This window comes from Trachemys scripta, chromosome 4 (genome assembly GCF_013100865.1).
Source record: "Trachemys scripta elegans isolate TJP31775 chromosome 4, CAS_Tse_1.0, whole genome shotgun sequence".
NCBI lineage: Eukaryota > Metazoa > Chordata > Testudines > Emydidae > Trachemys > Trachemys scripta.
Genome location: NC_048301.1, coordinates 122,342,922 through 122,486,560, shown reverse-complemented (window position 1 = coordinate 122,486,560; position 143,639 = coordinate 122,342,922). Strand labels below are relative to the sequence as shown.

General features: G+C 46.6%; 2 protein-coding genes across 6 annotated transcripts in view; both read left to right on the top strand.

Annotated features, from left to right (window-relative positions):
* The window catches only part of DYRK3 (dual specificity tyrosine phosphorylation regulated kinase 3), a 20,085-nt gene extending 15,917 nt beyond the window's left edge, over positions 1-4,168 (top strand). For all 4 annotated transcript variants that reach the window (XM_034767135.1, XM_034767136.1, XM_034767134.1 and 1 more), the window contains one exon: positions 1,692-4,168. In XM_034767135.1, coding sequence (XP_034623026.1) covers positions 1,692-3,263 — 1,572 coding nt within the window. In that variant the 3' untranslated portion in view covers positions 3,264-4,168. The remainder of the gene's footprint in view (positions 1-1,691) is intronic.
* Positions 4,169-49,937: 45,769 nt separating this feature from the next.
* Positions 49,938-130,993, top strand: MAPKAPK2 (MAPK activated protein kinase 2). 2 transcript variants are annotated; one of them, XM_034767130.1, is made up of 10 exons: positions 49,938-50,505; positions 117,663-117,802; positions 120,666-120,730; positions 121,421-121,500; positions 123,356-123,482; positions 124,446-124,521; positions 125,740-125,864; positions 127,269-127,354; positions 127,487-127,567; positions 128,831-130,993. In XM_034767130.1, exons 1-10 carry the CDS (start codon positions 50,233-50,235, stop codon positions 128,972-128,974), a joined length of 1,197 nt encoding a protein of 398 aa, XP_034623021.1. In that variant the 5' UTR covers positions 49,938-50,232; the 3' UTR covers positions 128,975-130,993. The 2 variants fall into 2 exon arrangements, with proteins under 2 accessions (XP_034623021.1, XP_034623022.1); XM_034767131.1 differs by lacking the exon at positions 49,938-50,505 and adding an exon at positions 109,972-110,004.
* Positions 130,994-143,639: the final 12,646 nt, after the last annotated feature.

The window sequence follows — 143,639 nt, the reverse complement described above, 5'->3', positions numbered from 1 at the left end:
TTCTGCTATGGAGGTAGGAGAACAGTTTTTCAGACATCTTAACAAAAAGAAAACAAAACCCCAAAACAAAAACTGAACCTTGTTCCAAGTCTGGATTCTCTGTTCATTTGCAAATTTACCATTTTGATCTCTTTGCCCTTCATTCTTTATGCCTTTCATTCAGAATCTTATAGTATCTCTCACTCTTATCTCAGCAGTTCAGCCACAGGCTGAAAGAATAAAGTGTTTATTGTATGTTTTCAGTGAGTTCCTGGAAAGGTGTGTCTCTTACAATGTATTGTCCACATTTCTGGGCAGACATAACACTGAATAAAAGGGAGATTCCAAAGGCCTAATCATCACTGATCTGAGACAGGCTCCTAGAGGAAGTCTGCATTTTCCAGGCTCCTGTCATGAAGTGCACACTAACATTTCAGTGCAGAGCTAGCAAATTGACTCTTAACCAGGACGGAGGACGGGGGATATTTGCGAAGTTGTTTTTGGCAAACATAATCATTGCTCTTATTTACTGACTGTGTTGAGATGGTGGATTGTATGTTTAACTAAAAAGTAATTGGATGTTATTGCTCTGGAGCTACAGGTTTATTTATACTTTTGCTTGATTGCTAAGCAGCTATTTGAGTTTCAGGGACTGGGCTTGGCACATGTCTCACATCTTTATTGAGATTAAAGGCCAGAATGGAAAACAGATGTTGCTGCACTAGTCCTGACTTTTTCAGCATTGCATAGGATAGTATCTCATGCGATTTTGTAGTGTAGAATGCTGGGGAAATGAAAGGAGCAATAATCGTGAATGAGTGCATTGCCTTTAAAGGAAGGGACGGAATTTCAGGGAGTGCAGCATTGGCTAATTTTAATCCTGTAAAAATGACAAGTCTTAAATATATTCCGCAATATTTTCCTACTAGTCGTAATGTTCTGTCTGCAACAAATTAACATCTCTTGGTAGATGAAAATATTTATGCCCAAATTAGCTTAGAGCAGTGAGTGGAGAACTGTTGTGTTTTAGAACACTAGAAGGGGAGGAAAAAGGAAAGAAACTTGATGGAAGCTGGTATTCGTGGGGATACACACTGTATCCAGTTTTGCAGTCCGACACAGTAATGTGACCCTCTTTAAAGTCCATGGGAGTTGTGGGTACGTATTTGAGCAGAAACACAGCCTATTTTATCTTGTTTTGTCATCTTCCTCTTGCTTGCTGTTGTCCCTTTTCCCCCATCCTTCGTGGATTTTTTTACTCTAGATCCCTTGTCTCCCCTCTGCACACTTGTCCATGTAATAGTCTCCCCCCCTCTGCACACATTCATGCTAGGTTGCATATCTCAAACAGGTGCAAGCTGCATCTGTCATTGGGTCATGTTTGCCACACCCACCTCCAAGACTAAACATAGCAATGCTGGGCTGCACCACCTGCCCTTTTTCTGAACTAGAAGATACGGTATATTTATACGTACTCCATTTTCAAAAAGTTCATTGCATTTGGTGTACAAACACGTATATGGCATTGCATATAATTCAGATTAGAATAGATAACAATATAATTTATGCAGTACATTTAAAATACATCTGCATTGTGAAAATAAATGCAAACCTAATGCTGATGTCAAAGCATTTTGTTTTATGTGGTATTTTAATCTTCTTCTATCCATTTAAAAAAAAAAATTAAGATTTGGCTTTTTTCATCCCTATAGGTTACTAGCAACAAACTCACTATGAAAGATCATCCTCTGACTGGAAGTCAGGTCAAAGTTGAGCAACTATTTGAGGACTCTGGCAATAAGAGGAGCAGTACTCTTCAGTCTGCAGGAATCAGTAGTTCCGAAAGATCTCTTCCTTCCCTGTCAAAAGATAAAAGTATAGACAGCTTAAGCACAGCCAAATCTTGTGGAAGTTCATCAAAAGTGCGTAAAGCTATCTCTCAGGCTCCAGAGCAAGCAGTGAAGCAATATAAACATCAGTTATCTGCTTACGAGCAGCAAGAAATATGTAACTTTTCTGAAATTTACTTTGTGGGTCCAAATGCAAAAAAGAGGCAAGGAGTAGTTGGTGGCCCCAACAATGGAGGATATGATGATGACCAAGGTGGATACATTCATGTGCCTCATGACCATCTGGCTTACCGATACGAAGTACTTAAAATAATTGGAAAGGGCAGTTTTGGACAAGTAGCTAAAGTTTATGATCATAAACTCCACCAGCATTTGGCCTTAAAGATGGTTCGCAATGAGAAGAGGTTTCACCGTCAAGCAGCAGAGGAAATTCGGATTTTGGAGCATCTCAAGAAACAGGATAAAACTGGCAGCATGAATGTTATTCACATGCTAGAAAGTTTCACCTTTCGGAACCACATATGTATGACCTTTGAGCTCCTGAGCATGAACCTGTATGAGCTGATCAAAAGAAATAAATTTCAAGGGTTCAGTGTGCAGCTGGTACGCAAGTTTGCCCACTCTATATTACAATGTTTGGAGGCTCTTTATAAAAACAAAATCATACATTGTGACCTGAAGCCAGAAAATATACTTCTAAAACAGCAAGGGCGGAGTGGCATCAAGGTTATTGATTTTGGGTCCAGCTGCTTTGAGCACCAAAGAGTCTACACGTATATTCAGTCTCGATTCTATAGGGCCCCAGAGGTCATTCTGGGAAGTCGCTATGGGATGCCCATAGACATGTGGAGTTTTGGTTGTATTCTGGTGGAACTGTTGACTGGATATCCTCTTTTTCCTGGAGAAGATGAGGGAGACCAACTGGCTTGTATGATGGAACTTCTTGGAATGCCACCTCAGAAGCTTTTGGATCAATCCAAGCGAGCCAAGAACTTCATCAACTCCAAGGGTCATCCTCGCTACTGCACTGCAACTACACATACGGATGGGAAAGTGATCCTCAATGGCAGTAGATCACGCAGGGGTAAAATGCGTGGTGCTCCAGGCAACAAAGACTGGGTGACGGCGTTGAAAGGCTGTGATGACCCCTTGTTTATAGAATTCTTAAAAGAATGTCTTAACTGGGATCCTTCTGCGCGCATGACTCCAAGTCAAGCTTTAAGACACCCTTGGATTTGTAAGCGAATGCCCAAACCACCCAGTACTGATAAAAGCATGGGTAAACGGATATCTAACTACACAAGCTCCTTCCCAGGAATAGGTTCTAAGTTGCCTCCAGTAGTTGGAGTGGCAAACAAACTGAGGGCTAATTTAACATCTGAATCAAATGGCAGTATACCTCTATGCACTGTGCTACCAAAACTGGTCAGTTAATAGAAAATTATGTATTCCCAGAATACATACCTTGTATTTTAATTATCTGCTAGAAACGTGTAAGGTGGTGAAATGCAGAGGTTTTTAATGGATTTACTTTTCATTAAACACTTAATCTTGTACAAAAAAAGATGAATCAAAATATAAACATTTCAAGGGCTAATTGTTTTATCAGGTTGTTTCAGTTGCAGTGTGGTGCATATTACATCACTTGATAGGTCAACACATCTGTTCTGGTCAGTGAGATTACATGCTTTAACAGTTGTGTTTAATAGCACTATTTAAAAAAGAATCAAATCATTTCTTATCAGGACAGTTTCAGTTAGCAAATGCTTTGTCACAAGACAGCAAGAAAAAAGCGTTTAAAATTGTATTCTGTTGGATAGAATGAGCTCTGCTTTCAATTAATCCCCAAGTGAACTTCTTAAATTTGGATGAAATTTTACAGATTTACTGTCAAGAGCACAAGTGTTTTAATCTAAAAAGCGAGAATGTTACCAGTACTTGCCAATTTCAAATTTATATTTGAATGATTTCGTTTCCCGACAGAATGCTTTCCCCTTACACATTTTGGAGGGCTCCTGGCATATAGGGATCCAAGTTGCTGCATTCCTAAATTTCTTAGGCTGGGATTTTCAAAGGAGCATACAGGTAGTTAGGGTCACATCAGTTGTGTGTAGACCTGCTAGGATCAACTTCTGTACTGGGATATGCACTCACTACCCCCACTGAAGTCAATGGGAGTTGCAGGCGTGCACAGGAGCAGAACTGGATCATAACATGAAGTATAATTTGCTCAGGGCTATTAAAAACATTGTTTTGACTTAAATTTAATTAGGGTTACCATATTTTGAGTGTCCAAAAAGAGGACACTCCACGGGGCCCCAGCCCCGCCCATGCCCCAACTCCACCCCTTTCCCAAAGTCCCCGCCCCAACTCCAAACATTTGATTCGCGGGAAGCCTGAAGCAGGCAGCAGGTAAGCTGGGGTGGGGCAGGTGGGGGGAGGAGGCGCGGCCCAGTCTGGCCCCCCCAACCGAGCGGCTCCCTCCGGCGGCCAGCCCCAGCAGCCTAGCTCGGCTCCTGGGTTGCCGGCCCCGGCCAAGCACCCCCGGACGGCCCCGGGCCGGCCCCTGGCCCAGCACCGCCGGCCCTGCATCGCCGGGCCCGGCCCGGCCCCGCACCCCCGGGCCAAACCCCGGCCAAGTGCCCCCGGCCCCGGCCTGGCCCAGCACTGCTGGCCCGGCTCCGCACCCCCGGCCCGGCCCTGCACCCCCGGGCCAGCCCCCGGCCGAGCACCCCTGGCCCAGCACTCAGCGGCGCCGGCCCCTCCCTATTTTCCCGGACATGTTCGGCTTTTTGGGATTTCCCCCCGGATGGGGATTTGAGGCCCAAAAAGCCGGACATGTCTGGGAAAATCCGGATGTATGGTAACCCTAATTTAATGTACACTTTTGCTAACTGATTCTTTCCCCATCCCTCCCAAAATGAAGATGCCCAGCCAAAATAAAGCACCCTTGCCATTAGAAATGTTTACAGTACTACGCTCTTAAAGTCTTTTTTTCTGTCCTGCAGGGTGAATTCCATTGAATAACATTGAAATCATTTTAAAAATAGTCACTCCTTTTTGCTAGATAAGTAGAATTTTTAAGGGTCAGGTCTGTAACCAGAGGTTATGTGTGAGACAAGAGACTAGTCACTGAAAGAGTGGCCTGAAATCTTTTTAAACACAAATTGTCAGATTTGGTAAAGAGTAATAAATTTAAGTATTGAAATGCAAGTTTGTATGGGGGGAAAGTTGCTCTGTTTCTAGCAGTGTCCTAGCAGGTGGCTGAAAGAATGAGATGCCTCAGATGCTGTTTGGAGTGCTTCAGATATATTCTTTCTCTCTCTCTCCCCGTGGCAAGAATGTGAAATGTTGTTATGACCAATAGAGACAGCAGCACAACTTGTCAAGATTGTTCTCCTCAGAGCCCCATGATCCAGGAGGATTCAGTTACATAAACATCTGATCCCTTGCCAAGTGTCTGAACAGAGTTTTAAATACAATTTTAGAGCTTTTACAAACAGAGCATTTTAAATTTAACAAGTTTCTCTAGAGCAGGTTTATGTTAAAACAGGGAAACCAAAGGAATTATTGGTGTGATTTGCAAAATATATTGACCAAACAGCTAAATCCCAGACTCTTTCTGAGAAGATGGAAATGCATTTTTTGCTCTGTTGCATTTAGTTGTATTTATCCGTAAAATGTTTGATGATAAAAGGCCCAGTCCTGCAAGTTTGTCAGCATATCGCAGGGTCAGGACCAAAATTAGGCAAAAAGGGGCTTTGGATCAGGCTCAGTGGTGGTGGCGGCAAATGCCCTCAAACTGTTTGGTAAATACCATTGTAAAAATTCAAGAAGACAGAGCACAGGTTGGATATATATTTATTCTGATCTCTAAATTCCAAACTTTCCCCCAGGAAGTTGGCTATATTAAGGGTTCTGCAGTACATGGCCTTTTAAATTTTGTTGTAATTTTTCTTCAATAAGCTTAATAATCACATTAATTGAAAGTAATGCAGCTTAGCATTTATCCATACATTGGTTAATATGTCTCAAATGCCACTACATGTGGTCCTTATATGGTCATGTTGCACTTTATAGCAATCTTCCTCAAATGGCTGGCTACAGTAATTTTTTATTTGAATGGAAAGTCAAGCAAGCACACTTTAATAAGTGCTATAAGATGCCTATGGTTTTAGCTGAATTGAATACATATGGAGCATCTTCAGAAGCAAGAGTAATTATTTGCACAATGTGAATGAAATCTTTGGAGAAACACCACAGGAGCCATGGAAGAATATTCAAGACAAATGAAAAAGAGAATATTACGTATATGAGGACAAATTATCATTATTGCTATTTATATTATGATAGCACCTATAAACTTCCTTTAAGGATTAGGGCACCATACATACAGTAGAAAACATGTGTCTGCTCTAGAGAGCAATGAACACGGTCCTTGATGCCAGAGGTTTTTGATCTGTTAAAGTACTGCATGAAACAAGATTATTTTAGTGTCACTTCACCAAGAATACCGTAGCTACCATTTTAGATGGCCTCTAATGTTACACTTCTTGTATAGATACAGTGCTGTCATTTGAAATGTGTGTTATAAAGCAGGAAATATAACAATGGCAGAAAAAATACCACTGCTTTTACCAGAAACATTTGTTCACCTTGACCCCAGTTAAGCAAGGTACCTAATCACATGCCTAACTTTCAGCACATGAGTAGTCCCATTTAAGTAGGACTACTCACATGTTTAAAATCAGGAACATGCTTAGGTACCTTGTTGGATAAAGGCCTTTGACTGTATAGACATTGCAGAGAAGGAAAAACAGATCACCTAGTATGTTAAGTTTGTTTAAAATGGAAAAAGTAGCTTTTTGTTGGTACTGGTGCATTGTCCTCTGTTGTTTTCTCTATTTTGCAAATCAGCAAGATCCCAGTGGGTCTCCCAGGCATTAGTGAGGTCTACTGTAATTTAAATCATGTTCACCTGTGACTCTAACACAAAACAAATGTAATTTATTGAGGTTTATAGTAAAACCATAACATCAAATTTGTAAGAATTTTTAATGGATTAGTCCAAACTTCATTTTTAAAATTTCCTTATAATGTTCATTATGTTTTACAACACATAATGTAGACATATTGTAAATAACACGGGCTGTTTATTGTGTGGTTTTTAATCCTCTTTTAAGAAGTGTGGATTGTAGCAATTTAATTTAGCAATATTTTTAATTTAAATTACTGAATAATAAGACATAAGCATCACATGTGACATACAACTGTTTACTTTTACACTGCGGCAAACATAATATGACTATCCAAGATGCAAGGATAAACGTGGTTCTATTTTAAAAGTCAGGCGGGCAGGGGAGTATTACTCTTCCATTACAGATGCAAACATTTGCATTTAGTACTCAAGGTTATGTTATGTTCCTTCATAGGTTTGCTCTTACTAATACTGATTATTGAAAAAGTGTTTTTCACTTTTATACTGATCATTCCATACAGTTGTCATTTTCCACATGCTGCAGTTACTGTTAGAATTTTTGTTTTTTCTTCCTACCTAGTTTGAGAAAGACGTCTCGTCTAGTGACAATTTAAGAATCTAAACTAATTGGAAGGGGTTTGCATTCTGAGAGAATTTTTGTGGAACTGTGGGTGTGTTAGTCAAAATCTGGTATAGTTCACTTTGACTGTGATCCCTTTGGACTTGGTGGCGGTAAAAAAAATTAGTATTTTTTTAATGGTAAACTAATACTACTGGTGCTTCATTACAGTGATCCTCTGAAAATTACCTCTGAATAAACCCTGGGTCCTTTAAAAAGACACCCACTACAAACCACAACCATCCCCTCCTCATTAGTAATGGTTATTTTGGTTGTGAAGCACATACATGATGATCTCAGCAGTGTCTTACTAATCCCAGCCATACAAGCAAAAGGCTGATTCTGCACCCAAAGCTCTGTGTCGAAAACGAGAGATGCCAATCCCCTGCCTGACAAAGTCTTTAATGCTGTAGTGGAAGTGAAGAGCCAAAATAATATGGAAATATTTGCAGTACTTTAATGCACTATGTAACAAGATTAAAGACAGAGGCTGTGTACCCAAAACTTTTTTTTTAATAGATCTGTGAATCTGATTTCCTCGACCTGCCCTGTCTGAGCTGCTGTGCACCTACATCTCTCAAACTTCCGTAGGAATTTTGGGTGCTCTGCAACTGTGAAAATTGGGCTCTGAGTTCTGATACACAAGGTATACCCCTGCTCTTTTCAATGATTTTATCATGCTGCTCTTTTTAATAAGGAGGCAGAGAGATTAAGCTTATGTATACATATGTGTGTGTGTATATGTGTATACACATACAGTATGATTATATATAATCATACTTCCCTTAGAAGAACCCCCATCTAGTCTGGTATAAAACTCCCCTGATGTCCTATTAAATATAGCTTCTAATTACAACTCCCACCATAACATGCAAAACACTTGGCTCCTCAGAACAGTCTTGTATAGGAGAACATTGTTCTATCTGCATTTAAACGGGGTGCATTTACTTTACACCAAATAACACCCTTATAAATTAGCTACCTGGTTGAAGTCTGGGTTGCTGAAAGAACAAACCATGTTCCCTGTTCATAGAACTGTGCCTTATTATTTTACGAGCCTACATTTGTCTCAGTGAAATCAAATTACTAATCAGGGTTTCTTATACATTGCAGCTGTTCATACTAAATGTCCATATGTCTAAAGAATTTACAGGTTAGCCTTTTTATTATTGTAAATTGTTATGAGGTGTAATATGGTGGCAAATGTAGAAAACAGTAAGGTGCATGTGAACTTAACATTTTCTCTTTGTGAAGGAACACTTTTGAAATAAGCCAGTTTTAAACTTTGTATGTAAATGTAATGAACAAATATTTCCTAAAATTGTACTTCAGTTCTTTTTTTTTTTTAAATAAATACATAATTTTCTTTAGCAACAGTCTCTGCAAATTCCTAAAAGAAATACTTGACTTTCTTTAAAAAGTCATCTAACTTGCATTGGCCACTATTACCCTCTGTGGTTCTTAACTAGAGCGCAATTGAAAATTGTCAGCATTACAGGAGACATTTCCCACATGGTAAAATGTGGCATGTTTTGTGTGCAGAGGGAGGGAATGAGAAGATTAAGTGAGAAGGGAAGCAACCAAACCAACCAACCAACAACAACCACAAATAAAAATAGCAAGTTGTAATGTAATTGCGAGGGAAAGGAACTAAAATATCAACTACCTGAATCTGAACCTAAAAATCTTTTTTCAGACTGGAAGTTTTCACCTTTGCTGTATACTTAATCTCCTCTCCTTGAACTAGAGGAAAACGTGTTGTGGACATCTACAATTTCAATATGCTCATGCTAAACGTGAATGACCTGACAAATGTTCTTATTAGCAGTGCTGCATTTGAACATCTCAAAGTTTTGCCATAGCATTCTTGAGTCATCACTTTCTTATTTAATCTATTGGAGGTTTTTGTTGTGGAGGCAGAATCCCTTTAATCCCTAGGCTGGAAGGAAAAATCCAGCAATAGCTACTTAGGAAAGATTTGCTTTTAATAGAAACCTACATTTGTGTACAGTGGGCTACCCAGTGAGATATTGGAATAGTTTGAAGCTGAAGTCACACTGCCATAAAAAGACCTACGTAGCTACAGCATACAGGATTAAATCTTGCATGTTTCATAAAGAAGCACTTAATTTTCATGGAATCAGTCACTGCCCATTATTGACCAATTTAACCAACTGAACTAAACCAGAAAAGTATATTAGTTCTCTAATGATTGATTTAAGGATAGCCTTCAGTTAGGAGACTTTTATAACGGGAGAGTGAGTGGATTTTCCTTCACTATATAACTCCATTGAATGACAATTTTGTTTTATTAAAATAAAACTGTTTACAATCCTAGGCCTGTTGTAAAATAAATACCCATTGAAACTTGAGTATATTTTAGATTTTATTTTTTTCATAACTAAATAGTTCCTGCTCCACTTGTTTGCCAAGAGTATTTTGGTAGGACTTTCACTGTTAGCAATGTTTTTCAATGAGTGTATTACATGAGTTTGTAGTATTCTCATAGTGTCCCTTAAGATATTTTGCATCACTCTGTCGTACTGTGTGTTGACACAATATTATCAGACAAATTCTGAATTTGAGAGCAATTATAATGTGCAGCACTGTACATTAGCAAACAATTTTGTTTAATGCTGCAGCTTAAGGAAGCAAGGAATTAAATACTAAAGCTACATTTGAACAGCAGTCGGGGCTTCACTTAAACAGACCTATTAAGGAATGTCAACATAAGATCTGGATCTGTCTTTGTGAAATTAATTAATTGAGTAGTTACTTGCCAATATAGGGAAGAAATTCACAATCTGGCCTGTAATTTGTAATGTGAGATACGTGCTTCCACTGTGGAAAAATTAGCATTCACTAATTCATCTTGGATTATTAAAGAGAAAAATTACACATTTAAGAAGACAGCCATAGATCACTTGGGCAGGCAGAAGATGGAAAGATTTATTTTTCCATTTAGCGATAGTTCTGTGGGTTCGATAGGCTCAGCTTTTCACTCTTTGCATAATCAGAAGGCATTGCTGTTACACATCGTGGGACCATTTAGCACCAAGTGATTTAAAAATGCAACTGCAGTCAATTTGGCAATTGAGTTATTGCTTAGCACAGCTCTGTCTCGAGTCCCTGGTGTTTAGTGTCTTTTTTTTTAAGCATATAGGTTGAGATTTTTAAAGCAGCCTAGCTGATTTATCTAGATGGACCAAGATTTTCAATGTAACTAGTAATTTTGAGGCCTCGATTTTTTGTGATGCCCAACTTGAGACATCTTAAAAGGAGCTGAATTTTCAGAGAGCGGGTGCTCAACACTCTCTAAAGATCAGGCCCCTTTAGGGTGTCTCAAAATAGGCACCCAAAATCCCTAGCCACTTCTTGTGTTGATATTTCTGGCAGATATGTCCAAACCTCAACCAAAGGATTAAGCTGCAGTGGTGCTAGTGATGTTGGGAGCGCTAGTGAACTGGTGCAGCTGGCATTTTAAGGACTGTGCCAATTAGAGCTGCTCTAAATAGGGTTCAATGACACAGTGCTTAAAAGGCCAAGGGCCACGAGCTCCCAACATTGCTAACGCTGCTAGAGCTGCATCAGTGTTAGCAATGGTAGGAAATGGTTGCAGACTTTTCCTAGTGGAGACAAGGCTTGGGTGTCTCCAGTTACAAGGGGCCTGTGGTGTTTCAGAGGCGCCCAAACAAAGGTGGACAATACCCCCATGTTCCCACTACCACCAGTGGGCGGCCAGGCAATACCTTCTGCACAGCAGTACCCAGAACTTTGAGTTAGAACATTCTGTAGAAGCGAAAATGGTTCTGGTGTTGCTGCTTAGTTCCTACTGTCTAGGTACAGGTCAGCAGTCTCCTATAACAACGGGTGCTCTTGATTCCTGCATATAGACAGTTCCTACGGGGAGGGAGAGCAGAATATCTGAGTCAAGATTCTCTGTGAAACGAAAAGGAGAATTTTGCCCATAACGTGTTTGGCTTTAGGCAGCAGCAAATAAATTAGTTCTAGCCATAGTTATAAAAGGTTTAGGTGAATCATGCAAACTTTTTGGTCACAGAAAATGAATGGGTGTTAAGCACTATTTTTTACCTTCTGTCATATTAATAAATAGTTCTATAAACACTTCTGATGAATCCATGAGCAAAGATGCCCAAGATTGCTTTTTTTCTCGGTTGATCATGCTGTCGTAGTAGCATGAATACATGTTCTTTGGATTGGCTGAACTTGATACACACCAAACATTTTCCACCTATACCATCACTGTCTCACGCCAGTGTTTATAGCAGGGGTCGGCACCCTTTCAGAAGTGGTGTGCCGAGTCTTCATTTATTCACTCTAATTTAAGCTTTCGCGTGCCAGTAATACAGTTTAACATTTTTAGAAGGTCTCTTTCTAGAAGTCTATAATATATAACTAAACTATTGTATGTAAAATAAATAAGGTTTTTAAAATGGTTAAGAAGCTTCATTTAAAATTAAATTAAAATGCAGAGCCCACCGAACCAGTGGCCAGGATCCGGGTAGTGTGAGTGCCACTGAAAATCAGCTCACGTGCCAACTTCGGCACGTGTGCCATAGGTTGCCTACCCCTGGTTTATACTGAGGTAATAAATGTGCATAATTTCTCTACTTGCTATACATAGTTGCCGCCAGTAGCAGACATCCGTGATGCGAGGAATCCATGCAGTCTGAGCTTATAAGGAGTGAGATGCCAGCAAAGGAAGGATTGTGAAACCGAAGTGGAAGTCTTTCACTGATAATGCAAAACTGCAGGAAGGAGTCACTGGTACTTTGACAAAACAAGTTTTCCTCTTTTCCCCTCAAATGAAACTTCAGATGAATTTTCCCTCATGTGCACATTAGCTTGCTTAGTCTGCAAGGACAATGCTTTTCTTGATCAGCAGCCTCTGCACGAGATGCTTGCCAACATAACTCTGCCAATTCCTGGCTGCCGAGAGCAGCTCTTAAAGATGACAAAGTGTCAGCCCCTTCCTCTAGCCAGGGAGTGAAACCATGTAAGGAGTTGCATTCCTCCTGCTAGCTCTGAAAACCATATGTTCTTTGGCTTTGAAAGTGAAGATTGCAGAGAAGCACATTTTTGTTTTGTTTTTGCTTTTTTTTTTGGGGGGGGGGGGGGGGGGAGGAAGCAAAGACATGATTCTACCACAGAGGATAAGGGGAATAAAAGCATATCTAAGAGTGAAAATAATGCATAATGTGTGAGATCTTTTAAAAAATGGGTTAAATCCTGATCTGAAGAAAGACATCTGCAATTACACCACTCCCGTTACCAGTCCTCATTCTTCAGTGATAAGCTGACCACTGGCAGGGGTCAGGAGGAACGCCTCTTCCCTATGGTATATGATCACACAGCTAGATTTGGTACTGGGGGTTAGAAGTGTTGCATTTTCTTCTGGTGTATCCATCTGTTAGTGACAGGATACTGGAGCTGTTTAACTTATTATTGATTATTTGTGTTACTGTACCATCTAGGAGACCAAGTCAGGGATCAGGGCCTGGTTGAATTAGACACTCTATGGACAATGAGCAAGGAGGACAGTCCTTGCCTTAGAGAGTTCACAGTCTGCGAGGCAGGTAGTTTGCAATAGGAGGATGACACAGAGTTGGGCTAGGTTGGAAGGATGAGGTAACAAACACAGGAGTTACAACTTGCCACTGATATACCCAATGCCAGATAGGTGAGCTAGCTGTGTGTTCCATCTGATGATCCCTAGGTTACTAGTTAGATACAGGATGGGGGGAAAAATGTGCATCTTGAAGAAATATAAAAATAAGACACCGTTACTGATGTGATTCATTATGGGTGACTGTTCTCATTTGCCTAGTACAGCCCTGGGCACATTGTGGACTAATTTAAAATGGTAATATGCTCTAAGCCTTTAAATAAGTATCCATCTTCCACCCAGCAACTCTGCTACAATGTTTGATTACAGTAGCATTAATACTAAAAGCTGTCAGCATCTTTGCAGGGTGTTGATGATGGATGACATAAATGAAATTATATTTGAGCTCTGGGTAACTGACATACTGGCTGTAATGTCATCAAACAGGAAAGGTCATGTAAGTAATTTACACCAGTGGTTCGCTGCACACGACCTGTCAATAAATGGACAATCAAAAAGCACAAAATAAATATGTGCAAGCAGAGATGGCTTCCGCCCCCCTCTCCCCCCCACAAAGGTAGGTTGTATATTCCTCATGAAATCACCTTCGTTACTGTTGTGCTATGCAGGATTTATTCATTTTAATGTTGTGCAACTTGCCCACTCTTATTTGAAATGGGGTAGAAATGGAATGGAGACAGTGTCTGCCTTGAGAGTCAGGGGCTGTAGTGAGGCGGCCTGGCTCCCAGCCGCCCCAGAGAGGGGTGACCCTAACAAACCCCTTTACAGGGGCTATATTTGAGTACACATTCTGCAAATGTGCTCATGAATAGTAAAGATCCCTTCTCTCTCTCTCTGCGCCTCAGCACTCATATACAGCCTGTGCTTCTCTGGGTTCCTTCCTTCGCAATCTTATTAATGGCAGTGAGAGCGCCTTTGCCCCTGCAGCTCATGTCATTTCAAACAGCCTCCCTGCATCTCTTGAGCCTTCTTCAAATCTCACTTGAAAACCTTGCCTATACAGCTTGATTTCTTTCTGTATTTTATTCTATAATTGCATTGTGAACTAATGCAGTACATTATATATGTTCTATTAGAATATTAGCTTGGGCAACTGTTAGACTTATGAAGCCTAACGTGTAATACATAATTCTGAAAGAATACTCCTAATTTTCTGTTTGGTAGATTCCACACTTTAGTCTCACATGTGTAATGTGATCTGTGATGCACTGGTCTGAAAGGCAGCTGATGAGAGGAAGCATAATGCAGTCATTAGGGCACAAGCCTGGGACTCTGGAGACCTGGGTTAATTCCTGCTCTACCACAGATTCACGTATGACTGTGGGCAAGGCATTTAGGACCCAATTTTTAAAGATATTTAGATGCCTAGAGATGCAGATAGACAGTGGGATTTTCCAAAGCACCTTAATTTCAATGGGAGTTCCACAACGAGGCACTTTCTCCTTCTAAGCACCTATCTGCATCTTTAGCTTTTCAAAACCAGAATGGGGTAGAACAGATGTAGGTTCCAAAGGACCTGAGCCATCAACATTCAAATGAGGGTGAAAGAAGAAGATGGGCTTGGATAAAGGCTTCTCTTTTTGTGTTGTTATTTCTAGTGGAAACATACTGTGTCACATTGGTTTGACAAAGATGTCCTATAATTTGGAAAGCAGCAAAAGGAGTTTGATTGGACAGTGTGCACAAAAATCACAATTCGGACTCATTCCTGCACTGAGAGCATTCAGCACCTTGGCTTTAATGAAAGTTGAAGGTGCTCGGGAATTGGCAAAACTGGATCCTTGATCCCTTGAATTCTAGGTTTCTGTTGAGAATAGCTTGATTGATGGTAGGCTCAATGGAGCAGCAGGAGGGTCTATATTCAGCAAGGACCTGATTTTTTCAAAAACCCAGCATCACCACAACTTCAGCCGAAGTCATTGGGAGCTAGGGGTGCAAACCAGGAGGTGTGTCTTGGGAAGGAGATAGGGAAAGAGCTCTAAATAAGCTAATGTGACTGTGATGTAGAAAAACATTGATCTGTGCTGTGTATGCTCACCCAGTGCTAATTTTAAGCCGCCGTCAGATTTGAAATATATGGCTGCCAATGGGATTTTTTTAAGCATGCAGGTTTCTGCTACACAGGATGCTGGCCAGGGCCGGCTCCAGTCACCAGGCAACGAAGCACATGCTTGGGGCGGCACCTGGTAAGGGGCGGCCAATCTTGGGGTGGTGGGGGGCAGCGCGGCGCGGCATTCCGCGGGGGGGGGAGGCACTCCGGCGGGGCGGCGTTCGGGGGGGGGGGTTCCGGCGGCGTGGCGCTCGGCGAGGCGGCACATTTTTTTGCTGCTTGGGGCAGCAAAAAAGTTAGAGCCGGCCCTGATGCTGGCAATGGCAGCTGAAGTTTCCCATGCTGTCCTGCCGCTGGCCTCTCCCAGGGCCTAGAAGCAGCAGTGTCCAGGCTTGCTCCTGACTGAATCTCTGACTGCTGTGCAGGCTAATAACATTGTTTAATGCGGCTTACTGTCCGCTAGTGAATTAGCTGAGCTTCAAATGCAGCCCGCCTTAGGCATCAAGCATGGACCAAAGGTGGCAGAAATCTCACCAGGGCAGCAGATCTCATGAGATTGGAGGGGATGTTGGAAGATTTTTGGTGCCTTAGAATCTACGGTAGAACTTTGGCGATGATTCAGCCTAACCCCCGTCCTAAACCCGATCTAAACCTGACTGGCTCCCAACAAAGCATGAACAAAGCCAAGGTTTCTGCCTGCAGCATCACCTACTTGCCTGTTCAAGAAGTGCCCGGCCTTAGGATCCAGCGCAGGGGTTTTCACTCCCTGTGCGCCCCAGAGCACAACTCTCTAGGAGCTCACTGTGCTGAGGCCTGGGCGGTGTCTAGGTAGCAGGGGTGTAGTATGAGTTAGGACTGGCCAGGGGCCAGGACATAACTATCTGAATCCACCAGCTTTTGCCTGAGGTGGGTGGGTCAGAGAAGTCTGAAGTGCTGATCATCTATGCTGCAGCCCCGAAGCTGTGATAGTGGCTGCCGAGTGGTTGGGGGTACTAAGCTCAGCTGTTCAGCCATAGAGGGAGGGATGGAGTTTGCCATCACATTTCAGCACCATCCTGAAAACTCTCCTGATACTCAGCAGTGTCTGCTATAAATAGACACACATGGAACACCACATCAGTTTGAGTGATGCTGGCAACAGCAGCCCCATTGGGGCAGCAGAGACAGCCGGGGGGCCAATCCGTTAGCGTGTTGACTAACTGACTCTTGCATGGCCTGCCCCGACTCCATACACTAACAAAAACTGGGCCTGTTCCCAGCCTTGTTGATTTCCGCTTGTGAGACTTTAAATCATCTCAGGATGGGCACTACACCCTGACCCTTTAAGAGTTGTGTTTGCAAGTCAGTGTTGCTGAGCAACGGGGGCTGGGGCTGAGGCGGGGGTGGGAAGGGACATTAAACTTGTAACTATTCCTGTCCTAATTTCCCCAAAGGCTGGGAAAGTGCCCTGTTCTGGCTCCTTTGTTTTTCAGGAGGGTGGTTTTCTGTTCTCTTAGGGCTTGCCTACATGGGAGAATTTTCCAGTTATACTGGTATAAAAATACCGGTGTAGTCAAATTGCTGTTGTGTAGACACTTCCTACAGCAACAGAAGGGGTTCTTCTGTCTCTGTAGCAAATCTTTCTCTGAGAGGCTAGATCAATGGAAGAATTTGTCCACCAACCTAATGGTGTCCACACCGGGGCTTAGGTCAGCTTAACAACGCCACATGGGGCATGACATTTTCCCCAGCCCTGAGCGATGTCATTAAACTGACCTAAGTCTTGAAGTGCCAACCAGCCCTCATTCTCCGGAGTGAGGGGCTTTCTGCAGCTTAACTTAACTTGAACTACTTCCAAACGCCTATAAACTAAACCAGAAGAAGGAACTGTGACAAGAGAGTCTGCAGGGGGGAGATTTATATCCAGGTAACTCTAGTGATTTAAATTCACACTCTGCCTTACACGGTGTAACTTTTCGGGGTAGACTAGATTCTGAAACTTTTATTGAGGCTGAGGACTAGTATGTTGCTCCCCACACAGACCCTTTCATTTCAGTATGATGACTTGATAAGTAAGGTTCTACTCAATGTGAATAAGGGTATCTCAATCTAGCCCTTACTTAGGGTTTCGTTTGTTGTTTTAGGCGAGGACTCCTTGTAGATATAGGGACGGGCCGTCAGCTTTGGCTCTGCATAAGAGGTCATCTGCATGGCCCAGATGTTGGGATCGGTGACTTAGCTTGCCAGTTCTTTGGAGACAGGAAAGTCTTTCTGTTTGCCTTATAAAACACTCAGCACAAATTATCTAAAAGTAACAGTATTGTCAGTACAGAAAAAAGCTGCCACAGGTGAGGAGAGATCTGAAGTCAGAAAGGTTATAAAATGACAGACTCATAGAACCGTCTGGCTGACAGGTCATGAAATCCAGTCCCCTCTGCTGAGGCAGGACCAAGTAAACCTCCTAGACCATCCCTGACAGGTGTTTGTCCAACCTGAAACACTCCTTAAAACCTCCAATGATGGGGATTCTACAACCTTCCTTGGAAGCCTATTCTAGAGCTTGCGGTAAGATTGCTACAGAGAGCAAAGGGTAATTTAATTTATTATGTCCTTTAACCTGAGCTGTAGTCTGAGTGTGACTTTCAAAGGCGTTAGGTGCCCAACTCACCTTATATTTCAATGGGATTAGGGCTCCCACCTCCCTCAGTCTCTTTTGAAAATCTCACCCGTAATTCTTTTTTCTTACGTTCCTTTCTGCTGGCACCATTTGGCCTGTTCTGGGCATGGCTGCAGCCCTGGTATGTTTCCAATGATTGTTAAATCCCTGCCAGTGGTGAGTAGGGGGATGGGGAAACCTCCAGCTATTTGTGGGGAGGGGGGCAGAGGGAGGAGTGCATAGCACAGCATTCATTTTCCAGCCAGCTGGTGCTGATTCAGGACATTTTCGGCCGTGACAATTGCATGGAGAAAAGCCACTGAGGGATCAGTTACATGTGACTGCTATAGTCACAGTATATGCAGCCGAGTTCTAGCTCCCTTGTCTTTCTATTTTGCACTGTGAGAGGCATACACGGGTTGTTTGGAGAAGTAACAAGATAGCAAGAAAAGGTGGAGGGAACCAACCCCCCAAATTCCTCCTTCCGGATTCCCCTCTTTTCCCTATGGCAATGTGATCATATGGTCCATGGCAACAATTTCCGTCCCTCTCTTTAGCAGCTGTAGTGGATAGCAGGGTCAAGCATGAGCCTCTGACACAGCCCAGTGTGATGGGATTTGCGAGAACAACATGGGCCTTTATAAATATCTTTGGGTGATTCATATTTCCTATTACATTAAAACCACAGGATCATGCATCATTTGGACTGTTTGTTAGTTAAACCGTATCTAATTATACACAGTCGATAAGTCAGCACCTGTGCAAATATTTTCTGCGAGTCCTGACCTCATTTTTTCCCTCGGTGGGTTGATGAAGAATCCAGCATTTTCTGAAAGATGGGTCACTGAATTCCCAAAGAGCCATGACAAATTCAGGAGATGGGGATATATGTTAAAGAGTGAGTGGTTGCAGGCAGGGACTGAAATCCAGTTCAGAGTCTTCTCCTAGTGCTTTATGTGGGCTCCTTGCCAGGTGGAAAATACTAATCTTTTGGTGTGGATAAGAAAGGAGGCAGTGCGGGCCAGTGGAAAGAGCTGGAATGGGAGTCAGGTGACCTGAGTTCTGTTTCTAGGTCTGTCACTGACCTGCTGTGTGACCTGGGCAAGTCATTCTCTGTGCTTCAGTTCCCAATCTACTAAACGGGGACAGAGATCCTTACCTTCCTTTGTAAAGTGCTCTGAGATCTCCAGTTGCAAAGCTGCTTGTAAGCAGTATCACTATTGTATGTCTTCATATGGAATCAGTTCTGATGCCTTTGCTGTCCCATTTACTCACCTCTCATCCTGCTAGCACAGGGCAGGCTCTTTCACTCTGGACTCACTTTTCTCTATGATCTTAAAAAATAGCCCCGCTTTGCCTTATGTTGACTATGATGAATGCCCATGGTATGTTTAGTGTTCAGACAATTTTTCAGTATCAAGAACATACTATCAGGAGCATATCTAGTGGTTTTGCCCCCAAAGTGGTTAAGCAAAAAACAAACAAACAAACCAATTTCCTTCCCCCCCCCCCCCAGCTGGGGAATCAGTGGAGCAGATCCAAAAAAGAGCCCCGTGGCACAGTGCGCATGGCAGGGGCCCTGCGTATCCAACCCTTGAACTGGCCCTGTGTATTTTATGAGAGTGGGAGTTAGTCTCAGAGCAAGGATTTGAACTGTCTAGTGGTCAGACTGCAAGACTAGCCACCAGGATCACTAGTGTAATAATCCTGGCTTGGCCACTGTGTGACCCTGGCAAGTCACTTAACCTTGCTGACTCTATTTCCCCATCTGTAAAGTGGGAATAAAACCTGCAAGCTATTTGGGGCAGGTACTGTCAGTTATAACATGTCTGTACAGCACCTAGCACAATGGAGCCCAATTTGGCGGAGGCCTTTAGGTACTACCACACCAGCTGTATCTGTTTTAGGTACTTTTATGGCCTTTGTTACCATAGTTTGAGTGCCCCACATCCTTGACTGTATTTAAATGTTTAATAATAACACTACCGCTGGCATATATGGTGTGGAACTTGTGAAGGGCTAGGCTGTGTGGCTAACGCTGTTTGCAAAGCCACTCAGGTGAGAGTAAAGCATGTTTAGGCTCCAGGACACCGCCTGTGAAATTGACATTGGAACCAAAACTCTCTGGAAATGTAAACAAAGCCCTTCAAACACAAAATAGATTATTTAAAAAAAAAAAAAAAAAAAAAGAAGACACACCTCACTTAGCCTGCTGTTGCTATTTCTCCTGGTTGCTATGTAAACAGTTTTATTTCTGGCTCACACTGCATACCAGGCCATAGCCTGGTGCGATGTAATCCCACATTATGGGTTAAGCACACCGGGGCGGATGCATTGGTTTCAGAGCAAAGCTCCTCTAGCATTTCCCCGGAACAGCTGTTCTGCTCGGCCCATGGCAGTTGCAGACGGGCATTTTCGGCACCTCACTAGCCCAAGTGTTTTTCCACTGCAACTGAGACTAGATAACATTCCATCAGCTGTGCCGCCCCACCTCTTGGGGAGCGGACACCTGCTGAGGAACGCAGATAAGACAGGCCAGGGAAAAGACTGGGTGTGAGTCAGTAAAGCTGTGTAGGGGAGGTGCCCAACCTTTCGGGTGGGAAATGAACTACATCTGCTGCTTTCTCTTCCCCATTTGGGTCCATTAAGCTGGAATCAGGAAAGGAACCTAGATTGGTCCAATGAATCAGTGACACCCACGGAGGACTTTGAAAGCAAGCTGGTATCCTCTGCCAGCAGCAACAAGGTGACAAAGTTACTGTTGTGTCAAGAGACCTGGGTTCCCGTCCCAGCTCTGTCTGCTGTATGACCTTAGGCAAATCATTTCCCCTGGCGGTGTTCTGTAGTCACTCATTAAATGTGACCACATACCTCTCACTGTTAGATTATTTGTATTGTGCCAGTGCCTCAGAGACAGGGACCAGGACCCCACTGGCACCGTACAAACACGGAACAAAAAGATCAGGGGTGGCCAACCTGAGCCTGAGAAGGAGCCAGAATTTACCAATGTACATTACCAAAGAGCCACAGTAATACATCAGCAGCCCCTCATCAGCTCCCCCACCCCAGCTCCCAGTACCTCCCACCCACTGGCAGCCCTGCCAATCAGCGCCTCCCCCTCCCTCCCCGCACCTCCCGATCAGCTGTTTTGTGGCATGCAGGAGGCTCTGGGTGGGGCAGGTGGAGGAGCGAGGGCACTGCAGGCTCAGGGGGCAGGAAGGGGTGGAGTAGGCGCAGAGCCAGGGGTTGAGCAGTGAGCACACCCCGGCACTTTGGAAAGTTGGCGCCTGTAGCTCCAGCTCTGGAGTCAGAGCCACATATTAACTTCTGAAGAGCCGCATGTGGCTCCGGACCCACAGGTTCGGCACCCCTGAAAAAGATGATCCCCGACTAAGGAATTTACAGTCTGTTTTACAGAATTTATGTCTGTTTTCCCTCCCACCCTTTGTATTGGCTGTTTAGATTCCAAGCTCTTAGGGGCAGGGGTTGTTTCTTAGCGTGTGTGTTGTACAACGCGCCGCACAATGCGGCTTCGATCACAAATAATGGAGGCTACTAACAGTGCAAGTGATCCTGTTGCACACGCGAACCAGGCAGTGTGCAGGCAAAACTGCTCTCTTTGTGATGTGCAATTACCCCAGTTGTATGCACACAGGCAGGAGTTGCACACATATTGTCATGGTGGCGTGACCATGTTTGAGGATGTGGCCTTGAATGTGTAGTGGGTGGCTAAGGGACATGTCAAAGGAATGAGCTTCCGCGACAGAGCAGCTGTTTCTGCTCACAGATTGATGTTAGGGGCCACTGGTCCAGATACGGTTGTGTCTGACCAGCTCTGGACCCATGTGGAGGGCCAGCATAAGGCTGACAACCCAACTTAAGTCTCACTTAAGCCCTATCTTGAGAGGTTAAGTGGGACTTAAGTGGTGAATTTCATCCAGGGTGCGACTTCTTGTCACCTATTACTATCTCCTCTGCAAATAAAAACACTAGCCGCTAGTGGGGAGATGGCAACACCTGTCACTTGAATTAGGAAACAGCTGGAAGGATGTATTCTCAGACCCAGATAAAACATCGGCCCATACAGCAGGTTAGTTTATGACGTAGGGCTACCTATGCAAAGTAGCAATCCTGACTGGCAAATACAAATAAAGCCTCCTGTCCCTGATGCTGCCTTTCCCAAATTCCAGTAAGGAGGGGAGCTGTTGGATAGCGTCATGTGTGGTTTTATGATGTCATCTGTAGTTACGCTATAACCCGCCAATTCATTTCCACTCATGACCTGTTTGAACCCTAGTGTCTCTATAGATGAATGAGCAGTGGCTCTAAAAGGCCGAGCACCAGGCCTCCCCTTTCCTCTGAATCCATACTGAACCAATGTCACAGGACGGTGTTAGGGGATGCAGTCTCTGCTGGATGTGAAGGCACATCTCACTTGTACTCTGAAAAGCTTTTTACACAGGCAAGAGCCCAGGGCTGTGCTGATGGCATCCACATATAATGTGCTACAGATAAAGGAGTGAACAAACCAAACCAAACTCCATTAGAAATGGGCTGGGAAGGAGGAAATCGATGTCTGACAAATGGAACCAAATCAAATCAATAGAGATGGGCTTTTTATTTTCAGGCTTCTGAGGCATTGGAGATGGGACCGAACCAATACTTTGACTCCTCACTTTGGGGACATTGGGATCTGGGTTCAGACTTTGGGACTGGCTCATTCATCTGTGACAGGCTGAACTGAACACCCCAGAATTCAAATCTGGACGTGAACTTCACAGCTCAGGCCCATCTCTGATACATATTAAGATATAAGTAGGTGAGTTTCATGCTTCAGGGCATAGTGGTCAGGAAGGAATTGCCTGCTGTGCTCCCTTATCAGGGAGCCATGGAAAGCAGAGCATAAGCTGAAGTAGCCTTGAGTCTGCTCTAACTGATGCTGGGGACTTCACAGCCTAAGAATACGTGGAACGCAAAGATGGTTTAAAGGTACCCCCTCTAGCCATCTTTATTCCTGCACCAAGCACAAGACCAGAGTAAGGAAGACTTGGGACCAAAGTCTTAATTACAAGCAGTTGAAAACATTCTCTTATTTATGTAGCTCCCAATTGGCCTTGTCAAAAGATGTAAAAAGACAGGTCCCTGCCCCAAGAAGCTCCTATTCTGATTACAACAACTGAGGGAATGAAACATTTGAGGAACAATAAATAACAATACGTGGAGAAGAAAAGCCCTTGGGAGAGTGTCCCATTAATGGGTGGCTGGGCTAATCAGAGGATGATTGCAGATTTCACATGGTTGTTCGGTCCCCCGCCTGACCTACAAACAATGGAAAAAACCTCCTCCAGCCCAACTGTGTCCTGGAGGGCATGTCAATAAAGGCAATAAATGCTGCTGTGTGAGCTGCAACTGCATATGTCTCACTGGATTAGGGCCAGCCCCAGGAGTCGTTTATGCTAATGGAGCTAATCTCTGTAATCTTGTCACACAAATGCCTCCTCACTGCTGGCAGAGGGGCAGGGATTTGGGATTATATGCAGATGACATCATATGTGCTCCACCTTCGTGCAACGGGAAAGGGGCAAATGTAGGGGATGGTAGTGATACCCTAGGAATTTAGCTCTGGGAAGGGTTATATATCATAGTGCGAGCTGAGGAAGAGATCGCCAAGATGATAGGGGAGCTATGGACAGCGGTGGTGCAAGTTTCAACTGTGCTGACCTGCCCCACCCTGACCTGAAGGAATTAGCTTGAGGGGATGAGGGGCAGTTCATGGTCTAGTCCACAACTGTCCTCTTTGCTCAAAGCGCCCAAGGATGCCAATTATAGTGTCAGTTGCAATGGACTGTAACAGGCTGGCAGTGTTTGCCTGGAAACCCTGTCCTGTTAGCAGAAGTTAATCCTGCTGAAAAAGGGTTAAATAGGTTCTGCTGGCTAACTGAGGCAAGTGGCTAGTTATGCACCTGGATATAAAGGAGGTGGGAGTGGCTCTCTGGGATCTAGGGTGTGGGCTGACCAGTCTTGAAGAAGGAACCAAGCCCAAGGAGAAAGTTTGGGCTGAACTTTTCTGATGTTAGTTCTTTGTTAACAAAGCCAGACGCCAGAGGAGGAGGGGTGGGTTTGGACTCAACACAGCGTGTGGACTTTCTTTCAAAGCACCTGTTCATCTGGAGGTTTTTCTCCCTTGGACAATTGTCTGCTGGGAACAGAACTGCGACACCAACTCATTTCCCATAGGGAATGTCAAACAGCAGGTGGTCGCAGCTTTTGGTTATGCTTGAGCTGAGATGGATAGAATCAGTCAGCCTTGAGCGGAAAGATTCTATGTCCTGCTACCAATCCCCCCAGACCCCCAGGACTATAATAGTCACAATTACCTGGCCAAATTCACCCCGGGTCAAACTCTGCTAGGTGGGAATCACATCAGGGATTAATTTAGGCTGCTGCTAGGAGGTGCAGGTGAAATGTTTGAAAGCAAAAACTATATTCCTTTGATATGTATGGAAAAAGACTCTGCTGCCAGCCCAGAGCAAAGGCCATTCATTTCCCCCCACAGCTGTGTTCTTTGGTGCAGATTCCTCCTTTAATTCCTGGATCTCTTAGCACCACTAAAACAGGCACTTGGCAAGCCCAGAAATGCACTGGCATCAGCTCGGGAGATCTTTGGCTGCGACCCAATGGACAGGCTCCAGCTTTCTGAAAAATGACCTGTTGCTGAACCGTAAGTGCCAACAAGCGAAATGATGCTTGGCGTCATTTAAAACTCAGACTCAGCGCACCTGATATTTCTAAGGTAAGAAACAAGCAAACAAAACCCCCTCTCCCAAATGTTCCGGCATTCTTTAGCCATTAGAACAAAGCGAAAAAGAGCACAAGCTCAATATTTAAAAAAATCCTTTACAGGTCACCTTAAAGCCTTCTCTCCTTTGGCTGTTTCCAATCATTCCCAATGAGTGCCCCAGGCCTCCTTTTGCATTAGGGTAAAGGCCTCAAGCCTGTTCCACCCTCCTCCATCTTTGCTTTAGGTTGCAGGTCCCAACCCGGTAAATAGATTCTCTTTGCTTCAGGGTGCTAAGAACCAGAGTCCCCTGCAGGCTTCAGGATTCTAGGCCTCAAGCACCCATAAGGCAGTTCTTTGCTTCGCGTGGCCTTGCTGGCCACAGTCCTCTTTCTTCTTGCTTCAAATTTGGGCCTCCCCTTCCCACATCCTTTCTCCTGCCCAGCACACTCATCGCTATCTGTTTCTTCCCCTTCACGCACCCTGTTTTTCTAGATACCTTGGTGAGCAGCATAGTATAAAAACCCAGCTAGATTATGACATGGTCCTGCACCCTCTGACTAATGGGCACAGAGGCAGAGGGCGGTTGGAGCTGAGGCTGGCCTAGACCCTCAAGGATTGTCACGCCAACTCCTCCTCACCTCAGAAGTTTCACTTCTGGTTGGGCTGTTTCATTTCCATGCTGTCTGAGGGGGTTCGGCTTAAATTTCCCCAAAAGCCTCCCCATCATCAGCTGTGTGCCCTCTTCCTGACAGGGCCGGCTCCAGGCACCAGGCAACCAAGCACGTGCTTGGGGCGGCACCTGGTAAGGGGCGTCCAATCTTGGGGTGGCGGGGGGCAGCACGGTGCAGCGCTCAGCGGGGGTGGGTTCCGGAGGCGCAGCGCTCGGCGGAGGGTGTTCGGTGGTGCGGCACTTAGTGGGGGATGTTTGGCGGTGCTCGCACGGGGGGCTTCAGCAGTGCAGCGGTCCACGGGGGGCGGGAGGTGTTCGACAGTGCGGCGGGAGGTGTTTGGTGGCGCTCAGCAGGGGGCGAGGGGTGTTCGGCAGTGCGGTAAGGGGCGCGGGCTGTTCGGCGGCGCTCCGCGTGGGGGGGGGGATTCAGCAGCGCGGCGGGAGGCGGGGGGGGTTTGGCTGGGGGGCGGCAGTTGTTGGTGGGGGCGGGCTCGGCGGGGGGGGGTTCGGGGGCGCAGTGCTCGGTGGGGGGGGTGTTACGGCGGGGCGGCGCTTTTTTTTGCTGCTTGTGGCGGCAAAAAAGTTAGAGCCGGCCCTGCTTCCTGAGTATAAATTGACAGCTGATGGGCCTGGCTTTGTGCATAAAACATGCTTTAAGGATTAGCTGGAACACTAATTAGAGTAGGCGTGCCATGATCAGTAAACATAGCACAAGGGGAAAGCAGATGATGGTGATCGTACAGCCGTCATGGAGAAAGGACTAAAGGACGCTTCACAAGAACCTCTGAGTACAATCCTTTCAGACAACGCCTCATTTTAGTGCCAGACGGTTTGTGTCTCAGCATATGAGTGTAACCCCTTCGTCCCCGACACACACACACACACAAGCTAGACCTGTGGTTTGGGTTTTGGGCACATCTCTGTTAGAAAATTCCCCTTAAAGAACCTTTTAACTGACTGTTCTTTGACACTTCAGTAAAGCACATTGCTCTAGATGTAAAAACCTCATGGCCCAAACTTAGGCCCAAGCAAATTTTTTTATGGCTGAGCTCTATAAATCCCTGAATAATGGAATAATGGAACTGCTGACGCGAAGCTGAGCGGTAGCACATGAAGAGATCCCTGTTAATACCAGCAATCTGATCACAAACAGAACGCACTACTGTCATCATTTGGCTTAGTCAATAGGTTGCTTCATTGACTGCTCAGTTGATGGCTCAGTTTAGTCTGTTGCATTGAAAATATGGAAACTGACAAGAGAAAATCCTCGGTGCCTTTTTTCCCCCCTCCGACTTTCTTTCTTGGCTTGCTGACAAAGAAGGATTTGTAGAGAGATGATGAGCATGTGAAGAACCCTTAGCTCCGCTCCCTCTGCATATTTACAGATGGCCGGCTGCCCAAAGGCATTTTCCTGTGTGTGCAGCCTGAACGGTAGATGCTCTGCACTATAAAGCTTCCCACCTCTTTATTACATCCTTTCCCACAAGCGCAGTCAGATTTAGTGGGTGTGGTGGGCTTGATTCCCCACTCCTTTAAGTTGCACCTAGTACGGTCATTTACTCCTGTGCCAAATGGGCATAAGAACACTGCCAAACTGGTTTGGTGCAGTGTTGTTGTAGCTGTGCCGGTCCCAGGGTATTGGGTGAGGTAATATCTTTTATTGGACCAACTTCTCTTGGCGAGAGAGACAAGCTTTCAAGCTTACACAGAGCTGAAGCTAAACTGGTTTGGTAGCATTTTCAACTCCCTTTGCACAGGTGCAAATGAGTCTATCAGGTGGAATGCCGTGGAGAATCTCCCTGAAAGCATGGAGGGTGGGGTTCTCCGATCACAAACTGTCTTAGAGAATTATAGACTCGTAGACTTTACGGTCAGAAGGGACCATTGTGATCGTCTAGTCTGATCTCCTGCACAACGCAGGCCACAGAATCTCACCCACCCACTCCTGTATCAAACCCCTAACGTATGTCTGAGCTATTGAAGTCCTCAAATCGTGGTTTAAAAACTTCAAGGTGCAGAGAATCCTCCAGCAAGTGACCTGTGCAGAGGAAGGTGAAAACCCCCCAGGGCCTCTGCCAATCTGCCCTGGAGGAAAATTCCTTCCCGACCCCAAATATGGCGATCAGCTAAACCCTGAGCATGTGGGCAAGACTCACCAGCCAGCACGCAGGAAAGAATTCTCTGTAGTAACTCAGATCCCACCTCATCTAACATCCCATCACAGGCCATTGGGTATATTTATCGCTAATAGTCAAAGATCAATTAATTGCCAAAATTAGGCTCTGCCATTATACCATCCCCTCCATAAACTTATCAAGCTTAGTCTTGAAGCCAGATGTGTCTTTTGCCCCCACTGCTCCCCTTGGAATGCTGTTCCAGAACTTCACTCCTCTGATGGTTAGAAACCTTTGTCTAATTTCAAGTCTAAACTTCCTAATGTCCAGTTTATATCCATTTGTTCTTGTGTCCATATTGGTATTGAACTTAAATAATCCTCTCCCTCCCTGGTATTTATCCCTCTGATATATTTATAAAGAGCAATCATATCTCCCCTCAGCCTTCTTTTGGTTAGGCTAAACAAGCCAAGCTCTTTGAGTCTCCTTTCATAAGACAGGTTTTCCATTCCTCGGATCATCCTAGTAGCCCTTCTCTGTACCTGTTCCAGTTTGAATTCATCCTTCTTAAACATGGGAGACCAGAACTGCACACAGTATTCCAGATGAGGTCTCACCAGTGTCTTGTATAATGTTACTAACACCTCCTTATCTCTACTGGAAATACCTCGCCTGATGCATCCCAAGACCGCATTAGCCTTTTTCACGGCCATATCACATTGGCGGCTTATAGTCATCCTGTGATCAACCAATACTCCGAGGTCCTTCTCCTCCTCTGTTACTTCCAACTGATGCGTCCCCATCTTATAACAAAAATTCTTGGTATTAATCCCCAAATGCATGACCTTACACTTTTCACTATTAAATTTCACCCGATCACTATTACTCCAGTTTACAAGGTCATCCAGATCTTCCTGTATGATATCCCAGTCCTTCTCTGTACTGGCAATACCTCCCAGCTTTGTGTCACCTGCAAACTTTATTAGCACATTCCCACTTTTTTTGTCTTGCGTGAGTGCGAAGGAGAATAGCAGCATATTTGCAGTAGATTGGGAAACGGGATGGTTCAGGAGATTAGAGATAGGACATAGTCTTTTACACTCCTAGTTCTCCAGTTCCAGGGCAGCTCAGGTTGGTAGGAACCATTCTCATATGAAGACTGTTCATTGGCAACAGGAAATGAGCTGGGGTGGGGAGGGAGCCTCAACCTAGAGCAGGGGTAGGCAACCTATGGCACGTATGCCAAGGGCGGCACGCGAGCTGATTTTCAGTGGCACTCACACTGCCCAGGTCCTGGCCACCGGTCCGGGGGGCTCTGCATTTTAATTTAATTTTAAATGAAGCTTCTTAAACATTTTAAAAACCTTATTTACTTTACATACAACAATAGTTTAGTTATCTATTATAGACTTATAGAAAGAGACCTAAAAACGTTAAAATGTATGACTGGCACGCGAAACCTTAAATTAGAGTGAATAAATGAAGATTCGGCACACCGCTTCTGAAAGATTGCCGACCCCTGGCCTAGAGTTTGGTGAACGGGTGCCCATATTGCAAGAATCCAACAGTGCAGGTGGAACTAACTTCTCCCCCCTTGTTGGCAGCCTCAGCAGAGAAGCCCAGGATTATTCATAGAGAATGACCCCCACCCCTCCTGCCATTAGGGAAAGTCACTCCAGTTCAAGTTGAGTCATGGTGGTGGGGACCAGGTGCGGACACTTGCACTGTATTTGTACTTGTGTTGTGGCTCAGAAGAGGACTTCAGATGCGAGGGTTGCCAGGGTGGCACCTTTCACTGGTACTACGCTCACTTAATTAGAGACATTGATGGGTTAGGCAGGAAGGAACATTTACAGTAAATAAGTTATGTTGGGATTTTTGGTCATGCCCTATCAGTCCTCAGCTGGATCTGACAGCTTCAGAAGTCTGTGGGGAGCAAGGATGGCTCAGTGGTTAGTGCATTAACCTCAATTTCAATAGGAGTTAAGCACTTTTAAAAATCCAACTAGGTGCCTAGGTGCATTTTTACACACCTAAATACCTCTAAAAATCTGGCCCTTCCTCTCTCTGCATCTCAGTTCTCCATCTGCTATAGTTCCCTGTGTTCTGCAGGAGGTCAGGCTAGATAATCATAATGATCATCTTCTGAATGTCAAATCTATGAATTTTACCTGTTCCAACAGCCTTCCCTGGTGACACTGACCTGTATCTGTTTGAGTTGTGTCGAGTTATTTAACACTCAGGGAAGGTACTTTGGACCCACTATCACTGGCCTTGAGCTGCTGCTAAGTTGCAGACACAGCTAACAGATAAGGGAGTGCAGGTTATCAAGGCAGCGAGGCTTAGGAACTGAAAGCTCTTTAAGGACTCAGACTAGCATGTGTTCATTTGAAGTCCTGTATTAGGATGGTAGTTGTTTGCCCTGATAATAAACAATATCCTCAGTAGCATCAATGTAAGAGATGGCAAAAAATACTGGTGGGAGCTGGTCCCTTTTAACTGTTAAATAAACGGATTCTTTCTTTGCAGAAAATTCAGCTCATAAATTAATAGGAGCACTGGAGTTCACGGTGGAAAGTAGCCAAACGAGCAAATGCTTCCAAAATCTAAGAGGTCAGTTTTCTACATTTTATGTGCAGCATGAAGGTCTCTGCTCCTTGGTTGTGTTGAACCAGTACAATCACTTAAAAAATGCTATTGCGGCGAAAGGGAAGGATGCTGTGAGGCCGGGCTTGCCCCATGTTGCTGGGAGGTGTCACAATGTTTTCCTAAGCGAAGAAGACCCACAGAAAGACAAACCAGTGTGCCTGGAGAAAGGATGGTCTTGTGGTTAAGGCCTGAGACTGGAAGGTAGGGGAAATCTGTGTTCTATTTGCAGCTCTGCCTCTGACTCCCTGTGTGACCATGATCAAATAACGTCACTGCTCCGTGCCTCGGTTTCCCTGTCTAAAATGACCATAGCAACAACAGTAGGGGACTGTGTGATGCTTAATTTGTCATACTTAAAAACATCTGAGATTATGGCCTGGAGAGTGCTGTAGAGGGGTCAGGTATTATGGGGATGGACACGGTAGAAAGAAGACAGACAAAAGGACAATGGTCAGACGAGAGAGGTTGAATCTCTGGCAGGAAAAAAACTATTTTGATTCCTGGCAGGATAAATCTCCATGTTTCCTGATGGCAGGACAACCACATGAATCTGAGTTCCTGCCAGGAGCTAATTTACATAGCCCCTGTCTAGACTGGCATATAAATTCAATTCTTTACAGGGATGGGATGCAGGTTGACACACTTCAGGGCTCACTAGAGGTTCTCTCTAACCCAAATGGTCCTAAACGTCTATGGCTACCTCATTAACCTCCACAGGGCAGTTTCCAAGCCATGTCTGCTCACTGTGTTCAAAATGACTGAAACAAGATGAGGTTTAGAAATAAAACACACCTAGAGCAGTCCTGACAGTTTATCAGTAGATCCAAGCTGCTGATCAGCAGGTGTGTGTCAAGCTTTAAGTCTTCCTTTTTGGTGTGATTTGGATTTTGGCATGCCAGATAGACCCCCTCCCACAAAAAGCAATGCAATCAAAGAAAGATTATGACGCATGTTCCTTCTGCATACATATAGATTTTTTTCTGGACAGCACCTAAGGAAGCAGAGATCATTTGGTAGACAAACCCCCACACCAAATAGGACGGGGTTAAAGAGCAGCCCTGGGCCCAGTTAGTCTCCCTCTGCTACACCTGTGCTGAGCATTGGGCTTAAGAGGAGGAATGCCCAGCCATGGGGGGCTAGTTGTGAAGGAGGGCAGACAGGCTGACCTGGGTGGAGCTGGGAGGCTGGTTTGGACCAGGGATTATAGTAGGACTGTGGCCTGTTGGCTGGAGGGTAGGCCTGGCCTGGATAGTTAATTAGATGGATTGCTAAGTGGAAAGACAGGCTGTTGTAGCTGGACTCACCTGCAAGAAGAGGGCTGAAGGCTCAACCCAGACGGACCGAGGATTCTCTTCTTGGGTTGGTACGTTTATTAGATTTGGACTAAGTGACTCTGTTCACCTGGAAGGCATTGAACGTACTAAAGTTGTTTGGCCGATCGGCCCAATCACCTCAGTGGCTGAAGATCATTGCAGGGAAACTGAGGCAGGGCTGCTGCATCACCGTGTTCAGCCCTGGGGGTGAGTGCTGGGATGGCAACTCCATGCCAGCAATGAATCAGGACACACGTCCCTATCACTCGGTGGTACTGGGAGCAGCAGTGCACCCGTTAATACTGGGCCTTGGCTCTTTTGTATTTAGTTTTGACTATGGTAAAGCTCTCCCTGGAGTCAGTGGCAGTTTTGCTTGAGTAAGAAATAAGTAAACACTTGAGGATTTGCCCCGTGGTCCTTCCTCAGTGGGAATGTTCTGCCTGAGGCCTGGGCTACACTTAAAACTTAGGCTGACGTAGCTCCAGGCTCAGGAGTGTGAAAAATCCACACCCCTGAGCCCTGTAACTATGCTGCCCTAACCCCAGGCAGGACAACGGGTGAATGCTTTTGTCGTCCTAGCTGCCATTGCTTGGGGAGCTGGTGTTCTTCTGTGTCCGCACTATGGGGTGATGCCAGCCTAGGTACGGTGCCATAGCTATGTTGCCACAGGCCCCGTAGCATACACATGTCCTGAATAAGGACTTTAAGAGACTTCCCATTATTAGCGGCATAGCTTGAGTCACCGTCAGCGTAATGTGACCAGTTGGACCAGTTCAAACGCCTTCCCCGTATCCTCTGCACTGCACATTCAGGAGATAAGTGCAGCGAGGGCAACAGCCTCCCTAAGAGGGCATGGAAAGAGGAATTCAGGAGGCTGTCACAGTCGCGTACCCATTAATCAAATGGATTTAATCCTGAACAATATTCTGTGACACGACACTCACTTATGGGCTCTGCCAGCCGGTCGGAGTATGCTCAGCCTGATGAATCCTGCAAACTATTTTACTCTGACATGTGAGCAATTCTGGACTCTGCCAGCTTGCCAATTTACTGATGAGGCGCCAAACTCCGTTGCTGTTAGAACCGTTCCTGACACAAAACTGAATGCCAGGCTTACATTTCTCTTTATCATCCTGTCATGGTAGGATGGTGTTTTTTTTTTTAAAAAAAGAGGCACCTCCTAATAAGTTGGGTTTCCAGCAAGATGCATACAGCATAATAATGCCAGCTAGAAACGTTTTCTGATTCTACAATAGTTGAGCAGGAGGTCTATTATTATTGTATAGTGCCTGAAAATGCAGTCTGCTGGTTCCAGAAACCATAGAAAGACATTATAACCGGGAATCTTGTTCTAGAATCTTCCTAGAGACGCAGGGAGCTTCTGATTCATTCTGATTTCAGGTACTAGGCTACTGTATACATACAGGGTGACTTCTGCTGACTCACTCTAGTGTCAGACCAGGTAGATCCTGTTTGCGCCAATCCAGGAGCATGAAACAGTGTGAATAGCGCTCTATCAGTGGGGGAAGGTGGCCTCAGAAAGAAAAAGGTTGAGAACCCCTGGGCTAAGGTTATAGACTACTTCCAGCAATTAGTGAACCCCTACTTTGGTACTATCAGCCAAATAAGACCGTCACAATACTTAAATACTACAGTGATAGGTGCCAATATAAGAGTGGGATTTTTCAAAGGATCTTAAGGGAATTCATGTTCCACTGAAATTCAATGGGATTTGGGTAGCTAAGGGCCAGATTTTTAAAGGTACTTAGTTGCCTAAAGAAGCAGATAAGTGCCCAGTGGGATTTTTAAATGTGCCTATCTGGATCTTTAAACTCCTAATACCTATGAAAATCTTGCCCCAAATCCCTTCGGCCCCTCTGGAAATCTTAGTCTTGATAAGTTCAGCCCTCCTCACCTCATGCACTGCTGACAGGACAGGAGCTGAAAGCAAATGTGCTGAGGCTGTTTACTACTGTACTTGCCCTTCTGCCATTCTTGTGATCAAACATAAGCCCCTTTTGTAGAGCACAAACACAATAAGAAAAATTATGGTGGAAAAACCCACACAATAAGGATAAATAGATTTAGGGTTAAATCGGATGTTATTAAATAATATTTATTCCAGGGTAGCACTGACGGGCCCCAAACTGGATGAGGCCTTATTTTGCAAGGAGCTGTACAAATATATAGTAAAAAATCCAAAGATCTTGAATATGTTTTTTATAATAGGAAAAATTTCCTTTGTAAAAAAGATCTCCCTGCTAAGCTGTGGTCTCATGATTCATTTCTTAGTCTGAGGGTGTTTCTATTCATCTGTCAGTCTCAATTACTTTCCAGGCAATATGTCTAGGTTATAATAGTTCCTTTCATCCCAAAATTCTTTCTAAACGGACACACAAACTATACATGGAGCTCATTTCCCTCAGCACTCAAATGCCACCACTTCTGGGGAGGAACACAGCAGCTGTTTAACAGCATGCAGCAACACTCCACAAAAGTTTAGAGCAGGTGGTGAAGAGGAATTGCTGTATGCAATTAAAACAACTTGGGGAATTTAGTCTGGCAGCAAGTAATTGGAATGAAGCTGGCTGGTTTGGTACTGATTCACCAGTCCCACTTTTTGCAGTGCCCTAAGTGTTCTTTGGCAGCCTCATAGTCAAGGAACAAATCATCTAGACTCTGCTTTGCCTGTGAGATCTGACAAGATGGAAGTGCGGGGCGGCACAGCGGCATCGGGGATGAATACGTTTCTCTCCTTTACACAGATAACTACATGACCCTCTCCAGATTTTACTGAAAAAGGATAACCACAGACACTACATTTACCAGCAAGCTGTTCCAGCACTACCTCCTGTGCTTGTGGAAGCATTTCAATCCTCTCATTACTCTAAGAAGGACTTTAATAGATTTAATGGGATTTTACAATATTTCTTCAACTCAGTTTGCTCTGTCCTGAAAGCATGCAGGGTTATTTAAATGCATTATCATTGAAAGCTTGTCACCAGCCTCATACATGCACAGACGTACCCAAGGATAGGAGCCTTAATAATCATCACCCGGAGCCACAAGAGCCTTCCCCCCCCTATAACTCTGCTATAATCAGATAATAATCTAGTTTACGGCTCGCCCAGCAAAGTGCTTTAGCAAATCAGCCAGTTGTGTGACGAGGATATAAAGGCTGAGCTTGCCGCCAGCCATTTCTTTTCCCTGCTGGGGAGACCGGAGAGGGAGGCGGGAAACGATAGCTTCCTCTCATTGAAATCCACATCCTTATAAATTATTCTAATGGGCATGGAGTGGAAGTCACACTATTCAATTGGTTCCTGTGTTCCTAGGTGTGGCTGGGGTTTTTACTCATCACTGGGGACAAATTGCATTTAGCACAGAACGGCCTCATGGAGGGGGTGGAGGTTGAGATGAGAGTCCAAAAAGCCAGGGGGAAGACACATCAGATAATTAAATTATCACCCATACAGCCATTTCTCAGGATACGTATTGACTCTCTGTCTCTGGGATCCTAGAAGTTAAGTATCTGTATATTTGTCCTCCAATATGTCAGTGTATCCAGGGTATTTCTATATACACCTCTACCCCGATATAACGCGACCCAATATAACACGAATTCGGATATAACGCGGTAAAGCAGTGCTCCGGGGGGGGGGGGGGGGGGCGAAGCTGTGCACTCTGGTGGATCAAAGCAAGTTCGATATAACGCGGTTTCACCTATAACGCTGTAAGATTTTTTGGCTCCCGAGGACAGCGTTATATCAAGGTAGAGGTGTATTTCTATAATAGAATCCTAGTAGTTACCTATCTATCTCCTGGCAGGCTGCTCTGTTTATGATTTTTCTAATCACAGAAGCCTTGAACCTAGAGATGGGAAAGACCTGTCATATCAGCCAGCCCATCCTTCGGGAGCACGTACAGAATTGCCCCTCCCAGAAATAAGGCATTAGACGCTACTGATGGATGGAGGTTTGGAGGTTATTTTTTACTAACTAAGGCCGAAATAGCTAGATATTCTGGGGATGGATGTGCTGAAAGAAACATTCCTGCAGTAGACTCAGGATGATGGGTTGGATGATCTAATAGCTTTTTTCCTATCTCTATCTTCTAGGATTCTCTGATTAGAAATGCCATCGATAGCTAGATTTCAGAGTATCTTGGCATTTCAGCGTTTGATAGTAACTGCTTCCACCCTTCTAATACTTTGAAAAGAGCAAAAAATGGAGCACAAAGAGCTTCAAACTCCTTAGGGTGGGGAAGGAGAGCACAGCTGAGCAACAGACAGATCCTGGTTGTTTTATGTGAGACCTGGAAATAGGTCCCCAAACTTCAGGATTGCCCCATTCTCAAACCTGTCTGCAGGATTAGGATTACCGCAGGGAGCAAACTGCTCTTAATAATGTGACAGAGGGCTGGAGGGCTCAGGGGCTTGGCATTAGGAGCCTTTCACCTCCACAGCACTGTTTCCAATCAAGTCCACGTGCTCCCTTCTGAAAGCGGATTGGTGTGGCCTTTGAGATGAATCATTTATCGGTTCTAAGGCCACAAGGGACCACTGGGCTCATCTAGTCTTGCCCTCCTGTATAGAGCACAGTCATGGAACTTGTCCCGAAATAATGCCGGTTTGCACGAACTAGAGTATATCTTTCCGACTCCCCCCTGCTCCCCTCCCCACTCGATTTCAAAATTGTCAGAATTTTTAATCTGCCACAGCCCTGGGCCTTGAGCAATTATAATGTTGGGCCAGTTCCCAGTTTGCTGGGGACATTTGGGAGGGAAAACTGACATGCAAAGAGATGCTCAGGGCTTATTTATAGCAGCAGGTACAGATTTTACTCCAGCCACCCAACCGGGGAAGCCTGCGCTGTGGCCAGGTATCCGGTGCCATGGAAAACACCCTCACAGCTGGCCCCCTCAGCAGAGAGGCCAAAGCATGTCTGGGATGGGGAGCCTGAACTCCCCCATCAGCCTGCAGAACTTTTCCCTTCGGAAGTGTGTTAAGGCACAGTGGTGGAAAGGTTGCTGCTTGTGATCATTTGAATTACAATAGTACCTAGAGGCCCCAACGCCGATCCAGGATCCCAGTGTGCTACACACTGTGCAAACACATAGTAAGACAAGTCTGGGAGTATGACTGTGTCCATTCTACAGATGGGGAACAGAGGCACTGAGAATTAAGGCCCAGCTCCTCAAAGATATAGAAGCACCAAACTCCCTGTGAAATCAATGAGAGATAAATGCCTAAATACCTTTGAGGATCTGCTCCCAAGTGCATAAGTGCTGACTCCGTGAGTGCTCTGGGGCTGGAGCACCCACGGGGAAAAAATGATGGCTGCTGGGACCCATCAGCAGCCCCCCTTTCAGAACCTCCCCCTCCCTGAAGCACCTCCTGCCCGCCAGTGGGCCCTGCCCTACCCGCTCCTCCCACCCACCAGACTCAGCTGTTTTGTGGCATGCGGGAGGCTCTGGGGGGAGGGGAGAGGAGCGAGGATGCATCGTGCTCGGGGGAGGGGGACGGAACGTGGTGGGAAGAGATGGAGCTGGGGCAGAGCAGGGGAGGGAAGAGACAGGATGCGGGTGGGGTCTTGGGGGGGGGAAGGGGGGGGGGGGGGGGGGGGGTTGGGGGGGGGGAGGGGGTGGAGGGGGGGCAGGGCCTAGGGCAGAGCCAGGGGTCGAGCACCCCCTGGCACTTTGGAAAGTCAGCACCTTGCCAAGAGCTAGGAAAGGAACCTCTCCAAACCTGCTGCATAACATTGTACCTGCTCTGTGGATCAACAGAAGGCGAATGTCCCCAGGGCTACAGGTACGGACAGATCTAGGCAAAGGGATAAGCTAGTTTAGCATCTAGGTGTGAAGGGGGATCTCCTGTGTGATGCCTGTGACCCACTGTCGAAATGGTTTGGGATTGCTTCATGTCTACCAGGTGTAAAACTAGAATCCATGAAGAAATTTAAGGCAGTTTCTGAATAATGCGATGATTCCTTAAGCGATTGTGTTGGTGAAGTCGCCTAGAACCAAATGATCCCACAAAACCACAGGACAGTCTCAGAGCTGAAGTGATATCACCCTCTGGTGGTTAGAGTAAGAGAACAGCATTCTATTGGGATTCTTGGCTGGGGCAGGAGGAAACTGAAAAACCTGAATCCTGTTTGGGGTTTTTTTCTGTAAAGCAGAAACTCAGCCCAGGTGTGCCAAGAGGCTCCCTGAGATCCACCAGGGTAATTTTGTGGCAAGAACAGGGGACACTCTGAGATTTCTGCTTCCTTTGAATGGGAGGCTTTTGGGTTGTTTGCCCCCTGAATCCTAAAGCAAGGGGCGTGTGAAGCCAGCGAGAATCACAGTTCCCATGGAGCCCTGTCACCAATCCCATCATGTGCCACGGGGCACAATTACTGGGGGTCTTTGGGGAGGAAAGAGCAGAAGAAAGATTTGTTCAGGCTCTGCCCCTTATGATGTAGGGATTTGCCCATTGAAATGAAGAGAGGGGCAGACAGCCTGGGAAGCCTGGGGACTTTATTTCTGTTGGCATCTTTTATTGTGACCACATACGGGCTACTACAGTAGCCTATGTAGCCCCCGCATGACTGGACTGTATCTGGGTGACTGTGGGGGCCATTTTCTTCCTATTCAGGGAAATAACTTAATCAAGGGCTAAGGCAGGGAAATACAAGGCATAACTCCCCCCTCACGTCCCCACCCCCGCTGGACTTCCCCACCCTGCCCCCATAGCACAGTCAGCAGACAAGCAGAGGAGCACTTTCCTAGCACCAGCTAGCCTTTCCCCCCCAAATGCATTGGCCAATCAATCTTTGCTCCATGTTTCTGTCTCTGTGGTTCAGGCTGGGTGGTCACCCACAGGGAATAAGTGCCCTTTAAGAATGAGGCATGTTAAGAGTGCTCTCTAGGGTATAGACCCCTCCCCGCCCCTCCAGTCTTTCCAGTAGGCACTGGAGGATGGAGGCAGGACCGACAGCAACTGAGGAAAACTGACTTTGCTATTTGGGGATTGTTTCTTTTACAATGGTTTGTTAATGAACCAATGAACTGCTTTCAAACTGCAAGTGTTAGGTTGGTGCACTTTCATCAGGGACCAAAGGGATGGGTATTTTAGTCAAGTTACCAGCAGTCTAACCCTCTGAACTAGATTCTGTTCTTAACTGCATGGTGCCATAACTTCAGTAGGGAAGCAGTGGTATAACCAGCAGCAGACTTTTCCCTTCTATGGCTCTTTCACTATCCCCTCCTTCCCCCCTGCCACTAGTTGGCAGCATCTCAACTACCACAGGTTTTATGACCATGTAACTCAGTTGTTTAGAATATTGTGAGCTCCCCACACCTTCTGCAGGGTTTTATTCTCTAGTCTGAGGATAGGAAGCAATATGGGACCCACACAGGCCAGCCCATAAACACTACTTTTTTCCCTGTCTGGCTTCTGAAATTGTAGCACTTTAAATAAAAGCTATCCTGGAATGGTCTACGTAGGCCAATCTGCAGCCTACTGTAAGCGTCTTACTGTGGTGAGCACGGCACATGGCTAGATAGACACACATATACAGACTTACACTCCAGACAGACATAGTCACACGCATCTCCAAGTTTGTATCCTTACTCTCACTTCACAGCCATGCAAACAATTCCCTCCTCCTCCCCATGCCCCCCAGTCACAACTTTGCTGCATCCCATTAGCTTCTTGGTCTTTACTGAGAACTGCAGTCAGTCGTGTCCAATACGAAGGGGAGAAAAAAAGAACCCACAGCTAACCAAAAGAGGAACTAAAGCAGTTGATGTGCAGTTTTAATGTCCAAATGAAAATTTTATACATGGGATGATTTCCTATTTTTAGGTCTATTTCCCTGCTGTTTGTTCCCAGAGCTGCGACATGCAGTTTGTTTCAGATGCATGTGGTACATAACTGTGCTGCACACTGCAGACTGTTCCGGGAGCTTGGCCTTTCTAGTTGCACAGCACGACAACCATCCAACAAGATTTCCTGTGGTCTGCTCAGACTATTTCATGGAGGGCAGAGGCTTGTGATGGAAAGCAGAGGGACTTGTCTATCATGTGTGCTGCATGGAACACATGCTGAAATGCACAGTCTGAAAAGTTCACTACTAGATTCTTTGTGGAGCTAAGTCAATGGTATCACTGGGAGAAGGGAGCAAAGCCCACAATCTTTGTATATAACATATGAATAATATGTTGGATGGATGAGATCTGGATCAGATCACATGATGCCTGTTTTCTACATCTGATTGGAGGCACCGAGGAACCGAACCCTCCAAAACTCTTAGCTGGAAAGTGGGTGAGTTCTGTATTTCTATTAGCATTAGTTATCTGCTTCCTCTTCTTCCTTGCCCTTTCCCTCCCTGGAGATAATTGGGCTGTTTCTTGCTAAAGGTCAGTGTGATGCCTGAACTGACTCAAGAAGGAAGAAAAGGAAATTGCTTCTGGTTCATTGTGAAACCAGAACGGGAAGTAAAATGACCTGCCCCTTTTGTCATCAGAGAATCAGTTTCATCCAGAAGGTCTTGAAATGTTCATTCTTCCTGAATTACACAGGGGTTGGGGAGGATCGTGGAGGGTGAAGGAGGTTTCTCAAGTAGGATTACTCTCATGTGAAATGGCCAGAGTAGTTGAGTGCTTCATCCAGGACACTGGCTGGCCACAGGTTGAGCCCGGTTGTTCAAGGCCCTTAATAAAATGGAGAGATCCCTTTCCAAGATCACTGTGGCTTGGGTATGTCTCCTGATGATCTGCAATTCCTGAATCCCAGTCCAGCGTTAATGGGGTCACCAGCAACATAGAGTCATGGGAAGTGCTGTTGTCATTCTTTTGGGTTAGGATGTCAATGTAATGGGGAAGGGAGAGCCATACATATACAGGAGTCTTGTATATGAGAACAGGAGGTAACTGTCTCACTCTGCTTGGTACTGCTGAGTTCTCAGCTGGAGTACTGTGTCCAGCTCTGGGCGCCACACTAAGGGTACATCTACACTACAGGGGGGAGTCAATTTAAGATACGCAAATTCAGCTACGTGAATAGCGTAGCTGAATTCGACGTATCGCAGCCGACTTACCCCGTTGTGAGGACGGCGGCAAAATCGACTTCTGCGGCTTTCTGTCAGCGGCGCTTACTACCACCTCCGCTGGTGGAGTAAGAGCGCCAATTCGGGGATCGATTGTCGCGTCCCAACGGGACGCGATAAATCGATCCCCAAGAGGTCGATTTCTACCCGCCGATTCAGGCGGGTAGTATAGACCTAGCCTTAGAAAGGTGGACAAACTGGAGAAAGACAGCAACAAAAATGATCAAAGGTTTAGAAAACCTGACTTATGAGGAAAGGTTAATAAAACTGGGCATGGTTAGTCTTGAGAAACAAAGACTGAGAGGGGACCTGATAGTCTTCCACTATGTTAAGGGCTGTTATAAAGAGGAGAGAGAGAAATCATTTTCCATGTTCACTGAAGGTAGGACAAGAAGTAATGGGCTTAATCTGCAGCAAGGAGATTTAGGTTAGATATTAGGAAAATCTTTTTAACATAAAGGATAGTTAAGCTCTGGAGGTGTGGAAACCTCGTCACTGGAGTTTTTAAGATCAGGTTAGACAAACACCTGTCAGGGATGGTCTAGGTTTACTTGGTCCTGGTCCTGGTGCTGCCACGGCCCCGGGGGATGGATTAAGATGAGGTCAGCCCTAGATTTCTAGGATTCTATGTTGCTGGTGGAGAGATGTTTTATCATGACTGCAGACACGAAACACAGTGATGCCGATGAAGTCCTTCCTGATTCTCTCGCATGCTGATGGGCACCATTGCTTGCTTTTTGGTGCCACCTGGTGGATAGTTAGTTAACCACTGAAGCCATAACTGATGTAATGGGATGAGACGTGAATCTGGGGCAACAGCCAGTTGGGATAATTAAATATCCCATGGCACATACTACTAGAGATATTAACCCGATTCCAACTAAGCTAACTATATCATCCTTGGTTATGACATTCTTCACTTCCTAACCTAAACCACTGGGTAGTGTTTCTGTGTGCTGTTAAACAGCAGCTGTGCTCCATCCAGAGGTGGCTACATTTCAGCAGAGGATGAAGAGTGCTCTGTGTACAGTTTGATTGTAAAGTGCTTTGGGATCCTTTATGTTCTGTATAATGCAAGATGGAGAGTAGCATGACATGTTCTTTATCAGAGGACTAAGTCCTGACCATGCATGGGAACAGACTCAATGGGTCCATTCTCCCTTTAACCACTCTGATATCATTGTCTTTAGATTTTTATACCTAGTGAGTGACTGATTCTTGTGTTTCCCTGGCAGAAATCTCTCCTAGCTTGTGATCATTGGTGCATAAACTTAGAAGCAAAATTATCTCTTCCTTAAAAGATGCTAGTGGATGGATTCACAAAGGAAAGAGACTATGTGTTTCAGTATCTAAATCTCCATCCACACTGAGATTGCTTGGCAGAGATATAACAAAGACCTTCACCTTCCCTCTATTATGTGGAAATATTGCAGTTAGACCATCCATTTCGTGATGCTGAGAGGCTTTTGCAAGAATCCCCTCGAAGAGGGGGAGCCGCCTTTGCCAGGCAGTCAAATACTGTGGGTGAATTTTAAAGACGAGTCTATGATTGTGTCATGCAGTGGATGGATCCCACATGGGGATTGGCATGTTGGGGATTAATACAAACTCTGGTTCATGCAGCCAGCCATTTCCAAGCTTGCCTGTGTCGTCAGGAAACTCTTGCAGCCTGCAGGCTTATTAAAGTCAGCAGGCAGCTGGATCCTGGATGCATTTCCCCTTCCTCGGAAGCATCAGCACAGCCACGGATGGAGGTAAGGTGCTGGATCAATGGCAGAAAGGATAGTCACATGGTTAAGGCACAGCATTGGGACATGGGAGATGTGGATTCAGTTCTTGGCTCTGTGATAGATTCCTGGGTGACCTTGGACAAGTCATTTCATCTCCTAGTATCCCCATCCTCCATCTGTAAACTGGGGGAGATAATACCTCCCACCTCACCCCCTTTGTCTGAATTAAGATCATAAATTGTTTAGGGCAGGAGTGTGCTCTTTCTATGTGTAAGTACAGCACCCAGCACAACGGGGCCCTGTGCTTGGGCGGGGTCTAGAAATACTAATCAAGGGTCTATCCATTCAGGCAAACCGTGCATTCCCAAACTGTATCTTGAATAGTGCTGGATCTTTGGGACAGGCTATTGATCTGAATAAAAGGTAAGTGTAGCTGGGGATTGAGGGAGCGGAGGAAGGGAAGTGAGTCAATCAGTTTTCTTCGCCCCCAGATACTTTTACTAAGAGAAACTTTGGCTCCGTGGATAACTCCCACAGCATCTAATGAAAGTAGTCTGACTCAAGGGAGGCAGACAGCAGGAAAAACCCAGTGAACTGTCTTTAAACTGTCTTTAATCTCTAAATTGCATTGCTATAAAGTCAGTTGACATTTAACCGCCCCCCCCAAAAAACAAAACAAGACAAAACAATAAAAAAACTTGATAGTCAGGGTGAAGGAAGCAGAAAAAAAAATCTTGATTGAAACAAAGATTCTGTAAGACAGCTATAAACTTGGAATTAATCAGGTTTCCCAGTAGGTGAAAATTCACTTAAGTGGTGATATTCTCCTGCTGCTCTGTAGGTTTCATGGCAAAACCCAGATCTTCAAAGCAGAAGACACTGATTCCCTGACAAAGATCTTATTTATAATGCTGCCCAGTGACTGGTGTAGATTTAATCCCTCGGACAGCCCATGGAAGCTGCTGCAATGGAGTGACAGCTGCTCAGTCTGTCATTACTGACATGATGCATTTTGATGAGGTTAGGCCTGTTGTTTGCTTCAGCCAATCATAGATCAGCTTTTCTAGGAAAAGTCAGGCTTTTGTAAAAGCATAATACATCTTTACAAATCAGTGGATTTATTTTATGGTGTGGTTTTAAAACCTGGGAGGAATATATTGTTCATGGAAGATGCTGAGTTGACAGTAATGGGAAATTTGTTTACAGGACAGGTAGCGCATAGGCAATGCAAGCTTCTCTTGTCATGAGGTAGTGTATGTAGCTGTGTAAGCTACAGTTTGGTTTCCTGTCTCCTTTAACTTTCTAGATGTCTGTTTTCTGCTGGAAGCAGCTGCCATTTTGGGTTCAGTTCAGATGTAACATGTTGCAAAGGCGACAGGCACACTGTGCTCTCTCTCATGGAGACTTTACTTCTGTTCTTTCTCATGCTGTTGTTTCCCCTCAGTTTAAAATAGAATAAAAGTCATTCAGATTGGAAATATGTGCTCTCTATGTCTGGTTAAATACACCTCTACCCCGATATAACCAGGAGCACCGCCAGCTTTTTTGCCGCCCTAGGCGGCGGAAGGTCCCGCCCCCGAAATGCCGCCCCTGACAGAGGCGGCGGAAGGTCCCACCCCCGAAATACCACCGACAATTGGGGCGGCCGAAGATCCGGCTGCCGCGGTCACCGCCCCCCGAATGTTAGCGCCCTAGGCGACGGCCTAGGTCGCCTAATGGGTTGCGCCGGCCCTGGATATAACGTTATCCTCGGGAGCCAAAAAATCTTACCGCGTTATAGGTGAAACCGCATTATATCAAACTTGCTTTGATCCGCTGGAGCACGCAACCCTCCCCCCCACCGGAGCGCTGCTTTACCGCGTTATATCCGAATTTGTGTTATATTGGGTTGCATTATATTGGGGTAGAGGTGTATAGCACCCGAGTTGGGGATGTAAGTGTGAAGTTTGGTCTCCATGACCCCATCTGTCCCTGAGACTGCCAACTTGGGTGCAGCCAGTGACTGTTTTTTGTGATACGGATACATGTCCACATGGAAATGGACCCTCGTGAGACACTTCTTACAGGCCAGCAGACTGCTATAACTTTTTTTCACTATCGACCAGGGTGATAACTGAACAAACTTACGCTTTATAACTAAGGATGAGTGTTTTATTGTTTCATGTTTCAGTGAATAATAGTGATCCTGTGGGATGAGTGGCTGACAGTGGTTCCATCTGCTGGAATCAGATGCAAATCCCATTTAGTGATGCACCCTTGTTTAGGGATGACAAGTCACTGAGGTTCAAGCTTCCTGTAAAAACAATTTAGCAACATGCATTGTTTTCATGAAGTCTGTGAGCAACTCCGACACTGTTTTAAAAAAAAAACATTAGACACAGAGGACCAGATCAAGCAAAGCATTGAGGAGTCATGTATATCTAAACACGGGAGTAGTTTCAATGGGTAAAACTCTCAAAAGTGCCTAAGTGACTTCGGCTCCTAAAGTCCATTTTCATAAGTGACTTGGGCCTAGATCTTCAAAAGGTATTTTGAATTAGGTAATTTCCACTGATTTCATAGATACCTCACTGTCAAGAATTAGGACTGGCCGCTCCACCTGCCCAGTCTCCAGGAAGTCTATGAACACAGCTGAGTCAACGCAGGACTGCCTGATTGACCACTCTGCCTGATTGGCTGAGGAAGTCAGCCAGCCCCACTCTCAAGCCCAGCATCTGATCTCTGGTAGCTTAATGCCTGCCCCTGCAGCTGTGATCTCTCCTGTTTGCCTTGCTCTAGCCCCGAGCCTGCCTTGTTCCCAGCCTTGATCCAGCCCTGCTTCCCTACTGGCTTCCCGGCTCTGACTGCTGGCTGTGATTCCTGCCTCCAGGTCCACCCCCTTGGCTCTGGTTACTGGCTTCCTGAATCCAATGCTGACTCCTGCTCCAACCATGAGGCCTGACTGCCTATGTTGCAGTTTGTGACACTAAGCTCCATTAACTTTCAATGGTGTTTAGGCTCTTAAATGCCTAAGTCCCTTTTGAAAATGGGACCTAAATGTTGAAAATTTTACCTGACTTCAAAGGGACATAAACGTGCTTAACTTTAAGCACATGCTTACATACTCTGCTGGATAAAGGCCTTAATAAGGAACACGGCAGCCTATAATGTAGGCAAGAAATGGATGTAAGACACCCCTTTGATTATCACCTTATTTGAACTTCTGTGCATATCCAGCTGGTTTTGAACTTTTCCAAAGGTGTGCTTTGTCACAGCTCTGCTCTTGCTTTCCTAATGCTATTCCTGCCTGTGGGCGCAGCTCTTCTTTGTAACCATTAATCTTTTCTGACGCTGCGTGTAATAGAGGGGCCTCGGGTGTAACCTAGCACAGCAGGGATGGGAGATATTAATAATGGCCGATGGTGCATTGAACTAAAATGGAATCTACAATTCATTTTGTGACAAGAAAAATGTAATATTAAACAGTGCAATGGAATGTCCGTCCATTTCGTATAACCCATCGTAATTCACTGCTGTGCAGAGCCCAGCCCAAAGCCTAAGATCTCAAAACAGGGCTCAAATGGGAGTTAAGTGGTCCATATAGGCCTTGGGCTGGCTCTCCGCTTTGGGTGACATTCCCTGTCTATGCAAACTACTTTGGATACTATAATCGTGGGTTCCAGTACCAAAATCCCGGAGCCTTTTCTCTGATTCTCATCCAAAGTATTGTCAGCTTTTATGATTTTACAGCAAATCTTCCAATATTTCTAGCCTGGGAGTTAGGAGACCTGGCTTCAGTTCCCTGTTCTGCTACAGACTCCCTGAGTGACCTGGGCAGGGCCGGCGCTAACTTTTTTGCTGCCCCAAGCAAAAAAAAAAAAAAAAAAAAAGCACCGCTCCACCGCTCTGCCGAAACAACCCCCCCGAGCACCATGCCGCTGAAACAACCCCCCCCGAGTGCCACCCTACCCCGCTGTAACAACCCCCCCGAGCGCCGCGCTACCCCGCTGAAACAACCCCCTCCCGAGCGCCACGCCACACCGCCGTAACAACCCCCCCGAGCGCCACCCTGTCCTGCCGTAACAACCCCCCGAGCGCCACCCTGTCCCGCTGTAACAACCCCCCCCGAGTGCCGCCCTGCCCTGCCAAAACAACCCCCCCAGCGCTGTGCTGCTGAAACAACCGCCCCCAGCACTGCGCCACTGAAACAAACAAACAAAAAAACCTCGAGTGCTGCCCTGCGAAACCAAAAAAAACCCCACAAAAACCCCGAGCGCCGCCCCGCCACCCAAAGATTGGCCGCCCCTTACAAGGTGCCGCCCCAAGCATGTGCTTGGTTGGCTGGTGCCTGGAGCTGGCCCTGGACCTGGGGCAAGTGTTTTCGGCTACGTCTACGCTGCAGCCGGGGGTGTGATTTGCAGCACCTGTAGACGTACCTGGGCTAGCTTTAATCTAGCTGGCTCACTAAAAATAGCACTGAGGACACGGCAGCGCAGGCTGCACAAGTGAGGACATACCAGGGGGTCAGGTCGGCTTGTGCGGACCACAGTGCTGCATTCTCACTGCTCTTTTTAGTGAGCCAGCTAAATTAAAGCTAGCCCAGGTACATCTACATGAGCTGCAAATCACACCCCCAGCTGCAGTGTAAATGTAGTCTTAGTTTCTCTGTGCTGTGTGCCTCAGTTACCCATCTGTACTATGGGGATAATAACACTGTCCTGCCTCACAGAGGTGTTGTGAGGATGAAGACATTAGACTGTGAGGTGCTCAGAGACTATGGCAATGAGGGTCACATAAGGACCATAGATAGTGTTGTGGTTAAGGCACTGGACTGGGACATCTGTGCCTCTTCTTTGCTCTACTTCTTACTGCATGTGACTTTAGGTAAGTCACCACAACGCTCTCTGCCTCATTTCCCCTCTCTGTACATTAATGCTTCCCTATGTCACAGTTAGGTACGTTCACGAATGTTGGTGAGAGCATCAGGCACCCCAGTGATGAGTGCCAGAGTAAATCCGATACATGAATTAATAGATAAATACAGTTAGGTATTATTAGTGACTCAGATAAGGCGTTTCTTAGATGGAACTTGACAGTGACTCTTCTATAGCCTCCACATATCGAATGCTGCTAATGTACAATCCATTTCACATCCATAAAGGAAAAATCTCTGCTTTCCTTCCCCTTAGCCCCGACTAAAGAGTTCTTCATTGGCTCTTGCCAGATGCCAGGCTGCTAATGATAAATTGGCTCTCAGCAAGGATTCCTTATCTGTTTAGCCCAGTTCTGAGGTGTGTTAGTTTCTTTATTGAATTCTGGACTGAACGTGGAAGCGCAGGTTAATTTGCTATCAGTGGGATGTCCTTTGAAGAACAGTTTTCTTTCCCTCTTGTCCTTTCCCTGACACTCAGTTTGCCCGCTCCATTTTTCATGTCTCTTCTCTTCATGGGAATTGATTATAGATAAACGCTCATCAAAAAACAGGGCATTTTGGCAAACGCAATTATTTACCCATTGACGTTTTAATTTGTCACGCTGTGGATGCCTTCAGGATCCAGGGAAGAAGCGCCAAATGGTGTGAAGCTTGTTAACTGGCTCTCAGTGGCGAGGATTTGGAAGCCTGCAGTGCATTGAACTCTCACCATGCGTTTTGCTTTTATCCGATAAATAGCAAAATATCCCCTGATTTCACTATTTCTTGTTTCCCGCTTTATATGGGAAGTAGAAAAACAACAAAAGAACATTCAGGGAGGCAAGATGGCTGATGATGTGCTAGGCAATATGATAGTACAAATAATAAACAATAAGGCCCTCACTGCTGTAGTATCTGACTGCCTCAGAACACCCTTGTGAGGTAGAGAAATACTTTCCCTATTTGACAGATGGGGAACTGAGGCACAGGGCAGATTAAGTGACTTGACCAAGGTCACACAGAAAAATCAGTGGGTGAGCTGATAGTTGAACCCTTAGCTCCTCAAGCCCTGATTGGTGCTCTGCCCACTATACCATCCTTCCTACCTAAATGAGATTCAAAGCCTTTCTCCTAAGGACTATTAGCTTAAGTTTGGACTGGGTCCCAAAAAAAGACCTCTAAGGGAGCAACATTTGGTGAGGCTCCCTGCCACCACACTACCACCCTGGAATAAGCTGCAGGGCCCTCTCCCAAACCTGGGGGATCCCCAGCGATTGGCAGAAGCTCTGGTCATCTACACAGAAGTCCTGTGCCTCTGTGCTGACTCTCATTAGCAATGATGGGTGCATGCTTTGGTCTGGTCTCCACAGAAAAGACTCTTCTCTCTAGTCTCTTCATACGGAACTTTTACTCCTGCAGTTGTTCCATCCTGCCAGCTTCCTGTGTGGAATAATAGAGCATCTTCAGTGCTCATGGCTGTTCTTTCCACATCAAGCACTCAGCCACAAACTGAACAACATTGTTTATGATGGCTGAGCAGAGCTGACAACTACCAATGGCCTCTCCAGCTTCTCCTGTAATAGCATGTGTGCAAATATGTGGTATTCTTTCCCCACCTGCTCCAGCCTATTCTAAAAAATCGCCTTTCCAAAATGCAAAAGGCCTGGGGGAAATGGCATAAGAGCTTTTAATATTTGCCTTATGCATTCTTTGTGTCGGCATAAGGGAAGCATCTCTGCACGATGGGCATTTTCTATATCAAATGTCACTTATTTTTAATCAACATATGCTTATTTTCAGAGGCTCCCCAAAACTCATCCTGATTCAGCCAGCTCTCTGGATTTTGGTCCTTCACTGTGGGGACACTTGAATGAAAGGTTCATGGCACTCATGCATTTGGGGGTAAAATTCATCCCTATGCTGGGGCCCAGAACAAAGTCTATGCACCTCTTCAGTCCCCTTTAAGTCCTGTTTTGAGATCAGAAGTGATGCATAGTAGTCATACAGGCTTTCTGAACAAGGGTCAGTTTTACCCTCTCCTTGTTGTTGTTGTTGTCCATTTAATGGTGAACATGTATTTGGACGAGGCAGTGTGGGCATATGAGGAGGGGTTCTTATTCTAAGTTTGCTTTTGTGTATTGTTTTCTTATTACCATACCAAGGAATCCCAGTCATAGCACAGGACCCCATTGTGCTCGGCACTGTACCAGACACAGAACAAAAAGTCGGTGCCCACCCCATACCTTGGCTCTCCCTCCTCCTCTGCTTCCCCTGAGCAAATTTCTCTCCAGTCTTCTTGCTAAAGATTTCCCAAGCTTTCATAGTTGCCCAAATCCCAGCAACTGAGTGATCACCTTGTTACCATCCCCATGGAGCTCAGCACGGGGCCAAGGGGTCTGACGGCGTGAAGCTGGTTGCAGGATCAGGACCATGGTACAATTCAGATGTGGAATGGTTTGATTAGATGAAGGTCAGTCTCCAGGAAGCACAGATCTCATTGCAAATGCTTTATTCCTTAGAATGGGCGGGGGGATCCCAATGAATCCTGGTGATGTTGGAAGAGGCAGAGAGCCAGGGGAAAGCTGGCAGGTCTGTGTGGGCCTGGGGGAGGGCACTGAGGGGATCCTCTCCCCAATCTCCTCGCCTGTGGGTGGCAGGATGGAGGTAAACACGCACCCCAACCTCCTCAGACTTTCTCCGTTCCCCTCCATTCTTCGGTTCCTTCCCAAAGTTTAACTTCTCTCCCCTCCCCCCTTTCTTTCCTCCTCCCTCCCCATCTCTTCTCCCTTCCTTCCTTCTACCCTCCCTCCCTCCTCTGAGTCCCCGCCCCTTCAGGGGGAGGCAGCCAGTCAAGGCGAGGCTGTGACATCAGTGCCGTGAAACTGACCCGGGGGAGGGACCGAGGTCGATACATTGTAGCGATTCCTTTTCCTGTCTTCGCGTTCCAAAGAGCGAACGAGCCAGGCACGGGGACGAGCCTGGGGAGGGGGTGGGGGGTTGAGCGGGGGGCAGCAGCGTCTCCCCTTCGGAGATCCGGGGGGTGAACAGCAGCTCGGAGGGCTCCGAGCCTTCCCCAGGAGAAGGGGCGATTGTTTCCCCTCTCCCCCCCGCCTTCCAAAGCTGTGGGGGATTTAGTTCCCCTCCGCCTGTTGAGATCAAACTTCCCAGTGTGGGGGGAGGAGGGGACTCGGAGCAAAGGGAAGGAGACGCTGTGGCTGCCCCGGCTTTGCTACAATGCTGTCCAACTCTCCGAACCCGAATCCCCAGGTGCTGTTCCCCACCTCCCCTCCTCCGCCCCCGCCGCCCCCCCATCAGCAGCCGCCGCCCCAGCAGCACCCTCCCGTCCAGCAACAGTTCCCCCAGTTCAACGTGAAATCAGGCCTCCAGATCAAGAAAAATGCCATCACGGATGATTACAAGGTCACCACGCAAGTGCTGGGGCTGGGCATCAACGGGAAAGTTTTGGAAATCTTTAACAAGAAGACTGGAGAGAAATTTGCTCTGAAGGTAAGTGTACAGGGGGAAGGGAAAGGGGTGTGCGGGGGCTGATGTGCCCACGCCCATCTTTCCGCCTCTGATCCCACATTCCTTATTTCCTCCCCCAAGTTTGCCTCAGACTGTTTTTGGAGGAGTGACACCGAAGTTATTGTGCTGTTAGAGTAGAGGGGAAGGTACCTGCAGTTATTGGGGGGTGGGGATTGATCCATGGTTGCTCCGTGTAAAATTACCGGCAGAATTATTTACAGGTACCTAAAACTGGCCGACAGAAAAAATGGTGCTTTAACTTTGGCCTAGGCAGATATCGCTGAGTCCAGTTGTGAATCTCTTCCCCCTGCCGCGGTGTGGGCACAAATTCCCCACTTACTCACTGCGAAGGGCTAGTTGGGGAAGTTCTACCTCTGCTCTTTTTTTCCGTAGGGTGGGTGGGTGCGGTGGGTGGAGGGGGTTGTTGGATGATCTAATCTCTCTGCCTTTTAAAAAATGAAACTCAGCATTTAATTCCCCTCCCTCCCGCTTGCAAAACAGGACTTCCCAGCGGGAGAGGAGAAACCCCCCCAGAGCCTCCTAGGCCTGTTCACATTGACTGCGTTTGATAGGGCCCTTTCTCTTTCCCCCCTCAAATCTCTGTGTGTGTATGTTAGTCGCGGTTTCCTTGGATCTACTGGTCAAAGCAGTTTGTGTTTGCAGAGGGAGGAGAGAGAGTGTGCTCTGATTTCTTTCCAGAGCCATTATTTTGGTAAAAGGGTGGTGGGAAGGGGAGAAGAAAGAGAGAGGCGCTCCGGTAACTTCACAGCTGCCCTTAAGGCCTGTGGGCACTTCAGTGATCACTGCAGGGAAGATTATATCTTGTAAGAGAAATAAATTCTATTGTGGTTTTGAGAACACAACTGCCACCCTCTTTTGTGGTAGTGTCTTTGATTGCACTAGTTTAGGTTCCTTTCCCCTTTTCTGCCTCCTCACCCCCCAGAATCTTTACTCCAAATCTGGAATTATTAGTGATTTTTCCCTTTAGAGGTCTGACTTGACTGATATGGCTTAGAAAGAGAGAACTTGAAATTTACCAGCACCAGATAGGGCTTGACAAGGAATGTAAATACAAAAAGCAGAATCTGTTTTAAAGACAAGTGGTCTCTTGGACCGGGGCAGAACCAGTAATTCAGTGCTTTGAAGGGATGCTGTAGAGAGATGATCATATTATGGAGTGTAATAATAAAAATAAATAATTAAAAAAATCAAATGAACTTTTTAACAAATATGCGTTTTATTTGTTTTTATTGCACTCAGCTGGGACAATGAAACAGGATAGTCAGTTTCACTTTCTGGCTTTACTGCACTCCATTGTTACTGCTCTGTGTTTCCATCACTTTAGAGGAATGTCCAGTTTCCCCTTAAACCATTCTCATTAAGAAAGACAAAATTAGGTTGTATGGCATTTTAATTTAAAACGAAGCAAAATGACATGGGAAAGGGATGCCTTAGTGACCTAAGCATCACGTTTGAAATCCATTGAAACCTCCGGACTTGTCGATTTGATCCAGTGAGTTTACTCTCTGTGCTTTCTGGATAAGCCCTTTAAAATTCAAGGTCCTCTGTGTGGGCACTAAAGATCTCATTGCACTTTGTGTAAGCATAGACGTTTGTCTGGTTTTCCCTGTTTAATTACCCTCCCTGCTCCCCAGTTGTTGTGCAGTGTACTGTACACCAATCTGCTACTGTTCTCCGCCCCAGATGTGGCTATGTTTGTGGTGCTGTATCTCTATGCAGTAATCTGTAACATGCCTTTGTTTGAAAGGTTTTCCAATAAATAAGATATTGTACTAAAATATACATTTTGCATCTAAATAACTTGACAGTTTCCCTGTTTTCAAATTATTATTTTTTTTGGAGTGGGGGAGGGTATTTCTCTGTTAGAGGGATCCTGTGATATAGGTAATGCTAAGTACTGGGAAAGATGGGTACAATTTTTCTCCTCCAGTGAAGCTGAACATTCCATAGCTTAGGCACAATTTGCTCCCACACATTAGCTGTTCAGAAACACTATACGTTATCCTGTTAATTGTGAAGATTACCCCCCACCCAAACCTGCTGTTTTGAGTGCGTTTTTTTGTTTTTTTTTAAGCCAACACATCTGCTTAAAGCCAACAAGTCACTAATCCTAAAATAAGTCGATTTTTGACAAAAAATTCTTCTGTCAGCTATGAACCCCCTTCAGAAGTGAGGTGCCTGCAGGGGGATAAGTTATTAAGACAAATACATTTTCTTCGGGGAAAAAAAGTTCTTCAAGTTAATCAACTGAATGGCAGATATTTCCCTTTTTTGTCTGGAAATAGGGAAGTTTCTCATTAGTTGCAGTGTTATGTTTGAGGAAGACACAGACACGGTAATTTTTCCTTTATGTTGTAAATGAGTGGGATCAGCCTCTGTTTTGACAGACACGCTTTTTTCCTCCATTACATTTAAAGTTGACTCAACGACTTAAATAGCAGTTGCTAATTTCTTTCCTGTGTGAAATAACAAAAGAAGAAGAACTAGAGGGTACGGCATATGGAAAGGGACAGCTTGTGTCCGCAGTCTCCCCATATCAAAATATTGGCTAAGATAATAGCATAGCCTCTGAGCTCTGATTATCTTGTCAGTGCTGGAGTGTGATACAATAGACATGTTCAGGATCTAGGTTTGATATATTATTTACATGGATGTACTTAAAGTGCCTTTTACAACACAGGATTTTTATACACCTCTACCCTGATATAACGCGCCCCGATATAACACGAATTCGGATAGAACGCGGTAAAGCAGTTCTGCAGGGGGGCGGGGCTGCACGCTCCAGCGGATCAAAGCTAGTTCAACGTAACGCGGTTTCACCTATAACGCAGTAAGATTTTTTTGGCTCCCGAGGACAGCGTTATATGGGGGTAGAGGTGTATATTAAGAATGGAACATAAATCACAGACTCTCACTTTTTGCTCAGATCTTGTCCCTTGCTCAGTTTCACTAGCTCTTTACCATATAATGAGGGACATATTAAGATGGACAGTTGCGAATGTGTGTGGTCAAATCTCCCTGCTTATGAGCTATGTAACAATGCAGGAGGGAAGTGCAGAATCAATTCACAGAGGCTGATGTATTCAATTCATCTCTGAATTTTTCCTTTGGTAAGTTTTTAAATTTTGATTTTCCGTTGCCCGTGTTCTTATGGCGAGGAAAAAGTTTAGCTGAGCCATTGAACGTGTCAGTTCAAAGGGCAGCACAGCTGCTGCTGTAAACAACTCCTTACAGCCCAGTAGAAAGTGCTGTGCTGTTAGCGCAGGGTCTTAGCAGACCAAACTACACTCTGTCGATCTCACACTGACAAGTGTATGTGACATGCTCTTTGTTTGTCCAATGAGTTTCGGATACTCCCTGTCAAGATATAGGCCTGAAAGGTAAACCTCATTAATAGGATGTTTTTGCTCAAATGTAGTGTGTGTATAGATCTAAATGCTGCTTTCTGTTAGTTGGGGGTGGATCTGTTTATAAACCTGTAGAGTGTTGTTCAGAACTTCTGAATGACTCAGAATTATCCGACATACAAACACCATTTGTTGGGGAGGAGTCAACACAGCTTTTGTAAAAGAAAATCATGCCTCACCAATCTATTAGAATTCTTTGAGGGGGATCAACAAGCATCTGTACAGTGGTGATCCAGCTGATATAGTGTACTTGGACTTTCAGAAAGCCTTTAACAAGGTCCCACCCCAAAGGTTCTTAAGCCAAGTAAGATGTCATAGGATAAGAGGGAAGGTCCTCTTATGGGTCAGTAGCTGGTTAAAAGATAGAAAACAAAGGGTAGGAATAAATGGTCAGTTTTCACAGTGTGTAGTTAAGTATTGGGGGTCTCCCAAGGATCTGTACTGGGACCTGTGCAGTTCAACGTGTTCGTAAATGATTCGGAAAAGGGAGTAAACAGTGAGGTGGCGAAGTCTGCAGACAATACAAAATTGCTCAAGACGGTTAAGTCTAAAGTTGTCTGGGAAGAGTTACAAAGGGATCTCACAAAACGGAGTGACTGGGCAACAAAATGGTAGATGAAATTCAGTGTTAATAAGTGCAAAGTAATGCACATTGGAAGACCTAATCCCAGCTATACATACAAAATGATGGGTTCTGAATTAGCTGTTACCACTCAAGAAAGAGATCTTGGAGTCATTGTGGATAATTCTCTGAAAACATCTGCTCATTGTGCAGTGTCCATCAAAAAAGCCAACAGTCTGTTAAGAACCATGAGTAAAGGAATAGAGAATAAGAAAGAAAATATCAGAATGCCACTATATAAATCCATGGTACGCCCGCACCTTGAATACTGTGTGTAGTTCTGGTCACCCCATCTCAAAAACGATATATTAAAATTGGAAAAAGTACAAAGAAGGACAACAGAAATGATTAGGGATATGGAAGAGCTTCCATATGAGGTGAGATTAAAAAGACTGGAACTGTTCATCTTAGAAAAGAGAAGACTAAGGGAGGAAATGATAGAGGTGTACAAAATCACAAATGGTGTGGAGAAAGTGAATTGTTATTTACCCCTTCACATAACACAAGAACCAGGTATCGCCCAATGAAATTAATAGGCAGCAGGTTTAAAACAAACATAACAAAGTACTTGTTCACACAACACACAATCAACTTGTGGAACTTGTTGCCAGAGGATAATGTGAATGCCAAAAGTATAATTGGGTTAAAAAACTATTTCATTAAGTTAATGGAGGATAGGTCCATTAGTGGCTATTAGCCAGAATAGTCAGGGATGCAGCCCTATGCTCTGGATGTCCCTAGACCTCTGACTGTCAGAAGCTGGAAGTGGATGATGGGGGATAGATCACTCAATAATTGCTCTCTTCTGTTCAATCCCTCTGAAGCATCTGGTGCTGGCCACTGTTGAAAACAGGATACTGAGCTAGATGGACTAGTGGTCTGATCTTACGTTCTTATGACTCATTATCTGCATCAGAGTAAGAGGAATAACTGAATAACTTGGATACAAAGAACTGATTGCATCAGGTGTTGCTGTTTCTGGTGACATTAAAAAGAATGCAAGAGGCCCATAGCCAGAGGCCAAAGGTGAAATTGCTTTGTGCTGTTAGGTTTTAAGGCGAGCATTTCTATTCTAAACTTTTCTGTTTATATCTCATGTCCAAAAGGTCATATGTATTAATGCAATCTTTACAGTGATGGGGAAACAACTGTAAATCTCATTAATATTAAAGACTTCTGGTTCTGTGTGCTCAGGAATTTTGTAAAACCATGTACAGTATTATAAAATCTCTCTATTCTAAGGTCTTAGATACTTTGTTAGGATTTCAGTTAGAGATCCACTGCTATAATGTGACCATTCAGAGTTCAGTGGGAGATATATAAACTTCAGTAACAGAGAAAATGTAATTTGGGCTAATTTCTTCATTCCTCATCTAGTACGTGAGTGCTTAGCAGAGGCATTTGATTGCTTAATAAAATAAAGTATGTTTTTAGCGCATGTTTGTAAGTTACTGGACTATAGTCTCGTTTGAATACACTGTCTAGTTAAAAACAATAGATACTCTTTAACTTCTGACTTATCAGTAGTTATTGTCTAATTGATTAGTGTTTTACTGATCACTGTAGCAGAAAAACATCTCAAGTGGAATCCATAAATTGACCAGTATTAAATAGGCATAGCATTGTTTAAAACGGTGAATTAGCTTTGGTTCTTAATAGGATTTTAGGTTTGGATGCTTTTTCCTTTAGGGGCTCAGTTCCATAAGGTGCTGGGTGGTAGCCCCAGTGGGAAGTGTCAGAGCTCGGCAACTCATGGAAAGCTCTTGTCAGCAAGCAGCGTGAGGCCTGTTGTGGATTGTTCAGTGATTTGCTCATCAACATCTGGCAGTCTGAGAGCGAAGGGCAATGCAGCTGTGGTGAGCAGTAGGAAACATGAGGTGGTGTGTATATGGGTATATATTTTCCCAGCTTGGTGTGATTTCTTATTAGAAGAAAATTAGGTTTGAAATTTCTGGAAAACGTATTGTATGTAGGTCACTGCCGACTTTACTTGGCTTTGTTGCAGTTGGCCTGTTGGCATTATGTGAAGCAGATTGCAGAGGTAGGATAGCGGCAGGGGCGGCTCTAGCTTTTTTGCCACCCCAAGCACGGCAGGCAGGCCGCTTTCGGCAGCATGCCTGCGGGAGGTCTGCCGGTCCCACGGCTTCGGTGTACCCACCGCTGAATTGCCGCCAAATCTGCAGGTCTGGCGGACCTCCCGCAGGCATGCAGCCAAAGGCTGCCTGACGGCTGCCCTCGCAGGGACCGGCAGGGCACCCTCCACGGCATGCCCCCCAGGCACGCGCTTGGAGCGCTGGTGCCAGGCGCCGCCGCTGGATAGCGGGCAAGACCTAATTCTATGTTGCATACTGTAAATTCTACTCCTAGATGTACTTTTAAGCCTAATCTTCAGATGAGATCTGGATCAATGGCTGTCTGCCTTAATGCAGCTTTTTACAAAGAAATTGCAGGTAATCTGGGTTGGAGGCTCCGTTAATGCTGGATGGACATTAGTGAATAGCTTTCCTTGTGAATTGCTTTCTCTGCCATGTGTTTCAATTGGGGCTCTAGGATGCAGAGCAAGATTCTGCTTATGAAACCTAACCTCTAACTTCAACTCTAAGGTAGTTGTCATCTGGCTGTTGCCATGAAGACTGCGCACAGAACAGTATCTTTGGGAATGTCATACCTTCAAAGGTAACTCACTAGCATCTGTGGTGCTTTGGAAGCTTCTCCATGGGACTCGTTTCCATGAATGCCTCTAGCCACTGAAAATGGGCTGAAGTGGATCAGTTCTTCATAGTAAATTTATGCCAGTAAATGCATCGCCTGTAGTGCAGTTTGATTCCATCAGGTTACATGTGTGGAATGGCTTCTGTGGGAATAAAAGGGGCAAGGTCCAAATACATGAATGGTATTGCACTTGGGAGATGCCCATCACCATAGTGTCTGGGTATGCTTTACAAAGGCAACATGGTCTGGGGGCGGAGGGCAGAAAACTAGGTGATGGAAGACTGGTTTCTAGTCCAGGTTCTGCCACAGACTGTGTCATGTTAGGGAAATTACTTCCTTTGTGCTGCTGTTCTCCTTATGTGCTGTGGGGATCATGAAACCCACCACCCTCTGTCAAGTGTTTTGAGATCTATCGAGTTCAGCTCTTGAACTCTTTCTTCTTCTATAGAAAACATGACCAGAAGTTGGCAGGGTTCTTGGTCTCGTCACGGCTCTTGGGACCCTTGTACACCCTTCCGCTCCCTAAAGGAACAGCTGTGTATTGCTTAACATTACCAAATGAATGGAAAAAGCTGCACATTTCCTCTTGTTTCCACTATGGTTCAGCTGAAATGTCCATTAAATTCTTCCCAACCCAAACACGCTAGTTTCTCATTTCACCTTTCGGATCCTTAGCAACTTCTACGGGCCTTCTAGAGCTGCCCTTTATGAGCCGTTCCTCGAAGTGATCATGGATCCAACTTGATTTTTCTTTGTCTGCAGTGCAGAGAGGGTTCTCTGGGTGTTTTCTTTCCCCTTAACCAGGTAGTGAATCTGTCAATGGCCCTTATGTTGTCATACAATAAACATTATGGAACATGATCCAGTAGTTCCCTTGAAGCTATAATTAGCCTCCAGCAGGACTCAGTTCTGTGCAGAATGTTAACAGAAGGGTCTTCTCTAGCAAGGAGTTGCTGGGCCTTGCTTTTGATCTGGAAAATGCTCTGCTGTTCCCTCACTTCTTGTTATGCTCATTGAACTTCGTTTTGTAAAGGTTTTATTTTGAAAGCCCTCTCTGTCTTTAAAAAATAGATAATACACCAGCGCCTCCCCCCCCCCCCCCCCCGGTCTTCTCTTGATTATTTGCTCTAAGGAGCATGAAACTGAAAAGTAGAATCCTGGCCTCTTCCACTACCTGCAAGACACTGCAAATAACCACCTTGTTTCCACTGTGAAAGTTCTCCTTCAAGAGTGGGATTTTTCAAAGTTGCTCAAGGGAGTAAAGCACGTGGTTCCCATTTGAATTTCAATTGGGATTGGGCATCTGACTCCTTTGAAACTCCCAGTCCCTAACTATTAAAACCCTAAGTCTTAGAATATATGAATGTCTGGGGCTAGAGCTCATGGGTGAAGATATCTCCCTTCTGATGACCTGCCACAGGGGTGATCTGTTCAGAGCACTTCTGATACCCTGGCCTTGATGGGAATTTTCTTTCTCCCCCCCCCCCCCCCCCCACTATGTAGTTTGGAAAACCAAAAATATCCTCATGTAACTCTTTCTTTTTTTAAAATTGTGACAAACCCAATGATTAGAGTTTTTTTTCCAGGGCAGTGGTTTATTACCTCACTGCCTGAGGGTTTCTGCTGATTTGGGTTCTGAGTTCATATCAGTAATTGAGGAGTTGTCATATCCCTTCTAAATTATTATAAATGGCAGCCACTCATCTCCTTGTTTTGAAAGTGTCTGAGTTAAACTGACAAGAGCCAGGCCACGGGGGGTTGACTGTTGCTCTGTGTTCAGGAATTGGGACCCTAAAGAAACAATGGAAACTCCGCCTCTTAATTATAATACTTGGCTCTTTTCTAGTGCTTTGTGATGGTAGATTTCAAAGCATTTTACAAAGGAAGATCAGTATGTTTACCCGCCTTTTGCAGATGAAGGAAACTGATGCCCAGAGAGATGAAGTGTCTTTCCCAAGGCTATGCAGGAGTTTGGTAGCAGACTCAGGTTCTGTTCCCATCTCTCCTAGGCCAGTACCCTGTCCACTGGACTATGCTTGGGACATCTAAATAGGGTGACCAGATAGCAGATGTGAAAAATTGGGACAGGATGTGGGGGGTAATAAGTGCCTATATAAGCAAAAGCACCAAATATCGGGACTGTCGCTATAAAATAGGGACATCTGGTCACCCTACGTCTAAATTTAGACTTCACAAAATAGTAGAAAATGCACCATTAAGGAATGATCCTGCACTGTCCAGGAGAGATGGGCCTTGATAATCTAATAAACCTTTCCTCTAACTTGTGCAGTACCGTAAGGGTCATATAGCATGTTGTGTTATAACAGATCTTTGTTGCATCATGCTTCCTTTTGTCTGAATTTCCTGGCTTTCTCATCTTCCCTTTTTAAAACTTCCATTAATTTGCAATTCTGATGTGAAAGAGAAGATTTGTAATAGCCTACTGATCTTGGCCAGTTGTTCTGAATGGGCAGGGTTGGACCCTCCTTCTTGAAGGGAGCAAATAGCTCCCTTGAGGTAGGCTAGGGCACTGCAGACTTGTTTTCACCCTTTCCTCCCTGTTCTTTAGAGATAAGTGCTAGGTTCTAGACTGACCACCCTGAAATCTTCACGACGCAGTGCAGTGCAAGGATCCCCTAGCCGTGTGCCTGCCTTTGCTAAGGGCCACGCCTGGGAGCAAGGGGGTAGTTCCTTGTGCTCATTCCCTCTTTGGTCTCTTCCTCCGAGTCTGGCAAGAGTGTTCAATCGTGACGGCGATTTTGTGATGTGTATACGTAAGCCTACATACGGCTTTTGAATGGTGATGACTAAGGCATCCTTAGGTATACGTGGTTCAAAGTAACCCTTCTAATGGCACTGCAACAGTGCGAGTGCGCATGGCAGTGAGCGAGCTAGCGCTGGAGGTTGGGGAGATGGAATTCAGGTACCTGGGCTGCTTGCTGTCTGGCACCCGTGGGGTTAAAGGGTCACTGCACTAAGTGTCTCAGCAACAAAAACTCACCAGCCTGTTCATACACCTTCCCACCACGGAAACATCCAGACTGCAGCATCGCTGGTTTATTTATTTCATTTATTTTCAGGCATCGGTGACTAGCTGCTGCTATGGCCTTGGACTCTATTGTCCAAGGGAGGCTGATGGGACAGGCCAGGAATAGCAGACCTGTGCCTTGTTCGGAAGGAAAGGAGGGCGTTTTGCTAAACCCAATGGGCAAAGCAGATGGGGGCAGGGAGAGGAGAACCCTGCAATAATAGCTACAGCTGGGGGGGGGGGGGGGGGCTCCTTTTTAAGTCCCTATCTGCATTGGGATTCCCCCAGTTACAGCCAGTGGTGCAAATCTCTAGTGTAGACAGACGTGACTGCCACAAGCCAGGGTTAGCACTGCTGTTGCTTAGCCTCTTCTTGACATTTCAGTGATGTGCCAGTGTGAGGGGCTTGCACTGGTGGCTGGTATCCCCCAGTGTTGTTTAGGCCCGAGGCCCCCCCACTCCACGAGGGTCTGTTAGCCCCCCTCCTCCCAAATAGGAAATATGGATCCTGGCTAGACGCAGTTTCCATGCTGAGTTGCTCTTCGGTGCTACGTTTGCATCAGACCCTGGGGGCTTTCTCTGATCTAGACTCGCTCTCTGTGTTAAGGGGATGGTGGGAGAATGCAGTGGGAAGGACCCCTCTCTCTCTCTGAGAAATATTTCCCCTGTTGCCAGTCGAATCAGCTGTGAGTCTTTTCTGAGCTGTTGTCTGGCTCTCTCCCTCTCTTAATGCCGGCTTCTCTCCAAGCAGAGCCGGCCCTGTGTGGGGCTTCAGGTTGCGGCATTCAGACTGCATGACCTCACCTCCCAGCTTCCAAGAATACCGCGCTGCCTCCCGTTTTGCCTTGCCATAGTTGTCTGCAGAGCAGGAGAGTGCCTTACTGCCGCGTCCATGAGCATCCTTGGCTTGGAGAGGCTAGTGGGTGTAGTGTGGTAGGGAGTGCCCCCCCCCCTCCAGCCGAACCCCCCAAGGCAAGAAGTCCTCACCTGATGTGGGATGGGGAGAAAGTGGGACTGCTGACAGGTTGTATGTCGCTTTGTCTTTCTCTCCCGCTTGTGTGGGATGGATTTAGGTAGCAGAATGTGAGGCAGCGCTCCCCAGGGAATGGGGTGCAAGCCTCTTCCAGGCCAGAATGAGCTTGCAGGCTTTTTTTCTCTTTGGGGTGATGTGGATCTACTTGGCTCAGCGTTGATAAGGTGGCCCTGCCGCCAGGCTCGCCATAGAATTTTTAACATAGCTCAAGGGCTGATCCCTAGAGCGCAAATCTTCTGCTCTCTCCTTGCCCCTAAATTATCAGCTAGCCTGGGGTTTCTTGGGCAGTCTTGTCCCATCTCTCTGGGGTTGTGAATTCTTGTCATCAGAACCTACCCGTGCATGTGTCTGAGTCAGGCACTGTTTATAGGATGAGTGAAGCATGCTTGGAATGTGGCTCAGCTGGTGAAGTTCCTTCTAGGGGGAGAGTCCTGTCTGCTTCAAGCACCAGGCCTGGGGTGGTGAGGAGGAGGAGGATGGGCTGCGTGTTTGGTACTGAAAGGCTTGAGGGGTGGTTTCTGGAAGGGAGCAGGAAATCTGAAAGTACCAAAGCTGATAAATTATTCCAGTTCGGATCACTTGATGTCAGTGAGGTCTGGGCATGTTCCATATGCGCTGAAAACGCTTGGGACTGCTGGTACTGGCTGCAACCAGGCGTAGATCAGGAATGCAGTATGGAGCTCCCTTCCCCTCCTGTCTGCTCTTCTTCTCAGACACGCCCTGCCAGCCATGCTGACTCGCTTTGTGGGGTAACATTTGTAAGAGTGCCTAAGTGATTTAGGGCCCAAATTTCCAATGGGACTTAGGCCCCTTACGTGCTTTCAAAAGACTACGGGTAAAATTGTTTTCTAAATGGGGAGTTAGACTAAGAACCCCCAAAGTCCTTTTTGCTGGACCTAACTGTGTGGGGACAGAGGTGAATACTGCTATTCAACTGGATTCAACATAGAGAGCTGGCATGCCTGGAAGGATCATAAATTCTGGCGTTTTTGACAGTGATATGTCTCTTGCTACAATAGCCCAAGATATCTGAGGCTGGTGAATGTCAAGGACTGGGCCTAAGAGCTTGTCTACATGGCAACATATTGGGTGTGAATTATAGAGCACTCTACGCTACTGCGCTCTGATTGCCCCGTGGAGACCCTGCTGGCAAGCACTAAAAGGTACCTAGTGCATGTTAATGTAGTTCTGTTTGAAACAAGACTACATCAATCATCAGCGCCAGAATAGGGGGGCTAGGGGAACAGGTGAACAGGCCTGGCCCATCCACTTTTCTCCAGGCCGGGGCAGGGGAGCCTGGGCAGCAAGGGGCACCACACCACGGCCCCTCCACCTGCCCAGGGTGGGGGGTGGAGGGGCCAGAGCTGTCCCTGGCCTGTGTTCCCTGTCCTGGGCTCTCCGCCCAGGGCAAGTGGAGGGTCCGCAGCTCCTCACAGCTGCCTGGCTGCACGACTCTTACCAGGGCCAGGCTGCGGCTCCAAGGCCCCGTGCCCATGCTGGAGCTGGGTAAGAGACACGTGGGCAACTGTGGGAGCCGTGAACCCTCCACCTACCTTAGGAGGAGGGGCCCGCAAGGCGGGGACATGGGCTGGGGTCTGCTCTCGGCCCCCCCACCCTGGCAGGTGGAGGATCCCAGCTCCCGGCCCGCTCCAGCTTCTGGCTTGGCCGGGGGCTGGGGCCTCGGGTGGAAGGGTTGGGGCCGGGGCCACAGAGGCAACAGAGTAGCTAGGCAGGTGCAAAAACCAAGGCCCCTAGAGCAATGCTGGTTCTTGAGAAGCACCGTGCTGTGCTAGCCTTTCAGTCTGAATTTGGGATCCTGGTACAAATTCATTTGAACCACATTAGGGACCTAGGCCAGCAGGACCTGGTTCTAACACCGGCTCAGTCCGCATCACCTGGTGAATCCACGTTAGAGCTGGAGCTGTGTTCGAGGCTCAGCTGGAACATCGTTCTTCCCCATGACTGGAGCTTCAGTATGGATGGGGCCAAAGGAATTTCATGTCCTGAGATGCTCCAGCCGTTCCTTTCATGCACAGCTACCCATAATGAGCTCCTTTTCAGCGCTGACATGGGCTACGGATCTGCTCCTGACATGCGTGGTGAGAAATTCCTTAGCTTTTCTGTACCCTGTGTCCTAGGTAGGCTTCCTTAATAAGGGCTCTGGCTTGGATCTTTAACTTACCTAAGGAGGTGGCGAGGGAACAGCTCAGGTGGATTAGCGTGGGGTGTGTGCAACTGAATCCAAACGCGTGGAGCATTAGGAGACTGAAGCCTCTGTTCTCTCATACCTGGTGGCTGAGTCACTCCAAAGGTTTCAACCTTTTGGAGTTAAGGGTTTTAGTAACCAGCAGGGTGGATTTGATTTAAATTGCTAATCAGGAAGACTCGATTTAATCATGGATTTCTACATAAAAGTGCATTCTTGTTGGTTGTTATAACCTTAATACGTATTCTTCACAACTCAAGAGATGTAGGTTTCATTTTTAGAAGGTACATGCTATACGTTTTTAAAGTGATTTATTTTGAAAACTTTTCAGATTAGTTTTACAGCTATATCAGAAAATGAACGATTGTTTGGTTATTTCATTTACCAAAGGTAATTGAAGCAGATATTTATGAAGGCATTGGGAGGTGAACTATCTTCAACAGGTTAATCATTAATATTTGGAGGATTTGCTTGCCGTGCTGTATTAGGAGGAGAACATCACCAGACAGACATTTAAATTGTTTTATTTAGCTAAAACAACAACGTTATGGATTCTGGATTTTTTTTCTTCAACAGCAAACGTATAATATTTTAACAAAACAAGCATATGGATTTTTGAATTTAGTTAAACATTCAAGTTTTTTAAAATCAGGTTTGTTTTTGTTAAAATTGTTTTTAACTAAAATAGTTAAATGAAATATTAAAAAAAAAATAATTTAAACTGACTATGTCAGCCAGGTCAACATGAGAAACTTAAAATATTGGCTTCTGCAGGTAACTCAGTCGTCTTCGCCTTCATTTTCCTGTTTGTTCATAATCTGGAAAAGAAAAACAAGCTTTCTTGCTTTTTCAGGTCCCAAACAATTTCTCAATTTGGAATGAATTAGTCCAAAGGAAGAAAATATTCTCTCTACACCGGCAGAAGAAGCTACTGCTGTTAAAAGTGAGATTATCACTTCAACAGTCTCTGAATCCAAGTTTAATTGACTTCCACCAGTTCACCAGTGTGACTTGCTTTAAAACATCATCGGCAAACATATATTTTTTGAATGGTTCTTATTCCCAAACTGGGTCTCTTTTACGGCCTGCTGCCATTTTAGGTTTTCCCTTCTAGTGAGAGAATGGTATAGTAGATCTCAAATCAATGAAGTCTAAACTCAGAAATACCTCAAGACTTCTGGAATATGCTGCTCAAACAATTTCATTTTTGTTTCTACTGCCTGTCCTTCCCTTCTCACATTTATTTCCAGACTTCTCCTTGTCCAGATCTATTCTGCCCCGAACAATCTTCTATTCATTGAACTTTTTGAAACTTTGCACTTTTAGAGAGCAGTAAGGGGTTGACTCTGCACACAAATTTGCAAAGGGACAATAAGGTTGAGGTCTGTTATTTCTCACCTCTATATATTATTTATTTAAAAACATTTTTGCTGTTAACACGCATGTTACCTCTGGAGACACAAATCCACAGTTTGAGAACTGCAAAACTAAGTATCTCTGGTGGTATCTTCTAGACTGAACGCTGAGTCCCATTGGGTAGGTAGAAAGATTAACCTAAATAATCTATACAGAAGCCCTGGAACCCCATAAGATTGGGTCTCTAATCCCATTGGAACTCATTGACAATATAACATCACATGAATATATTGTTTCATACTATAGAATTAGAATTTATAATCCCTATTCCATGATGAGATGATATCTTTGAGCTATAATGTATCTTAATTAAAATGATCTTTAGATTGCTTTTTTCCTTAAAAAGCATTTTATCAAAAAAATCTGATTTAAATTAAAAAAATCCAATTTTTTTTTATTTAAAAAAAAATCATTGATTTTTTTTTTATCCACCCTGGTAACCAGCAGGCTGAGGAATTGCATTAACCCCTACAGCTTCTTAGTGGCCTCAGGCAGGGACTAAGGACCCACATGCTGTTAAATCCCACTGACCTGAGATGGTCTGAAACATACCAAGGCTGAATCTTTCATGAGGTGCCACGAAGCATGAAAATGCCACCGCTGGCAGACTGACTGTCTTGCGCGTGGTGGGTAGTGAGAGCTGCTGCCTGGATGTTTGTGGTGGGAGAGGGTGATGGGGAGTGCTGGTGTGTGGTGCGGCTTGTCTGTGCAATAACTGCACAAGAACTGTCTGACCTGTATTGGGTTGGGAGCTGTTTGGGGGCAGGGACAGCATCTTCCTCTGTTTGTACAGCACCAAGCATGCTGTTGGCACTTAAGTAAGCGAGAGCCAGCGTGCAGGTTTCTTGTAGCTGCCTGGGCCCGTTATGTATAATGGGATCATTTAAGCCTCTGGTGTAAGGGATGCAGGTGACTCTCTTGCTGTCCAGCAAGCTGTAGCCTAAACTAGAGATGGGCTCCAAACTGAAATCCCAGATCTGAATGCATCTGACCTTTGTGGAAGTTTTGAGCCAGACTTGAATTTTGCAGCTTTCTTCACACAAGACATCCTTGCCCTGCTTTGTGAGCAAGACACTGGTTTGAGCATTGGCCTACTAAACCCAGGGTTGTGAGTTCAATCCTTGAGGGGGCCATTTAGGGATCTGGGGCAAAAATCTGTCTGGGGATTGGTCCTGCTTTGAGCAGGGGGTTGGACTAGATACCTCCTGAGGTCCCTTCCAACCCTGATATTCTATTCTATGGCTAGGCTTTAGACTTCACCCCCAGACCCTTATGCTGCTCCTCCATCCACTCCTGTAGCGAACACCCGTTGTCCCACTCTTGCATGTTCAGCTTATTCCATGGTGTCTCCTTTCCATGCTGCTGCAGACTTAAACTAGTTGTGGGATCATGGTAACACGGTGCCTTTCCCTGCTGACTCTGCATAGCCCATCAAGTCTGTGCTCTGAGCCTGGTTCAAGTCTGTCCTAATGGAGCAGCCACTGGCCCACAGAAGTCTTGAGCTGCAGGGGTGTTTTGGAGGTTGGGAGAGGTGGGAGGAGCTACTGGCAATGCAGGATGAGTAGCTGGGGCTAGTGGGATAAATCTATGTGGGGGGTGGAGGATTCTGGTCTGTAAGAGGTGTTGTTGAAATGGAAGCCCTGAAGTTGGGGTGGCTTTGTTCCCTACATTAGAGAAAAAGCTGCATCTTTCTCTGCTCATGCCTGCTTATATCTGTGCTTCCTTCTTTCCTTTCTCCACACTCAAGTTCCTGTTGAATTGCCATTTTCTTCCGGGCTTGGTGACCATTACCCTTCCTGAGGACTTGTGCTACCTGCTAGAAGCCATCTGAAGAGCCCCAAAGCCATGCATCTGGTGAAGAGGTTGAGGCATTGCGTTGTCTCTTATCTATAGCTCTCTGGCAAGCTACAGTCTCCTGGGGTGTCTGGTGGAGAAGGGTGGGTGGTTAGATCTGAGCAGTCTGAAAACTAAGCAACAACCTCCCAACTCCCACTGCTTTGCAGTGTCCTTCGGTCATGGAGTGACACATCCAGCCGTCGTGGTCTCCTGAAAAGCCCCCCTAGACTTCCTGCCAAAATGTGTGTGTTCAGGGAAATCCAGTCTGAACTCAAGCTGGGAACTTCTGTGGAAGTTTGGCAAGGCATCCTGGCAGCTGCAGATCATTGTTTCTCAGAATCCAAGAGACGGATGGGGGGCGCCTGTCACAAACTGCCGCTCAGAAATGGCTGCAGAACCCCAGGCGTGTGGGCCTCATCTATGCTGCAAAAAATCCATGCGACCTGAATCTGATTTTAGAAATCCTGCTTCAGCGAACACATTTTTTTTTTTTTTTTTTGGTAGTAATATTTCTATCGCATCCTTCATCTGAACCACTAAAAACTTCACAGCAATATTAACAAATGAAATCTTTATTCCCCTTCGCAGGAAGATAAGGATTGCTGCTATTTGCAGAGGGAGAAATTGAGGCACAGAAAGATTGAGTCAGTTGACCAAGGTCGCCCAGCGGGTCAGTGTCAGAGCTAGGAACAGACGTCTGAACTCCTATGCCCGTGCCTCAGTGACACGCCCTTCCAGTAGTAGCATAGCTGGACCAAATGGAGCTTCCTGAGTAACGGTGCCTATTCTCCTACTTCTGCCAATAATCCTGGTTACATGCATTAGTGTGACTCCCCCACCCCCTCTCATTCCATTGCACATATAAACAGCAGGCTGCCAGGAAAACACTGACTGGTGTTGCAGAAGTCACTTGGTCTTTGCTGCATTAGCTGGCCAGCACCAGACCTCTCTTTCTCCTGGGATGAGAATTTGCCAGTAATTTTTGAGTTGGGATGTCTCCTAGAAGTCATCAGAACTGCGCTGCCAGCTTTTTGGATGAGTAATTCTTCTGCCGAAGACTCTGTTGTGTGGGTTGGCGGCGGAGTCTGCCAATGTTAACATTGGTATAATTATTCAAACGACATCATCATCCTAGAGAAATAGTGACACTGCGGCTTTCAGCAGATGTGTATATACTGCAGCTCATGGCTCACATTTTTGGTTGGGTCGCTTGAGGGCAGCTCGCTGTGCATCTCTGAGGCGTGCTGGTTTCTGTGCTGGAGGGGTCTGTTTTGGGGAGCTTGGGAGTGGTGCAGTAACCCCTTGGGCAGCCACCCAGTCAGACTTTCTGGGGGAAGCCTGGATGTAAAGTTATAACCGTCTGCCTCCCTGTTTCCTTCCCCTTGCTCAACCTAGTTCCCAGCGTCATCTGCTTTGATGAACTCATGGGCTGGCCATTGCAAGGGCAGAGATGCTTCTGGAATCCCTCTGTCTTTCCTCGGTGTTGAAGGATGACGGGAGAGTTCTCTGAAAGGGACACACAAATTTCATGGCCAGTGTCACAGTCCTGATCAGGTGGTTATGAGCTTGAGAATAAAACAGGGCCATGCCATAGTGCTGTGCGACAGATCCCATGGCTTCCTAGACTCTTGGAGGGTCAGGGTGGTGAAAGCTAGATTTGCTGTCCTGTCACTAAGACCCTTTAAGTTTTCAAAGAGTAAATTTAATAACCAATAGAACACTTGCCTGTATTGGACCAATTGTCCGGGACATACACAGACTTTACCTGTCTCTCCTTGCTGTTTGTTGTCACTGCATCAGTAAAATACAGGAATGTACCCAAACAGGACCTGGGCGTAAAATCACTGCCCGTGAAAGGCAGGAAAGCAAGCTTTGCCAAAAATCCATAGTTACGTATAGCTTCACAGCTGTCAAGCAACATCTTGCGTGTTGCAGGTCATGGCTACACAGAACCTCATGGTGACAGTGAGCATAGAAAGCTCCCAGTTCCAAGGTCTTTGGGGAGAACCTCCATTAGCGGCACAAGGCCTGGGACACATCGCTGAGCTGCTCTAATTCCCTCCAGTAGGGAGCAGTAGTATCTGGAGAACACAAAAGAAATGATGCTCTTCTGAGATTTATTTTAAAGGAGGCGGGGTTGGTGCTTCCCGCGGAAGAAGCTTGTCTCCTAGGTTATACGTACAAATCCAGGCAGGATCATGCAGATTGCCATTCCTGATCGGAGCCGAGTTAGTGACGGGTGTGATTCCCTGTTACCGACTTTCTGGGCTGCAGCCATCTTAGAACTGTGCCTCTCTTGCCAGCACACTACTATCTTGATATCACCCCCGGGGAGTTATTCTCCTCCTCTTCCTTCTCCCCCTTCTTCTTGGTCTGCCCTGAGCTCATGCCCTTGTCCCTTCTAATGCATGGCAGCAGGAGGAGAGACATGCTAATGTCATCACATGAGCTTGGTTCCATTGTGAAGGAGTCCGCTTTGCAAAACCAATGGAGTTGGCACTGAAGGGTCCCTTGCTGGCCGCAGTTGAGAGTGACTATAGAGGCAAGCTCTTTCTACTACTGCGGTTCCCTCCAGTGCAAAGGTGAGAGGGTGGTTTAAGATGTGCCATGTTGCTGCCCTATGACCAAGGGACTTCAGACTCGAGGGCTGCTAGCTTAGGACCTTTCAAGCAAGCAAAGAAAACAACCCTCCTACTCAGGGCTTTTGGGAGGGTTCCTGGAAGTTTCTCTATGGAAGAAGATGAATGCTTCCCGTGTCATTTTAGTACGTTTGCGTGCGCATGCAGTGCTCTTTGCTGGCATTTGTGTTTATGGATTTTACCTTGAGGAGCCGAAGGGCAGAAGAGACTCTGACCTTGTAAAATTCAGCAAGTGAGACTGAGAAGGGTTTCTTGGCTGTTTTCTATGCAGCTGCAAACAATCCTCCTCCTTTCCTGACTCAATGCCCTTACAGAGTGTTTCAATTCTGACGGTTGGCAAATTCTGCTAGGTCTCGCTAGGATCTTATGTTCAGCAGGTCAGATGCTTGTAGCTCTTTCTACAGACCAGATAGCCAGGGTGAAAAATCGGGATGGGGGGGGGGGGGGTTTGTAATTGGCACCTATATAAGACAAAGCCCCAAATATTGGGACTGTCCCTATAAAATCGGGACATCTGGTCACCCTGTTTCTAATACACCCTCTTCTGTGTTTGTATCTACCCAGGACTTGATTGAAATGACCAGACTGGTTTCCCTTGTAAGAGAGGTCCGATGGGTTCCCAGATTTCTAGAGTAAAACATGTGTTATTGGCTGTGAAATGGGTTCATCATCATCGGTGATCCCTCGAGGTCGAAGATGATCTTTCACAGGTTTTATTTTCATGGGTCCTTTGGTGACTGAGGAATCTGATTTGAGCCACAGGCTCATTGGCAGACGTTGCAGGTGGTGTTGGAAGACAGGGTTGGGCCATGATTGCTGCGTGACTGTTGTCTTTCTTTTCTGGCGTTTTTCTGCGACCAGGGCCGGGCGATTTTCTTCAAAAGTGAACGTTCCTTCTCTGACAAATCTTTGCCAGTTATCCCTACCCTGGGCTGCTGTCTGCCAGTGTGCGGTGTCAATGCCACATTTCTTGATGTTTATCTTGAGGGTGTCTTTAAAGCGTTTCTTTTGGCCTCCCCTTTTCCTTTCTCCTTTGGTGAGTTGGGCGTACGGCAGTTGCCTTGGTGGGCGTACATCAGGCATGTGCACACAGTGCCCGCTCCACCTCAGCTGGTGCTGGATAATCAGGGCCTCAGTGCTGAAGATATTAGTCTCTATGAGGACACTGACATTAGTGCGACGATCCTCCCACTTTATGGTGAGGCTCTTCCAAAGAAAGTGCTGTTACTGGTGTTTTCTATCGGTCACCCAAGGCTCACAGTCATAGAGGCTTTATAAACGAAAAATGGGTTCTTAGCTGCTTTTACTCGGCATTCAAGCACAGTGATTATCTTCTGCATAAATCCAGCATCTGGAGAATACCTGTAATGATGTATTTAAGTGCCTTCTGACTTGGGACACTCACTAGGGTTGTTGACTAAACTATAAAGCTCAGTTCAGGGCTCTCCACTAGGGACACAGTAAAATTCTCAAATCATTTGAGAGAGAGAAATTGTATAATTCCAGTTCTTTGGCTTTCTTATGGCTTGTCTACACTTGAAAGTTGGTTTGCATTTAAAGTGCGGTAGCTATTCATGAATATCTCCATATGCGGACACTCTTAATCCAGAGCATTAACAGAAACAAGACATTATTGTTCTGCAGTAAGTGTCCACACATGGAGTTAATCAGGAACAGTTTTCTGTAGACAAGCCCTCAGTCTCCCCATTTTGGTGGCGGGAGGAGAGATGCTCTGAGCAGAGGACTAGGAGCAAGGAACTCCTGAATCCTGCTTCTGACACAGACGTCCTCAGTGGCCTTGGGGAAGTCACTTAAAATTCTCTCTGCCTCAATTTGCCAATGGGGAGAAAAGTGGGAGAAATACTTACCTACCTAGCTACTTGCTGGGGTGTGTGAGAATTGTGACTAACTAAGCATTCAAAAAAATCATTTGAAGACTGAAAGCCTGATTGTTTCTTTCTCTCTTATGGGACTCCATGGAGCTGCCATGATGTGAAGGCAGCGTAAGGGAGAGGAGAATCGGGCCCTGGAAGTGCGATAGCTGTGCTAAGTGCCTTTATAAACTAGCCTCTTCTTACTGCAGGGAGCTGGCTTTGCATTTGGATAAACCTTTAGACTTCTGGAACTGGGGAGTACGGAGAGAGGCACAGAGGATGGATTGTCTGAAAGTTGGCTGGTCCCACTGTTCCTTGAGCCCTAAGCTCTTTTCATAATGCTGCTTGTATAAGTGGGATTGAAGAAGCTTAAACTCTTGCAAAGCAAGATCTGGGATTCCTTCTGGCCTGCTTGGTGTGCACTTTCACCTTGCTCAGCCGGTGCCCTGGGGCTGGGTGAAATCCTCCCTTGCTGTCTCTGTCCCCCTGGGATGCTCTAGCGGTTAACCTCTGTTGAACAAAATTAATTGGGAGCCATAAGGAGGTCTGTCAAATGAATTTTATTTTGAAGACTGGCTATTGAAATGTCTGAGGTGAACAGTCCCCAGTGGCTGGAGGGGAGGTGGATTCCAGTCAGGCGGGCTGGGGTGGCAGGGGGAGGGAGGGAGGGGTGTGTGTGTGTGTGTGTGTGTATGTGTTTAAAATCAGAGCCATTGTGCACCCCAAACCCTCGTTATTAAATTTATCTAGTAACCAAGTGGGGAGCCATGTGCTGTGAACTGATTAACAGGGGGCCGCTGGGCATGCTGCTTAAAAGGATTAGCAAACCTTTCCTGATGCCTGCGTTTTAATTACAAAAAATGGGGTTTGAGTGTTTACTAGCTCTAGCTGTGTTGTTGACTTCTGGCTCTAGGGCTATTTGTGGTGAGCGGGGAGCTCAGAGTACCTCAGTGAAAGCAGATCCTAAAGTAAGGGGTTAGTGTTTGTGGAGGGGGCGGTGAAAAGCCCCCGTGTTCTGCAGGGAGGGCAGGTGCTTTGTCTCTTTGTTTGCAAAGCACCTGGCAGGCTTCTCGGGTGATATATTTTGAGGCAATACGGTGTAGTGGATAGGACACCGATCTGAGACTCTGGAGATATGGATTCTGTCCCTAGCTATGTCCCTGACTGCTGTGTGACCTTGGGCAAGCTGCTTTGCCTCAGTTTCCCCAGGTGTACAGTGCAGATAACAGCCTCAAAGGGGTGTTGAGGCTTAACTGATTAGTGTTAGCGTGTTGCTTTAAGGCTCTGGGTGGCACCAGAGTGCGCCGTATTAACACCTATCTGAACGCCGGAGTCTGATTTTAGCAACTGTGTCTGCTGAGTCTTATAGTGAAGTGCAAGCCGGGTGAGAAGAGGTCCTTGATTCCCCTTTTAAATAGGAGTGTGGCTATTTTTTCCTGTCTGCAGGACGGGAGGGGAAAGACGCCTGCCTGCTCTGTGAATCGGGGGATCTGTAGAAGAGCCTTGTCGCCCTGGGAATGGAGGGAAAAGCTGACGTCCAGTGCATTCTGTGGAAATACGATGCAGATCAATTACAGAGTTTGACTGAGAATAAAATAGGGCTGTTTCAGTTTGCCAGGCTGGTATCACCTGGGCTGTGAGCACGTACACATCCATGTGCATACGGGGTTGGAGGTGTTGGTATCATGTTATAGAAGGATCTAGTCTCCCTCTCCTGACCCCGGCCTAGCAACAGACAGGGGTTCTCAAAGCCCTCATTCAATTTCCAAAGTCATTTTCAGGGATGAGAGAGATCTGTGGGGCTGGAAAATCTTCCAACTGTGAGGATTTACAGCCTTTGTGAGTGTTTTTTATTGCGTCCCTTCAGAATCTAAGCTTTCACGTAAAATGTTTCTAGCCATTTCAGTTCAATGGAATACACTTCTGTAGATATTGGACTTGAGTCTGGAGCTGGCAGGACTGAAATGTTGGCACAAAGAGGCATGGTCTTTTGGTTGCTGTTTAACTCTTAACCCTAATAACGACGGCAGACGCACTAACGGCATTAATCACTCTGATGCTGATTTGTACCAAACACTTGAGGCTAACAACACCGCTGCAAACTAGGGCATTGTTAGAAGCAGTCAGTGAAAAATGATCTTGCCCAAGGTAGTACAGCTAGTGGAGGGGGGGCAGCTGGGGATAGAACCCAGGAATCCTGGCTCCCAGTTGACAGTTCCACAGCACCTGCCCTGATATGCTGCTGGTAGACAATGGATCCATCTAAGTAGTAGAAGCAGTGATGAGGGGATGTGTGTGTGTGTGGTAATCTGTGTTGATGAGCTTCCCCTTAGTCAGGCAACAGACCCCAGAAATTTAAAAGTAATGTTAATCCTCTCCTTTCGTGCAGTGCCCTGCCCCCTCCTCTCCATTAGCGTCTGTTCTAATTGTGTGTGTCCGCTGCAGATCTGCTTCTTTCACAGCCATTTGGTCAGGAGCCAGGTGATGGGCACAAAGCGTAAGGTTAGTCTCTCTTGCCCAGAGAACTAGGAGCTGTGTTTCTGAAAGGGGCCCTGCAGCAGGGAAAGCCGCATCAGAGCAAAATGTCTTCGGGGAAACAAAGAAAAGTGCTTTGATTCCCCCCCCCACACATACACTTTTCCCTTGTCAGAGGTAAAGAGAACAAAGGAGAGTAGAAACTGTGATTTTTATCTGTCGAAGTACATTTGTTTGTGCAGCTGGGGGAGGGGAGAGATGGGTCAGCCCTGTTTGCCTGAGAGGCCGTGAAGACAAAAGGATGTTATGAAATCTTCACGTTACTCTTATCCCCCTCCCCAAAATCAAAACCCTCTTTCAATAAAGCCAGAGGAGCCCCAGGAGCTGTTTATTGCAGCACTCTGAAAAGCACTCAGGTCCCTGCTCTGAGGTTCTGGCAATCTCGGGAGCTTTTTACAGTGGTTATCTCTTTCTGGCTTTCTTTGGGGAACAATCCTGCACTGACAAAGGGTGGCTCGATTAGACACTGCTACGATGGATGCTGTAGAAAATGCTGTGATAGATGGGATGTAATAGGTCTCCTTCCATCTTTAATGTCTAGGATTCTTTAATGTCCAACACTTGCTTCCGGGTATCTATGTAAACAATATCTAGGAGAGACTTCCCACCTCATCTGCTGCTTCTGCCCAGCTCTCAGTGAAGCAGTAACCCTGGAAGGTGCCATTCGAGTAGGGTGACCAGACAACAAATGTGAAAAATCGGGACGGGGGTGGGGGGTAATAGGTGCCTATATAAGAAAAAGACCCAAAAATCGGGACTGTCCCTATAAAATCGGGACATCTGGTCACCCTACATTCGAGTGAAAGGATCATCTTGTGACTCAAACCCAGGGTAGGATGTCAGATCCAGGTCCTATCCCCAACCTGACCACTGACTTGCACTGCATCCATGGGCAAGTCATTCCCCTTTCTGGGCCTCCTTTTTCCCATGTGAAAAATTGGGGGCAGATGATAGTTCTGTGTTGCGCTAGTGTAGAGGGGAGCTCACAATCCCAAGCAGCTCACAATCTAAATGAATGCAGGTCGGGTAGATGTGATCGCACAGGGTCCAGTCTCACAGTGGTATGTAAATTATTTTTATCTAGAACGCCAACCTAGCTGCTGTACAGATTGCTGTGAAGGCGAGGACTCTGCCCTGAAGAGCTTGCAATCTCCTGTCATCTGCTTGGTAGATGAATTCCACTCTGTGGAATAAGTGTGTGTTCGCTGTTTGCTCTTTGAAGGAGGGATGTGAATGAGTCGGGGGGGGGGGGGGGAAGGGAAGGGGCGCTTTTGGACATCAGTCCATTAGCCCAGACATCAAAATTAATTTCTCTTTGGGAAGCAGTCCTGATATCTCCAAGATTATGAAGAAATCCAGAGGAGCATGGGTCTTATCATTCTGGGGCACACTGGGGGTCCATTTGGTTCAGTGGCCATTACCAATTGCCTCCAAGGAAAGTGCAGGAAACTCTGCAGTCGTCAGTTATGGGGATCTTCAGTCTCTCAGGCAAAGCTATTACAAGATCCAGTGGCTGGAGGCTGAAGATAGACCAATTCAGACTAGAAATCAGGTGCACATTTTTATCAGTGAGGGTAATTAACCATTGGAGCAACTTACCTAGGAATGTGGTGGATTCTCCCTCACTGAAAGCTTTTAAATCAAGATTACCTGTTTTTTCTAAAATCTGTGCTCTTGTTCAAGCACAGTTATTGGAGTTGAAACAGGTCATTTAATTTAAGTTTTCTGGCCTGTGTTGTGCAGCAGGTCCGACTAAGGTCTCTTCTGGCCTTAAAATCTGTGAAACTCCCCTCAGGCTAGGTCTATACTACCCGCCTGAATCGGCAGGTAGAAATCGACCTCTCGGGGATCGATTTATCGCGTCCCAACGGGACGCGACAATCGATCCCCAAATCGGCGCTCTTACTCCACCAGCGGAGGTGGTAGTAAGCGCCACCGACAGAAAGCCGCAGAAGTCGATTTTGCCGCCGTCCTCACAACGGGGTAAGTCGGCTGCGATACATCGAATTCAGCTACGCTATTCACGTAGCTGAATTTGCGTATCTTAAATCGACTCCCCCCTGTAGTGTAGATGTACCCTCAGGAAAAGCTTCTTTCTCCCTCCCCTTCTCCCAGCTAGAGGTTAGTTCATGCCCTGAAGCAAGAGAAGAGGAGTATCTGACACTTCTGTGCCACCTCTCACACTCATCTTTCTGTGGGCACCCACATTATGCTGATTGCTGAAGAAATGCAGAGTGCCTGAGTCTAATGGGTTCTGGTCAAGTAATATCTAACATGTAGCCTGTCACTTATTTAGTCGGTTCTCTGCATGCAGGCACGAAGTCCAGAGTGTTTCCCTGGACTTTTTCAAGGAGGTGTTTACTGGGCCTGTGGAGATGGTAAAATCCTTGTAAACATATATCTGAGGAAAGGACAAAATGACATTAAGAACTCCCCTTTTGCTGGACTTCAATGGACGTCTAGGCCGTGTAAATAAACCCCCCTCTCTCAAGCTTGCAATGATGGAATAAAAATATGCAATGGCTTAAGAGCCACAGGCTGCCAGAGCTGCTGCTTTGCTGTTTATCTCTGTTCCTTGGGGGGTTGAAGGTCCCTTTCATGGAAGTGCTAGCAGAGTGCATGGGGAAAGGAGGGCTGGGCAGGTGTCTCTATTCTATATATGTTCTTAATCTAACCTCATCACCAAAGTATCTGAGCACCTTTTAATAGTGCATTAAGCAACACAGATAACATCTGTCATGTGTGGTTCATTCTCTCCCGAGGGAGAATTATGTGTGTGTGTGTGTGTGTGTGTGTGTGGTTTTTTTTTTTTTTTTAATGCCCATACTGTTCTGTGTTTATAATAGAGAAGGCAGGTTAAAGAGGTGTGCTGGGTAGTTGGCGCAGGAGGTGGGGAGATTCGTGATGTCCTGAGTTCCTGGGGGAGTTCATTCCACAGTCTCGGACCAGCCCCCGAGAAAGCTCCATCTCTGGCACAAGTGAGCTTTATTCCTGATGGTTCTAAGTTCTGTGGTACCTGAAGAGCAGAGTCATAAACCACAGTCCTCATCCCGGAGCTTTAGGGATCTTTGAGATATGCTGGGTACAGGCCATTGAGTGCCTTAAAGATGGGGACTGCGATCTTGAGCCTCTATTGTATGGGAAGCCAGTGTGGCGAGCCGGGACTCGTTTTGATGGGCTCACAGTAGCTCACGTTGCTGGAGAGATGTGTTGCAGCGTTGTGTGTGCTGAGGGGGAATTTTCTTAGTCTCTGAATTCATTAATCTAGATTCCCTTTGGCCTTAGATAGGGTTGGGTGCAACTCCTATAGTTTTCTCGTTGAAGGAAATAGAAGTACTTCATCTTGGAGCTGCTCCAGAACCCACTGAAGTCAGTGGGAGTCCTGGAAAGGCTCATGCTGTCTTCACTGGGCTTTGGACCAGGTCCGTGGAGCAGACAGGAGAGCTGGGGGGATTGGTAGAGGACTGCAGAGTCTTCCACCCAAGAGTCACTGCGGTAAAATCAAATCCAGCCCAGGTTGGTAGTAACCATTGGTCATGACTATCTGCTGGCTGTTTGGCCTGTGTGAAATGAGTTTTGCTGGGCCTCAGCCCTGTTCCTAAAGGGCAAGTTATCCACATTTGCAGCCAATTGTCCCACTAGTTGGCAGCTCTACTGGAGAGGCCAAATGTTTGTTAGATCATGGAGGCTGTGCCTACCCCTCATGGCCCTAAAGACAGTTACCTCTGGTTATGGCTGGGGCACACAGGTGGAGTGGGGGGAGCTTACAAAGCCACTGTCAGTGCTTCCCCTCTTCTCTGGAGAGAGGATTTCAGACTCCAAGGCTGTCAGAGCCTTTTGCCAGTGGTAAATTCACCTGTAAATAAAGAAAAGCCATTTTAAAAGAACCACGGTTTCAATTAGAAGCTGCTACTTGGCTTGTGCTTCTGAAGCTGCTACTGCCCAAATGAATTATTGATAGTCTTGGGAAGTGGTAAATTGTACCAGAAAGGTATAATGTTGAGATTTCTCCCCCGCCCTCCCTCCCCCCGCCCTTTTCTTTAGCCTTTTGCAAACTGAAAGGTCGAGATACAGGCTGGGATTTTCAAAGAAGCCTGAAGGAGGTCGATGGGAATTGGGCACTGAACTCCTTAGGCGTACGTGAAAACCTGACCCTTAATCCCTGCCCCTCTGGTTATAAACCCACCCAAGGTTTGTGCCACGGTGCTGCTTTCACTGAGGGCCAGCTGCACCTCTGGGACTCACTGCAGATTCACCCTATGGCATTCAAAATAATGTCGGGCTATTGGGAGCGAGGCGCCACCTATTGTGGGGGGTGGGGTTTCAGTCTAACTCTTCCCTCCCCCACATGCTTCATCCTCATTTGCCCTGAACCCTGCCGACGTGGTGCAAATGTTTACATTTGACTCTGGCATATCCAGGTACCAAAATGACAAACTTATTGTTAAATGGCTTATGACCATCGCAGCAAGCCAGGTGGCCTATCTGGTCACGTCATGGAGACTAAAGCTGGCCAGTCTTATCTGATAGGCGAAGGAAATCCTAGAAGCATCTTGCAAAGAAAAACAGGAAACGACACCTGCTTATTACGCATGTAGGTGGCTCGCAGGTGCCTGGGATGGACTATTCAGCCTGTATGATTAATTTAAGCAGGGGTTCGTTTTAAGCTTATGTATGTATTTTGCGGTACTGTGCAAAGTACGGAGGTCACTGCTGAGTTAATGGTTTACAGTGGTGTTTACCTTTAAATTAAATGTGACTGCCAATATCAATTCATTTCCTATAGTACAAACACATACACATGCTCATTCACAAATCCAGCCGCCCTGATAGGAAATATAATTAACTACAGAGGCTTAGGGGAATGGGATTTGGAAGGAAGAACTGACATGAGCCTCAAAGGGACTTGGTTCTGTCATGGGTCCAGACTGAGAGAATTTTGTATGAAATAAGACTGCTGTTCTCAGCCAACGGTGTGTATTTAGGTTGAAAATATTCACCCCTCCCGTCTCTGGTGATATTTAATTCATTTTCCTTTTACTCTGTGCTGCTGTCGAAAGGGGCCGGAGTGACAGTCCTGGCGATTGAAGCACACTCTTTATTCAGGTACTGCATAGACCCAGGGCCGGCTCCAGCTTTTTTGCCGCCCCAAGCGGCGAAGGGAACCCCGCCCCCCCCTCAAAGCCGCGATCGGCGGCACTTCGGCGGCTGCTCTACCGCGCCACTTCGTTCTCGGCGGCAATTTGGCGGCCGGTCCTTCCCTCTGAGAGGGACTCGCCGCCGAAGACACAGACGTGCCGCCCCCTTCCATAGGCCGCCCCAAGCACCAGCTTGCTGTGCTGGTGCGTGGAGCCGGCCCTGCCTAGACCTTATGACTATCCCTTGCTCAGCGAATAGGGGCAGGAGAGCCGTTTGAATCAATGTCCCATCCATGTGTTGGTGCCTCTGGGGAGTTGTGGCGTTTTTTATGAGGTGGGGATCTGTTTGCTAGGAAGTGGATTGAGACCCCCCCTGCCAACACAGAGCTATTGTAGCATTGATTTTTTTCCCTATCATCCTGGGCCAGATTTGAGCCAGTGCCCTAGAGGTGAAAGGCTCTGTGTCTGATTACTAACACCTTAGGCCAGCCAGTCCCTTTCAAAGGTAAACCTGCCACTTCTGATTCCTGTTTGTTTCCAACAGGAAATTACATCACAAATGCCAGAAGGGAGGGATGGGCTCAATCGGTGCATTTTAGCTGTAGAAACATCTTGTTCGTGTCCTTCTGTCTGTCTGTCTGTCTTGCATCTCTCTCCCTGAGCCCTGGCTAGCTAGTTCCACTAGGTAACCTGCTAGCTCCATAACTCAGGTTCTGCATTGCCAAGACACACTGCCTAACTGGGAACTGATTTATCCATCTCTCTCCTGTCCCCATGGAGGAGATACAACATCCCTGGAGCATGTCACGTCGCCAGCTGCATGCATTCACTCGTTAAATGCCTGTGCCGTGACTCAGTGAAAAGTGTTTGGGGTGTTTTCCTTTCCCAACAGCACAGTGATGCACTTATCCCATCACCTGCATAAGAGCAGCCCTTTTGGATGCCTCTTCCAGAGTCACATCTCTCCCTTCTCTCCAAGGTCCAAATTGACGCAAGCGAACATTGGTATCAGGAATGAAAAACGACATGAGATTAACAAGACGCTGTTTCTAGAGTCCCCATTTCCATCCTCCCGCGTTTGATGTAATTTCACAGTAACAGTTGGGTGGAAATGTGGGGGAATGACCATGCTTGTGTGGGATGGGTCTAAATCTAAAGGGACGGCCTTCCTAAAGAAGGAATGCTTGGAAGGTATTAGTCTTTGAGCCTGAGCTGGGAAGATCACACTTGGATTGGAACGATCCCAAAGTTGGACAGTGGATTGGGTGCAAGGAGCCAAGGCAGCAACTACAGAGGGTCCTGTCTTTCCTTTTCAAATGCTCCATCCTTCTAATCTGCTGCTCTTTCCCCCGGGGAAATTGGCAAGGATGCTGAGTGAGGAAACCTTTTTGTAAGGCCTCTCTTCTCTTAACCCTGTCGTGTTCAGTGGTGGGATTTGTCAGTGTGTCCAGTTGGCACTGAACGGTTAATGAATGTCTCTGAATCAGACGCGCTCATGTCTCTACAGCCCATATAATCCTACATAAAAGGGATCACAGGGGCCTTGCTAACCATGTGCTGAAGCTGTATTTTCTGTGCACCCAGCTGAAACCTCCAGACCCCTTGGAAAGGAAGAGCTGCAAACGGCTTAAGCATGCAGAGTGATGGGAGGTGAAATGCAATAGGCAGCCTGGTGAAAAGGGAACAGAGGTTGATGCACAGAGGAGAATTTGCCTTTCTCTTCTCGCATGGCTGAGTCCTCGTGCAGGAAGAGACCAGCCCCAAACTGACCATATGGAGGCAATTTTGTATCTTCTTTCCACCTGGGGGGAGCGGGGGCTGAATATGGTTCTTGCAAAAGTTTCTGTCTGAGGAAGGAAATAGAAAGGGGGCAGTGGAAGCACCGCCAGAGGACACCCATGCCTGATGGTTACAGCTGATGGACAAAGCTCTGGTCGCTCCTGTTGCTGCACAGCACACGCAGGACCTGGATGCCTCTTCCACCCTCCGTTAGCTCCAGGCTTTCGTTGTTCAGGTGGTGAGGTTTGGTAGCCCTCCCCCACCCCCCGCATGTCCCCAGTAATGTGTCAGCTGCTCTTGTTCTCTCCTTATTGCTCTATAAATAACCAGCTGACACAACTGGTTGCTTATAGCCCTTCAATCTCCCTCTGCGTCGCCCCGCCCACTCCCCTCTCCGGGGTTAATTAGCTCTGATCTGTGTTCTCCTTTGGTTTTCCCCTGGCCGCCGTGTCCTCCCCGGTTTGGACGGTTTCTCTGAAGACGTTTGTCTCGCACCCTCCTGTTTTCATGCCACTTCTGAAACTCCTGTCTTTCCCTTGCTCAGGAACAGCCCAGGGTCAGCATTTAGGGCTTGGCCCCAGCGCAGCTACTCCATGTATGGACAAGGGTAAGATGGGGGGAGTGCATCAGTCTGACCGTGTGTTAATGGGACCTCCATCAGTGCAAACCCAGCCTTGCCTTTGTCTCCACGTAGGGGTCAGCATCACTACAGCTACACCGATTGCTGACTATCCAAAGCATAGGGAAAACTTTACCTTCCCAGCGCTGACCGACCTCCTCTTGCCACTGCGATCCGTGAGTAGCTGGCACGCTGGAAGCGTTTGTCATCCCAGTTGCGCAATGCGATGGGTCAAACTCTCCTGCCACGAGCCATTTGGGATCGATAGATTCTGAATGATTCTGCGTATAGGCCTAGGAACATACGTGAATGCTGTCTGCTCTTGCTCTCCCAATAATAATCCCTTGTAACTCTAGCTATTAATTGTGCTTCTCGTCCATAAATCTCAAAGCACTTTAAATTGGAGGGAAAGTATCCTTATCCCTGTTTTACGGGGGGGAGGGAAGGAAGAAGGGGGGAAACTGAGGCATGGGGCGGTGCAGCGATGTACCCAAAGTCATCCAGCAGGCCCATAGCAGAGCTGAGAATAGAGCTCTAGCCCAGTGCCTTACCCTCTGGAATTGCTAGCAGTATGTGAAACAATATTCCAGTAGAGGCCAGTTGGGAGCTACTATTTACCCTTTCTCATAATTCAAAGTCAATAAGTCATTTGAGTGAAGAAGAGGACTCTCCCCTCATGCCCCCCCCCTCAAATCCTGTGTCTCCATCAAATTGAAAAATGGGTGGAAAGAAATACCTTTTCTTTCAGGTAATATAATCAGTGGAACTCCATGCTGCATGGTATAATTGAGACTAATAACTTTGATAAGACAAACAGACTTGGCCTTTTTGAATAAGGTAGTGAATGCGGAATAGAATAGAAGAGACTGCAGAACATGGGCCACTGTTCCTTAGCATCCTCTTCTTTCTAGCCTGGACCACATAGCAAGGTCAGGTCTATCAGTCCGTACCTTTGCTAGTAGTAGTATGGCATTATGGTGGTGGGCTGGGATAAGGCCTTTCCTTGAAGCGACCACCTGATATTATTCACTGTTGGCGCCAGATGCTAGTTTGTTCTAATCTCCTGGTGATGCTGCGTTCTCTGAAGTCAGCAGCCGTTTGTGTACTCTGAAGAGGGGACTCTCCCATGTATAATAAAGAGTAAAGAACTTGACAGATGCAGTGGGAGGCTTCCTTCCTGTGACTGGGGAAAATCCAGGAGTTGTCACTCAGTTGCTTTGACGCTGCAAAAATTGCTTTGTCTGCTGTATGATCAGGACACTTTCACTTGCCTACTTCACTGCCAGTTGGTAATAGGCAACAGACCAGAGTGACTTGTTTGCAGTAGAACTAGTCTTATGAAAATCCTGAAATATATATATGGAGTCTCATTCCTCCTAGCTCAAATGCTACATAGAGTGACCATTTGTATTGTGGTAGTGCCTGGTCATCGACCAGGACCCCATTGTGCGAGGCGCTGTACAGATGTAGAACAAAGAGATGGTCCTTGCCGCCAGAGAGTTTATAATGTAGTCCTGCAGCCATTTCCAGTGAGTGGCTGCTGTGGTTAGCTGGCTAGCTCAAACGGAGAAGCTCTCTAACCTTAACCCAGTTTAAAAGTACTCGTCTATAGTAATCTCTCTGTCTCGGCCCAGAATGAACAGGGTGGCGTATGGAGTTGAATCTGCTGTTGCATTGAACTCTACCTCTTCAGACTTTTTTGGAGGAGGGCGAGAGGGGGACAGCAGCGGGATTTTCTAGGGTGGCATGATTCCCAATTAATCCATTCTCACTGTTTAATACCTCAAAGCACAGAGCAGTGACACCACAATCCAGCCACTTCTTTGCTCAGATTTCTACACCTCATGTGGCATGTTCATTATGTCAGGTGAAGTGTTAAGGGTGACAGTGTCTGTTTGTCTCTCTTGATCCATGCCATGTTCATCATGTTGCTGGAGCATAGCATGCTGAATCTTTTAAAACGGGTCGGCAACCTTTCAGAAGTGGCGTGCCGAGTCTTCATTTATTCACTCAGATTTAAGGTTTCGCGTGCCAGTAATACATTTTAATGTTTTTAGAAGGTCTCTTTCTATTATTTTATAATATATAACTAAACTATTGTTGTATGTAAAGTAAATAAGGTTTTTAAAATGTTTAAGAAGCTTCATTTAAAATTAAATTAAAATGCAGAGCCCCCCGGACCGGTGGCCAGGACCCAGGCAGTGTGAGTGCCACTGAAAATCCGCTCACATGCTGCCCTTGGCACACATGCCATAGGTTGCCTACCCTGATCTAAAATAACAGAAGTGCTTATTGACTCAGAAGTGTGCCCTGATTGAACACTAGACTGCAAAGGCTGTGTATTTCCCTGCCTTTCTTTGTCCTCCTAACTCAGGGAGCATCCCAACCACAACACCTTTGGCTGGTTTTCAAATGGTATCCTCAGCGGGTGCCTGTAGGGAGTCCTTTGTTCTGCTTGGCCAGCAGGAGGGTGGCTGTGAGGTGAGAGTTGAATGGCAGGGGAAGAGCGTTGTTGTTTGGTCACTGCTTACGTTTCTAGAACACCTCTTATCCCAGAGAGTCCTGAAGTATTTTCACGGATGGTGTGTCTAGAGATGTAGCCTCCACGTGGGTGGAAATGGAATAAGCGTTCCGCTGCAGCAAAGCCTACCCTGGAGGGATTTTTTGAAGTTGGAGAGGAAGGGGAGTAACTTGCCCAGCTGGAACTGCATGCAGAGGGTAGGTTGGCAGGCAATAATCGCTGGAGTTGGTGGTGTGTGTGAACCTGGGCATAACTCAACCTGGATTCTTTAAAAGTCACATGGAGTTGATTGGATTGGTTGCAAGTCTTGTTGGATCATTCTGTTCTTGGTCCTTGCTGCATTTATTGTGTCGTCACTCGGCCTGTGTTCCATCCTAGACTTCAGAAAACCACTCTACAGCAATGCACCTCAAACCCACTGCTCGCTTTGGGGTGGATTCTGCCATTCTCCTTCTCCTGATTAGTACTATACATCCGACTGAAATGGGAGGGACTGTTTGTGAACGAAGCAAGGGACTACTCCATGTAAGAGAGGGTGGCAGAGTCTGGGCTTTCTAATGAGGATCTCTGTACCAGTGTGGGATAGCAGCACTTACTCAGGGCGAAATGCCTGGGGCAAGCCCTGCATTACACCAGTGCAGGGTATCTGGGCTTGGGGTTTGCACTGCTGTAGCCCTGATGTGACTAGATCAGCCTAGCTACACCTGCACTAATCTCTCCAGTATACGTGTCTTTAACCTTCCCTGCACCCGCCCTCCCCCCCACGCTTCTTTTTTCTTCCTCCCAAGCCACGTTCTCTCAAAGTTCTGCAACCCAACCCACCACCTTTTGGGAAGAACAGGAATGGGTCAGCCTCCAAAACCACTGTCAGTAGACTTTTAAGCAGTCAGAATGAGATGATCCCAAACCACATCCCTGGGCCTGAATAGTCCCAGAATTTTTTGATCAGAAGCTTGCGGCTCAGGCCGATCTCCTACAAAACCATAATCTCCCCTCCCGCCCCCCCTCTCCCCCGCAACCCTGCCGTTTGTTTGTCACTGTGAAGCAGTGAGTCAGTTGAGACTATTCGTGCTGCCTCCATGTTGCCCTTTACCTGATTTGATCTATTCATTCAGTTTCACAATCCCACCCCCCCCAACACTTCTTCTCCCTCTCGCTTGCTGCCCCCTCTGATTACGTTTATCGCACGTTGTTGCTCACACGTTGTGGCCTCGCTGGCTTGTGTGCTTTTCTCCTGTGTCTCAGGAAAGTGCTCTTGATTACCTGCTTGGAAACATGATGTGCATTTTATTTTTAGCAAGGTAGGGAAAATAAAATGTGCCAGGAATACCGGATGCACTTGGGTGACAGGGCCGGTTTCCCCCCTCTGCCAATGACGTGAGTTCCCTAAGCAAAGGCAGGTTGGGCGGAAGTGATCCCTCACTTACACAAACAGTTTCAATTCTCAGGCCCAGGTTTGGCTATGCAGGGAGGGGGAATGAGGGCCTCTGGCAGGTGGCTCCGGTTTAAGCTCAGGCTTTCTCTCTCGCGGTCTGCCTTTGTGCTTCTGGAGAGGGCTTTTGTTCCCATCTGAAAGGACCAAATAGCTGCCACATCTGTCATTCTACGAGAGCGGCCGTTTGGATAAATACTCGGCAGATGCCCTGCTTGGCTAAGGGCTGGCTCAGGGATTGCAGGGACACGCTGCGTCCCACGTGTATCTAAGGGAAGGGCCTGCTGGCATTTTACAGCCTGGCAGCTGCTGGCTGCACGCAGCAGGGTGAAGAGGAGAGCATCCCTGATAGATGTGCTGGAGAGAAGATGCTCCTCTCCTGCCTTCACCCAGTGTAAATGCACTGCAGTAGGCTCTTACCCTGCCAGTCATTTGGAAGATATAAGAGCTGTTGGGAGGCAGCGTCCATAAGAGCGGGACGCTTGTAATCGCCTTTACTTTTTTATTATAGCAGCGCATAGTGGCCCCGCCTGAAATCCAGGCTCCACTGGGGCAGTCCCTTCGCCAAACAGCTGACCGTCTAAACAGACCGAATGGGAGGGGGAACCAGAGGCACAGCGAGGGGAAGTGGCTCACTGGAGGTCAGCCAGCCAGTTGGTAGCAAAACTGGGAAGAGAACACCGGGGTGGTACCCTATCCATTAGACCATGCTGCCTCTTAGGCAGGTGCGGCAAGTGGGGCGGGGAGTGCACTTGCTTTCCAGTCAGTGGCAGGCGATGCTCACCATGCAGGGAAGCCAGGACCCTATGACGTGCCGTGGGGATTCTTTACTAGCACGGTAGGTGTAAGTGGCACTTCAGAGGCCACGTGAAAGGAGGCAGAATTGTCTTGTGGGTGGAACATGGGGCTGGGCATTAGGAAATCTAGGTTCTGTAGTGAACTCACCCTGGTTCTCACACGCTGAGTTCGTGGCAGAGTTCCATCACCCCTGTCTCCCTGTCTCCATCAGTAAAATGGGGATATTTACCTACCGGCTTTACCCACAAGAGCAGTAGATCTGGATAGACTTTAAATCCAGTATCTTCCTGAGGAGACTAGTATTGCCCTTATGTGAAGCTAACTCCTTAATAGCCTGTTGAGCACCTCATTCGAAGGTTCAAGGCGGGAAACTTTTAATTCCTAGTTTTATGCAAATGCTGCTTTGAATGTATGTCCAGGGTGCTGGAAAGAGCAGAGACAGAGCTGAAGAGTCTTCACCAACCATGGGTGCAGCCAACTTCTTAAAACAGCTTGTCCTTGGCCCTAAGCTGTCTCCAGCTTTTGCAGGGTACCAGAAGATTGTGCAACCATTGTGACTCAGGGCCGCTTCCTGTTTAAGTGATCATTCGGCCTCCAGGATGCGGACTTCCTTATGAAGGCTTTCTCATGCAACAGCTGCATTTCTCTCTGTTCACTTTGGGTTTCCCTTCTCCACTGCCTCATTGTGAAATTGCCTACCAACTCTGCACTGTGCTGACAGGTGGCAAGATCCTTAACTGTATGACATTGTGGTCAGTGTCTGGAGCTTTTGGTAGCAATATTGCTATAAAAATGTAGAACCGCAAGCCCCATTTGCCATGTAGACCGGTGTTACATAATTTTTGAGAAGTCATCTGCTTCAGAGATAAAATGTGCTATTTATTATGTATTTTGATGTGCTGAATTCAAATATGACAATTAAAACAACTGATTGGCTACTGTTTCTAAGATATTTAAGTTTTTACATTTTATGTCTATGTATATTGTGTAGATAGTAGAGTTTTAATCATAAATTGTAAACCTAGGTCTTTTCATGTGTTTATGGTTGCTTTACATGATAATATTTCACCTGTCCTGTTTATGTAACACTTTAAAAATCAGCAAAAGGGTTATATAAATAAAATTTATTATGAAACAAAAGGCAAAAAATTATTATGTACATAGTTTAGTCCTATTCAGTGTCTACTCGGCGCTTCTTGGCTTGTCTCTTGTATTCATTAAATGGAGCATCTCTTGTCACTGTCCAGCAATAGTCTGCGAGCATTGATGGGCTCCATTTGCCCTGATAGCGTTTCTCCATTGTTGCAATATCCTGGTGAAATCGCTCGCCGTGCTCGTCGCTCAGTGCTCCGCAGTTGGGTGGAAAAAAAGCTAGATGAGAGTGCAAAAAATGTATCTTTAGTGACATGTTGCAACCAAGGCTTTTGTATGCCTTGAGGAGGTTTTCCACCAACAACCTGTAGTTGTCTGCCTTGTTGTTTCCGAGAAAATTTATTGCCACTAACTGGAAGGCTTTCCATGCCGTCTTTTCCTTGCCACGCAGTGCATGGTCAAATGCATCATCTTGAAGAAGTTCACGAATCTGCGGACCAACAAAGACACCTTCCTTTATCTTAGCTTCACTTAACCTTGGAAATTTTCCATGGAGGTACTTGAAAGCTGCTTGTGTTTTGTCAATGGCCTTGACAAAGTTCTTCATCAGACCCAGCTTGATGTGTAAGGGTGGTAACAAAATCTTCCTTGATTCAACAAGTGGTGGATGCTGAACACTTTTCCTCTGAGACTCCAATGACTGTCAGAGTGGCCAATCTTTCTTGATGTAGTGGGAATCTCTTGCACGACTATCCCATTCGCAGAGAAAACAGCAGTACTTTGTGTATCCAGTCTGCAGACCAAGCAAGAGAGCAACAACCTTCAAATCGCCACAAAGCTGCCACTGATGTTGGTCATAGTTTATGCACCTCAAAAGTTGTTTCATGTTGTCATAGGTTTCCTTCATATGGACTGCATGACCAACTGGAATTGATGGCAAAACATTGCCATTATGCAGTAAAACAGCTTTAAGACTCGTCTTCGATGAATCAATGAACAGTCTCCACTCATCTGGATCGTGAATGATGTTGAGGGCTGCCATCACACCATCGATGTTGTTGCAGGCTACAAGATCACCTTCCATGAAGAAGAATGGGACAAGATCCTTTTGACGGTCCTTTTGACCCTAACATCACCTGCCAGGAGATACCATTGCTGTAGTCTGGAGCCCAACAGCTCTGCCTTACTCTTGGGTAGTTCCAAATCCCTGACAAGGTCATTCAGTTCACCTTGTGTTATGAGGTGTGGTTCAGAGGAGGAGGATGGGAGAAAATGTGGGTCCTGTGACATTGATGGTTCAGGACCAGAAGTTTCATCCTCTTCCTCTTCCTCGTCTGACTCAAGTGAGAATGATTCTGGTGCATCTGGAACCAGCAGTCCTTCTCCATGGGGTACTGGGCGTATAGCTGATGGAATGTTTGGATAATGCACAGTCCGCTTTTTCTTCTTTGACACACCTTTCCCAACGGGAGGCACCATGCAGAAGTAACAATTGCTGGTATGATCTGTTGGCTCTCTCCAAATCATTGGCACTGCAAAAGGCATAAATTTCCTTGTCCTGTACAACCACTGGCGAAGATTTGTTGCACAAGTGTTGCAGCATATGTGTGTGGCCCACCTCTTGTCCTGATCTCCAATTTTGCAGCCAAAATAAAGGTGATAGGCTTTCTTAACCATAGTGGTTATACTGCGCTTTTGTGATGCAAAAGTCACTTCACCACAAACATAGCAGAAGTTATCTGCACTGTTCACACAAGTACGAGGCATCTCTGCTCACTTTGGCTAAACAGAAATGTGTCCCTTTGCAAAATCAAACACTGACAAATAAGAGAGCACGACACTGTATGATTTCTAGAGCTGATATAGGGCAATTTGTTCAGCAGAGTGATGTAAGCTTCATTATGATTGCATCATCCATGACTTCTAGGAATAACATGATGCAATTCATATAATGTATGACGCAATACCAGCTTCAGATTGCATCATTCATTGTTTTGCCTAAAAAGCAAGTACTGTCCAAACCCAGCCATAGATTTATTCATAGATCCAGTCAAAATGTATTTTAGTCATTTCTGGTTTAAATTGAGATCCCTTCCCTTTATAACTCACTTATCCTCCGCCATTCCCAAGTCAAGGGTCGTATATACTGACCCAATAGCATATTGAAAACTAGAGCCAATCAACCATTTTAAGCATCATTTTCGTTCTCAGTGACCCAGAATTAGTAAAGTTTGACTATATTTATTTCAGAAGCATTTTGGCTGTAGAGCAGTGTAATCAGAGGGGCTAGATTTTTTTAAAATAAGGGAATAGTGATCTTCAGTATTCCTAGCTCTCCGACAGTGGACTATACAAGATGCTTTGGAGAAAGGTGCAAGAAACTCCATCTTGGACAATGGTGGGATAATTTACCTGCACGGGAAATGAGTTCTACAGGTTAAGTCTAGAGTGGGTATAAAATACCAACTTGTTACTTCTCAGTTTCACGGAAGGTCTCCTTATTCTTGTGTTTATATGGGAAGGTGAATAGAAGCATCCACATGAGCTCTATCCTGTTAATTATTTTATATAATTCTGTCATGTCCCCTCCGATTCATCTCCTCACTAAATTATAAACAATCCCAATATTATCAGTCTCTTCTCTTATGGAGATCTCACTATGCCTCTAATCACATTGAAGTACCCTTTCTGTTTCTACACCCTTGAGTGAAAGAGACCAAAGCTGAACAACGTTCCATATCAGGATGTACCTCTGATGTAAATATTATGTATATTACAGCAGGGTAGGGGAGGGCTGTTTTGCACACACTGTATATTCTTTACGCTCAGGAGCACCGCCAGCTTTTCTGCCGCCCTAGGTGGCGGAAGTCCCGCCCCGAAATGCCACCCCCCACAGAGGCGGCAGGACCTTCTGCGAAATACCACTGCGGTCGCCGCCCCCCAAATTGTAGCGCCCTAGGCGACCACCTAGGTTGCCTAATGGGTTGCACTGGCCCTGCTTACGCCAATAGACCAGATAGAGAGAAGGTGGGCAGGGAAACAGAGGAACCAAGAGGTGAAATGACAGCGGGTCAGTGGCAGAGCCGGGAATAGAAACAAGGTGACCCTGGTGCCCAGTCAAAAGCACCGACCTGGCATGCCCTCGTGATAGAACGGTATTAGCAGTGTTCTTAATCCTATTCCTTATGCAAGCTAGCATTTGAGGGCTGGTTTTTTTTGACTGCTGCTGCACATTGAGATGGTTTTCATTAGTCTGTCTATCCACAGTGACACCCAGGCCTTTCTCTTGAGTGACTATAATTAATTTAGAACCCAAGAATGTGGCTGAGTGATTCAAATTATTCCTTCCAATGTGTGACAGTTTGCATTTGTCAACACAATGTCATGTGCTGTCATGCTGCTTAAGGTTAAAGGTAGACTGTGATTTAGCTGTTCCTGAATAACTCTGTGTGTGGACGCTCTTATTCCAGAATAAGAGTGCCTTGTTCCTGCTGGCAGTAATCCAGTAGATTAACTCCATGTGTAGATAAACCTTTAGATGCAGCTGACGTTCCTCACAGTCTTGTAACCTAAATCATTTCTTATCGTCGGCAAAGTTTGGCCACTTCACTGTTTACCCTGTGATACAAAACAAGTTAATACAAAGTGTGACCTTTTTCTTTAAAGCAACATCAGAGTGATGAAATTGCTGACTAACTGACCTGGATCTTGCCTCATTCACAATCTGTGAAAACTCAGACAAAGGAATTATCAGGTTCCCCTTCAGTCTTCTTTTCTCATAACTAAACATGCCCAGTTTTTTTAACATTTCCTCATAGGTCACATTTTCTAAGCCTTTTATCATTTTTGTAGCTCTCCTCTGGACTCTATTCAATTTGTCCACATCAAAATTCTGGTGTCCAAACCTGGAAACAGTTCTTCAGCTGAGGCCTCACCAGTGCTGAGTAGATCCGCACAATTACCTCCCATGTCTTACTTACGACACTCCTGTTAATATTTATCCTTTTTTCAACTGCATCACTTTGTTGAGTCATATTTCGGCTTGGCAGAATTCGATTTATATTTTGTAATTTCGATGGTTAATATCAATGTTTATTTTTAAAGCCTCTTTAAATTTTTTTTTTTTAATTTTCAATTGCGGGAAATTATGAGGGGTCAAACTATGGGGGGGTCAGACCATTGTTATTTAATGACAGTAGATGCTGCAATTCAAAAAGTAAAAGCTTTATAACTTTTAGAACACAAATTGTCAACATCACACATCAAAATACACAAAGTAAATATCGTTAAATGAGACTCTCAATACTCAAGCAGCGTTTTTCTTACCTCCCCTATCTGTACATTTCAGTGATTACTGATGGACATATTTTTTTTTGCCACTTTTTTGTGTGTACAGTGATATTGACATTTAATGACACTTACCAATAAAAGTCAAATCCTTTCAAGCCTGCTCAAATTCAGTTTGTGATCCACTGTAACTCCCAGATCTTTTTCAGCAGTAGTACTGCTGAGCCAGTTATTCTGGGCAGTGTTGTAGCCATATTGGTTCCAGGATATGAGAGAGACAAGACAGATAATATAATATAATAGCCAGTTATTCACCATTTAGTTATTGTTTGCACTTGTCTTTATTGATTTTCATCGTTTTCATTTCAGACCAATTCTCCAATTTGTCAAGGATGTTTTGAATTCTAATCCTGCCCTCCAGAGTGCTAGCAACCACTCCCAGCATGGTGTGGGAGCGCGCGTATTTTATAAGCGTACTCTCCACTCCACTTTCCAAATCATTAATGAAAATATTGAATCGTACCAGACCCAGGACTGGCCCTTTTAGAACCCTGCTAGATACACCCTCCCAGTTTGACAGCGAACAGGGCCGGCTCCAGGCAACAGCCAAGGAAGCTGGTGCTTGGGGCGGCCAATACAAAGGGGCGGCCCTCCGTCCGCTATTGGGGCGGCACGGACAGGTCTTTGGTGGGAATTCGGCGGCGGATCCCTCAGTCCCTCTCTTCCTCTTTGAGCTGCCCCCAAAGAGGAAGAGAGGGAGTGAAGGACCCGCTGCCGAACTGCCACTGAAGAATGGAGTGGCATGATTGAGCTGCCGTCGAAGTGCCGCCGATTGGCTTATTATTATTATTTTTTTTTTCCCGGTGCTTGGGGCGGCAGAAAACCTGGAGCTGGCCCTGACAGCGAACATTTGATAGCTACTCTTTGAGTACAGTCTTTCACCCAGTTTTGCACCCATCTTACAGTAAGTTCATCTAGACCAGTGATACTCAGATTGAAGCTTGGGAGCTGCAAGTGACTCTTTAATGTGTCTCCTGTGGCTCTTTGCAGCACACGATATTAAAACACTGTGTGATTTTAATTATTAACCAGTCAGGATGCTTTTACTATGTTATTAGCCAATTGTAGAATACTTGGTCAGTCATGTTGCTGTGAGAATAAAATAAATACGAAATGAAACAATGAATTCACACTGCTGTGGCTCTTCAGCATAATGTTGACTGCTAATTTGGCTCCTGTGCCACTGAGGTCTGACGTAGACCACACTTTTCTAGTTTCCCACATGACAGTCTCCTAAGCAATGTGTCTCAAGTCCTACAAAAATCAAGATAGATCATGTCTACTACTTCCCCCTATCCAGTAGGCCAGTCATGCTTTCAAAGAAGGAAATTAGGTTGGTTTAACATGATTTGTGCTTGGCAAATCCATGTCGGCTATTCTCCTCTAGGTAGGAGCTTACAAACTGATTGTTTAATTTATTCAAGTATCTTTCTTGGTATCAAAGAAAGGTTGGTCTATAATTCCCCAGGCCCTCTTTGTTCTCCTTTTTAAAGACAGGTACTATGTTTGCCCTTCTCCAGTCCTCTGGCATCTCATCCATCCTCTGACTTCTCAACAATAATTGCTAAGGTTCAGAGATGCCTCAGCTAGTTGTTTAAGTAACGCGAATACATCTAACTTATCTAAATATACTTTAACCTGTTCTTTTCCTACTATGGCTTGTATTCCTTTTTCCCTTGTTGTTAATATTAATTGTGTTGAGTGTCTGGTCACCATTCACTTGCGGTGAAGACTAAATCAAAATAGGCATTGAACACCTCAGTCTTTTTAATTAGTGTCTGTTATTAGCTCTCCTTGCCTCCGAGGAGAGGACCTACACTTTCCTTTGTTTGTCTCTTGCTCCTAATGTATTTAAAGATTCTCTTCTTACTGCCTTTTGTGTTCCTTACTACGTGTAACTCATTTTGTTCCTTAGCCTTTCTGATTTTGTCCCATTGCTTGTGATAGTCTTTTGTATTCATCCTTTGCAATTTGTCCGTGTTTCCACTTTTTGTAGGAATCCTTTTTAATTTTCAGGCCATTAAATAACTCCTGATGGAGCCATATTGACCTCTTACTATTCTTCCTAGCTGTCCTTCGTGTTGGGATAGTTTGCTGTTGTGCCTTTAATACTATCTTCTTGAGAAACTCTTGGCTCTCCTGAACTTCTTTATCCCTCAGACTTTTCTCCCTCTGGGGCCTTACCTACCAGTTCTCCGAGACTGTTACTTTGCTTTCCATTTTCCGTATTCTGCTGCTCTCACTCCTTCCTTTCCATAGAATCACGAATTCTATGATTTTATGATTGTTTTCAGCTGAATTACCTTCCACTTCAGGATTCACAACCAGTTCCTCCGTGTTGCTCAGAATCAAGTCTAAAATGGCTGTCACCATGGTTACTTTCATAGAATCATAGAATATCAGGGTTGAAAGGGACCTCAGGACCCTAGTCCAACTCCCTGCTCAGAGCAGGACCAATCCCCAGACAGATTTTTGCCCCAGATCCCTAACTGGCCCCCTCAAGGATTGAACTCCTAACCTTGGGTTTAGCAGGCCAGTGCTCAAACCACTGAGCTATCTAAACTTTCCGAAACAAAAAGTTGGCTCCAATATAGTCCAAGTACGTATCTTGAGATTTGCCATATTACTTTTCCAACAGATGTTTGGATAGTGCAAGTCCCCCATTATTATCAGCTCTTGTGTTTTGGATATTTCTGTTGTTTGTTCTAGAAATGTCTCGGCCACCTCCTTCCCCTCATTTGTTGGTCTATAGTAGACCCCTGCCATGACCTCTCCACTGATTTTTCTCCCCTCCCCCCCATTTATTTTCACCCACCGACTTTAAACTGGTTTGCCTCTCATCACCCTTGGACCTCAGAACAAATGGATATATTCTTGATGTATAATGCAACACCTCCCTTTTTTTTCCTTCCTGTCTTTCCGGAACAAGCCATACACCTCTATACCAATATTCCAATTAGGAGATTTTTTCCCCCCAAGTGTCTGCTATGCCAGTTAATTCATAATTTAGCTTACGTACTAATACTTCCTGTTCTTCCTGGAATACGGCGTGATAGTTGTTTCCAAAGTTGCATACTTAGCCATCAAGCACATGCTTAGGTTTAAATGCATGAGTAGGTCCATTGACTTTAGTGACTTCACATGCTTCAGTGTTTGCTGGATCAGGTCAGAATGTTGAGTGCTTGCTGTCTTCATTTCGAATATAGAAGAGCCTAGATCTTAAACCCAATATTCCAATTGTGGACGTTCTGGAACCATCTGGAGGTGCCCCCTCTTCCCTTCTGTGCAACGTAACACTCTGTATATGCATTTCAAAATCCATGGGCCTATATTTTTGTGTGCATGTCCATCAATTGCTTTCTGTGTATTTCCCTCCCACGGAATACCTTCACTTCAGAACATTCCCCCTCAGATGTGTTCGCTTGGTTTCCCTCTCTTGCCTTCATTTCCTGCCTGTATTTGTAACCACTCTTGGTTACATGCATTTTTTTCACCATCCTCCCTAACATGTGCATCTCCTCAGTGAATTTCATTAGTGTCCAATTGGCTCTCTCTTCCGGATCATTAACAAAGATGTCCCACATGACCTGTTTTCACCTCCATCCCTTTGGCTCCCTGCTAGACTCGTTTCTCCCCATCCCTTTCCCTGCAACTCTGTGTGCTGCAGTTCGTTGTTGATCACCATAAGCCAGTTTGGAACTCCATGTAGCAGCACTCAGAGTATGCCCGAGTCATTTGAATACGCTTCTTGATTATCATGATGGGAAATCTCTTTGATTGCCTCTCTAGGCCGATTCCTCAGCTGAAGAGCAAACATGGGAGTCTCCACACTAGTCTTTACTAATGTGTAAAGTATGTTGAGTTAATTGGCAATTGGTTAACTTGAGGTAAAGTCTAGCAAAGACAAGCCTCTGAGGCCTTGTCTTCACTATGAAAAAAGGTCTGTTCTTACCTCATTTTAGCAACTATGAGGTAAAATCCAAGCGAATACAGGCAGTTTGCAGTTCTCACATGTTAGCAAATCCAGGTACAGGCGTGGGGGGAGGGGGAGGCTAAGGTTTACCTAGACCTGCTAACAGGTGTGAGAACAGACTGCCTTGCCTTTCACTAGGATTTCACCTCATGTTAATTAGCATGAGGTAAGAGCACACCTTTTTTCCCTAGTGTGGTCACATTCTGAGGGAAGCTTTTTCTTTCTCCCACCTTGCTCGCCAGGCGGAAGGGAGGGTGCCAGTCTCTCTGGTTCCCGTTCACAGGACTGTCATGAGAGACTCATCAGTTTCCAGCAGAAGCTATATTTAGTGTGCGTGCTGCTCCCCTGGGACAATAGGTGGATCATTTGTGGCAAACATATTGGGTCATCTGAGCTGTAGAGACAACAGGGCATCTGAGATTCAGCAGGAAGCCAGACCGTTAGGCAGGCGACTGGAGCAAGGTAGCAAATCAGAGGCTTGTTCTGCCCCCAGATTGGACAAGAAATGTCTGCCCCTCAGTTGGGAGTGCTGTGAATAGAAGGTGTAAACCCTCCAGAAATCTGGGGATGTCTTAAAGTGTCCAGAATGTGATTGATACCTCCCCCCCGCCAAATACCAACACCTTTCTCTACACCAGCCTTCACAGCCCTCTGCCCCTCAAACCCAATTTGTCCCATGGCCTCAATTGCAACCTGTATTTGCAATGGGTCTTAACTTCACACCCAGTCTGCCCCTCGCCTAGCAACATGTTCACAGCGAAATTGCGACTGTCGGTGGCATTTCACTCGTAAACTCTCCAGTCTGGGTCTCTTCGTTCCTGCCTGCGTGCGTGTGTGCGTAAAGCAGACTTTAGGACAGATTTCCCTTCTGCTTGGCTGATCGGCTTCTCTGTACAAATCGTGTGTGCTGTTCTTGGGGGATGGGGCGTGGGATCAGTGAATGAGTTGCTGTGAAGGGGAGAGAGAATTCAGGAGCTTCAAAGTTTGTGGAATTGGTGGAAACTTCCTGGGTGAGTCCTGGAGTGATTCATGGCAAATCACAACCTGAGGAGGAGGTGAGACTGAGTCAGTGCAGTGGTGTCTGAGTACATAACTTAATTTCCTAATACTATTGTGTGTAATCCCAGCTGCCTGTCTTCTCTAGTATCCCTCCCATCTGCCTAGATTTCAGTGCAAAGAGAATGGCAAAGGCTTCAGCCTGTGCCTGAAATGCCCGGTGGAGGTCTGGTGAGAAGGGGACGGGTGGGATCCGTATTGTTCTTGTAGGGATGCTGGCTTTTAAGAACACTGCTCAGAATCTGGCTGTTGGGTAAGTGCCAAGCTAATGCAGGACACCCTTTCTGGGTGCCATGTTCATAGCTGGGAGTTGGGGAGAGGGCTGATACTTTTCTGTCACAACCATATGGGCAGACCCAGATAGCGTTGCTGTTCTGTGAAGTACAGGAGGGAATGTGACTGTGTCGTTGGCAATAAGTGATGCGGGAGGCACACAGCCAGACTTGCAGGAGAAAAGATCTCTACTGAGCATGCTGAGAGGCCAGGGCTGCATGTGCAGAGGCCTGTATTTTGTCTAGTAGCAGCCTGGCCCAGCTTGTGTGCTGAGCTCCAGGTGTAACACCAGACTAGATCCCTCCTGGAATCTTACCCTCTAGCTCCAGTCCCACTCATCAGACTAAACATGGCCAATTGGAAGGAACTGGCACAACTAGCAAGGTGTGATGTGTGGGCTTCTCCACTGCCTCTGCAAGAGAGCCAGGGTGGGTCTCTGATTAGATTTTGCAAAGGTGCAGTGAACCAACTGCTCCTTTTGGAATCACGGGAGCTGCGAGCATTCAGCCCCTTTGGAAACCAGGCTCTGAAGCTCCCATTGCCAAGCGGCCCACTAAATAAATGTGGTAGGGAAGGCTGAGCTGTTCAGTGTGTGGTCTCGAAGCTCAGACAATGGCGCATATTTAAGTGTCCAGCATCTAGCCCGAGGATTTCAGTGAAGCTAGCAAGTATGTTTAGCTTGGTGTGTAACTAATTTCTTTCATGCTGCCTAATGGCTCCTGAGGGATCTAAACTGAGCCAATAGACACAGTGCCAGCAAAAGCCATCTGCTTCACACTGTGGATGTGTGTGTGTGTGTGTATGTGTGTGAGAGACAATGACATGATGATATAGCAGGTAAACCATTGCTTTACTATACCACTTAATGCTGACAAAGGATGCACTTCTCCATCCCCACCTTTCATTCTTTCCAGAAGCACAAATTGTCTAGAGGAAGGGGATGGCTTAGTGGTTAAGGCACTGGACTGAAATTCAGGAGTCTCTACTACTGATTCCTTCCATGACCATGGACAAGTTACTTACATTCTTTCTGTCTTAAGTTCCTCATCTGTAAAGTGGGGATAATGATAGAGCGGTTGTGAGGATAAATTCATTCATGCCTGGGAGGTACTCAAATGCTGCAGCACTGGGGTCATATACCTAGATAAAAACCAGGAACCTAATTTGTTTTTGGTTAAGTGATGTAGGAATCTGCATTATATTAGAGAGGAACATGAGGAGAAAATTCCTGTAAGTAGGGTGAATTTCAAGGCACTCATCTTTCACTGGGATATCATCTTTCACTGTTCTGCTTTTATCCCACAGACCACTCCTTTTAAAGAGCACATCTCTTGTCATCCTTCACTGCTACTTTTTTCCCCATTGCTGTCCAATATTTCATTCCCCACCCATGTATCTGGCACAATCTTAGCATAATCAAAATAGCTGCATTTTTTTCTCCTTTGAATGCTGCTGGGATGGGATGCATCTGGCAAGTTAGGCTGAATAATTTTGCGGCCTCTTCCCTACTTGTTGTGTCTAATTAGGAGCCTATTACGGGAAGTCCCTAGTGGAGCTGGAGCAAAATTAGCACAGGGATTTCCCCACTTGCATCCTTTGAGGCTGCTACTTGGCCAAGAAGGTTTATTTGTGCTAGCAGCTGTTTGAGGCCAAACCCATGGGGGGTTCTTGTGGATCTCCTAAAATAGAACCGTATTTGAGGAGGACTGGCTTCCTGGCTTGTTTCTCTTTAAACTAGCTGTGGCCACAATGGTTGACCTACCCCAGGAAGTCCTTCGAGCTCTCACTCCCCATCTCTCTTCCCACCCCAGATTTGAAGATGTCTTCAGAGATGATGCCGGATAGCAAACGGAATGAATATTCTTGATGTGAGGAGTGCATGAGTGTCTCTTCCACAGTGTCTTCTGTGTAATGGGTATAAGTTACTGAACCTGTGCGTTTTACTTGGAGACCGTTGCAGTTTTTAAGCGTATTTCAGCAAACACCTGTTTCTGTCCAGCTGTCTCTATTTTCTTTCCTACTTTTGTTTTTAAACCTCCAAAATATTTTGTGTAAACATAGAAGCATCTTCACTTTGCTAATCAGCCGCCTCCTCCTCCTTCCCCTGGTTGACTGCTTCAGTGGGACTGCAATCCAGAGCTTTACAAGGGAGTTTGCTTCCCAGGTGTGACTAAACTGCGGCGTGGAACACTAGCCTTGGATGTCTCTGATGGTATGTGGCAAAGTGACCAGCAAGATATTTGTATGTCTTTTATACCGTAGATGCTTTACTGTAATGGTAGAAAAGGAAAAATAGAGTAAAAAATGAGGGTGTTGTCTAACTGGGTCTTGGATATGTTTGGAGGCTATAGGTTGTAAGTAGTCTCGCAAAACACAGCATGGAAGTCCACACATTTAGTTGAAGGCCTTGATTTAAATTTTGGTTGGTCCCAAAGTATGACCTGACCTTCCGCTTTTATTTTTAAAATGGAGCTTCAGAGGTCAATTTATCATCAGAACGAGAGTGCTGTGATGCTTCTTTTGATACAAAGCTGCCAAGAACTGAACGTTGCAAACAGGAATGCTAAAAAACAGGTTTATCCCTTTTGACTCCAGTGAGGTTCAATGGGACATGGGGCATTTGGGGGAAGGATGGATCAGGAAAAATGAATATTGTGCTAAAAATAAATAAACAAAAATAAAATAATGGTCCTTTCTAAATAGGGACAGTCCATACTTATACTGAAATAAATCACACTCCTCCTGAAGGAGGAAACACCAGCTGTCCAACACCTCTACTAGCAAACCAGTATGACTTAGGAACTTATTTGTGTATGGCACCAGACTTCCTCTTCAAGGCTTCCAGCCAAGGGCTTTCTCTAAACCATGATGTTCATGAAGAAACTGGGGACCCTCTGTCTTTTCTCAGACCATTGTGGCTGCAGAATGATTGTGTTTCAGCCTCCGCCCTGCAGCACTGCCCTTGTCCTCTGTCAAGGGGACGCTTTCATAACTCCAGGATCTAATTACTGCACGTCATGCCTGCCTTTCTGATATGGCTTCAAGGTTGTTTGACAGTAACTTCTTATATCAGAGTTTAGGGAAACTTGGTGGTCAGGCTTTGTGCAGCCTGCTCTGAGCGGATGGGAGTGAATGCCTGTTCCAAATCCTATTGCTAGCTTCAGAGGAATGTTCCAGACTGGAACATGATTGACTTTCATTGTCCAGGTCGGACATTGTAAATGTCTGGCATGGAAGGTGCAGTACTGGTATCGACAAGTCCCTTCGTATAAAGAGGCTCATGGCTCCTGGCCCTGGAATTCACCTATCTTGATAGCAAATGACCGTCAAATGCCACTCTGAATAGCTGGACAGTCACCTGCCTTTTTGCTCGTACTGAAGAAACTCCCACACCCGATGTTAAAGCTCTTGAGTCTCTCCCTGCCAAATTTCCCCATCTGTGAACAAGAAGAATACTCTCCTCCCCCCCCCCCCCACTTTGAGACTGTAATGAAAGGCTCTGGGTAAGAGCCTATGCAGCGCTGAACCTTGCTCCTCAAGCATTCACTCATTAAGTCTCCTTGTGAAGTAGGTAGCATCCCCATTTTACAGATGAATAAACCAAGGGTTGGAGAGGTGAAGTGACTTATTAAAAGCTATGGTGGGTTTAGAAATCTGGAGCTCGGTTCCAAGCCGTGCTACAACCCAGTGGATCATATGACCTCGCTTCCAGTTATACCATGGTAGAGAGTTGATGTGGGTGTCTGTGTCTTCATGTTGGAGGCCCCACTCTCTGCCTAATTGCCAGAGGATATGAGTAAATTAAAGCTCTAGCTAGGGATGCTTTAGCAGTAGCTGGTTGATGTTTTTAGCTCTGGAGGGCCCTAGTTCAGACCCCCATGTGTCTGCCAAGGTGGCAGCCATCACATTGGCGTTGTGAAGAAAACTTGGATGGGGTGGGGGAGAGAGAGTGAGTTTGGGAAGGAAGAGAGATAAATTGTCTGTTAGTGGGTTTTTTTGTTTTTTGTTTTTTTATTTTGCCCAGGGTGGGGAGGGTTTAGTTGTCTTCCTGAGACTTATTGTACCTTTCATCTTATCTGATGCCCTTTGATATAGTCTGGCAGGAGTCTCTGTCAAGTGATTCTAAAACCTCTTGGGGTTTGCTTTGTCATTGCTGCTTCCTGCTTTTGGGGGTTTTGCTCAGCAGGCAGCTCTGTGGGCGGTCGGCTTTCCCCAATAGGTTTGGGAGCTGCAACCACTCAGGCCTGTCAGCCCATCAATGAGCTTTTCCTGCTGTTTTCCAGTATCAAGACTCGTGTGTGTGTGTGTGTGTGTGTGTGTGTGTGTGCGCGCGCATTGACGTGTGCAGGAATTTGAATTCCCCAGCTTTTGGAGGGGCACATTCTGTGTCCTCGCCACAGTCCCCGGGCCAGAGGATTTCGCTCTCCCCACGGGGGCCCTGAGGCCAGAGGAGTTCTGTGCTCCTGCTGATTACTGGGGGGACCCTGTGCCCCTGCTGCATGCCTGTTGTGTGTGTGTGTGTGTGTGTGTGTGTGTGTGTGTATCTGATTGTCTGAAGTTGGGTGACTGTCTTGTTCTCTGATGATCTATAGATTTCTCTGGGGCTATTTGTCACTGCAGCACTCCCTGTTTATGGGCTCTTTTTAAAAACTGGATGTGCCTCTGTTGTAATCAATAACCATAAAAATACTTCCTGTACCCAGTAAATTGGATCAGTCTTCTGTACCTAGGAGCTCATTTTTGGAACAACTTGTTCTGCGTATTCCATCTACCTTCCTCATTGACTATTTCCCACTGTTGAATCTCATGCTGACTGGAGTAAAACAGAAGTGAGTAAAAGCCATTCATGCTTGAGAGACCATTAAACTGAGCTTAGGGAAGGGAATCGGGAGATGGTGGGAGCACTCTAGTAAGGAGGAGAGTGCAGTTTAATTCCGCCAAACATTGCTTCCTTCCTTCAAACAAAGGTTTGAAATGCAAGAGAGAGGAGGTGGTTCTGTGCCGCTGTGGGCATGGGGAGTAAAGACCTACAATATACTGCTTGGTGCATGCCATCAAGACCAATTCCATGTGCTGTGCTGGTTGTCTCTAGTCTATCTCAGCCTTGGGGAGTCAGCAAACTAGAATGTGTTCCCCACGTGTCTTTATCTTTGCAGATGTTCAGGGCAGGGCAGACTGGAGTCCTTGCTAACTTAAATACCGTGGGGATATCCTTTTGCTAGCCAGAAATGAAGATGATCGAGATCCCCTTGGATTCCCCTGTTATCGCTTTCCCACTTGTCATATCAGTAGTGTGATCTCAGCAAAGGCCTAGTTTAGAAGGGGAACCAAAGATAGCAGAGGTGGAAAAAACTGAAGTGAAAATAGCTGCTTCCTGTAGGGTTTTTACTGCAAATTGGCAGTCTTCATATTGGTTATCTTCCTCTTTGCTATTCCTCTACCCCTCTTTCCCCAAACTCTGAGTTAGGAAAGTTACTCCTCACCCCAGCTGTTGTCTTAAAAGTTGTATTTAGAAGGCTTGTATCTTGGTAGCCAACCCTCCTGCAACCTAAAGCATTCTAACCCATGATGGGAGCATTTTCTCCGTGAGGCGGTCAGGGTGTGCTGCTGAAACACAGGAGTGGGCAGTGATCAATTAACCCTTTCTGTACCCTGACCCAACACAAAGGGTTCTCCTCCCCCCCCGCCCCCCAGCCTGCTCAAGGTAAAACAGGAAGGACAAACATTGCCCCAGCTGTAGCTGCCAAGGCATTGGAACTAAATGAGGGACATGGGGGGGTGCTTCCTAATCGATGCACTTGAACACACTAGACACAGTGTCCAAGTGATTGGCGCATGCTGTGGGTTACAGCAAAATATTTTTCGTTCACACTGATAAAGCAGCATAAATAGTGACTAGGGAGCAATGGATAAGGCACTGGGCTAGCCACTGGGAGGCCTGAGTTCAAGTCATGGCTCTGCCTTACTGATCTGTAGGGGGACCTGTGGCAAGCTATTTTGCCTAGTGATGTTTTTATAAAATGCGTTGATATAAGTATGTATATATAAAAGCTATGTACCCGCTAGGGGGTGATGGTTTTATTAATTGCACCGAGCCTTGCATCCAAGGATTTCAAAATACTTAAGGTTGTGAATGCTTTTAATCTTCTGAGAGTAGGGTATTATGATCCCTGTTTGTTAATGTAAGGGGAAACCGATCCACACAGCAATTAGTGGAATTCCTCCTGCCATGTATTGAGCTGGGGATGGAACCTCGTGTGACATGTCATTCCATTTTCTTTATGAAAATATGGACTGGAAAAGAGCTTAGTCTTCCCATGAACTTGTGGGTCAGCCTGTGAAGAATGGTTACAAGGGCCCTGCAGAGTCAGGCAGTCTTGTCACCTGATACAAAAACATTATGTGGGACTTCTTGTAATTTTCCATTGTAAGGGAAGTGGGATCAAACTAGGAAACAAAGGACTCTTGCATTATGCAAATCCTATTTAAGGGTGGGGAGTGAGGTAATCCAGGCCACCCGTTCTCCCCTGCTACCCCACCCAAGATGACTGCTGGAAACAACTAAGACTGAACTGGGGGAAAGAACTGAACCCAGGCTGGAACGGCGTCTGGCCTGTGAAGAAGATTATTAGAACCACATTTAGGGTGAGAAGAACTTGCATGTAACCAGTTTCTTTAGTGTATTAAGCTTAGTTTGCGTGCTCTGTTTTATTTCCTTAGTAATCTGCCTTGTTCTGTCTGCTATCTCCTGAACTACTTAAAATACATCTGTTATAGTTAATACATTTATTTCTGGTTTATAATATAACCCAGTTTATGTGATTTCTAACTGGGGGGTGGGGAGAGAATGGGAAATTGTGCATACTCTCTTCCACATTGAGGGAAGAGGCGAATATAATATATCTTTGGGTCTGCACTCCAAGGGAGGTGGACATCTGAGTGCTGGAGCAAGTCCCTTAAACTGAGTCTTCCCAGAGCTGTGTGTGTGTGAGAGGAGGTTTTAAGAGCCTGGCTCAGCAAAACAGGTTAAAGGGGGCCCATGCTGGCAGAACAGGTAGACTCAGTGGTATCTCAGCACATCAAGTGACTTCCCAAGGAGTCCAACCCGCCACACCCAGATCTCCTGACTCCCAGCCCTGCCTCTTATGGAAACATCATCCTGTAGAATGTAACATTTCTAAAGGCTTCTCTGTGGTGTCATTGTAACCATGTTGCTTGGAGGATATTAGAGAGACAAGGTGAGTGAGGGAATATCTTTTATTGGAGCAACTTTGGTTGGTGAAAGAGACAAGCTTTTGAGCTACCCAGAGCTCTTCTTCAGACCTGTGAACTCAAAAGCTTGTCTCTTTCACCTGCAGAAGTTGGTCCAATAAAAAAATATTACCTCACCCTCCTTGCATTCTAAAGGGTTGTTGAAACATCCTGTGGAAATTAATCATTGGATCTGCGCGATAGAATTTTATAAGATAGCTAAAAATAGAAGGGATCTAAATCTCGATCAAATCCTATAAGTTTGTAGCGTAATCTCCATAGAAACCCGCTGGCTTCATCCACTTAAATGCCACAGGACTTCACAATAAGATGTGCCGTAACTACAAGACTACCCTTCCTTTCTGCACTCAAGTTGCATCCCTATCCGCCAATGCAGAACAAAGACAGAAATGCTTTTATGTCTCTCCATCCCTGGGTGTTAAACTTGCTCTGTCTTTTTCCCTTCATCCAGGTGGTAAAAAACACATCACTGGTAAAAGAAGAGTGGGTTAATGGCATAGGGTGCTTCTCTCCTCTTTTCCCATCCCCCTGTCCTCATGATCTATTATTAATTTATCTTTGCATTCTAGTAGAATCTGAGGCCCCAGCTGATATCAGGCCCCGTTGTGCTAGGGACTGTGTCTGCACCTGGTGAGATAGTCCCTTCCCTGAAGATCTTACAGTATAAATAGACAAGATGGTCACAGAGGGTGGCAGGGGCAAATGGCGCAGCGATGGGAAGTGAATTGCCCATGGTCACACAGTAGGCCACCTCTGGGAACAGAACGCAGATCTCCTGACTCCTAGTCCAGTGCCCTACCTACTAGACCAGTGATAGTCAGACTGAGGTTCAGGAGCTGCAAGTGGGTCTTTAATGTGTCTCCTGTGGCTCTTTGCAGCACCTGATATTAAGACAATGTGTGAATTAATTATTAACCTATCAGGATGTTTTTACTAGGTTATTAACCCATGGTAGAATACTTGGTCCGTCATTTTGTTGCGAGATATATATTCATTTATTCATTCATTGTTAATTATGGTCGGGGTTAAAGCTGCGGTCTCCATACTCCTGCCAACCCACAGTGATTCTCAGCTGGTGCCAGTAGGAGGTCTGCACAGAGCTCCAGGGGAACTCCTTTGTTTAGTAAATGAACTTGGCGAGTATCATCGCTTGTTCAGTACCATATTGCTGCATTTGGCTTCACTCTGTGCAAAAATATGCTGGCCTTGAGGACCATCACAATTTCTGCCCTTCGGTTCTCTTTTCTCCACCATCTCCCACCCCATATATAAAATGTCAATAGTAAATGAAACCACGAGTTCACATTACTGTGGTTCTTTTGGATAATGTCGATGGCTAATTTGGTACGTGGACCACTGAGTGTCACTGCACGAGACCCTTCCCTAGTTTCATCAGAATTGTTACTGGTGGGTGGGAGTGTCCTCAGATGGCAGCCTGGAGACTAATGGAAGCTCTCTGCCTGGGTTTGCTATTTGTCACCTGATGTAAGTGGCCAGTGGAAGAGGCATGAGAAGTGACACTAAGAATAGGAATGATAACAGCACTGAAACTCATTAGCAAGTTTCTTGCCCTTTCTGGGTCCAGTTACATCCAGAGGCCTCTGGGATAAGGAGGGAATGAGTACCCTGCTGTCTCCTTACCCCCACACTCCCGAAGCGTTGAAAGGCTGAGCTGATTCGGAAGGATGACGCAAATGCCAGTTTTGTTAGACTCTCTCGTGCTTGAAACTGGGGTGGAGAGGGGAGATCTAATGCTGGGTGCGCCGCTGGAGATGAATTCAAGTGGGGGTACTGTCTGGGGGCTCATGGTTCTGATGGTGATGGCTCTTAGTGTTGGAGCACGGGGAAGGAGGATGGAGAGGAGACGCTGCCTCCCGAGAGAGGGTGTGTGTGGGATGCAGGGGGTGGGGGCATTATCCTTGTCATTGGACAAAATTTCCCTCCCTTTTCCTTACTGTTATGTTGCATGCTGCCGCGCCCCCGTCCCCACCCCATTCCAAAGATGGGTATATTTTGGCAGTGCTGTGCTTACCTCGGGAGCTGTCAAACACGTGGCCTGTCTGACGTATTCATGTGGCCCACATGAATATTTAGAATCTAAGTTTTCTTTTTTTAAAGTAACCTCATGGTTGCAGAGAGTGGCCTCCAAATGTAACCAATGCAGGGTGGTCTACCTGAGTCTGCACACGGCCTGAAACAAGGACTCTGAGGGTGTTAACTCCCCTGCCTGTCATTAGCCTCCTTGGGGTATTGACTCTGAAGCCTAAGGACACTTGAAAAGTCAGTATGAACTATTTGGAGGAGTGAGTGGGGGTGAAACCTGTGAGTGGGGGGAATTGAGAATTACGGTAGGGAAGGAAACGCAGGGAGAAGAGGAAGGGAAACAGAAAGGGGGATGGTGGAGGAAGGAGAACCAAAGGGCAGAAATTGTGATGGTCCTGAAGGCGAGCGTATTTTTGCACCGAGTGAAGCCGAATGCAGCAATATGGTACTGAACAAGCGATGATACTCGCCAAGTTCATTTACTAAACAAAGGAGTTCCCCGGGAGCTCTGTGCAGACCTCCTACGGGCACCAGCCGAGAATCACTGTGGGTTGGGAGGAGTATGGAGACCGCAGCTTTAACCCCGGACCATAATTAACAATGAAATTCAGCCCTCTCCCAGAATGGGTTTATATCCCTGGTCTATGCAGCAGGTCAAAGGTGCCTGTAGCCCTTAGCAATGCAGCTGCGATGCGTGTGTGCATGTAATAAACATCATCTTAATAAAATTTTTAAATCTGTTCTTCTAAGTATCCCTCCTTGATCTCTCTCTCTCTCTCCTGTTTTTCTTCCGCCCCCATTTCCAGCTGCTCAGTCTGACCTTCCCTGGACTGCCAAATACTCCTACTCTGCAGGTGTTTCCACTTGGGAATTAGGAACATCTCTAAGCGTTGAGATCTTTCTGCCTCAAGGCCAGATGCCATGGAGTGATTTTTGCCTGGCTTCTGTATGGCCTTCTTGTCAATGTCTTGAATCTCAGAACCAGAGCTGTTCGCTTTTCTTTCAGGGCTCCTGCAGTCTGCCTGGCATATTCCCCAGCAATAAAAGCCTGTCTATGAAAGAAACTTGATTAAATCTGGCCTTTGTTAAAACATCTCACTGCTGTGACCTTCATTCTGCTATCAGAAAAGCCTCCTGAAATGGAACAAATTACCTTATCAAGAGTTAATCACTCTCCTCTCCCATCCCAAAATGGACTGCTCCCCATTCCCCAGGGAAACAGGAAATCGGTGGTGGTGGGGGTCTGAGTATTTATTTAGTTGAATTGCAGATAGGGTGTTTTGAAAGACGGAGCAGCTGTTTACTTGCCTGTGTGGGTGTCTGGATATTACAAAGGCAAATGTCACTGTGGTCTTGCTGTACCTGTGCATGTTATAGGGGCCACGGCTCTGATTTAATTAGTAATACACTGAGCTGCTTTAAAAGGATTCTGAGTTACCTCTTAAAAAGTAGATAGATCTATTTATACCCTCCCCTGTTTTTATAGTCAGAATAACATGAAATTATTTCCTGCCGTCTAACTTTTTTCTAGCTGGCGATTGCAGATGATTCTTCTTTTCCTGCCGCTCCCCTGCTCCACCAGGCTTTTTGGAAACAGCTGTAAATAATAGAGCTTTTAAAAAATAAGTCACAGCTCCTGTATTGTGTGGTGATCTTGCCCAGATTATTTTTTAATGCACTAGTATCTCTCATAGTGGCAGTGCTGCAGCAGACAACACACTGTCTAACTGTGGGTCCTGCAAATAGTAGTTTCTTAAAATGTCAGAAGAGATGGGTTTTATGGAAATAAACTATTGGAAGAATTCAAAGGGAGGTTCCCTTGCTATTCCCCTATCTTGTGTGTTGCATGTACCTTTGTCTTTCTCCTGGGCTGCTCCTCATACTTGCCAGGAGCTTCCCATAAACACCTGCAAAACTACTTCATTGTCCTTCAAATCTCCCCTTAAATTTCTCCTTTGCCGTGATGCCTGCAAGAAAAAACACAAACTTGACTATGGTTAGGCTACTGAGACCACCGCCTGCCATGCTGACCAATGTTATCTCATTGCTTCTTTGTCCAGTGACACTATGTGCTGTCAGAGGTGAGAAGCAAAGCAGGTCTGCTTAGGCAGAATGTCTTTTGCTGGGAACAACACAGTAAAGGCAGGAAACTGTTCAGCCTGGGAATACCTGAGTCAGAAGGCAAAGAGATGTGTGTCTCCACCCAAGCAGTGATGGGCAGGGGGGCCAGAATCCTGATTGGTGGTGCCCTTGCTGTATCATAGCGGGGAATACAAGTGCTGTTCCCTGAGCTCTGACTGCTTAAGCTCATGGTAGATCCTGTGATCCTTTTTGCAACCGTAGGGTTGTTAAAATGCTATGTCCTGGCAAAATTCCATGTTTCATCTTGCCTCCTTAAATTCCCCTTGTGTTTCCACTGTCCTACAATGTTCTGCTTGACTTCTGTCCCTACCCCCTGTGTTGCATTGATATTAAGCGGCTGCCACGTTCTGCCCCAGAGGCAACTGCATTGGATGAAATGAATTTGTGAGTGCCCCTGTGAAATATATTGTGAGATACTGTCGGCCACCTGTGTGTGTGTGTGTGTGTGTGTGTGAGAGAGAAAGTTTATTTAGAGGTGCGAGAAACCATAGGCTCAGGGTGCACTTGACAGAACTTCACCAAAAAAAAAACCCCAAGTACATACAACACAATTTAACACGTCCCCGCCCCATCAGTGAGCCAGGCAACTTAAAAACTCAAATCCTCTTTAGCATTTCTCCAGCTGTAATACCCCCGTTGCACGTACACAGGCCCACTGTTTTCATATGCTTGGGCCCTGGGGGGGAGGGTAAGATCAGCTCTGCACTCTAAGCCATTAATAGCAACGGGGCAATTCTGGCAACTCCATCTTCAAAGGTCACAGGCTGGGATGGGTGGGCGGTGGGGACTGATCTATTTCAGACACTGAAAGGAGCCTCTGCACTGGCTTCCTCTTGTCTCTCATGACTCTGTTATTTCCTTGCTGTTTATAGTGTTGGTGCTTCCTGTTCTTTTATCGGCCTCGGCAGCACCCCCGAGCAAGTGCGTGCAAGGGGGAGGGGTGGAAGCGATAATAGTTTTTTGGGGTGGGCTATTCCCTCCCCCCCCCTTAAATTCTGTGTATTTTAAAACGTCATGGCTGCCTCTTCAGAGAAACAAGAGCATCTGCCCTCCTGTCACATGGGGCTTGTTTGATGCCAGTTGGGTTTTGTTGCAGCGTCGGAGCGCTCGTGGGAAACCGACAGCGGTGACGTGAGAACTGGAGGTTCCCAAGCCAGCCTGATGTCCCCAGGGTACCAGGTCACCCACGGGGGAAATCTCATGCTCTTTCCAGTCCAGTCCTGCTGTGCTGTGTGGGAGATTTTCTTCTCAATAAAGGGGGTTGGTAGAGAGTGTGGTGTGAGAGAGAGGAAATGGACAAATATCAGAGCTGTGTGTATCGTGTCATCGGAGTGGGCTCACTGATGAGAATTGACCAGGGGCGACCTGTACCCCTCCCAGAGCTTTGCTTTGAGTTTCCAGTTTGGCTGGTGCCAAAAAACTCCTGTCAAAACAGCTGTTTTGCCTGGCGTCTCTCACCCTCTACTGGTTAGAATCCGAGCAGCAGAAGTGAACTCTGGCATGGGCCCTTTACTGCTAACAGAGACTTTCCTTTAACTCAAGAAGGAGGATCAGAGTTCTGAACTTGCTCGCTGCCATGGTGTCTTCAGTGACCGTGGATTTGGTTATGATATGCATATGGATTGTCAGCAAGGGCACTTTTCTTTTTTGATGGCGTGGGAGAACAAGGTGAGGAGGGGGATGAGCAGAGGTTTTCCCCCAATCCCTACCAAAAATACCCAAATGTAATGTCAGAAAGCAGCATGCACTGGAGTGCATTTCTGTTCTTTAAAGTGAGATCTGGTCAGCACAGGCTGGAGATGCTTTGGGGAGCGTTGCTGTGCTCTGATTCCTAGAGGTATAGTACTGAGGCAGCGAACTTTCTTGGTGCCAGTTGCCGCTGAAATCCCTCAGCATGTGTGATGGTTTTATACACTCATGAATGAATTAGAGGCAGCCTGGCATATAGAAAGAGCAGCTTTGAACTTGGTTTCAATTTTTTATTTCTTTATTTGGACTAGTGCCCTAAAAGGAAAAGGTGAGTTTATCGCAAAAATGGGTTATCCTTTCTGTAGTTCACTGGGCTTCTGTGCTAAGGGGCTTGTGAATGGATGGTGCGTGTGGTAGAATTGGCCCTGTGGTGCAATATGATTTTATTTCTAGGCTAGAAACAATTCCAGAGAGTACCCAGGCTGTTGAAATCCAAAGTGGGGCAGAGATGGTCTCTTGGGCTTGGTCTGCACTTAAGTTATACTGGCATGTACACATCAGTCAGGGGGTGTAAAACCCACACCCCTTAGAATCATACGTGTAGGACTGGAAGGGATCTTAAGAGGTCTTCTTGCCCAGAATATTATCTATTCTAGGCCATCCCTGACAGGTGCCTGTCTAACCGGAAACATCACTATGCTTATGAAACCCACCGTGTAGACACAGCTATGCTGACAGAAGGCTCTGTAGTGTAGATATAGCCTTGTTGGTTTTGTTTGTGCTTGTACAGTACAATGGGGCCCTGAACAGGGACTCCTAGGTGCTACTGCAATACAAATGATAAATTCAATCCTATTTCTATGATGTGTAGCTGGGAATAACGTCTGGACTTCCATACATCGGGCTCTGGAGAGGGCTGCTGTTAAAAGGCCAGGCGGGGAAAGCAAAGATCCCCCCGCTTTCTAGTTTAGCTATTTAGGTCAAGTATCCCAGTGGAATTGCCTCCATGTTCACCATTTCTCACTGCCACATTCTGGCAGGATTGGCCTTGGATACTGAGGTATGAGTGACGAAGTTATGAGTAATCAGGCTAATGGAATTAGAGGCTAGATAGCCAAAGAGTGGCTCTTGGCTCCCCTCTCCCTGTAATGAAGTACAGGTTTTTATTGCAGGTTGGGAATGTAAACTTACCAGGCCAGATCTGTACTAGGAGTGCTTTGCTGGAGACTGGTACATTACCCTGGCAAAGTGCTCCTAGCGAGGATTCCATTTATACTGGCAAAATGGCACTTTCAGCAGGATAGCTTGTTCCACACATCCCTTCCCCTCTTGCCTCACCCACCCCGTGAAATAAACTGTAGAGGCAAAGAGTTTGGCCGGTATAATTGCATTTACAGTCGGGGTTTTTGCTGGCACAGCTCTGTCAGTCAGGGATCACACCTCTGCCCACCCTGTCTGACATAGCTGTGCCAGCAAACATTTGTAGAGTGGACCCATTCATCTATCAGGGCACACGCAAACACATGCAAATATGGGGCGTGCGTGTGTGTGTGTGTGTGTGTGTGTGCGTGTGAGAGAGAGAGAGCGAGAGAGAGGTTAAAAACAAAATCAAAGCACATTCGTTTACATGCCCAAGAGTTGCTGTCTTCTCTCTCTGTACAGTAGAGAAGCAATAACTGCCTCTTGAGGAAATGTCCTGCAGTAGCTAATGGAGAATCTTATTCCCGCTCTAGAATCTCGGTAAAATGATTTCAAAACTCATAACAAGGATCTCGCTCTCGATAGGGCTTCAGGATTCCTATCCTGTTACGTTTGTGAGGATGTGTCCGTAAGAGGTGGCATTTGTCTGCTCCCTGACTGTGCCTGGGAAATCCGCAGTGATTCTTTTGTTTTCTTAGCTGCTCCCTGGCCCCCAAGCCAGGAATGCACCATGCAGTTCTGTCTAATAGCCAGCCTAGGCTAGTGGCTTTTCCTTTTGTTTCCTCTTCTTCTCCTTTCCCCCTCGGGGAACCTCTTTGAGCCTGGAATGCAGGTTTGACAGTCTGTGGAATGTGCCTGGCCTCAGCTGGGGCCCCCAGCTCTGTGCTGAGTGTGTGTATACACGGTGGCTGGCTGTATCTGGGTAGGCTGTGGCTTGGTGCCGCATTCTTTCCAGGAGCTGTCATGCTGTTTGCTGACACCGAGTTGCCAGTCGCAGCTTGGGTTTCATGGAAGCTTTTCTGGCTGGCTTCTGTGCAGAGCCTTTAACTGAAAACTTTTGGCTTGTAACTAGAGCGGTAGGAGGCAGTGTCACCTTGTAGTTAGAGCAGGGGGTTGGGAGCTGGAACTCCCTGGTTCTATCCTCCACTCCACCACTGACTGTGTCAGACTTTGAGCAAATGGCTTAACTGTTGTATTACAGTAAGGTGACGAGATATCAAGTGTGAAAAATTGGGACATTTCTTTTTTCGGGGGTGGTGGGGGAATCGTGTGTATATAAGAAAAAGCCCCTAATATTGGGATAGTACCAATAATATCAAGACGTCTGGTCATCCTAAATGACAATAACATCTACTGCCCTATTGTCTTGGATTCTGTACAAATACATAGCGAGGAGCTTGCAATCCAAACAGACAGGACAGACTGAGATTGGGAGGGGAAACGGCGGAACAGAGAGAGGGTTAGTGGCAGAACTGGGAATAGATTCCCATCTCCCAGTCCAATGCGCTGTCCATTAGACCACACTGCCTTATGTGCTGTTGGTATCACCCTCTGTAAAGTGGGGGATAACTGCTGCTTCTTGTCTGTGTGTGAAGGCGTGATATTTGGCTTTATCCTGGCAAAGGTCTTTTGGCTTTTTGGATGAAAGCCGTCACGGGAGTGCATCGTTGTTATTCCAAAAGTGTTGTGAAAAAAATAATTAAGCCTTCTTCAAGCCCAGGGTGCCATTTTTTGCCTTGAAGGTGGCCGGAGTTGGTTATTCTGTTGGTGGTGTGAGTCAGCTGCTCATGACCCAGTCTGCAGGTGAGCTTAGCACTAAAAGGCCTCTCGGCGGTTCTGACAGGCTTGCTTGAGGAAACCTGGATGAGATTAGAACATCGTTTTCGACCATGTGTGAACGGAAGAGCTAGAGGTGGTGCAGCTTGGTGAAGCTGGCTTGAGCCCGGGAAACTGATTGGATGCAGGCCCTCTCCAACTGTACCGTATTGGCTGAGAGAGGGAATGGGGGAGGTAGTTTTATTATTCCTGGTGTAAAATGAAGCCAAAATTGCTTTTTTTTTCTGGTAAAAGAAAAGTCCCAGAATATGTCCCTAAGCTTGTTCTATCCCCCACAGGGAGTCTCTTCCCTTAAGGGCGTAATACAGTCTGGCTTGCTGCTACACACCTAAGCACACACCAGTACACCATTGATGTTCTAGCTCATCGGTCTCCAACCTTTTCCGCCAGATGATGAGCCACGGAGGACTGTGGTGGCGGACGAGCATCTGCCGAAATGTCGCCGACAAGCGGCAACGTCAATAGGCGCCGCCGCCGAAATGCTGCCGAAAATCGGTGGCATTTCGGCAGTGACGCCTCTGGATGACGCTGCTTCTCAGCGGCATTTTGGCAGATGCTCGTCCGCTGGCCAGTACGCGGGTGCATTTAGACGCCCCGGCGGGTGCCATGGCACCCGCGGGCACTGCGTTGAGGACCCCTGTTCTAGCTTGTGCCTTTCCAAACCATCGTTTGCCTGAAGCTTGTGCCTTTATTCTCGATCTGAGGCCATGGGGTGCCGAAGGAGATAAAATTAGATGGGCAGCGTGTAAATCTTGAACGGAGCTGAGCTAGGCATTTGAGTGTCAACACATGGGAGTTTCCTAGGAAAGGGTAGGTAGATACCTCTCCGCCTGGGTTGCCCAGCTCTGGGGCTAAACTTTGCCATTAAACTGAAACGCAGACCCCAACAAGAGCCAGGATGCAGAATCAGCGAGACAACTATCTAGTCTACTTAACAGCATGCACACAACAATGAGCCTTGAAATACTTGGGGGAGGGGGGGGGGGGGGGGGGGGGGGTATGTGGCTTTGTGTAAGACACATTTGTTGTCTTGTATTTAGGAGTCTGCTGCATGTATTTAAGACTGTTTGTTTATGTTGACAAACATGGTAATTACTAGACTCTGGCAGACTAGCAAATCTTTCCAGCACCGGAGAGCTGTGAGCAGCCTTTGTGGAAGTCAGGGGACTCCTTAAAGAGCTGTTGACTCCTGCTGGAAAAGCTGAGAAATGTACTATTTAGAGAGAATCTTGCTTATTTATTTTGTCTTCCCCAGGCATGGGATGGGTTTTTTTTTATAATCTCTGGGGGATGTATAGCTAATGGGCTTTCTGTGTGGTGCTGAGGTGTGAGCTCAGGCTGTGCATGTTCCCCAACCAACATGAATTCTGTATGGTTGAGGTGTCCATAGCACCCAGTCGGGATATCCCAGGGCTCTTAATTGTGGATATTTAATGTTCCACATCCAGCGTAGCAATCTTTAAAGGGATCCATAGCAGCTAAAGGAACCCTCTCAAACGTCCCATCTGTAATTGCTAATATTTCCAAGAGAAAATGTCTTCAGAAAATTAAAATTAAATCTTTCCCTCCCCTTCCAAACTTTTCATTCTTTCTGCCATTCCTTGGCAGCATTTGAGGCATTTATCACTTCCACTGGATGATTGTACATGTCATTGCATCTCTCAAAGGGACCTGCCCCAGGTTTCACGGCAGCTGAGTCCAGAAGAACCCAGGTTTCCTGACTCCCAGTCCAGTGGACCTTGCTATCTCCCACTTAACTGTGAGAATGGAGCAGGCTGTTACAGTTAATGGGCAGAACTGCTCAAAGCAGGTATGGTCTTATGCCCTGCTCTGCTAATAATCTGAGGTGATGCTAGTTACATAGATAAGGAAGCTTGTTTTTTAAAAGCATGGTTAACCTGCCTGTGTCCCTCTAAGCCGGGAAACATCAGCAGTAGCACTGAACACACAGGCCCGGATCCTCAAAGGTCCCATGGGAATTGGAAATTTTAATTTTTGACTAGAACAAACCCCTTGGAAAATGTTGATATGTAAAGTTTCATTGGTGTATGTGTGTGTCTGGTTTTTTTTAACCAGCCATAGAGCTCTAAATTTTTCAGAGATCAAAATATTTTGTTGCTGTATTTTTGAAACTTTGAAAAATCAATAGAAAGAATTTAAATTCACACTAGCATTTTTTGCTGTTTATAACCAGCTCTAATTATTATGTAGAGGCTTGATACTTCTGCCACTGAACTGATGGGGCATTTTGTCTTCGACTTCAGTGGATGCCAGCGCAGTTCCCTATGTACCAAAAGCATAGTTCCCCTCCACCACTCTAAGTCCAGCCTCATAAATGCATGAAGGGAAACGTTTAGCCAATGTCCTTCAGTAGCCAGTGCTCCAATAACCGTAATTGGATGAGGAAGTCAGTTAATGTGCTCCAGAGAAGTATTTTATTAAGAGCAATTATTGGGTAAATTGATAAATTGATGTAATTAAGGAAACCAGACTCGTGCAACTCAGCAAGATCCTAAATGGACCAATCCATGATGACCTTTCAAGTCATTGAATAGTAATACTCTCCTCTGACCCTCCTCCTGTACCCTTTTTCAGGTGTTTAATGGTATAGCTGATGGATTCAGTATCTATCAATTGGCCTTTACTGTTGATTTATCTGTAACATTGCTCTAATTTGGATCCAATGGACTGAATAAGCCCAGCGGAGAGACCTGTTTCATGAGGTCAGAAGCATGAGCCACCCCCCACGTATCACTAACCCACTGTGCAATCTTGGGAAAATCACTTTTCTTATCCATGCCTCAGTTTCCCCATTTGTAAGATTGGGATGATGATGATCATGGCATACCTCAAAGAAGCGTGATGAGGCTTGAGGGCAGGTCTACACTACAGTGGGGATCGATCCACTGGCGGTTGATTTAGCAGATATAGTAAAGACCTGCCAAATCGACTGCAGATTGCTCTCCAGTTGACCCCTGTATGCCACCCCGACTCCGCGGTTATTCACGTAGCTGGAGTTGTGTAGCGTAGGTCGACTTACTCCGGTAGTGTAGGCAATAGCCTTAGTTTGCTCGGGTTTGTATGGCTTTTTGAGCTCCTCAGGGGAAAGGCGCGGCATAAGTGCAAAGCGTGACTTAAAAAAAAAAGTCACTACGATTTTGCAGATGTTTATAATGTAGATTGATTTCTTTGACCAATACAAAGCTCAGGCCCCTGGGAGTGACGTGATGCACAGCTCCTCTACATGTGCTTGTGTGTACTTCAGAGCAACAGAATGGCAAGAATTTTTATGCAGCCACTTTTTGCCACTAGATGGCACCGTCTGCCAGGGAATGCAAACAGCTGCTCTCTGCTGGACTCCATTTATGCAGCGTGTGCTGCACAGAGGGGATGGGCTCCAAAGGGCCATCAGTCCTATGTATGGACAGACCGTAAACCCCGTTAATATGTCAGGTGCTGATGTTATGTGAGTGATTTTTTTTCTGGCCAACCTTAAAGTCTGCTGCTAGCAGGGGCAGAGCTTATTGCTCCCTGAGCAGACAGGCCGGGAATGCGGTGGAGGTAGCTTCCTCTGACTCCAAAAGGGGAGGGGTGTTGCATACTATGCTCAAGCAAACCTCCTCCTCCCCATCCTTGCATGAGTGGGGTTGTTGAAGGGAGCATTGAGCATCCCTCTGCCAAAGCGCGGGGGGTGGGGGGTAGACTCTGATGTGGGACCCCAGAGGAGGAGCCTTGTGAATTAGCGATTCAAATTATTTGCCAGGGAAGCGCTGTCCAAAATGTCACCTCTACCCCCTGCGTGTGAGTTGACTTGTCCTGTCCTTTCATCACGGACGGTCAGTACCAAGGGTCCCATTGCACCCATCCTGCGATGCGTCCCAGTGGTGGGCTGAGATGTGGCACTTCTGGCCCTGACTTCACAGCTAAGTGTTGGGAGAGAAAACAGAACGTACCAGGGTAACGTTGTCACCTGCCTTTGTTGGGTGTGAACGGTTGCAGTGTCTATTCCCAATAAAAATTAACTAACCCCTAAGGCAGGGTCTGGCTTTCCCTGGAGAGTGTCGATTATTATTTCCTTGTCGATCTAAAGATGTAGTAAGTGCAGGCCTCCTGCTGCTAGTATAGATGTCTTTGGCCTTTACTTGCAAGTTCGGTTAATTTAAGGGCACCTATTTCCCAAGTTACGCTCAAGCAGGAATTAATGCTCTTGACACAACTGTACACCTCTAATAGCTTTTGCGTTGGCGAGAAACCAAATGGCTGGAATTGCATATATCCTCCACTAGATGGCGCTCCAGGCATTGTATAGGGCTAGACTTAACTCACCTGTTGTTTTCTCATACCGAATAATAATGGATGAGAGTGCATCAGTCTCTGTTACTTTGTCCTTCATGCCCCTAGTTGTATCTTTCCCTGATCTGTCTGCAGAGGTCTAATAGAGATCACATGAAAGCTTTATTAGCAGAATATCATGGTGTTATGGCAACATCTCAGACCTTTTGAATCCAGAACCTTTTGTTCAAGTGTCTTGGACAAAATTGTGATTCTGGAAATTTTGCTGCATGGGGGAGAAAAGACTGAATTTTCCTTCTTTCTTTTAGATGCTGCAGGACTGCCCCAAAGCCCGCAGGGAAGTCGAACTCCACTGGAGGGCATCTCAGTGTGCCCACATTGTAAAGATCATTGATGTCTATGAAAACCTGTACCAGGGGAGGAAGTGCCTGCTTATAATCATGGAGTGGTAAGTGTTGTGTGAGAGAAGAAACGAGCCAAATCCCTCCTCCCACTTGACCGCTTCACTTCTCTCAGGGGAGGCTGTCGCTCTAGAGATCTGTGCAACCTGTGGAAAATGCCTGGGAAATCTTAGGATATTAGGGATCATCTAGAAAGACCTGGTGCCCAGGCTCCCAGTGCCTCATACCATGTGTGTTCTGAGCATGTGAATGATTGGCCGCCAACACTTCTAAGTATTGGTAGCTGAAGGCTGGGCCATGTGCCTTTTGGAAAGGCCATGTCCCATGGATTCACAAGATTTACCTCTGACCCTGCCATCACATTAATTCAACCATTTTGAAAGCAGCATGGTGTATTGGTCAGAGTACGTGGCTGACGGCCAGGAACTCCTGGGCTCTGACACCCCGGGTGGTTCTATGCAAGTCATTTTACCTCTCCGTGCCTCAGTTTCCTCATCTGTCATATGGTTTTGGTTTTTTTTTTTTATACCTGTTCACCTCTCGGCGTGAAAATATTCCTTAACGTTCATAAAATGCTTTATGATCTTTGAACTGAAACAGAATTTTGCTATAGAAATGCACAATATTTTTTATTATAGCCCTTGAGAATTGTTATGTATGAGGTGGGAAGGGGCTGTTTGATTTCTAAGCTCAGTGTGTAGGGGGAGTTCTTGTAATGACTGAGGCGGCGTTGGTAAGGGGGAAATGGTCTTCTATGATCAGGGAAAAACAAAGCCACTGAGAGGTGTAGTAGTTTGGCATTCAAGAGCCAGATTTCCTAAGTGCTCAGCACCCAGAACTGGGGCCGGAGTGTGAGCTGCTGGTTGTGGAGTCATTTGGAAAACCTGGAGCTAGGTAAGCAGGCGTATGGCCCAGGGATCCTTATTCTTGTTGTAACAGAACTCCTAAACCAGACCTGCTTTTGCCATGAAAAAGATGTTGGTAACTTTTGAAGTGCCAGCCGTGCTGTCATGTGTGAGGCTGAACTAGTCGTTGGGCAGCAGTGGCTGTCAGACCAGGGGTACACCAAAGAGCAGGGAAGAGAGTGACAGGCTGGTGTTCACAGCAACGTCTGAGCGAGTCTGGTACTCTCAGAAGTTTGATACGAGGAGGGAGGAATGAAGGGGAAAGTATCGAAACCACATCCCAACCGCAGCTGTGATTTTTTTAATGCAGCTTCCTTGCCAAAACCTCTCCCGTGGCAGAGGCCAACAGGTTGTCAAGGGGCGGGGAGGGGGAGACGGAGGAGCAGTTCAGGGTTTGCAAAGGTTAGGCTGCTGCTATGTTGCGTAAGAGCTTTCTGAGTTCTCTGTGTGGGAAGATGCTTCCGACACTCGTGCTGAGATCCCGGGTGTCCGCAGGCAGAGGAGGTTTGAGCAGCTCATCTGTACGCGTGGGGAGACAGCGACGTCTGAATGAACAATAGTAAGCCAGTCATTGTGCTGTCAAATGCGCGTGTGAAACCAGTTGAAACATTGCTTTAATAGCCACCTGCTATTTTAAAGCTAGCCTGAGTGTGATGGACTGGAATAGGCTGAGATACTGCCAGGATGGGCCCTGTGTAAGATGGAAAGTAACCAGAGAGGAAACACACACGGTTGCAGTGTCCCATACATCCCTGTGACTCAGCTCTGTTCGTGTCTCCGTTCGGATCCGGGGCGTTTGTAACTCAGTACTTGGCTGTGAAGCTCTTCGCATGGACACAAATTCTCTCTCCTTTTCTGTACCCTCTATCACATAGCTCAGCTCCGTGTTCGTTATTTGTATCGGGGATAGTGCCGAGAAGCCTGTTTGAGATTTGGGCCCCATTGTGTTAGTCGCTATGTGGACACGTACCAAGAGACCGTCCTTACCCCAAAGAGCTAGACAAGACAAAGAGAGGAAACCTCGTTTCCTGGAGATGGGGAATGTGGGCACAGAGAGGCTAAGTGGCTTGCTCAAGGTCACTCAAGGAGTCTGGTAGAGCTGAGAACTGAGTCCTCAACCAGGGCTTTAGCCCCAAGACCTCTGTATCCATCTGGCTGTTGGAGGAATATGGAAGTTAGTTTTCTATTCAAATATTTTAGCTGCATCGTTCACTCTGCATAACTTGGGCTAGTGGCTTCAAAAGCCAGAACTCTTCAGGGAGACCAAAGTCCCCGGGCTGAGGCCTGGGGTCTGTGAAATCAGTGGGAGCTGCCGGGGGCAGAGCTTCTTTGAGCACCAGTGTGCTGCTGTGTTTTGTCCCATTTGCCCTTGTGCTCAGTCAGTCTGCCGACTGCCGGCCACCCAGCTTGTCAGGTGACTGATTGGCATAGGAGCTTGTGCTGTGGTGTGACCGAGCGCACAGGCTGGGTGGAACTCTGAGTTCAATGCCTCCTTGCTTGTGTGGTTGAATGTACCTCCGGTGGCTTTTGCTGAAAAGTAGGCCAGTGAGGCTGGGAACTTTGGGCGTTTCTAGAGCAATCTGTTCTCTTTATTGTAAAGGTGCCTCTGTACGGTTGCTCTCATGTGGCCAGGAAATCCGCAGATGCTGGCCCGTTGACTGCCTGCAGCGGAGGGAGTCCTCTGCTGTGCAGTCTCTCTTGGCTGCTTTCTGGAGAAGGGAGAGAGGCCTGGAAATGGAGGGGTGCAAAAGGGGCAAACCTGGAGGGGGGGTGTGGGAGGAAGGGAGGCTAATCTCCCTGAACTTGGAAACAAAGCCAGAAATGTTGCAAGATCTCTCACCCCTTGCAATGTGTTTTGGGGCTTCTCCCCAAAGCTCGGTGCAGCGACTCCTGGCCGTGCTTGGCTTGGAATGATCAGTGAGGATTTTGAAGGCCCGCTGGAGAGGCCTGATGGGTGGGGGAGGTAGCGGCTAGACCTTTAACTCCACTTGTTTCTGTATTTCAGCTTGGATGGTGGGGAGCTCTTCAGTCGAATTCAAGATAGGGGAGACCAGGCCTTCACGGAACGGGGTATGGAGGCTTTTTTTTAACCCCTGGGCTGTTTTATGTTGGTTGAGTGAAAATGTCTTGCCTTAGACCTGGTTGGAACTTCTGCAACCAGACGTTTGACTGAAAAATGGAGAGTTTGTCAAAGAAATGTTCGTTCTCTCTCTCTCTCACTAAAACGTTGTGGGTAATTTTAAGAGAACCTGATTCTTTTCCCCAGAAAAATGTTGGAAAGGAAAAAAATTTCCATTTTCACGGAAATTTTTCCTTGGGAAGGGAGGCAAGATAGTTTCCCAGCACTGGCACTCTCCAGCCACCCTGCAGCTAAGTGTGAGAGACGAGCTTCTGACTATCCAATTCCCTTCCTCTCCCCACGTCCTGAAGTGGCAGGCAGTGGTCTCTGTTAGCCGTACTGAGACTCAGCCAACTAAACAGTCTAGGGTCAAAGCCAGTAGCTGGTGTTCCCCCAAATCCCTCTTATTGGGAGTGATTGTAGCAGGTCTACTCTCTTCGCAGGCAGGTCCCATGTGAAGAACCCTGCTCGGAAAGGGAGACTTCAGGCCCAAGAGCTTCTTTGCTTTCTGACTCTCAGAGGGTTTCTCTGCGGTGCTCTCCAGCTCTTGCCTTCAGGGATGCACTTGTATCACCTTAGGGGTGGCTTTACTTTGAATTGCTGAGGTTTAAATACTTTTAAATTTTCTTTAACTCCTCTAGAGGCTTCAGAAATAATGAAGAGCATTGGAGAAGCCATCCAGTACTTGCACTCGATTAACATAGCACACCGGGATGTTAAGGTACTGTGCGCCTAGCGGATGCTAGAGAGTGTTTCCAAGGTCTTTGCCCCTAGTGGAGGGCCCTCTGCTTGCACGACCCCCAGTGTCTTGGCCCACATAACATTGTACAATCCAGAGGAGTGCTGCAGCCACTCCCTAGATTGCATTTAAGAGGCCCACTGAGGTTAACCAGCCTCAAGTAACTCGTGCTTTTTGAAAGGCAGGAGAATGCGGGATGGGGAGGAAGAGCAGTGCGGCTCATGGCTCCTGTTGGCTCCTTTCAAACAAGAGCTGACCACTGTGCTCTTGTACTTCTGCCTCCGTCAGTGTGGAGACGTGACACTTCGGATCAGGAGCTGGACCCTTCCAAGGTGGGGGTGTTTGGACCATAGGTTTTCGGTCTGGGCACCGTCTCTCTGTACCTGTCTATGGGAACGGCCTCCGTGAAAGCAGAGGTCAGCTGGGGAAAAAGCCAACCCACTTCAGCTCCGGCTGGCCTTTGGGTTTCATTGCAGGCTACCTGCAGAGATCAATCAGAGCCCATAATGGAGACGGTGAGATGGTGGCTGGTTTGGCTTAGGGGGAAGTGGATAACTTGCTGAAATTGAAGTTTCCTCTACTCTGGTGTATGGACCTGGCCCTTATCATTTCCCCTGCCCTATAGGGTGAAGTCCATTGAAACAGTGAGGTCTTGTAAAAATGGCATTTCCTTTCTGTAAGAGCAGCAGAATTCTTAAAGGGTGAGGTTTGTATTGTTCTAGAATTCACTTGTAAGCAGGCAAGACTTCCTTGTTCATACGGTCTTGTATTTTCATATAGCATCTGTCATCCCAAAGAGCTTTGTATACTGGGGCGTGGTGCCGTTGAGAAACAAAAACCCCCCATCCACCTCTGAAATGCAGCCACCCCACAGCAGCTGTTCTGCAGTCGCACGACACTGTTGCCCAGGGCAGGAAGCGAAGAGGAGTCCCACGTCCCAATGAAACCACAGGGAATTTTGCAGAGGCAGAATATAGTTACTTTGATTGGCATTTCTCCAGGGAATTGGGGCTAAACACCCCCAGTTGGCAACAGATTTAAACGTTGCAAAGGTGCACGCCGTTCCCTGAGAGATGCAGCTTCCTGGTTGAGGAGATTATGGTGTGGGAAGGGGCGGAGAGAGAGCTGTCAAGAGAAGCATGAAGACGGAAGATCTAAAATTGTGTTGGGAAAATCAGTGCAAGTTGTCTGAATAGTACCAAGCCCCTGGGGCAAGGGATGGGTTCAGGAAGGGCTTTGTGAGACTTGCCCTTCCCTATTGATTATACAACTTCACACTGCCAATGTCTGCACCCCTCCCGTTAGCTCTTCAGTGTCAATTGGTGTGGGAGACAGTGCTCTCTGCAGAATATCCCAGGTCTCGCTCACTGGCTTGTAACCCATCTCAGAAGTTGTAGATCCTTACCTGAATGTGTTGGGGTTTATAGAACTGGCCTGGAAGTCCCACTAACTGTGCCATATCTTCACACTTCTGCTTCTGGACCCAGCTAGGATCTGGAAGGCTGAGGGGTGCGAGTGGGGAGAGAAGGGATGATTCTGGGATCTCTGATATGTGACCCACTTCAGCTGTTACAAATCAGGTCTTGCCCGGGGGGGGGGGGGGGGGGGGGAGGAAAACAGGCAGCAAAGGGCTGGGAGTTGAGCTGCAATGGGGTGGAGGGAATCCTCTCTGGCTAACTTCGAACCACATGGCTCCCGCTGGTATGTTCATGGTCAAATCTTCAGTGACTTGGACATGCTGGCGCTGTTCTAATGCTGCCCCTGGCTATGCGAGAGGTAAGAGCCCGGAGGACTTGGCCAGCGCTTAGTTTGCTTTTTATTCATTGTGTTTTCACAGCCAGAAAACCTCTTGTACACCTCGAAAAGGCCCAACACTGTACTGAAACTCACCGATTTCGGCTTTGCTAAAGAAACCACCACACACAACTCCCTGGCCACACCGTGCTACACACCTTACTACGTGGGTAAGTCACTGGGGAAGCTGAGGTGCCTCGCCCCCTTCCAGGGAATGGGGATTGCAGGCATCCAGAATCTCCTGGTATTGCTGCTGTTTTGTGTAGGGAAGGCCTGGAGCTGTGGATTCAGAGACTGTAAGGCCAGAAGGAGACCATCTAGTCTGGTCGCCTGTATATAACACAAGCCAGAGAACTGTAACCAGTAATTCCTGCATCAGGCCCATAACTTCAATTTGAACTATAGCTGTAATGGGGTGTAGGGTTGGGCCTGAGAAGCAGAACTCTGATTCAGACAGTCCCATTGCTTTGGGGTGTTTGGATCTGAAGTTTTGGTATGGGCTCCAGAGCTGGAAAGGCTCTGGGTTCCCAGCCCTGCTGCTGTGTTAAAATCCAAACTCCTCAGCTGGGCAACCCAGGGGACTGGTTTGACGGCAGACATGCCCTGGAGATCTGTTCCTCTGTGGTCCCTGCTCAGGAGCTGATGGTGACAATTACAGCCAGGTGTATTGCAAATGCCATCCCAGGTCCCATGCCAGGTGAGGTAAGCAGGGCAGGAGCATGTGTATCTCCTCTTTCTGCAATGCACCTCGCACACATCAGGGCATTGTATAAGCAATTCACAGTGTGGGCATGTGAGACTCTTCCTGGCACTTGCCCCACACAGCTCTGTGAATGCCCCTCTGGCATGATGTGTAGCACCCCTTGCTAGTCTAGTCCTGGCTCCCCCCGCACAGCGTGGTGAGGGAACCTATATAATTAGGTCCTTTCCAAGAGGAGGGCTTCTCTGGAGCAGTTCATCAACTGTGCTAAGCTGCGTCTACTGTCAAATGGCTCAGGATTGGGGTGATTGGTCCATCAAACTCATGGTCTCAGCCGGCGTTAGAGCTCCTCCCTCCAGAGGCATCACTTCTGTGTTTAACCCCGTTGCACAACGTCTCTGACTGCCTTGTGAATTTTTCTTTCTTTCCCCAGCCCCGGAGGTGCTGGGCCCAGAGAAGTACGACAAGTCCTGTGACATGTGGTCCCTGGGCGTCATCATGTACATTTTGTAAGTAAGCGGTTTCCCCTGTACCATCCTGATGAGCATCGCTCATGCGTAACCCAGGGGAGCGGCAGCTTCCACCCTCTCAGTATCTGTCCCCAAGCAGGCTCGCAGGGCGCTCCCTGGGTGAAACATGCAATGTCCTTTCCTGGAGTCTGGCTAAGCAGCGTGCTGGGAAGGCTGCACTAGGTGCATGCGTGAACATCTGACTTCCTTCTCCGCCTCCTCCACTGCAGAAAGACACCAGCCTGGGATGGTTCCCTGTGGACCCCGCCTTGCTGTTCAGTGCATGCTGACTGACCCAGACCTACCCAGGACAAATGACTCTCTAGAGCAGTGAAATGACATGAGTATTAGAGACGGGGGCAAACCTACTGGGTCACGTAGGGCACGTCTACACTGGAATAAAAGACCTGCGGCACGGCCGTGGCTGTCCGGGGACAGCTGGCATGGGGTACGGGGCTATCAACTGCTGTGTAGAAGTTTGGGCTCGGGCTGGAGCCGGGCTCTGGGACCCCTCGCCTCTCTTGGGGGTCCCAGAGCTCAGACTTCAGCCCAAGCCCAAACGTCTACACAGCAATTTTAGAGCCCCGTAGCCCCAGTCCCGCGAGCCTGAGTCAGTGGAGCTGTGCCAGCCGTGAGTAGTCGTACCTTTAGGGCCAGACTTTTAAAGGTATTTGGGCACCTAAAAACACAGAGAAGAGTCGAATGGGATTTTCAAAAGCACCTGGGCTCCTAATTCCTGTTCAGATTACTGGGAGTTAGGTGCCTAGGTGCTTTTGACAATCCCACTAGGTGCCTATCTGCATATTTAGGCACCTAAATACCTTTAAAAATCTGGCCCCTAGTCTCTCTAGACCAAGCCAGTGCAGGATTGTTCCTTGTCGTACAGGGTCTGTCTAGTGCTCAGCCCGGCCTATTTGCAAAGCAGTGGGGTTCCCGCGCGCCCCTTGCAGAAGTATTCCAGAGACTAACAGATCTCCCTGCTGGGGAGTTTTTCTTGTTTTAGGCCTAAAATTTCCCCTTTCTTAGATTGATCTCATTACCCTCATAGAGGTAGGGATAACCCACTTCAGCTGTCCAAGGATGCTGTTGGGCATGCTAGCCAGAACTGACCTCCGCTTATAATACAAGCAAGGAAACTTGCTCTAGTAAGTTTCTAACGCAGTCTAAAGGATTTCCCCTCTGCAGATCACTTCATTACTTTCTCTCTCTTTGGCTTAGGCTGTGTGGGTATCCCCCTTTCTATTCCAACCACGGTCTGGCCATTTCTCCAGGCATGAAAAAACGGATCCGAATGGGCCAGTATGAATTTCCCAACCCTGAGTGGTCAGAAGTGTCCGAAGAAGGTAAAAGCTGTGGCAGAGTGTCTGCTCCATGAATGTGTGTGTCCCCGCTACCCGAACATGTCCCCGCTACCCGAACATAATCGCAGAAGCCGTGCCTGGACCACCTGCGGTGAAATCCCCAGGGACTGGGTGTTCCGATATTGGCAATGTGGTTTCCCTTTCCTGGGGCGTGTCAGGCTTGTAGCTATAATGCCCAATGGGAAAGCTCAGCCTGTGTGTGCCTGCAATCTCCAGTTGTAGAACAAGGCCTTGCCTAACGTGGGGATTTGCCCTATTGCAGCCAGCAGTATAGCTGTACGGGTGCAGGTCCCTAGTGTAGACAGGTGAAGCTGTAACTTACGCTGGTGCCGTATATCCCATTTGAACAGTGGCTTTGCCTGTCTATACTAGGGCTTAGCACCTGTCACAGTTCAGGGCTGCTGCATTAATATTCCCCCTCTATGGTCCTCCAAGGGCACCCCCTCTCTGGTTCCTGGCTCCCCTGGCCATCACCTCTCTTGAGGGGACCCGCGTCTCTCTCCCTCCTGACTAGGGTATTTCCAGGCTGAACGGCTCCCTGCTTTCATCGTGTTACTCCCAGCAGAGACAGGCTGCCCAAGCACAGCTGTCTGCTGTCTCTCCAGAGATGGTTAACAGTGTGGCTGCCCACAGCTGGAGATACCACACAGCTCTTTTTATGCAAGTGTCTTTTATTCTTAAGGTAAAAATGTCCCCGGGAAAACATGTTAAAAACAAAACCTTCCGCGCTCCCACCCCACCCCCCACACACTTACTATTAAGCTTAGCAGAGTTCACCCCAATCCAAACGGATTCTGGCAGGAACAGTCCTTCAGCACCCCAACCAAGTGGTTTCCTTGTGGCTTCAAGTTCACCACAGCTTAGAACAAGCACACAGTCTGATGGGCCCAGTCCTTCCTACTCTTCACTAAGGATTGTGGACCAGGGGGCCTGTCTGTTTGCTGGATCAGGAGGAAGGCCCTGAGCCTGGTTAAAACGAAGCTATTTATCCAAAAATCCTTTCTTTGTTTCTTGGTCCCTTGAGAATCCAGTCAGGACTAGTATAGGTGCACCTCTCCAGGGGGGTGGCTTCAAGGGGCTGATAAGGAGAGGAGTTACTTTAGCATCCCTCTCCTCCTAGAGAAGGTACATTCACACAATTCCCTGTTTAATAACAGTGGACTCCAAAGGTATTAACCCTTATTTAATAAGGTTTGTCCAGGATATTACAAGATACTATCAGTCTGTCACAGCACCCATGGCTTCAACTGGTGCAAATCCCTGGTGTAGACCAGGCTGAAGAGACCAGCAGAGGTTCTGGTGGTTGCTCGGGCATAGCGTACCCTTGGGGAGAATATATATCCTAAGTGCTGCTTTTTATTAACACCTCCCCATCTCCCTCTCCAGTTAAACAGTTGATCCGGAACCTGCTGAAGACGGATCCGACCCAGCGCATGACGATAACGGAGTTCATGAACCACCCCTGGATCATGGTAAGTGTGTGGCTTTCTAGAGGCGAGACACGGAGCCCCCAGAAATGGGGCAGCTGCTGGAACTGAGAAGCGGGACGGCAGGGACTTTTATTGGAGGCTCATCCTTTGTCTCTCTTACCCTCCCCTCTAAAGCAATCGATGCAGGTGCCCCAGACGCCACTGCACACTAGTCGAGTCTTGAAAGAAGAGAAAGACTTGTGGGAGGACGTCAAGGTAAAAACTCTGAATCGCTTCTGCCCCTGATCCATCTCTGTTCCAGGAGGCTAGCTGGTACAGCCTGCTCTCCAAGTGCCTCATCTCAGTGGACATAAACATCATGCTTGGTGAGGCTGCGGGGAGCCTTTGGGAACTGGAGCCAGGTCACTGGCCCCTGCCAGCTGTTCCCTGCGCCCACCTGGAATAGCTTGCAGGATCAGGGCCTTGATTTGCTGTACCAAATTTAGTGCTAATAAAGCTTCCGTACACAGAACCTGCACAGGAGAGAAGAGAGTATTGGGAGGGACGAGCTGCTTTTCACAGCACGTTTCTATTTGAGCCCTGGAAATAGGAAATTAGTGAAATCAAAGGGCTGCAATAATTTTGTATCCACACGCTAAAAAAAGAAAAAGTGTAAACTCGTGATTAGTGGCCGTGCAAAGCCTTTTCTCCACTCTTTCCCGCCAGCAGCCTTGGTGTGGTGTTGGCCCTGGCTGCGCTAGTAATGACTGTATTGTTACTGTAGCATGTTTTTTTGGCTGGGTTTCCACCCTGACCTGGAGGCATGAGTGGATGATTGTCTTTGTGGCCTCTTCAATCCTCTGCACATCTGCTGAGGCTGCTAATAAAGGTGTTTCTGTCTGTGATGTGAGCATGAAGAACTGCATGGAGGCGACCAGCTAATTTCACTTGCTGTGGACCGCTAGACCGCTGTTGGATAGTAACAGGGATCAGGCTGGGGAACGGCTGGCGCGGTGTTGTGTTGGAAAGGGCTACTTGTCCACTAGCAACCGAGCCACAGACCACCAAGTTGGAATGTTTAGTGGTGTGTGAAATCATTTGGTTCAAGGACAAGATCTAGATTATAGGGTGAACAAGAGCCAATGGCTGGATGTTAGAAGCTAGAGAAATTAAAGCAGGAAACAAACCACAGATTTGTAACAGTGATTGTAATGAACCCTTGGAACAGCTTCCCAAGAGACGTGGTGGATTCTCCATCGCTAGACTTAAAATCAAACTGGGGATGCCTTTCTAAAATGATGTGTGTGTTCAATGACCTATAAATAGAACCATTGGGTGAAAGTCTCTGACCTGTGCTATACGGGGAGTCATATGATCACAGTGGTCTTGTCTGGCCTTAGGATTTATGAATGTCTTGGGTAGAGATACATATGTGTATGGGCATGGACAATGGACATGGGCCCAAGCCCAGGGGTTCTAGCACCAATGTCAGATGCCCCCATTGCTAACCAGGCCCTGTATTTTACTTGGTGTTTCTAGGAGGAGATGACTAGTGCCTTGGCCACCATGAGAGTAGATTACGAACAAATTAAGATAAAGAAAATCGAAGACTCCTCCAACCCTTTGCTCATGAAGAGACGAAAGAAAGCGAACCCCTCTGAGCCGACAGCACTCCCCCACTGAGGGCCCCCTCTGAGCCCTGCCTGGCCGTCGAGAAAGCAATAGTATATATATATTTTTTAAGAAAAGGACAAAGACGGACTTCATCAAACATGTGGAACTCCGACATTTATACCAGACGTGTTGTTTTTTAGCTACCCACCCATGTTTCTGGCCTTTTTGGCGCAGGTGAGGAGATGGCCCCTGTGAGATACACACATCTTTATTTTTGGCCTGAGAGTTGAACAGCTCCGGTAATTTGTATTTTTTTTTTTTTTGGGGGGGTTAAATATTTTTTTCCTTCTTCCTTACAAAGACATGGAAATTCCTGTGGCAACCTTTTTAGGGTATATAATATATAAATATTTTTTAAAACTACTGTAATGCTGAAACCCAGACAGTATGTTTCCTGTGCGAAGCGCTGGCTAGAGACGAAGGCTTCTGGGCTATTTTGCCTAGTGCTGATGGATTAACCCCTCAGGTGAGCCTCTGGTAAACACAGGCTGAAGCAAAGAGGCTCAGGGATAGGAACATACTGTGTGGCTTCTAGTCCCTTCCACGCTCCTTTTCTTAATTTCTCTTCAGGGGCTGGTGGTTTGGGGGGGTCTTGGGAGAGCCTGTGGATTTGGAGCACCTTTTCAGGCCTGGAAAATTTCTTTTTAAAGGCGTCGTGGCACAAATCCTCACTAAACAGGAAGCCTTGGCTCTAACGGTGCATGCACAGGGTTATTTTCAATTACCATTGTGTGTGTCTGGGTTGTGTGTGTGTATACGTCTGGGGGGAGTGTAGTTTGTATGTGAGTCCATGCACGCACTGGGCTGTTCTTTCTGGATGAATATGTGGGGTCTGTAACATGCCTGGAATTCAATTCTGATCTCAGGGGACTTTCTGGGGGAGGGATGACGATGCCGCTAACAAATTCACTACAGCCACCCCAGCCTTCGTGGGATTAGACCAGAAGCACCTAAAGCAGATGCCCCATTGTCCAGTTTTCATTACTGTCCCATGCTGTGAGCGCCCAGCCTTTTGCAGGGTCCTGCCCTGTCTTTCCCTGGGCTCCCGTACCCTTGGCTTGCTGTGCTGAGCACGGCAGTCCAGAACTACCACTTAGCATCAAGTTGCACCTCTTCTAAACCTGCAGTGGAGGTGAAAGCAGACAAAGACAAGCCCCCCTGCAAGTCCCCCTGTCCTCAGGGGGCCCCAGCACTTACCATTGAACCTGTGGGAGGCCAAGCCATTTCACTCACCCCAACTAACCTATTACTGCCCCACTCTGATGTGGGAAACACACTTACCCCGCATCGGGGAAGCAGGAGTCAAATGGGGCACTTCCTCTCCACCCCCTTTCTGAGCCATCTGCCTGGTGACTGCTGTGGATTTCAGTTCCTGCAGTGCTGCGGCGTTTCCTTAAGCTCTTCGGCTGTTACTTACCCCCTGTGGCAAGAATTCACTACGGGAAGAAGCCGATCAAGGTCCCACCAAGAAAACCAGCTGACTCAGGCATGGATGGGAGAAATTGGGAATGTATCTAAAAGATCAGTTGGGCTTCAGTCTTGTTCAAAGCTTCAGCTGGGGCTTGAGCACTGAGCCCTTCTCTTCCTTCTCCTCTCCCTGGCACCCCGGGCTCACAGCGAGCTCCCCTCTGAATCCCATCCCTATTTGCCCACGTGCTACCAAAGGGGAAGGCAGTCCCTGACTTCATCTGCGCCCCCGCCACCTCTCCGCTCCTGGTGGTGTTTGCAACCAGTCTCTACTCCTGGGAGCAGAATAGCTACCCTAAATTCTTTAGTCTGATTCCCCTCTCCCCCCCCTTTTTGTCACATTGTTTCACTGCGTTTTAATGTGTTCAAACAACAAACATTTTTTATGGAAATGTTTAGTTTTTAGGTGACATTTTAGGCACTGTATGGAATTTGAATTTGTTTTCAAGACAAGTTTTTTTTAATTTTATTTTTATTTTATTTTATTTTTTTGTCTGTTGGCTTATACTAATCCTTCTGGTCTGCTTTTCCCTCTTTCGGATTAAAGACACTTCATGCGTCCCGCAGTCTTCCTCCTTCTTGCGTGTGTGGTAGAGTGGAAAGCGGCTTGTTACTCCAGATTGGCTTCTGGTGATCTTCACAGGGCAGAACTCAGGGCTTCATGTTTTCCCCAGAGGGGCTGAGCACAGTGCTGGGTGGGATTCACCCTGTGTCTGAGCGTAAGCCGAGGCAAGTCCAGGGCAAAAACGCACGGACTCTGGCTCCAGCTCTCCAGGCACGGGGCCTATGCACTGATGGCTTGAGTGGGATTGGAGAGTGCATAGACCTTGCTCTGGCTGTTTGCACAGCGTGGATTTTACTCCATTGATTTCAGTGGGAGCTGTGCGGGCGCTTGGTTTTCCTGCAAATCAGTCCCTGATGTGGCCATTGTCACTGCTCTGTGCAGGGGGGACTCCGGTAGCCCATGTGGAGCTCAGAGCAGGTTTCAGGCCAAAGTGTCTTCATTTACCCTGGCTAAACAAACACTGGTTCAAAATTTTTTTGTTTTTTTTCCTACATCATACTGCGCCCCTGGACTCTGATTCCCTCCTCCCCCCCCACCCCCCCACCCCTTTGCAGTGGGGATAGATTTTGCTCAGAGGTGAAGACAGTCCTCGCGGCTGGTGCTCAAAGCAGTAGAATTACAGGGGTGGGTTAGCTCAGAATCGTCCCTCTCCCTTGTCATTGTGCATGGAACATTGCGCTGCCAAAAAGCTTTGGGTTGGGGGCTGAGTGACTTGGGGCCCAGTGCGAAGTTCTGATCCGATTATTGTGAAATGGAGGGCGTGGGGAGGGGAAAGTTGTATGCACTCATTTTCTTACCAAGTGTTTGCAAGTGGCTTCCTAGTTCACCCACCCCACGGTGGGACAGGGGCTGGACCCGGAAGTGGCGGCTTGATGGGACATGGCATCGGCAAGTAGTACACGGAAGAGCCAGCAGAGGGAGTTGTTCATCCAACGTTGGCTCAGCTCTCGTAATGGTTTGATTTTCAGCCACATCTGAAGCTGAGGTATAGAAAAGGGAAGGGGACTAACCGTGCACTGGAAGAGGGTCTCCGATGCTCACAGGCCAGCGGCAGATCCTGGGAAAAAAAGCTCCTTTCCTTTTTGGGATTCATTTGCCCGCTCTCTTTGTATTGATTATTGGAGATGGACACATCCCGGGACAGCAAAGGCAGTTAGCAGTGCAGTTGGTGCTGGTCTTTCCTTCTGCTGGGAGAGGGCTGAGGGGGTCTGAACAAAGCGACCGGCTCTGCTGGCGGGCGAACGTGGCCCCTCGTGCTATGCAGCTCTTCGGAAACTCTCAAACCTTGGGAGGCTGCCTCAGCTCAGCCAGGCACCACCATGCACACAACCCTGGGGCTGCCTCTGCAGCAGCTCTCTCTGCCTTTTGTTTTTTTGGCGGTTGCTGAGTCTTCCTGCTGCGGCCAATGATGTGAAGAGGAGAAAGTCCCGGGGTCCACCAACGCCCTCCTGGGCTTCAGCCAATAACAGTGTTGTGAGGCTAACCATACTAACAATGGTGAGGCACTCGGAGGCTATGGTAATGGGAGGTACACAGGTACCTAAGAGAGACGGGGGGCGACCTACTCATGGCATGGTTATTTCTCTCCCAACCGTTGCTTTTTAATCTGAACCTGCCACTTGAGTTCTTTGCTTCCGTCAGTAAATTCTGAGGAAACTGATGGGACAAAGGCCAGCTTGGCAGTGTTGGGTTTTTATAAGAAGGCACCAAGCAGAAGTTCAGGGCAGGGAGCAGCAGTGGTTGTGGTGTAGGGCAGAGAGCCCATTGGCACAATGCAGTGGACTATCAGAGGTCCATGGGTATGAGCTCTGCGGAAGGCTATGGGCGAGAACAGCCCCCCACTCACTCTGACTTTCAGCTTCCCGCTGGCTGAAGCGTGTTTGGTCGGGGGCGGGGGGGGGGGGGGGGGGTGTTTGGTTTCGGTTTTTATTTTTGTGAGGTTTTCCTCATAATGGCCCCCAGCCAGCCCAGTGCAGGACATTGGACCCAATGCAGGGAGAGATCCCTACACTGTATGAACCAGACCTGGCACTAAACACAGCCTCCAGATCTGAACACCTCTGAACTTCGAGAGAAGCTCAGAACATGATCTGGGCTGTTCCATGCACCTCCTGCCACTGCATCTCACACCTGACCCAGAGCACGTCCTGCTAATCCAGCCCCGCCCCCCCCTACAGCTTTTCCATTGCACCTTGATTCTGACCTGCAACGCCCCTACAACTCAGTTAATCCATCTAAATCCTGGACCTGCAGCACCCCTTGGCATCCTATGGGTCCTTGCACAGCTGGGATTTAGGCAGCTCTGGTTTGACCAGAGTAACAGGATGCTGTCATCAAGGGACACCTAATGCACCTTAATTCAAGCCTACACACCCTTGCTCTTTTGTTGTTGGGCCCCCACACAGCTAGCTGTGTCACTGCACCTCCGTGCTGACCTGTTACGCTCATGTTCGTTTTCCTCATTCTGTAGCTTCTGGAGGTGTTGCCGTCAGTCCCTGCCTGGCGGGAGTTTTTAGTCTCCACCCCAAGTCTTGTAGCTGTGGGTGAGCACTTGCCAGCGTGGGTACACGAAAGGGCTGCCCATGAGCTTTGCCAAACCACAGAGAGCAGATACGGTGGGAGGAATCAACGCAAAGGGCTTTACGTGATTTGTATGATTTCACTTTTGGAGGCTGGTGACTTTTTTCTTTTCCGTTCCAGCCAGCAGAGATTGACGTAGGTTCTGATATCACCTGTTAAATAACAGATGGAATCTGTTTCCTCTAAATCTGATTAGGTCTTTCTATTACACCCATCCGCCCCGGTAACTAAACACTTCCCAACTAAATTAGATCAGCAGCACAAGGGATCTAGTGGAGTCTCCTGCCTTCCCTGGTTATATGGAGCTGTGCTTGGCATATCTAAATATAAATGTTATGGTGGGAAATCTTTCTCAGTCCTGAGAGATGGCCAAGCTCTGGGTTAGTCTGACCTACTCTGAGGTCAGTTCAACTCAGTTTGACCTGCTGGGAATGGTTCCAGTTCTCAAACTTCCTACTGGGCTTTGTGCTCTACTTTGACCCAGAAGAGGGCAGGTGTCTTGGTGGTTGATGGACTGGGATGCAGGTGGGGCTTGACCCATCAAAGGCTTTGAAGATCAGTTCTCCAAGGCCTTGGGCTAGTGATGGATGCCCATCATGGGACTGGAGCACATATGCTGCTGGTGGTCCATCAAGCGGTGCACTGCTTCCACCTTCAGCCTCAGATGCAGTGAGTTGCAATATCTTAGGCTGGAGGTGATGAGTGTATGAGTCACTGTGTTCAGGACCTCAACAAGGAGGGAGAGGAGAAGGTTCCTAGCCAGCTGGAGGTAGAAAAACATTTTTGGCTGGGCTTGGTCTTCAGTTGAAAAGGATTCTAAGGGTTCCTGTGACTTTGAGTAAATGGGGTGAGGTTCAGTGGGGGGGGGTCCCTCTGCACCTTCAATGGAAGGGGGAGGACTGTGGTTCTTCACAGCATTTTTCTCCCTTCTGAGCAATGTTGCTTCATTCTTACACCTGGGTCCAGTTGGAGACAGAAGTTTCCCAATCTTGGATTCTACCTGACTTGAGGGGCTCGCTGGTTGTTAAGTGCTGCTGATGGCACATACCTGGCCCTCTTAGCCTGTCAATGACCGATCTCTCAATGCTTTGTAGAAACTTGTTAACTGAATACCAGGACACTGCTTTGAAGATGAGCAGCGATATTCCTGCTGTGTAAAGACTACGTCCTACGTAACACTTTTCCTCTATCTCCAAATATTAACAAACGAAGCCTCACAACCCATTTGTGCCATTGTTAAATATTCCCCCAATTTACATATGGGAAAACGGGGCACAGAGACGGAAAATGGCTTGGCCAATGCTGCTACGTGAGAACAGAGTCCTAGTCCAAGATTTCCATAAGTGACAAGTGATTTTACAGGGGGCCTCAAGTTTTGGGAGCCCAACTTAAAACACCAGAAAGGGGCCAGATTTTCAGAGTGGGAGCTCAGCCATTTCTGGAAGTCAGTCCTCTTTAACATGTCTCAAGTGAAGCTTCCCAAACTACTGGTGCCTTCTGAAAACCTTGGCCCCAACAGTCCTGACTGGCCATCTCCTGCTCTAACCATTAGACACACCTCTTCCCTTAGCACTCCTGCCCTATCTTACTCCCATTGACTTCTGAGCCCCTTAAGGACCTGCTCTATCACTCTCTGGGCATGATGTTTCATGTTAGCATTTCATCATAGCTTTCTGCTGTGCATATGATTTCATTAGGCCAAGCAGTGGATGCTGACAGGTGGGGGAGTCGAGGGAATATTAGAAATATCTCACAATGTGCATCTCCTTCTCCCGTTCCCAGGCTTTTGGTTTCCACAGACCAGATGCTGCATAGATAGCCTTGGAGCGTTTCACCCATGTGCTCGTAGTGTGTGATGACAACTCATATTAAAACCGTCCAGAAACATTGTGGTTTAGAGCTGCACTCCCGGAAGGCAAGAAGCTAGCAAAACATTTAAAATTTGCATAATCTCTGTGTGTCAAGTGAGAGGCCATGAGCTGAACCCCGAGATCTGACTGGGGTGAAAAGCTGAACTCTCTTTCTGTGAGTCAGGCAGCCAGAGAAACCTTGTGTTTGCTGTTGCAAGTGCTCAAACTAATTCTTGTGTCCACTGATCTCCAGCAAAGTGCTTAGCTGCTTTGGTGAGCTATGGAATGTAGGGTGTGCAACCTACCTACCGGGAGCATACACCAGGGCCTGATGGTTACAAAGTAGAGGCTGGTGGTCTTCACCTATTTTTTTCATGCACACTTTCCATGTGCAAAACCAGGTTATTTGTTATGCCCTCAGGACTAAATTGATGCCTGTGTCTAGTTATGAGCATGTACAATATGCCAACCTGTGCATGCTCATGTTTCATGTGAGAGAGAGAGAGAGAGAGGGTGCACTTGATATTAAAAGATCAGGCCCCAGATAGTATCCGATTCTATGGTGGTTTGAGCTCAGAGTCTTGTATCTTCTGATTGTGTTTCACATCCCAGCAGCAAAAGGGGCTAATGAAAGAATTAGTCAGCAGCTTCTGGCTATATGTATTACTTTTTCCAGTTTAATGCTTTAATGTTTTCCTTGCAGGACTTTCTTTTAGTTACAAGGAAGTTATTGTAGATTGGAGAGAGCAGCGCTAAGCTAGGGCTGTAGAATGGCATGAGGATTTGGCATCCCCCCAAGTCTGAGATCTGGCTTATGCCCATCTGCGATCTTTCTACTTACAATGATGATGAGTGCTTTATGTATCTGAACCTTAATTGATTTTTTTTTTCTTACCTCTTCCCTTTGACCTAGGGAATTAGTATCACAAGTGGGAAATTGAGGCACACAGCGATCAAGTGACTTGCCCAAGGAGTTTGTGATAAAACCAGGATCTGAATCCGGGTGTCGTGTGTCCCCATCCAGTGCTTTAACCACAGAACAGTCCTTCAGTTTCTTTCTGGTTCTAGGAGGTGGCAGGACATGTTAGATGTCACTTTGTACTATATATTACAACGTGAAGGAAATAAAGGCACGATGTCGACTTGCACGGGTTCCTGGAAAGGGGTTGCTAGTACCGCTGTGCTGAGCAGAAAGGGAGGGGACCAAAGGGAAGTGCACCAGCAATGTACCTCCTCCAAGCGCTCCTCCCAGGAGAGGTGTGAGGAGGAGTCACTTCCTCCAGTTGCTGGGTTCCAAAAGGGCGAGCCCTTAGTCGAACCTAACAGTAAATCATGTCCTTTTTTGCTTGATGATCTGGTGCTGTGGTTATTGTACTGAAGCGGAAATGTGGGACTGTACCAACGCACAGCACAGAGAGAGGTGTGAAGTGTAAGCAGGTATTTCCAGGGTTTCGGCCCACGGCTGCCGTTAGCATGAAGCGCTTGCGCAAACTCTGCGTTTTGGAAAATTATTTCATATAAACAAATACCAAATGAGCAATAAAAAACCCCACCCCGGCTCTGAGGGGAGAGTCTGAGGTTCACATTTCCTACGGAAAGCCTTTTATTTGTTTAAATCACAGTGCTCATTCGCACAAATCTCAACTCCAGCATGAAGATTTCTGGCCTGGAAATATTTTCCAGTATGTTGAGGGAGGAATGGGCGAGGGGCAAAGAAGAGAAGGGAAATAACCGGGGCCTGATTGGCCACGTGAGTCTTGCAGCAAGTGGGGTGGAACTTGGTGCCCACTGATGGACTGCTCTGAATGCAGGAATAGTCTGAGAGAATCTTGTAGCCGCTTGACAGCAGGGCCACTTGAGGGGGCCTGATTTAATCCAGCCTGTCCCTACTGTATCTCCCAGCAACGTCCTGTCTTCCCCACCAGGAACAGCTCTATTCGTCTCTTCCTCCTTGCACTTCCAGCCAGGCTCTGTCTGGTCTTAGAGCTCCTTCCCCCATCTTGCCACTCCAAGGATACATACCCTACTGGGTCTTCACCACTGCCCTCTCCACCCACAGTTTCTCCTCCACCCCACGACTTTGGCTTCTCCTTCTCTATTCGGCTATGTCTACACTACGGACCGAACTGCAGCACCTGTGCTGCTGTAAGGTCTCCCGTGTAGCCACTCTCCTGCCGGCATAATTAAACCACCCACAACAAGAACCTCTCCCTCCGACATAGCGCTGTCCACACCAGCACTTTTGTCAGTGAAACTTAGGTCAGTCAGGGGTGTGTTTTTTTTTTTTTCCCCACCCCGACCAACAAAAGTTTTACCAACAAAAGCAGTGGTGTAGACAAAGCCTTAGACATTACTCCAGGAAGGCCGTGCCTTCCTCACACCGGATAAGCGCCTCTCTCTCTCACATATATGTATTGCGGGGGGGGCCCAGAAAAAGAGCACAGATCTGTTTTCTGTAAAGATGCAGCTATTAAAAGGAATTGCTGTGTCAACGTGTGGGTGTTGGTGAGAACAGATTCTTACTCATGCACTCTCCTCCTGGTTTGAAAGAAGAAAAAATCCCTAGCAAACAAAAACATTGTAAATAAATAGAATAGGAAAAGAAAGGGCCAGTCTAGGTCTTTAGGGATATCAGTGTGCACATCTTCTGTGGGTGGAAAGGCATGGTATCCCCTCATCCCCCCGCCAGTTCACTGGTTTGTATGGGGTGAGTGGGTTGGTTGCGGGAGAGATGAGGCAAAACCTACGTAACTGCTTTAGCAAAAACCTGCAGAGGGGATGTGAAGGGAAAGGAGGTCTTGTGGTTAAGTCATTAAACTGGGCATCATAAGGTCTGGCTTTGATTCCCAGTTCCACATACTCCATGTGACCTTGCATGAGGCACTTAATTTGTCCGTGCCTCAATGCCTCATCTGTGAAATGGGGATAATGACTGTCTGTTTAGAGTGTAAGCTCTTTGGGGCAGAGACTGACTCTTACTATGTGTTTGTACCATACCTACCACAGTGGGCTCTGTAGGTAATATTATAATACGAACAATAGTAATTGGAGAGCGTTTCAAAGAGGGATGGACAAATGTTTTAAAATGTGGATGCGCTTCTAAACTTTCTCCCATAGTTCCCCAAACCAATCCCTTTGAGAATTTGCCCTTTGTTTTCTAGTGTACTGCACTACTGTAAATGAAATGGGTTTACACAACATCAGACTGTGGCGGCAGCTGGAGATGGGATCTCCTGGCAAAGACCATCTGTTGCTGTGAATTGAAGTAAACTCCACCGACTACTGTGTTTGGGAGGAGCTCAAATACTTTTGCCAGGTCTAGTCATATGAATTGTTAGGCAGCCGGATGGTCGGAAGGCTCCTTAGGCCGTGTCTACATGACACAGTTTTGACGACATAAGGCAGCTTACGTTGACCTAACTATGGAGGTGCTCCTCCCGCCGATTTAACTCGCCCGCGAGGCTGACATCATAAAACCACCTCAACGAGAGGCATAGAGCTTAGGGCGACGTAGTCAGAGCGACGCAGTGTCAGTGTAAGCACTGCGTTGCTTACGTTGCCTTAAGTAGCCTCTAGGAGGCATCCCCACGGTGACCGCTCTGGTCACCATTTTGAACTCTGCTGCTCTGCAGCCAGGTACACAGGTGAATGCCGCGCTCCCCCCCTTCCCCCCGCCTATTAAAGCCCCAGGAAGTTTTAAACTTGCTCTCCCTGTTTTCCTCAGTGTGGAGAGCTCACATAGCAGCTGTCCAGCTGAGCAGGCCGGCTCCAGGCGGCAAACGCTCCTGCCTGGAGTACACGGGAGGTGGCGAATCTCCTGGGTCTGTGGGGAGAGCAGGCTGTGCAAGCCCAGCTCCGCTCCAGCCTCAGGAACTTGCTTGGGGCCTGGAGGAGAAGGGCTACAATAGGGACACGCACTTGTGCCGTGTAAAAATCAAATAGCTGTGGCAGGCGGCAAGGGAAGGAAATAGCTGCTTCTGGTGCAGAACTGCAGACATGCCACTTCTACAAGGAGGGGGCTGGCTGGGGTCAGGTGGTGGTGGTGAATAACCCCCTCCATTCAGCTCCTCTTATAGCCTTGTGTTCATAACACACAGCATAGTGATGAAGAGCAGTGCAGGATCCAGGCTTTCTGACACAATGGTTGGCTGGCAGGTTACCAGGGTAGTTGAAAAGCGGCTGGAAACCTAGTATCAGGGGGTAGCCGTGTTAGTCTGTATCCACAAAAACAACAAGGAGTCCGGTGGCACCTTAAAGACTAACAGATTTATTTGGGCATAAGCTTTCGTGGGTAAAAAACCGCATCTGAAGAAGTGAGGTTTTTTTACCCACGAAAGCTTATGCCCAAATAAATCTGTTAGTCTTTAAGGTGCCACCGGACTCCTTGTTGTTTTTGTGGATACAGACTAACACGGCTACCCCCTGATACTAGGTTTCCAGCCGCTTTTCAACTACCCTGGTAACCTGCCAGCCAACCATTGTGTCAGAAAGCCTGGATCCTGCACTGCTCTTCATCACTATGCTGTGTGTTATGAACACAAGGCTATAAGAGGAGCTGAATGGAGGGGGTTATTCACCACCACCACCTGACCCCAGCCAGCCCCCTCCTTNTCCACAAAAACAACAAGGAGTCCGGTGGCACCTTAAAGACTAACAGATTTATTTGGGCATAAGCTTTCGTGGGTAAAAAAACCTCACTTCTTCAGATGCGGTTTTTTACCCACGAAAGCTTATGCCCAAATAAATCTGTTAGTCTTTAAGGTGCCACCGGACTCCTTGTTGTTTTTGTGGAAACTTAGTAGGATGCCCATGGAATGATGGGATTGAGAAACGGGTGTCATGTGACCCGGAACCTACCCCCCCGCCCCATGAGGCATTGCAAACTCTTCCCAAAGCACCCTGCGGACAGTTGCACAGTGGGATAGCTACCCATGGTGCACTGCTTTCTGTGTAGATGCAAGAGCTGCTATGGTGGATGCGCATAATGTGGACATGCCACAGCAGTTTAATTATAGCAGTGGCAGTATGTCAATGTAACTTAATTCAGCTTAACTTTGCAGTGTAGAGATATGCAAGCAGGGGATATGACTGGAACTACATCAAGTGCGATGAATGCTTACGGTGCTGCTTTAACTGATTAATAGCAATACAGCAAGTTCTAATGATACACCTGTTCCGATATGACCCTGTTTGCTCTGACCTCTGATTGGCCTTACAAGAAGCCATTCTTTTTTGGTTTCAACTGGAAGTTCACGATCTGAGACAAAGATAAGTGGCGGTAAGATAAGAACATGACAACCTCAGTTGCTAAATTTGTTTTTGCAAATGCCTCAAGCATAACTGGAAACCAGGAGTGATTGTACAGATAATTCTGATGAAATGTTTTATCCTACAACTATGACTGGAACGAGATTATCACAGGATAATCTGTGCTTTCACACCCAGATGATCAGCACTGTGGTCTCCAGTGCGTTGGCCTCTCTGCAGAGTGGGTGAAAAGTGCTGCTTGTGGGAATGATGGCTAGTGATATAAAGGATGATTATAGCATGGCTCTGTAGGGAGGACACAGCACGTGCACGCCCCCCACATGGTAACGTTCACTTTCCTAGCCCCAGTGACTTGGCCAATCTCAATACAATTCTGAAGAATTCAGGGCTTGGCCCAGAAACTAATTAGCCACTGCAAACAAAGCTATTCCCACCCTGCCCCCTAGGTAGTGAGACCATCCTCATCTCAGACTCCCTTTGTGCTTAAAAAGGGCATCCTCTGTTGCTCCAGTCTGAAAAGCTCAACCAGAAACAAAGCAGGACAGGTTCTCGCTGCAAAGACACTGACAGTGAACAATGCTGTATGCACTGGTGGTTGTAGCCGTGTTGGTCCAAGGAGAGCGAGATAAGGTGGGTGAGGTAATATCTTTTATTGGACTAACTTCTGTTGGGGAGAGAGAACTTTTGAGCTACACAAAGCTCTTCTTCAGGTCTGGTAAAGGTACCCAGCGTACAAGATCGAACAGATAGTTTAGCATAAATAGTTATCACATTCTAAGAACCATTCAATCCCATTAATACCCTTTAGTTTTAGGATGAAAATGAGGGCTATGGGGTTACAGATTGTTGTAATAAGCCATAAATCTTTATTAAGAACATGATTTTTGGTGTCTAGCAAAGTTATGAAGTTACGCTCCCATGCTCGTCTTTTGTAAGCGTTGTGCAGGTTTCCTTTGAGGATGAGGACTGATAGGTCAGACCTGGCGTGATCGCTTTGTGGAAAGTGTTCACCCACAGGTGATAGGGTGTTCTTGTGTTCTATCATTTTCCTGTCTAACTTCATTTGAGAGCGTAGTGATTGTCTGGTTGTAACGTAAGGAAGGTATTTGCAGAGTAATGGGATGTAGGTAACTACAGTTAAATGCAGGAATAAGTCTTCCATGCATTGCCAAGTGCCATATGATGAAGCCTTGTCCAAACAAGACATGGAATACTTGCATATAATGCTAAACCCTGCCTCTCCTGCTGGGAATATTTATGCAAACTGGATGTGACTTTTTCTTTCAACTGTCAACCCCCTGCCCAGCAAATATAGCCTCCGGGATGATGCTGTTTGACAGTTGGTTGTTGTAACGTCCATTGGAACATTCCACTCTCCGTTCTGGACCTGGAGTTTGGAGACTGCTCCAGAATGCTCCTTCCCAAATTTTGCACAAGACCCAGAGCACACAGGGACCAAACCCTCTGTGAGTTTTTAGTTTAGTTCTAAGGAGAGTTCCAGGTCAGGTGATACACTCAATAATGTTGCTTGTTTCTAACCTTAATAGTGAACCTTGGTGTGTTAAGTAAAGACTTTCAATGATCCAAGGACACAGTTACTCAAATAGAGCATCCACTGAAGCAAAAAAGACGTAAGTAACTCAGTTGTGTGATACTTGGTTATCCCTGAACACTCTTGATTTTAATGTTTAGGGCACGCTGTATATGTGAATTGAGAGTGTCTCTTACTGCAGTGAAATTGTAATGTAAGGAGGGTATGTGCAGAGCAGTAGGCTTCAGGTAACTACTGTTAAAGGCAGGAAAACATTTTCCACACATTGTCACAGGCCACATTTAATTACAAACTTGCATTTAGAGCCAGTCTTCCATTTTGCACCCACAAATAATTGTGGGTGCTGTTTTGCATTGGCAAATGATGGCTTGAAGATGTCTGTCTACCAGTCTCTCCTCATAGCTGGTGCATTGTTTAGACAACTGCATGCCATCATGTGGGCCCACAGTGACTTGCAGGTGTGGAAATGAGACAGTAGAATGGGAGCCCCTTAAAAACCAGCCCCACCAAATGTAACCAGTGTGTGTTGGGTAAAGGGGTTTGGGGGGGAGGGGTGCAACTGTGCCATGATACGTCTACATGGCACTTCTCAAGCAAACCCGTGGGACTGTACCTGTGACCTGCTGACTCTAGAGGAATGTATGAAAGGTTCACTGCAACATTTAAAATTTTTAATAGTTTGCAGGAAATAAAAAAGCTTCTCCTGTCACCCCACTCCTTTATTTTTAGCAGCAAATTTCCTGCGCAGCAAAAATATCCATTTCTCACTACTAGTGAATGATTGTTGATTTTGGTCACAGGTTTGGCTCCAATCCAGGTTGATAGTCAGTTTGTTACCATCTGATCCCAGGTTCGTTAAGATCTGCATAAGATGAATTGGGAGGAACTCTCTGTTTCCTAGTCTTTCACTGCTGGCAGTAATTGCCACTCTTGTTGGCAGAGAGGCCAAGGACCGTGAACGGCCCATGGATTTTATTTCCCCACTCCTCCTAGGAGCTGAGCACTTAAGTGGAGTTTTAGGGCACACTGGTTGAACAGTGTTGTTACAAGGCTGCTCAACTCTCCCACCACCTCCATTAGAACAGTAGTAAGGCCAGCTGTGGTAAGGAACAATTGCCCTTGAAGGATGACCCAAATGAGTCCCTGATGGATGTAGATGCAGGGGAGAGTGGTGATGATTGTGAAGGATGTTCACCTACAGACTATCTGCAACCTTGAGAAATCGGCAAAGGTGATTTCAGGAAATCTAACAGGACGGTCATGTCGAAGGCAATCAACCAGAGAAGCAAGGGATTCAAAATAAAACCACACCAAATGGGAGAGTCATCAGGTTGCCTATTAATTTCAAAGACCATATAGTTAACTGAAATTATTCAGTTTCTATTAGAGGAA

Coding starts and splice junctions, on each gene's coding strand:
- MAPKAPK2 (XM_034767130.1), top strand. CDS start 50,233: ATGCTGTCCAACTCTCCGAACCCGAATCCCCAGGTGCTGTTCCCCACC. Junction 50,506..117,662: donor GAGAGAAATTTGCTCTGAAG/GTAAGTGTACAG, acceptor TCTTTCTTTTAG/ATGCTGCAGGACTGCCCCAA. Junction 124,522..125,739: donor GGCGTCATCATGTACATTTT/GTAAGTAAGCGG, acceptor TCTTTGGCTTAG/GCTGTGTGGGTATCCCCCTT.